General features: G+C 46.5%; 2 protein-coding genes across 2 annotated transcripts; one reads left to right on the top strand and one right to left on the bottom strand.

The window, feature by feature from the left end:
- Window positions 1-67,389: 67,389 nt before the first annotated feature.
- LOC121272318 (neurosecretory protein VGF-like) lies at window positions 67,390-75,515 on the top strand. Its single transcript, XM_041178927.1, has 2 exons — window positions 67,390-67,461; window positions 72,149-75,515. Exon 2 carries the CDS (start codon window positions 72,182-72,184, stop codon window positions 73,730-73,732), a length of 1,551 nt encoding a protein of 516 aa, XP_041034861.1. The 5' UTR covers window positions 67,390-67,461; window positions 72,149-72,181; the 3' UTR covers window positions 73,733-75,515.
- Window positions 75,516-86,705: 11,190 nt separating this feature from the next.
- Window positions 86,706-132,354, bottom strand: ap1s1 (adaptor related protein complex 1 subunit sigma 1). The gene is made up of 5 exons (XM_041179040.1): window positions 132,233-132,354; window positions 107,325-107,503; window positions 97,464-97,572; window positions 93,221-93,358; window positions 86,706-89,887 (listed from the first exon to the last, which is right to left on the bottom strand). Exons 1-5 carry the CDS (start codon window positions 132,233-132,235, stop codon window positions 89,840-89,842), a joined length of 477 nt encoding a protein of 158 aa, XP_041034974.1. The 5' UTR covers window positions 132,236-132,354; the 3' UTR covers window positions 86,706-89,839.
- Window positions 132,355-144,179: the final 11,825 nt, after the last annotated feature.

The raw sequence follows: 144,179 nt of genomic DNA, 5'->3' as shown, positions 1-144,179 counted from the left end.
CACCTGACCTGGCAGGGGAGGCGGGTGCGATGGTGGGGTGGGGGGACGTTGAAGGTCAGATAGCACATGTTGGAGTCTGCCTTGATAGAGTTCAGACACTGCAGATTGGTGATCATGTTAGGAAAATGTGTCCTCAATAACGTTAGCTCAGCTACAACATTGTCCTGTGTGCATCACTGAAACAAAAAACAAGACATGGTGTCAGAAGTAAACTAAACACAACAGTGGAGACTCTGAAACCACTGGCAGAGCTCAGTTTGTAGGGAAATCTGCCCGGAAACTGGAGGAGGTTCTGGCAGCGATTTGAGCAGTGATGCAATGGGCAGTGATAAACAAAACCCTCAGGTAGAGTCTTCCATCTTCCTTCACGTAGCAGGGGAAGCAGTCCTAGAAGTCTGTAACACATGCACATTTGAAAGTGATGAGAAACGAAATGACTTGATGGAAATAATGGAAAAATTCGAAGCCTACTACAGCCCGAAGTAAAACAACACTTACGAAAGACGTAGATATTTTACGTGGATGCAAGGCAGTGACAACATGAGTCGGTATGTAACTGAGCTGAGAAAAATGAGCTAAATCGTGTGAATTTGGAGAAATTGAAGAATCTCTCATCCGAGATGGAATCATTTGCTGGATCGCAAATGACTCTCTGAAAGAACGGCTTTTGAGAGAAATTGATCTCACCCTAGTGAAAGCAATAAATGTCTCCAGAGCAACAGAGACAATGAAAAGCCAGATTAAACAGATGACAGAAGATGATAAGCCGGTCAAGCAGTTAGATGCAGTTAATCAGAAATAGCCCCAGGAAAGAACAAATGGACAGCCTGACAGTAAAAAGAACAAAACTGCTATTAAAATATTTAAATGCAGCCCATGTGGAACAGGACATTCACCACATAATTGTCCAGCCTACAGAAAGCAGTGCAAGAACTGTGATAAACGAAATCACTTTGCTAAGATGTATAAATCAAAGAAAGTGCACGTGATTGCTGATGATGACACAGACACTGACACTGAACTTTACATTGGTGCAGTAACAACAAATTCCAGAGAAGATGAATTGATTTAAAAATTGCCAAAATGATGATCAATTTCAAGCATGACACAGGTGCTCAAGCAAATGTCTTTCCCATAAGCCTGTACTTGTAAGACAAGCAAAGAAAAACAGCTAACTAAAACAAAAGTGAAGCTGTCTACTTACACAGGTGAAACAATTGCAGTGGAAGGAACTTGCACACTTAAAGTGAACTACAAAATACAGTCTCAAGCACTTCCTTCCATTGTGAAACCTGACGCAAAACCCACTCTTGGAATCAAAGCCTGTGGAAATCTGAAGCTAATCAAGAGAATAATGATTGTCACCACTGCTGATATCCTGAGCGAGTATAAAGACGTGTTCCGGGGGTTTGGCTGCCTAAAAGGAGAACAGACCATCAAGATTGACGACACTGTGACACCCAAAATACACCCGCCCAGGGAAATACCAGTAATGCTGAGAGAGCGACTGAAAGCAGAGTTGGACAGAACGGAGAAGCTTCACATCATCAAGAAAATTGAAGAACCGACAAAGTGGCTTAATCCAATTGTACTTGTAGAAAAGTCAGATGGGAATCTCCGGGCCTATCTGGATCCCAAAGACCTAAACCAGGCAGTACAAAGAGAGCATTACAGTAGAAGAGATCACGTGTAAGCTCGCCGATGCTAAATGCTATTCAGTCTTGGATGCGAGTTCAGGTTTCTAGCAGGTCAAACTGGATGAATGCAGCTCCTATCTCTGTACCTTCAACACACCATATGGGCGATACAGGTTTTTACGCTTACCTTTTGGTATTAATTCAGCTCGGGAGGTGTTCCACAGAACAGTGAAGCAGCTGTTTGAAGGGTTAGAGGGCGTGGAAAGCTATATCGATGATGAGCTGGTCTTGAGAGCCACACAAGAAGAACATGCCCACAGACTGAGGCAGGTCCTGGCCAGAACTAGAGGAAGGAACATCAAGTTGAAGAAGGAAAAATGCAAATTGAAATCAAGTACTTGGGACATTTGCTAACAAGTGAGGGACTGAAGCCGGACCTGGGTAAAGTCGAAGCAGTTCGTGACCGTCCCACCCCACCCCTGGGAGAGGTTTTTGGGAATTGTGACCTATCTCGGGAAATTCATTCCGAAGTCAGACCTGACAGCACCTCTCAGAGAACTTCTACGGAATGATGTGGAATGGCACTGGGAACAAAGTCACCAGGAAGCTTTGGCCAGCCTGAAGAGAACATTGACCCAGGCACCAGTGTTGAAGTATTACGATGTCAGTCAGCTGGTCAAGATCCCAGTGGACACTTCAAAGACTGACCTGGGAGCTGTCCTCTTACAAAATGAGGCACCGGTGGTACATGCTTAAAAGGCAAAGACTAAAACACAGCAGTGGTATACCCAAACAGAGAAAGAAATGCTCGGAAATGTGTTTGGCCTAGAACATTTCCACCAGTTTTTCTATGGCAAAGACACGGAGGTAGAGTCTGATCATAAACCTTTGGAATCTACACATAAAAAACCCCTGCACTGTGTCCCACCGAGAATCTGAAGATTACTAATGCTTCTGCAGAGATACCAGGTCCAAGTTAAATACAAGCTGGACAAGGAAATGTACATCACGGACACTCTGTCACGTGCATACCCACCCATCACGGAGGCAGAGGATAAAGAAATGGAAACAAAGGTTCATATGCTGACAATGAACTTCCCTGTGGCTGTAACCAAACTGGCTGAGATCAGGGAAGTGACCAAGAACGACCCCACCCTGAGAATCCTGCAGCAGGTTGTGCAAACTGGCTGGACCACACATCGGACCGGAGCCCCTTCTGCTGTGCAAGAGGACTGGAACTTTCATGAGGAACTTCACGTAGCAGAAGGAATACTTCTCAAGGGAGAAAAGGTCATAATTCCTGCAACACTGAGGAAAGAAATGCTGCAGCGCACACATGAAAGTCACCTTGGCATAGAAACATGCAGGAGAAGAGCCCGAGATGTAATGTATTGGCCTGGAATGGGAGCACAAATCGGGGAAATGGTGAATGCATGTGTCGTGCGCCCAAAGTACAGTAAATCGCAATGAAAAGAACCACTTCAATCACACACAGTGTCCCAGAGAGGACCCGGCAGAAAATTGGAGTGGACTTGTTCACATTTGAGAACAGGGAGTACCCACTAGCAGTCGATTATTACTCAAAGTTTTTTGAGTCTGTGCTGCTGAGAAATGATAGAAAGAGCATCACTGCAATTAATCATTTTCAATCAATGTTTGCTTGTCACTCCATACCTGAAGTGTACATCTCAGATAACGGCCCACAATTCTCAGGCACTGAGTTTCACAAACTTGCACAGGGCTGGGAGTTTTGCCACATTATGTCAAGCCCCAAATATCCACAATCCAACGGAATGGTGGAATGCACCATGCAGACCTTAAAACAGACCTGTTGAAGAAGGCTAAGGCAGATGGAAGAGACCTCTACCTGGCTCTGCTGGATTTCAGGAACACTCCACTAGGGGGCATTGGATCATCTCCAGCACAGCCCCTGATGGGGAGAAGACTAAGGACTAAGATTCCAGCTGCTCCCCAGCTGTTATTTCCACAGCCAGTGAGCCACAGCGTGCAGCACCTGCACAAACGGAGCCAGCAGAAGCAGGAACAGTAACAAAAACAAAAATAGCTGGAAAAACTCAGCAGGTCTGGCAGCATCTGCGGAGAGGAACACAGTTAACGTTTCGAGTCCGTATGACTCTTCCACAGAACTAAGTAAAAATAGAAAAGAGGTGAAATAGAAGCCCCCCCCCCCTTAAACCAGCTTATATTTCACCTCTTTTCTATTTTTACTTAGTTCTGTTGAAGAATCATACGGACTCGAAACGTTAACTGTTTTCCTCTCTGCCAGACCTGCTGAGTTTTTCCAGGTATTTTTGTTCTTGTTTTGGATTTCCAGCATCCGCAGTTTTTTTGCTTTTATTTGAGCAGAAACAGTACTTTGATCGAGGCGCCCAACCTCTGCCTGGCCTGAACGCGGGAGAGACAGTGGGGATTCAGCAGGAAGGGATCTGGGATCTTGCTGTTGTCACAGGAATCACCGGAGAACCAAGGCCTTAAGTAGTGCAGACTCCGAATGGACAACAGTATGGAAGAAGCCAGAATTTTTTTTACAGAAAACAAATGAAACACAACCCTGTCCTGAACCAGAAAGAGTAGCTGAAGATCAAAAGCCAGAATGCACCAGGGAAGCAACAGATAACCAGACAAAGCCCAAGAGTCCTGAAAACTATCCGAGGGGTGATAGTGACACAGAGCTGGTCCTTCAAAATCACGTCTGTCACCATTTAGAACATCCAGTGGAAGAATTGTGGAAAAAACAACAGAGATACAGATGTGAGTAAAAGACAAAACGAACTGATCAACACAGAGTGAGAAAGAATAGATAAGAGACTTTGTGCACTTGTATATAAGTTTTTTTAAAAAGGGAGGTGTCATGATAATAGCTGATTGTGGTTGTGGCTTTAGATACTATACGGTACTCTGCGCTAGGTACCAGGTCACCTGATCTGGGGAGGGTGGGGGGGGGGGAGGTGAAGGTCAGATGGCAGCTGCCTTCATAGAGTTCAGACACTGCAGACATGTGTTCACGTCAGGAAAAGGTGTTACCAATAAAGTTAGCCCAGCTGCAATGTCGACGGTCTGTGTGCGTCGTTAAAAAAAGAAACAAGATAACAAGGAGTGCCTAAGCTGAGCAACGTTCCAGTAAAATCCTCTCTTCAATGAGAGCGAAGATTAATCTGAAAAATGAGATGGAAAATCGAGAACAAGCTTGATGCTGAACTGCAAAAATATTAGAGTTTGGAAGAGCAATTGGAGACAGATGGCATGAGGTGACATTCAACCAGAGCCATGAATTAACTAACTAATTAGTGGAGAATGATTGAATTAACTGAAGTAATTAGGGAAAAAAAAATTATTCCAATGGATTTTAATTGATCTATGGTGCTGCTGTTGGAGGTGAATTTAATTTTAAATGGGTTGGGGGCGTATGAAACGTCTCTCACTTGATAGAAGCAGTTAGAGGTTTGAGATGCTGAGGCAGTGCCCACAGGAACAGAGGCTCTTCCCTGCGGGTGCGGAGTCAGACACAGGGTTGATTCAGGCACTGTGAGAGTTGAAGAGACAGGTTGGGTGAAGTGTGTTTGTCCAGGGAGGATGCAAAATGGAAAATTTCGCCCCCCCACCCCCCCCTCCCCCCCCACAGGAGCTGGGGAAGAGTCCATTGGGAGAAACGTAGAAAGCTAATTGATTGTATAATTGATTGGCAGTTGACAATTATCACCTATATCTGACCAATTTTCAGGTGGAAGCAAAGGAGGGGCTGGTTGAATGAGGGAGGACAAAATACTACCTTAGAGAATGAATGAATGAGTGGCAGTCAGGATTCAGTATTGGTGTAAGTGGAAGGCGTGGGACAAGATAGGTAATGGGACATGTAAGGCTAAATGTCCCCAGTAACGACATAAGGCCAAGCACCCCCACCCCCCACCAAGCAATGGAGGAAGTTAGGTCACAGAGGGTAGGCGGGAACGTGGAGTTGAGGTCACAATCAGATCAGCCACGATCTTATTGAATGGAGGAGCAGGCTCGAGGGGCCGAGTGGCCTACTCCTGCTCCTAGTCCGTGTGGTCAGAGAAAGCTCACTAGGCCAACCCCTGGGCTGAGGAGTTTGTCTAATGAGGATAGGTTGAGCTGGTTGGGCCTATACCCATTGGAGTTTCGAAGAGCGAGAGTCATTTAAGATTCTGAGGGGGCTTGACACGGGGTGGATGCTGAGAGGGTGTTTCCCCTTGTGGGGGGGGGATTCTAGAACTAGTGGGTACAGTTTCAAAATGAGGGGACCCCATTTAGATTTCTTCTCTCAGGGGCTCATTCATCATTGGAATTCTCTTCCCCAGAGAGCAGTTGGAGGCTGGGTCATTGAAAATATTCACGGTTGAGTTGGATAGATTTTTGATTGACAAGGAGGTGTGTTTATGGGGGGATCAAGTAGGAAAGTAGAATTGAAGCCACAATCAGGTTAGCCATGATTGTATTGAATGGCCTACTCCTGCTCCTATTTCTTATGTTCTTATGTGAGATCAATTGCCCTATCTAGTGTCATGCATAAGACCAAATATCCCATCTAGTGAGACACAGAAGACGGAAGTGGAATTATAAAAGGTCATTAACATGGTAAAACATCTAAATACCAGGGGTGAGGATTTTAAACTGACACAAACCCTCTACATGACAAAGGCCAAGAGCTTTGTCAGATTCATTGCAGGAGCTTTCAGCTAGGAGTTCAGTCAGTGCAGTGACTATAGCTGCTGCAGAGTGACTCACACAGTCATTACAGAATTACATCACTCCATTAAGTTGTGTTAAAAATTCCAATTGTTTGTGGCCCAGGTCTATCTGGCACTCAGCAAACTGAGGAATAGTGACCCGGCTTATCCCTTTGCACCACAAATTACCAGATCAGAGTTCATAAGAAACATGTGAGGTGGGGGTGTGGGGGGGGGCGTTATGGGGGAGAGGCCATTCAGCCCCTCAAAAATGTTCCGCCACTTGATCAGATCATAGCTGATCTGCATCTTAATGCCATTTACCTGCCCTGGTTCTCTTTCCGTTAATGCCCCTACCCAACACTGATTTGGCGTGGGGGGGCTATAAGGGGCCATGGGGGTGGGTGGATGGGTGGTGGGGGGGTGGGGGGGGGTGGTGCGGGGGTGCAGAGGAACACAGGGGCATAGGCCTTAGAAGTAGGAGCAGGCCATTCGACCCTTTGAGCATGCTGCACCATTCAGTAAGATCATGGCTGATCTGAAACAAAATCTCAGCAGGCCTAACAGCCCCTGCGGAGAGAGCAACAGAGTTAACGCCTTGAGTGTTTACTCTGAAGAAGAGTCTCGAAACGTTAACTCCATTTTCTCTGCACAGACGCTGTTCAGCCTGCTGAGTTTTTCCAGCATTTTCTGTTTTTGTTTTATATTTCCAGCATCTGCAGTATTTTGCTTTCAGCATGGCTGATCTGGTTGTGGTCTCAACTCCACTTTACTGTCTGCAACCCCCATAACCCTTGGCTCCTCTGTCAATCAAAAATCTGTCTAACTCAGCCTTGAATAACTTCAATGTCCCAGCCTCTACTGCTTTCTGGGGAAGAGAATTCTACAAGCTAATGAACCTGAGAGAAAAAGTTTCTCCTCTTCTCTGTCTTAAAACTTTAACTGTGTCCCCTGGTTCTAGTTCCTCCTCACACCCTCCCGGTATTTACCCTATCAATTCTCAGAATCTTAAATGTTTCAATAAGATCACCTCTCATTTTTGTAAACTCCATTGGATGCAGGCCCAACCTGTTCAACCTATCCTCATAAGATAAGCCCTTCCTCCCAGGAAAGAGTCCAGTGAACCTTCTCTGAACTGCTTCTAACGCAATGATATCTTTTTTCCAATAAGGAGGCCAAACCTGTGCACAGTACTCCAGATATGGACTCACTAAGGCTCTGTACAGCACTAGGCCAAGCCTGTGGTCGCCATGGATCTGCTTGCCGGGGGCGACAAGCCTGAATCCAATCCCCACATGCCGTGGAGTGAAAATCACGCCATCAAGGAGCCTTCCTACCAAGATGGGTCTGGCCTGTGGGGAGATTCCCCTCTTGAACCACCCGCCTCAGTAGAGAAAATCCAGGCCTCAGCCTCAACAATTTTGGGATGGGAGAGAGTCCCAGATTTCCACTGACATCACCCCTGAATGGCTTGGCTCAAATTTTAAGGTTCTTCCCTTTTGTCCTGGACTTCCTCCCATGAGTGGAGATAATTTCTCTCTATCAACGCTATTGAATCCTTTAATCATCTTAAACATGTCATGAAGGAAAGACTGTGGATGATGTCTACATGGACTTTAGGAAGGCCTTTGACAAGTTCCCACATGGGAGGTTAGTTCAGAAGGTTCAGACACTTGGTATCCATCGAGAGGTTGTAAACTGGATTCGAAATTGGTCGTGTGGGATAAGACAGAGAATGGCAGTGGATGATTGCTTCTCAGATTGGAGGTCTGTGACTAGTGGTGTGCCTCAGGGATCTACTCTGGGACCATTGTTGTTTGTTGTCTATATCAATGACTTGGATGATAATGTGGTGAATTGGATCAGCAAGTTTGCTGATGACACTAAGATTGGAGGCGTTGTGGACAGCGAGGAAGGCTTTCAAAGCTTGCAGAGAGATCTGGACCAATTGGAAAAATGGGCCAGAAAATGGCAGATGGAATTTAATGCGGAAAAGTGTGAGGTGTTACATTTTGGAAGGTTAAACCAAGATAGGACATACACAGTAAATGGTAGTGCACTGAGGAATGCAAAGGAACGAAGGGATCTGGGTTTTCAGATACATAATTCCCTGAAAGTGGCGTCACAGATAGACAAGGTTGTAAAGAAAGCTTTTGGCATACTGGCCTTCATAAATCAAAGTATTGAGTACAGGAGTTGGGATGTTATGGTGAGGTTGTATAGGACATTGGTGAGGCCAACTTTGGAGTATTGTGTGCAGTTCTGGTCGCCTAACTACAGGAAGGATATCAGTAACATTGAGAGAGTGCAGAGAAGATTTATTAGGATGTTGCCGGGTCTTAAGGAGATGAGTTACAGGGAAAGATTAAACAGGTTAGGACTTTATTCCTTGGAGCGTAGAAGGATGAGGGGAGATTTGATAGAAGTTTACAAAATTATGAGGGCTAAATTCGAGTAGGCTCTTTACACTTAGATTAGGAGAGATAAACACGAGAGGACATGGCTTTAAGGTGAAAGGGGAAAGGTTTAGGGGGAACATTAGGGGGAACTTCTTCACTCAGAGACTGGTGAGATTGTGGAACGAGCTACCATCTGACGTGGTAAATGCGGGCTCACTCTTAAGTTTTAATAATAAATTGGATAGATACATGGATGGGAGAGGTCTGGAGGGTTATGGACTAGGTGCAGGTCAATGGGACTAGCGGAATAATATTTCGGCACAGACTAGGAGGGCCGAGTGGCCTGTTTTTCTGTGCTGTAGTGTTCTATGGTTCTGTGGTTCTGTGCCACCTGCCCTCATAATGTAACCCTTTTAGCCCCCTTAGTTTGATGTGGTTTTTGGCTTGACTCTAGTGTACAGAACCATAGAACTAAAGAAAAGTTACAGCGTGGAAAGAGGCCATTTAGCCCATCGTGTCTGCGCTGGCCGAGAAAGATAAACGGAAAGTACTAATGGTCCATTCTAATCCCACCTTCTAGCACCTGGTCTGCAGCCTTGCAGGTTACAGCACTTTGGATGCAGATCCAAAGCCTTATGGGTTTCTGCCTCCAGCACCAAACCAGGCAGTGAATTCCAAACACCCACCACCCACTGAGTGAAGAGGTTTTTCCTCATGACCCCTCTACCAATCCTCCTACCAATCACCTTAAATCTGTGTCCCCTGAGGGGTAATTAACCTCTCCACTAGAGACAACAGACCATCCTCTGTCTACTCTATCTTGGCCCCTCATAGTATTGGGCACCTTAATCAGGTCACCCCTCAGCCCCTTCAGTTCCAAGGAAAACAACCCTAGCCTATCCAATCTTTCCTCATAGCTGCAATTTTCAAGCCCTGGCAACATTCTTGTAAATCTCCCTCCAGAGTAATTATGTCCTTCCTGTAATGTGGCGACCAGAACTGTACACAAAATTCCAGCTGTGGCCTAACCAGTGTTTTACACCGTTCCAGTCTTACATTCCTGCTTTTGTATGCCATACCTCGTCCGATAAAGGAAAGCATTTCATATGCTCTCTTTGCCATCTTATCTGCCTGTCCAGCCACCTTATGCTAGTACAGTGTTTAGATCTGAAACAGTTTATTTTACATATAATTTTGTGTACTGCTTGTGGGGCAGTCATACCAGAATAGAAGATGCAAAGGTGGCAAAATTTAGTTTTGCCAACAACAACTTGCATTTATATAGCACCTTTAATGTGGTTAACGTTCCCAATACACTTCACAGGAGTGATTAAGGATTGCACAATGTTCAGCACCATTCGCAACTCATCGGGTACTGACCAAATGCAGCAAGACCTGGACAATATCCAGGCTTGGGCTGACAAGTGGTAAGTAACATTCATGCCACACAAGTACCAGGAAATGACCATCTCCAACAAGAGAGAACCTAACCATCACCCCTTAACACTCAATGGTACTACCATCACCGAATTCCACCACCCCCCCCACAACTATCAACATCCTGGGGGTTACCATTGACCGGAAACTGAACTGGACCAGCCATATAAATGCTGTGGCTACAAGAGCAGGCCTGAGGCTAGGAATCCTGTGGAGAGTAACTCACCTCCTGACTCCCCAGAACCTGTCCACCATCTACAAGGCACAAGTCAGAAGTATGATGGAATACTCCCCACTTGCCTTGATGAGTGCAGCTCCCACAACACTCAAGAAGCTTGACACCATCCATGACAAAGCAGCCCCGCTTGATTGGCACCCCATCCACAAACATTCACTCCCCCCACCACCCAACGCACGTTAGCAGCAGTGTGTGTACCATCTACAAGATGCACTGCAAGAATTCACCAAGGCTCTTTAGACAGCACCTTCGAAATCCACGACCACTACCATCTAGAAGCACAAGGGCAGCAGATAGATGGGAACACCACCGCCTGGAAGTTCCCTTCCAAGCTACCCAGCATTCCGACTTGGAAATATATCATCCTTCCTTCACTGGGTCAAAATCCTGGAACTCCCTCCCTAACGGCACTTTGGGTGTGCTTACACCACATGGACTGCAGCGGTTCAAGAAGGCAGCTCACCACCACCTTCTCAAGGGGCAGTTTGGGATGGGCAATAAATGCTGGTCAAGGAGGTAGGTTTTGAGGACCCTCTTAAAAGGGGAGCGAGAGAGATGAAGAGGTTTAGGGAGGGAATTCCAGAGCTCCGGGCCCAGTCAGCTGAAGGCACGGCTGCCAACGGAGGGGCGATTAAAATCCGGGATGTTCAAGAGGCGAGAATCGGAGGACTGCAGAGATCGCGGAGAGTTGTACAGCTAAAGGAGGCTAACAGGAAGGGTAAAGGGAAGGGAAGCGATTCTGAACTTGTATTCCTACCACATGCATGAAGAGGTTTTCCTGAAAAATGACATGTCCCAGGAAAACCTACAATTGTAAGAGGGTTAACTGGGCCCTGACAATGTACATGCAAACCAGATACGTGTAATTTAATTGAGGTGTTTAAGATGATTAAAGGGATTGATAGAGTAGATAAAGGGAAACTGTTCCCTCTGATGGAGGTAAACATGGGAGAAATTTAAAATTCGAGCCAGGGCAGTTCAGGGGGTGGTGCCAGAAAGCAACTTCTTCACGCAAATGGTAGTGGAAATGTGGAACTCGCTGCCCCCATCAAAACTTGCTCAGGCTGAGTGTTGCTTGGAAATTTCAAAACTGAGCTTGATGGATTTTTTGCCGGGTAAGAGTATTGAGGGAAAAGGTGGGCAGATGGAGCTACTATGCAGGTCAACAAATTGGAGGAGGCAACAGGAGCTTTCAGGGCTGAGATAGACGGGGTTTTGTTAGTCAAGGGCTTCAAGGGCATATGGGCCAAATTTTGAGGCTCAAATTTAGCCATAATCTCATTAACATAGAAACGTACGAGTTAGGAGCAGGAGTAGGTCCCTCGGCCCTTCAGGCCTGCTCTGCCATTCAATAAGATCAAGGCTGACCTGATTGTAACCTCCCGCCTACCCTCGATAACCTTTCACCCCCTTGGTTTATCAAGAATCTATCCACCTCTGCCTTAAAAATATTCAAAGACTCTGCTTCCACCACCATTTGAGGAAGAGAGTCCCAGTTATACAGGACATTGGTGAGACCACATCTGGAGTGTTGTGTACAGTATTGGTTTCCTTGTTTAAGGAAGGGTGTAAGTGCGTCAGAAGCAGTTCAGAGAAAGCTTACTAGACTAACACCAGGAATGTGTGGGGAGGTGATGGCATAGTGATATTGCCACTAAACTAGTTATCCAGAGACCCAGGGTAATGCTTTGGGGACCTGGGTACAAATCCCACCATGGCAGGTGTTGGATTTTGAATTCAATAAAAATCTGGAATTAAACATCTAAGGATGACTATGATACCATGGTTGATTGTTGTAAAAACCCATCTGGTTCCCTAATGTCCTTTAGGGAAGGAAACCTGCTGTCCTTACCTGGTCTGGCCTGTGTGTGACTTCAGACCTACAACAATGTGGTTGACTCTTAAATGCCCCATGAACTAGGGCAACTAGGAATGGGTAATAAATGCAGGCCTGGACAGAGACACCCACATCCCATGAACGAATAAAGACTCACAACCCTCTGAGTGAAAATATCTTACCTAGTTCTAGATTCTCCCACAAGAGGAAACATTCTCTCCGCAATGATCCTGTCAAGACCCCTCAGGATTTTATACGTTTCCAACAAATCATCTCCTACCCTTCTAAACTCCAGCGGACACAAGCCTACCTGTCCACCAGTCTTTACTCATAAGACAACCCTCCTACTCCGGGTATTAGCCGAGTAAGCCTTCTCTGAACTGCTTCTGATGCATTTACATCGTTCCTTAAATAAGGAGACCAATACCGTGCTTGGTACTCCAGATGTGTTCTCACCAATGTCCTGTAGAACTGGAGGTTGTAAATGGTGGAGCTGGCTGGAGGAGCTGTGTGGCCTCCTTCTTTTCCTTATGTTCCCGTGGGACTGGGATCTTAGCAACAGTCAGAGCTTGCCGGAGGGAATGGGGAGGGGAGGGAAGTTAACAACTGGGTCAAGATGGCCATGGGGGAGCCAAGCGGGGGCAATAGTGGTGTTTGAGTGAGCATTGTCTCGACAGCTGGCTCCCTTTGTGGCCCCGACTCTCCCTTTGATTGTTGCTTACCAATAACTGGTTACTATAACGACCGAAGCACTTGGTAATTCCCTCCATAAAGGGCGCTCCACTGCTCTGCGGCACCGAGGAATCCTCCAGTTGTTTGGCCAACACTTGCCGTGCGCATTTGATATTTGCTCAGCCTGTGAACACCTCCATCTGTCAACTCTGCAAGCAGCCAGTCCAGTCTTGGCAAGCTTCCAAAGAGGCCACGGAATATTCTCGCACAGAATTTTCCAGCACAGACGCAGGCCATTCGGCCCAGTCCGCCTGCACCGGAGTCGACTCTCCACACGAGCCTCCTCCTGAACCTCTCTTCATCTCACCCCATCAATATATCCTTCTGTTCCTTTCACCCTCGTGTGATTACCCAGCTACCTCATCAAAACATTTCAGAGAAGAAGACAGTCTTTTATTTTGTTCGTTCATGGGACCCAGGTGTTGTTGGCTAGGCCAGCATTTATTGCCCATCCCTAATTGCCCTTGTTTAGAGGGCATTTACAGAGTCAACCACATTGATGTGGGTCTGGAGTCACATGTAGGCCAGACTAGGTGAGAACGACAGATTTTCTTCTCTAAAGGACAATAATGAACCAGATGAGTTTTTATGACAATCGACAATGGTTTCATAGTCCTCATTGTCTTGCATTTATATAGCACCTTTCAGGACACCCCTAAGTGCTTTACAGCTAATGAAGTACTTTTTGACGTGCAGTCATTGTTGTAATGTAGGGAGCACGGCTGCCAATTTGCGCACAGCAAGCTCCCACAAATAGCAGCGTGACGACGACGAGATAACCTGTTTTTGTGATGTTGACGGAGGGACAAAGGTTGATCAGGACCCGAGCAGGACTTCCCTAATCTTCTTCAAAACGGTGCCATGGGATCTCTTATGTCTACCTTGGGGAAAATGGAGTTTAACATTTCATCCACTAAATCGCACAGTAGCGAGTGCAGCACTCTCTCAGTATGCACTGGAGCACCAGCCAAAATTTTTAGGCTCAGTCCCCTGATGTGGGCCTTGAACCCACAACTTTCTGACTTAGATGCAGGAGTGCTACCCATTGAGAAATACCTGACACCTATGCTATTTGTCTCAACAATCCCCTGGGAGTCACAAATTCCACATCCTCACCCCTCTGGGTAATGAAGTTTCTCATGAACCCCCTGTTGGATTTAACCATGACTGTATGGCAGCCGGTCGTTGATGGCCTGAGTTCCGATCTCCCCCACAAGTAGAATCATTTGCTCAACGTCTACCGGATCAAACCCTTCCATGGGATGTGGGCGCCGCTGGCAAGGCCAACATTTATTGCCCATCCCTAATTGCCCTTGAGAAGGTGGTGGTGAGCTGCCTTCTTGAACCGCTGCAGTCCACGTAGTGTAGGTACACCCTCAGTGCTGTTAGGGAGGGAGCTCCAGGATTTTGACCCAGCGACAGTGAAGGAATGGCAATATATTTTCAAGTCAGGATGGTGAGTGACTTGGAGGGCAACTTGCACTGTTCCCATGTGTCTGCTGGCACTTATCGTTCTAGATGGTAGAGGTAGCTCTTTTGGAAAATGCTGTCGAAGGGGCTGCAGTGGGCATCATGTATATGGTACACACTGCAGCAGGCTATTATCAGAGGGCATATTACCATGGTTCTGGAGTCACATCACATGCCAGGTAAGGAATGCTGGTTCCCTTTCCTGAATGGCATTAATGAACTAATTGGGACAATCAATAATAGTTTCATTACTGCAGCTAGCTTTATATTCCAGATTTATTAATTAAATTTAACTTCCCCCATTATGGGATTTGAACCTGTACCCCCAAAGTACTAGTCTATATCTTGGGATTACTAGTCTAGTGACATTACCACTGTGCCATTGTCCCCATCCAAGCATCAAGCCTGAGATTTGATCCCATGCTTTCTAGATTATTCGTCCCGACCCACTAGATGACTAATTCAGTAATTTAACCTCTACAGCACCATAAAAGAGCCAATGAGAGACTGCGATGGGGCAATTGGAGACTTCCTCAATATCATAGGACCATTCTGCACAGGAGGAGGCCAGTTGGTCCGATGTCCCCATGCTGGCTCCTTGCCAGAGCATCTCACTTAACCCCACTCCACTGTCTTTTCCCCTTGGCCGTACAAATATTTCCTCTTAATTTGATTATCCAATTCCTTTCTCAAAGACTCGATTGAGTCTGCCTCCACCACACTCTGAGGCCACACATTCCAAAGCCTAGCCACTCGCTGGGTAGAATGGTTTACCTCATCTCACCCCTGGCCCTTTTGCCAATCACCTTAAACCAAAGACTTCTGGTTCCCAATTCTTCCGCCAATGGGAACAGTTTCTCCTTATCTGCTCTGTCCAGACCTTGACGATTTTACATAGGGCCATAAGGGATATATGGCACAGAAACAAGGCATTTGGCTCAACCAGCCCATGCTGGTGTTTATGTTCCACTCTAGCCAGGAAGGCAAATGCAATGTTGGCATTTATTTCGAGAGGACTAGAATATAAAAGCAGGGATGTGCTGCTGAGGCTTTATAAGGCTCTGGTCAGACCACATTTAGAATATTGTGAGCAATTTTGGGCCCCATATCTCAGGAAGGATGTGCTGGTCCTGGAGAGGGTCCAGAGGAGGTTCACGAGAACGATCCCAGGAATGAAAGGTTTAACATAGGAACGTTTGAGGACTCTGGGTCTTTCCTCGATGGAGTTTAGAAGGATGAGGGGGGATCTGACAGAAACTTACAGAATACTGAAAGGCCTGGATAGAGTGGACGTAGGTAAGATGTTTCCATTAGTAGGAGAGACTAGGACCCGAGGGCACTGCCTCAAAGAAGACCTTTTAGAACAGAGATGAGGAGAAACTTCTTTAGTCAGAGAGTAGTGAATCTATGGAACTCATTGCCACAGAAGGCTGTGGAGGCCAGGTCATTGAGTGTATTGAAGACGGAGATAGATAGGTTCTTGACTGGTAAGGGGATCAAAGGTTACGGGGAGAAGGCGGGAGAATGGGGTTGAGAAACTTATCAACCATGATTGAATGGCGGAGCAGACTCGATGGGCCGAATGGCCTAATTTCTGCTCCTATGTCTTATGGTCTTATGGTCTTATGTGCCTCCTCTCATCTTTCCTTAAACCCATTATTGTAATCCTCTGGCCCCTTCACCCTCATATGATTACCTAGCTTTCTGCTAAATGCGTCTGTACAATTCACTTCAATTTTGATCACCCCTATCAAATTTCCTCTCAATCATCTCTTCTCCAAGTCTCCAAGGCAAGTGTTCTGACCATGTTGCTGAAGCCCCTTAACCCTGAAACTATGTTCGTAAATCTTTTCCAGGCCCTCTCGATTGACTCCAGCTCTTTCTTAAAGTGCGGTGCGGAGAGCTGGGTGCAATAGCCCACAACAGTCCAATTAACCCCGCTCCCCTGCTCTTGCCTCGTAGCCCTGCGCACTTTTAAAATTTTACCCTTCAAATCTTTATCCGACTGGGATGAGGTTGAATGCTGCTCTTTGTCTTAATGTTCACAGGCGAAAGCTGCAGGGAAGGATAAAAGTTTCTCACTGGGTATCAGTGAGTTAGCTACACAACAGGGGAAGGAAAAAAAATATGATTCCGGAGCTCAGCAAAAAAAAAAGGACGGAAAATATGCCTAACACCATGCAACAGCACTGGTGAGTCATCTGCTCAGCAGCTCCACCAAATCTGAAAAACATAACAGTAAACACTTTATAAAAAGGATTGATTTGAATCAGCCATGACTCTGCCTTTGTTTCAAGGTGATATGTAGGAAAAGGTTGGCTGCGATTCGGGAGCTGAGCATTAGAAAGCGGCTGCTGATTTCATGCTTGAGTCAGCTTTCACAGACTCACAGAACAGTGCTGTTGATCAAAGGAGGCCATTCAGCCCCTTATGTCTGCACTGGCTGTTTCGAAGAGCCACCTGTGTTTGGCCCCGTTGCTACCCAGCTCACCGCGCGCCTCTCCTCTCCCTGCAATTTCCTTTCCCCTGCAAGTATTTACTCAATTCCCTTTCGAAAGCTACTATCGAATCTATTTTCACCGCCCTATCAGGCATGAGAAAGGGGAAGAGCATAACCCTGTGTGAGATAATTAGGGACGATTTGTTACCACCTCAAGGCAGACCACCAAATTCTGTTACGTTCCTGGACAAGACCCCAAAATTTGTTACCACCTGGCTAGGGGCCAGTAACTTTTCTGATGAACTTTGAAATCCCCAGTTACTCTTTAAGAGAATAAAACCACAAGGCTCAGAATCACAGAATTATACAGTGCAGAAGATGCCCTTTGGCCCATCGAGTCTGCACCAACACGTGAGAAACACCTGACCTACCTACCTAATCCCATTTACCAGCACTAGGCCCCATAGCCTTGAATTTTATGATGTGCCAAGTGCTCATCCAGGTACCTTTTAAAGGATGTGAGGCTAACCCGCCTCCACCACCCGCCCAGGCAGCGCATTCCAGACCCTCACCACCCTCTGGGTAAAAAAGTTTTTCCTCACGTCCCCCCTAAACCTCCTGCCCCTCACCTTGAATCTTCATCTCCCTGAGGCAGCTCGGACATTTAAGGTACAGAATATACCCCAGCTTGGATGTACCAGGTGCTGCCTCAGAGCGGGAGTGGAAACCTTGTTGGGAGATATTAACAGGTCACACACATCAGTTCAAGGGGTAGAGTAAACAGCGGCCCATGGTGCGGATTGGTTAATCAGATTAGCCCAGAGCAGGCCGTGAGTTGGCTAGCCAGTGTGAAACTGTGGTCGGAGCCCGATTGCGGGTGGTGCCCGGTTTTGCGGCCGCTCCAGGGGCTGCCCGCCGTGCCCGTTCGATGGGGTAAAAATTCCGCCCACAGTTCTGAACAAACAGAAGGAATCTTATTGTACAAGTCCCATGGATGAGGCATTAAACCGGAGGACCGCCTGCTTGTTCGGCTGGGTGTGAAAGGCCGCTTGGCCAGCATTTTGAAGAAGAGGCGGGCGTTGATCTCGTCGGTGCCCTGGCCGATATTCACCCCTCAATCAACATCTTTAAAAAAACGGGTCATCTAATCATGACCACATTGCCATTTGTGGGAGCTTGCTGTGCACTTATTGGCTGCTGTGTGTCCTACGTTACAACAATGACAACCCTTCAAAAAGCACTCCATTGGCTGTAAAGAACTTTGAGATAGCTGGTGGTCTTGAAGGGTGCTATATAAATGGAAGTCTGTTTCTTTTTAACAAAATCCTCCCCACTTGTATAAAAATTATTTTTTCTCATGTCACGCACTGTTCTTCTCCCTTAAACGGCTATCAACCATTTGGCCAATTTTGCTTTATTTACCCTATCTAAACACTTCAGCATTTTAACCCTTTGTGACCCAGTGCTTTCCCCTAATTTGAAGATGGAGTTATCCCATCTTAGAAAAGTCAAGAGCTGGCACTGCTAACTTATATTCAGGCCCTTGTGAGAGAACCTATATTTTTGGACGTGTGTCATTGTAAGTTAGCACCTGTGGAGGGGTGACCTTTCGTTGATTGGAGATGGTGACATTTAAGGTATAGCATGCACCCAGCTTGGATATACCAGGTGCTGCCTCAGATCAGGAGTGGAACCCTGCTGGGAGTTCAAGGGGTAGAGTGAACAGCAGCCCATGGTGTGGATTGGTTAATCAGATTAGCCTAGAGCTGGAGAGGCAGTGGAAGGTCTCCAGCTCCATGCAGCAGAAGTACTGTGGTTATTTCCCTGCTGATGGGGCTCAGAGAAGTCCAGGAGCAGTAATTGCTCGGTGCAGCTGGGGAACTTGGGGCTCAGGGAAGACCGTGGGGAGCAGTTGTCAGCTCAGTGAAGCTGGCAGTTGAGAGAAAGAGAAGCCCATGAGCAATGAGGTTCTGCTCAGAGCAGCTAGGAAGCGGGGATCATGCTGGTGATTAGATGCTGGGGTGCAGCCTTGAGAATCCAGTGGGGTGTAGTCTTAGGAGAAGAGATTGAGCAGCTGGGTAGAAAACTGTCCCTGGGGCATTCTAAGTCTGAGTCCTTTGTCTGACAACCAGAAGGCCTCCAGGCTGAATAGGAGTGACTTTTGGGGGAAATCAGAGGCCAGATCCTTGAAAAAGAAGAGGTGAGATCTGTCGTGAGGAATGCAGACTTCGAAAAAGTTTTGTGACTCACTGATGCCTGGGTGGGTTTCTGAGCATTCATGGAATCTGTTCTAGTTCTGCCTGCCCTTTAAGGTACAGTTTGTGGTGTGTTTCATCACAGTTTGTCTGTTAATTCATGTTTACCTCATGTTAATTCCGGATGTTAGAGTATAAGATAGATAATATTGATTGTTTGCTTTGTTGACTCTTATATGGTAAAATGTCTTCTAATTGTTTAAAGCTATAGAATCTTTTGGATTTATTCTCTTAGTGAGTACCTGGGATTTCAAATTTTATCTGAAAAGTTACTGGTCCCTAACCAGTAACAAATTTTGGGGTCTTGCCTGGGAATGTAATAAATTGTTCCAAATTAATTCACATAGGGTATTATCCTCTTCTCCTTTTTCATATCTCCAACCCCCATCATTTGCCATCATACCCTACCAGCCCTTTCCTTGAATACTCCACTCTGGCCTTTACCCCTGAGGAAGATTGCTGTGTGTTCAACTCCCACTCCAGGGACTGAAGCAACACGGCTGGTGCTTCAGTGCAGTACTGAGGGAGTGCTGCACTGTCAAAGGTGCTGCCTTCTGGATCAGACATCAAACAAGGCCCTCGCCTGGGCCCTCTGATGGACATAAAGGGTGATTCACTATTCAAAAAAGAATGGGAGATTCTGTGGATGGTGCACACTGGAGGGAGTCCATATTTAAAGTGGTGCCTGTAGTCAATCAAATAATTAAAACCTGCTATGCTTTGGAAAAAGTTAATCTGAAATCCATAAATGCAATGTGCTAGCCATTATTTCAATCACACAGTGACCTTTATGGAAAATACAACAAACAATATTTCATATTCTGGCTTGCATAAACCTTTGCACAGAGAGTGGGAGAGAGAAATCATTGTGTGCAATTATAAAAAGTTCAAAGCTGGGGAGTGCGAAAGAGCACACACACACAAACACAACACAAGCACACACACGCAAACACAACACACACACGCAAACACAACACACGCACACAAACACACAAGCAAACACAACACACACACACACACATACATTAATACAACACACACATTCACACACAAATACGACATACACACACACGCACTAATACAAGACACACAATTACACACACAAATACAACCCAGACTAACACAACACACACATACACTAACACAACACACTAATACAACACACACACACACACACACACACACACACACACACACACACACACACACACACACACACACACACACACACACACACACACACAGTAGTAAGACACATTCCAGACACAAGGATTAGGAATTAAGACTGATGTGAACACAGGAGCTGTGTATGTTAGATAGACCCAGACAAGGCACACGGAGGCTGGGAAGTGAGACACACACTAGTCACACAGGCTAGGGAGTGAACAGGCACCGGACAGCTGACACAGGGGCTGGATGTGGTGTTGGAGTTGTTGGGGGAGTGAGGGGGTGGTGGTGCGATCGGGTATGCGGGGGGGTAGGGGTTGTTTGTGGCTGGTCAGGCGGAACCAGACACAGCACAGAGGGTCTTGGAAGCGAGCCAAAGGCATTGCACACACATCAGATCATTGAGATCACATGGGGCTGTCTGCATTCTAACCTGCCAGGTTTCAGAGCTTGGGCCAATGATTCATTGTTCGCAGCTCTAACGAGTAGGGATCAGTTTAAGAGGCACAGAGAGGACAGGCACTCCGACAGTGCCAACCCTTACGTATGGGTCAGTGGCCACGTTAATTTCACCGCTTTATTCTTGCAAAGCATTCTTCTGCCCATCACAAACAGATCCGTGACATGGGAGTGGTTAATGTTTAACGTTCCAAACTCATGTCTAGCTAATAAACCAAAGGTCTGTTTGTGTTGCGTGGGATTGGGGAATTGTGATGTTTGCTGTCCTCAAGGGCAGAGGTTTTAGAAGGAGGAGAGCGGGGGTTGTAGTGCTGGAGATGTAGCTAGGAACATGAATATGCCACACAGCCCCTCGAGCCCATGCTACCATGGAATTAAACCGTCACTGATCTGTACATTAACGCCATTTCCCCCATATTAATACCCCTCATCCAACAACCTCAGTCTTGAAATTTCAATTGACCCTCAACATCCAAAGCCTTTTGCAGTAGAGGCTTCCACCTTATATCACCCGCCGGCTTTATTCTTTCACGGGATGTGGGTGTCGCTGGCTGGGCCAACATTTGTTACTTATCCTTAAGAAAGTGGTGAGCTGCCTTCTTGAACCACTGCAGCCCATGTAGCGTAGGTACATCCACAGTGCTGTTAGGGAGGGAGATCTAGGATTTTGACCCAGTGAGAGTGAAGGAACGACGATATATTTCCAAGTCAGGATGGTGAGTGATTTGGAGGGGAACTTCCAGGCGGTGTTGGTCCCATGTGCCTGCTGCCCATGTCCTTCTAGGCGGTAGAGGTCACGTGTTTGGAAGGTGCTGTCTAAAGAACCTTGGTAAGTTCCTGCAGTGCATCTTGTAGATGGTACACACTGCTGCTACTGTCTGTCGGTGGTGGAGGGAGTGAATGTTTGTGGATGTGGTGCCAAGCGGGGCTGCTTTGTCCTAGATGGTGTCAAGATTCTTGAGTGTTGTGGGAGCTGCACTCATCCAGGCAAGTGGGGAGTATTCCATCACACTCCTAACTTGTGCCTTGTAGACGGTGGACAGGCTTTGGGGGGGGGGTCAGGAGGTGAGTTACTCTTCGCATGATTCCTAGCCTTTGACCCGAATGGGAGAAAAATAGCGCGTGAAGCAGGCGCCCTGATGTCATCACGCACTCGCGTGATATTTCGGCTGGCTGGCGTGCGGGTGAGAGGGGGCAATGCACCCACTGACGATTAAGAGATCTCTGAAGGCGGAGGGGCATGTTAGTGGGGTGGTGAAAAAGGCATATGGGATACTTGCCTTTATCAATTGAGGCATAGATTACAAAAGTAGGGAGGTCATGTTGGAGTTGTATAGAACATTGGTGAGGCCACAGCTGGAGTACTGTGTGCAGTTCTGGTCGCCACATTATAGGAAGGATGTGATTGCACTGGAGGGGGTGCAGCGGAGATTCACCAGGATGTTGCCTGGGATGAAACATTTAAGCTATGAAGAGAGGTTGGATAGACCTGGGTTGTTTTTGTTGGAGCAGAGAAGACTGAGGGGCAACCTGATCAAGGTGTACAAGATTATGAGGGGCATGGACAGGGTGGATAGGGAGCAGCTGTTCCCCTTGGTTGAAGGCTCAGTCATGAGGGGGCATAAGTTCAAGGTGAGGGGCAGGAGGTTTAGGGGGGATGTGAGTGAAACCTTTTTTTACCCAGAGGGTGGTGAGGGTCTGGAATGCGCTGCCAGAGGGTGGTGGAGGCGGGTTGCCTCACATCCTTTAAAAAGTACCTGGATGAGCACTTGGCACATCATAACATTCAAGGCTATGGGCCAAGTGCTGGTAAATGGGATTAGGTAGATAGGTCAGGTGTTTCTCACGTGTTGGTGCAGACTTGATGGGCCTCTTCTGAACTGTGTAATTCTGTGATTAAGGCCCTTAACCAATCCATTGAATTGAATTTTTCACTGCCCGTCTAACCTTACGATTGGTGGGCAGGTGAAATGGCCAAGTGGCCTTTGCATTTCTCGCGAAAGCTCATCCACGGGCGGGATGAGGTTTCGACCATCGATTAAAAAATATGAAAACTTTGGAAACTCATTTTTGACATGTCCCTGCTCATGTGACCAAGTCACATTGTGGAGGGGGGTGGGGTGGCGGGGGTGTTGGTGGGAGAACATGCTTTCCTTAATTTTACCATCATTATTTGTAAAGTTAAAATTCTTCGGCTCGCTGAGGCAGCTGTGAGCCTTCAGGGAGCTTTCGCCGAGCGCACCGGCGTGTAATGCTCTGACTTCTGCGCTCGCCCTCTTCCCCCCTCCCCCCCTCACGCAGGCAGCGCTAAGTGTTTCAGCATGTGATTCACGCTGGCTGGCCGTTAATTGGCCCAATCGCGGGCAGTGGTCAGTTTCGTGGCCGCTCCCGCGACCTCCTGCCACTCCTGCCCAGCAAGCGGGAAAACCCTCCCCCTTGTCATTCCAACCTCCTTGAGATTAAGACTGTCGTCCCATCTATGGCCCTGTGGGGGGGTTTTATACAGGAGGGTGGGACAGGAGAAGACTAGGAGGAGGAGGGGATGGGATCAAACGAAGGGACTCTGCAACCCGCCCCTCTGGGCTGACACTGCACTCTCCGAAGCACTGTCTTTCAGATGAAATGGTAAACCGAGGTCCAGTCCTTGTTAAAGATCCCAATGCCGCAATTTTAAGGAAGGGCAGGTTGAGGCTGGTGGGGTGGGGTGGTGGAGGGATGGGTTTGGGGGCTGCGAGTCCTCCCTGGTGTCCCCGGAGACAGCTCTTATCGTTCAAGGGACATTGCGAAAATGATGAATAGCTCGTGACCACTTTGCTGTTCGATGGGATCTTGCTGTGCGCAATTTGGCTGCCCATGTTTCCTGCACTGCAGCAGTGACGACACTTCAAAAGTGCTTTGCTGATGGAGAAATGCCTTGGGGACTCCCGGGGTCATGGAAGACGCTATACAAATGCAAATCTTCTTTTGAGATTCTCTGGAAGATTCAAGGGATCGATCCAATGTTACATTTTTTCCCTCCTGTTATTTTTGTTTGCTGGAATTTTCCAGCAAAAACATTAACATTTTCTCTCAGGGAGTCAGGATTAGGCCAGAGAGGTGGGGGCCTGAAGCTCAAAGTACCACATTCCTGTCACCCAGGTTGTTTGACTTGGATCAGTGTCTCTGTTAAATTTGTGTTGAAGGGGGTGGTAGGAACACCCACAGAATGGTTACAGCAGAGAAGAAGGCCATTCGGCCTGTTGTGTCTGTACTGGCTCTCCGAAGGATCAAAGCACCTGGTGCCAAACCCTCCCCACCCACTCTCCCCCTCGTAACCCTGCCCACTCTTCCTTTTCAAATAATAACCCAACTCCCTCTCGAAGGCCTCGATTGAACCTGCCTCCACCACACTGTCAGGCAGCGCGTTCCAGACCCAAACCACCTGCTGTGTGAAAAAGCTTCTCCTCGTGTCTCCATCATTTCTTTTGCCAATTGCCTTAAATCTGTGTCCCTCTGGTTCTCGATCCACCAATGGGAACAATTCCTCCCTCTCTACTCTGCCCAGAGCCCACATGATTTTGAGCACTTCGATCAAACCTCCTCTCAACCTTTCCTTCTCCAAGGAAAACAGCCCCAGCTTCTCCAATCTATCTACGTAACTGAACTTCCTCATCCCTGGAGCCATTCTCGTGAGTCTTTTCCACAGTCTCTCTAATGTAGTCACATCCTTCCTAAAGTAGGTGGCCCAGAACTGGGCACAATACTCCAGTTGAGACCTAACCAGTGTTCCATACAAGTTTAATGTAACTTTCTTGCTCTTGTACTCTATGCCCCGTTAACCTTTTATTCTGCTACCAGCGTGGAGTTGTTTCCAGGCAATCGACCTTCAGTGTTCAGAGTTGGAGTTCCTTGGTGTGCATTAATATTGGCAAAGGTTCAACATGTGCCAGATGTGCATCTATTAACAAAGGGGTCCCTCAGATGTATCAATATTTGCAGAAATGTGTTATGTTGTATAGAATTTACAGCAGGAGCAGGCCATTCAGCCCAACAGCCGAATACTGGTCTTATGCTCCTCATGGTCCTCCTCCCACTCTTTCAGCACACCCTCCTATTCTTTTCTCCCTCATGTACCTTGCCTAGTTTCTCCTTCAACACCTCTGATCGGGGGCATCTTAGAAGCATAATAGATGTTTCTTAGAGGCGCCACTTGCCGGAAGCGTATGAACATTTTCAAGGGGGTGGGGGGTGGGGTCCATGAGTGTCTCGCTCTCTGAAAGGTGGGGGGGAAGGGGGGAGGGTCCCCTCACATTTTCAAGGGTAGTCCCCTTATCTGCAGGTGGGCCAGGGCGCACAAGGGGAAGCCGCTTCCATCGAACTGCTAACGTGTAGCAGAAGCAATTTCCCTTGTCAGTGTCGAACTTTGGCTTTCCACTGTGAGAGGCGATTGGTGTTTTGATCGATTTTGCGGGGAGGGCTCTGGACCGTTTTGTCCTGCCAGTTTCAATGTAATTTAGGCGCCTGAAATCACAAGCCTTTTGAAACAAAAAACGATTTTTTAAAAGAATTGACGTGCAGCAGTTTAGATGCACTTTGCAAGGACTGGATGCTTTGAGAGGCAGTCTTAAAAAGTCCTTGTGCATTGAGGTGTGTTAGAAATTCTCTCTCTCTCTCTCTCTTTGTTTCAATTAGTGTTGTGAAGGCTTTTCAATATCGCCCCACATAGCAGCACTGACGCACAGTGAGTTTTGCAGTGGGTGAGTCACCAGTCTCAGGGGACTATATCACAAATATAAGCAGTACTGATGGCTCCTGAATACAGATGAGCTCTGTTCCTGCTCCTTCCCTCCCACCACCACCACCCCCCCACCCCCCAGCCCCCAACCAGGGAAACGAAACCCCCATTCAAATCTCATTAACTCTTCAAAGCTTCGTCCCCTGAGGCATTGAGGTGCAATCGGCTCTCTCACTCTCTGGCTGTCATCCACCGTCGTGCAGCCTTCTGCCCGGTGTATGTTCTTGTGAGCCGCGCCACGTCACCCTCCAAGCGCAACATGATCCATGTAGTTAATTTAAATGCCATTGCACTTTTTTTGCGATGACCATTTTGAAATCGTTCTCTTCAATGTGTTCAAGCGCTTAGAGTGCAAGGTGATTTATCTGTAGAGAATTTGAGTACCAGTGCACTTTCTGTAAGGACCATTCTGAAATGTTTGTAATGTTATTTCAGATATTTTATGAATAAAGTGTATTTTTGCAAAAAAATGCATTTATCCTTTATGTATCTCTTTATCACTCTCTCTTTTCTCTTCCCTATTTCTCTTTGTAAACCTCTCTCTCAACTTTCTTTTTCTTGCTATCTCTTTCTATCCATCTGTCCTATCTCTTATCTCTTTCCTTATCTTTCTTTATCAATCGCTCTCTCTCGCTCTATCTTTATCAATCTTTCCCTATCTTTTTTATCATTCTTTCTTTCAACCCTTTCTCTCTCGATGTTTCTTTCTGTCCATCTGTATTATCTCTCTCTCCTATCTCTTTCCCTATCTTTCTTTATTAATCTCTCTCTATCTTTCTTTATCAATCTATCTCTCTCCCTACCTTTATCAATCTCTCTCTCTTTCAACTTTCTCTTTCTTGCTATCTCTTTCTGTCCATCTGTCTTGTTTCTCTCTCTCTATCTCCTTCTCTCTCTTTCTTTATCAATCTGTCTCCCCCTATCTTTTTAATCAATCTCAGTTTCAACCCTTTCTCTCTCACTTCCTCTTTCTTTCTATCTGTACACAGGGATGATGCTTCCTCTGGCTAGGGGGGCCTAGAACAAGGGGTCAGAGTATTAGGATAAGGGGTCGGCCATTCAGGACTGAGATGAGGAGAAACCTCTTCACTCAAAGGGTGGTGAACCTGTGGAATTCTCTACCACAGAGGCTGTGGAGACCAAGTCACTGAGTACATTTAAGATGGAAATAGATAGATTTCCAGACTCTAAACGTGTTAAGGGGTATGGGGAGAGAGCGGGAGTATGGTGTGGAGGTAGATGATCAGGCATGGTCATATTAAGTGGCGGAGCAGGTTTGAAAGGTCGAATGATCTACTTCTGCTCCTATTTTCTATGTTTCCATGTTGCCAAACATAACCATGGCCAACATCTTCTCAGGGCATAGTACCTCAAGAGAGAGGGAGAGGGGGTTTTAAAAATTCTTTCATGGAATGTGGGCATCACTGACAGGGCCAGTATTTTTGCTTATCTCTAGCTGCCCCTCATGCTCACAGTGAGATGAAGAGGGGGTGGGGAGGGTCTTGTGAAGCATTGGATAGCATAGGAAAGTTGGGCCAAATGGTCTGTAGTTTGTTATACTTTGCACCACAGGAACTCACCAAGACTCTTCAGGCAGCACCTTCCAAACCCACAGCCACTACCATCTAGAAGGACAAGGGCAGCAGACACATGGGAACACCACCACCTGGAAGTTGCCCTCCAAGCCACTCGCCACCCTGACTTGGAAATATATCGGCCGTTCCTTCACTGTCGCTGGGTCAAAATCCTGGAACTCCCTCCCTAACAGCACTCTGGGTGTACCTACGCCACATGGACTGCAGCGATTCAAGAAGGCAGCTCACCATCACCTTCTCAAGGGGCAATTAGGGATGGGCAATAAATACTGGTCCAGCCAGTGATGCTCACACCCCATGAACAAACATGCAAAAGAAAAATTATTTGGTAAAAACCCATCTCCCCTATTCTGGTGGACATATGTTTAATAGAAGGAGAGCTGTTGGCCATGGGGGTGAGGGTGTGCAGGGGGAGCCATCATAGCTGACCCCCCTCCCAACCCTACACACACCCGGTGGCAACAGAGGTACACAATGGGGTACTAGACTGAATGGGATCTCTGGCTGATTTCACCGCTACTGGTTAACTCTGAAGGATGGGGAGGGAGGTTGGAGGGATGGACACATTGGAATTGGCATATGGATCCCTGGCACATAAAATTCTGAGAGAAACTGCACTCATCGACTTGAGATTCTCTGAGACATTACTGAGAGCTGCGGTGTTGTGAGATAAGGACTTGTCTCTCCTGTTGCTTCTTCAGAGAGAGAAAGAGAGAGAGAAAAATCCCGGCATCAAAATTCCAATTACTGCTTGATTCATCAGTTCTAGCCTTAATAAAATCTGAATGGAAATTCAGAAGGGAAGCATATCTGCTGATGCTGTGGCTCTGTGAGTGTTTTACGTTCTCCATTATAACCCCATCTCATATATTCTTCATCCTCTGGAAGTCTTGTATGTAACAATTGGTCATTCACAAGTGTATCTTAACATCATCTTAGCTGAGAAAGGCACAAATTTGTCAGATGCATCGAGGGGGGGTGGTGGTGGGCCGGTGTGTTAAAGAATTCAGATACCGAGCAGTCAACACTCAGGTTGTGCACTCCTATGACAGCTAGAAGGGAGGATTCGCATTCACATGGCGCCTGTAACATCCCAAGGCACGTCACAGGAGTGTAATCAGACAAAACCGGACACCGAAACACACGGGCCAGAATTTTACCTTCGGTGTGTGGGCGCGCACCTGACATGCCTGAACCACAATAGGACACGTGGTGACTCCGGGCGTGCGTCCTGAAGTTATCACGCGGCATTTCGTTCGGCGGGCACACACCAGAGTTGGCTGCGCGCCCGCCTATAATTGAAAGGCCAATTGAGGCCATTAATGACCTAATTAGCTTGAAGTTTACGCCAACCTAACTGTTCGGCAGGCGGGCGAAAAGGCCAAGCGGCCTTGACATATTTTAGGGAGCCTCATCCACGAGCGGGATGAGGTTTCCTAAAGCGTTTTACAAATTGAATAAAAACTTTACTTTGACAATAAAAACGTGTCCCATCTCACGTGACACAGTCACATGAGAGGGGACATGTTTCATTCCATTTTTAGTGTCTTTATTTATTTTTTTTAAAAAGCGTTTTCACTGCCCCCCCCCCCCCCCCCCCCCCCCCCCCCCCCCCCGCCCCCACCGAGGCTTGAAGTGTTCTTTTGTGTGCCAGGCCAGCTCTCCCTTTTACCCCCAGCCCCCCCACCCCCTGCCCGCACAGGTAGTGCTCCTGCCGCTCGCGTTCCATGCAGGGCGGGCTTTAGTTAGACCGCCTGTGTGGAATCGGGGTGCGGAGCCGATCGCAGGCGGTGGTCAGCTGCTCAACTGCCCACCACCCTACTCCTGCTGAGCCCGCCCGACGAGCCCAAAATTCAGCCCATAAAAAGATATTAGGGACAAGTGACTAGAATCTTAGTTAAAGAGGTAGGTTTTAAGGAGTGTCTTAAAGAAGGCGAGAGGGAGAGAGGCTGGGAGGCTTAGGGAGGGAATGCCAGGGCTTAGGGCCCAAGCAGCTGAAGGGGCAGCCGCCGAGGGTGGAGCGATTTTAATGTTTGGTTGCACGAGAGGCCAGGATTGGAGGAGTGCAGCGATCTCAGAGGGCTGTGGGACTCAAGGGGGTTACAGAGGTAGGGAGGGTGTGGTGAGAATAAGGAGGGATTTGAAAACTAGGATGGGAATTTTAAAATCAGGGTGTTGCTCAACTGGGACCCCCTGTAGGTCAACGAGCACCAGGATGATGGGTGACCAGCACTTGGTGTGAGTTTTAGATGAGCTTAAGTTCATTAATGGTGGAGGATGGGGCTAGGAGTATGTTGGAATTGGCAAGTCTAAAGGTAACAAAGATATGGACGAGGGCATCAGCAGGTAGATGTGCTGGGACGGGGTGAAGTTGGGCGTTGTTATAGGGGACATGTATATGTGATCGTCAAATCATCCCAAAGTGCTTCACAGCCAATGAAGGGCTTTCGAAACGCAATCACTGCTGCAGTGCAGGAAATTCAGAAGCCAGTGCCTGCACAGCAAGACCCCACAAACATCAGTGAGCTGATAGTCAGTTTTATTGATGTTGGATGGGAGATTAGTATTGGCCAGGACACCAGGGTGAACTCTTTCAGTTCTTCATCCAGCAGCGCTGTGAGAGCTTTTAAGTACGCCTGACAGGTGAGTCGGAGCTCATGTGAAAGACGGCACCTCCAACAATGCAGCACTCCCTCAGGACTGTACTGGAGGTGTCAACCTAGAAGAACATGCTCAGTTTGCCAAACTGGGGCTTGAACCAACAACCCTCGGCTGTTGGGGTGATGTTATGGTGGTGTAACGGTAATGTCACTGAACTGAGAAACTGGGTATCCAGGCTGGTACACTGGGGGCATGGGTTCAAATCCCACCATGGCAGGCAGTGAAATTGAATTTCAGCTAATAAATCTGGAACTGAAAGCCAGTCTTAGCCTGACAACTATCCTCAAGTGCCTTTGAAAACCCATCTGGTTCACTAACATCCTTCAGGGATGGAAATCTGCCATCCTTACCCGGTCTGGCCTACATGTGACTCCAGACCCACAGCAATGTGGTTGACTCTTAACTGCCCCTCTGAAATGGCTCAAGCAAGCTGAGCAGTTCAAGGGCAATTAGGGATGGGTAACAAACGCTGGCCTCGCCAATGATGCCTACACCTTGTGAAAGAATAAAGGAAACAAATGGCAGAATGTGTTGTTAAACTCTTCTTTGAATTTATTCTCTGCCTCTCCCACTTCTAAAGTGAAAGAGTCGCACTCCATTACGGAGTTAGTGGCACTGACATTCCCCCAAATTCACAGGTGACCCGAGAGGACGGACATTTTTAGCTATTCCGCCATGGAAGGCAGTGGAGAGAAGAGAAAAGGGAGTGATTTTACTCTTTGCTTGGCAATGAGGCCAATTAAATACCGTGTATTGCACCTCCTGAGAGCCATTAACAACAGAGGCCCAGGATTAAATGCCGGGAAAAGCTGGTCCCCAAAGACTCAAGTAACTATTAGCTCAGGGGCAGGTTATTTGTTAGAATTAAAGAGGTGGTGCACAATCACTTTAAAGTTACCTAGAAACTATTTTCAAAGCAAGTATTATTTCTATAACCCAAAACAGATACGAATAATGAAGGATATGAGAGGCCTGGGCACACTACATTGAAGTTATCATTTCAAATTTTAATATGAATTAAATAGCTCCTTTGCCTCACACCAACATCTAATTAGAATAAATTCATTTTAAATTATAATCACCCAAAGTATGTTGGATGCTGTTCAGTCACCTCAGGGAGCAGTTGCAGAGATCAGCTTCACACAGAGCTTCACTACTCACTGAACCCATCTCCTTATTGATCTCATCACCACACTGGGCTCATCTCCACACTTGGAATATCTCCACACTGGGCCCATCTCCACACTGGGCCCATCTCCACACTGGGCCATCACCACACTGGGGCCATCTCCACACTTGGAATACCTCCAAACTGGGCCAATCTCCACACTGGGTCCATCACCCCACTGGGGCCATCTCCACACTGGGGCCATCTCCACACTGGGCCCATCTCACTGGGGCCATCACCTCACTGGAGACGTCATCTCGCTGGGGCAATCACCTCACTGGGCCCATCACCACACTCAGGACATCACCTCAATGAGGCCATCTCCACACTTGGAATATCTCCACACTGTGCCCATCTCCTCACAAGGGCCATCTCCACACTGGGTCCATCTCCACACTGGGACCTTCTCCTCACTGGGGCCTATCTCCACACTGGGAACATCTCCACACTGGGGCTATCTCCTCACTGAGGCCATCTCCACACTGGGGCCATCACCAAACTGCGGCCAACTCCACACTGGGGTCATCTCCTCAATGGGGCCATCTCTTAACTGGGCTCCTCTCTTCACAGAGTCAATTACCATACTGGGAACATCTCACTCAGGCCCTGTCCATACTGGGAATGTCTCCACATTGGGGCCGTCTGCTCACTGGGGCCCTCTCCACACTGATCCTGGCTTCTCACTGCAATTCCCCATTTGTTCTGTGTGCCTACCTCAAACATCGAGTAAGACATTATCGGAGGTCGATCTGAACATCTGATGACAACCTGTTGGATTCGGGTAAGTGTTCCTGCTGTCAGCAATTTATAAAATCAATCGGCCCAATTGGCAGGGGGGAGGGTTGTGTGTTTGAATCTGCTGTTCATTTAATTAGCCCCCACCTCGCCCAATCTCTACTGAGCTGGTGGGGGGTGAGGGGAATATCATCCCTCCAACTGCCATCTGCTTACACACTCTAATCCGAGCACACTCTCCACAGACAATGATTAATAACATCAACACGTTCAAGGGCAAGCATTATCCAAGACAGGCCCTCATGTACACCATCACCCTATGTGCTCGTGGTCAAGTTTACACTCACACCAATGCTCAAACATAAGCACATGCCACTACTGGCACACTCACCCACTCACCCCTATACGTTCACAATTGTCCCCACTGGTGCCTGGGCAAAATACGCAAGCAGTCACATGCACAGCCACCAACTCACACTCATGCACCAGGCAAACTCTCCCTGCTTGTTTAAGTTCAGGGAGCTTCACTAAAACCAGTGGTTTCTCCCTAACTTATTAAATACAGTTGGCAAGGAACCAGCGCAGTCAGATTAGCTCCAAGCAGTCTCTCCTTGAAACAAATCATATCCGTGTCTATTTATAAATGAACCTCAGAGGCAATATACTTACTGGCATTCATTTCATTACAGCTAGGCTGCAGCACCAATAAAGAAATGTCAGGCCCCATCACCCAGAGCGCTGCAGATGGATTAAACCCACAAGACAGAACCAACTACCCATTAACATACCAGAAGGAAAAACGGCTCATGATTTTATTTTGGCTCCCAGGACAGGTACAGCAAGGGGTTAGATACAGAGTAAAGCTCCCTCTACACTGTCCCCATCAAACACTCCCAGGGCAGTTACAGCACGGGATTAGATACAGAGTAAATCTCCCTCTACACTGTCCCCATCAAACACTCCCAGGACAGGTACAGCACGGGGTTAGATACAGAGTAAAGCTCCCTCTACACTGTCCCCATCAAACACTCCCAGGGCAGTTACAGCACGGGATTAGATACAGAGTAAAGCTCTCTCTACACTGTCCCCATCAAACATTCCCAGGACAGGTACAGCACGGGGTTAGATACAGAGTAAAGCTCCCTCTACACTGTCCCCATCAAACACTCCCAGGACAGATACAGCACAGGGTTAGATACAGAGTAAAGCTCTCTCTACACTGTCCCCGTCACCACTCCCAGGACAGGTACAGCACAGGGTTAGATACAGAGTAAAGCTCCCTCTACACTGTCCCCAACAAACACTCCTAGGATAGGTACAGCACAGGGTTAGATACTGAGTAAATCTCCCTCTACACTGTACACATCAAACACTCCCAGGGCAGGTACAGCATGGGGTTGGATACCAGATCTCCACTCTCTAATCCCATTCTGTGCTCCCAACACTCCCCAGCCCTAATTCCTGAAATCTACACTTGGATCTTCACCATGTCGCTGTTAATCCATCTGGTGAATGGTCGCTTTCTGTGTTATAGCATTCTTTGAATCTATAGCAGGGGAATGGGACTAGTTGGATAGACCTTTGAAAAAGCTGTCACAGGCTCAATGGGCTGAATGGCCTCCTTCTGTGGGGTATTGTTCATACTTCCATGATAATGTGAGTTGATTGTTGGCTGCAGTCGAGTTTGAAGCAGTGGCATCTTCGAGGTGTTGCTCACACACCTCCAACGCTGAGTCTTTTTGCATTCATTTTTATTTTCATGTACATCGGGAGCTCTCTGGAAGATTTCTGCCAAGGCATGGAGTCTGCAGGCTTCAGAGGGACAGGCTGTGACCAAGCGAATGGCACAGAGCTGACCTCATTAAATCACCGTCCAGAACTTCAGAGCACTTCAGGGACGATCCATGTGGGAGCCTGGGAAACTGCTGTTATCTGGACACGTACCCACGCACAGCAGGATCCCACAAATAAATGGCATGCAGCAACGGCTAATGATTTAAATGATGTTGGTTGGAATCATTGAAAGGCATGGCACAGAAGGCGGCTACTCTGTCCCTCGCACCTGTGCTGGCCCCTTTGAAAGAGCAACCAAGTTTAGTCCCACATCCGCATTTCTGTCTGTAACCCTGCTAATTCCTCATCTTCAAGGTTTTGCCTGCCAATGCTTTTAAAATGATTTAAATCGGCTTTCAGCACCTTCTCAGGGTGAGCTCTCCAGATCCCGACAGCTCTGAGTGAAAACACCTCTCCTCATTTCCCATTTAGACCTTTTACCAGTGATTTTAAATCTCGGAGGTCAGATTATTGACCCACTTGCCAGAGCCAATAATTATTTTCCTTTTACTTCGTAAGCACCTCTCTCATCATCTTGGAAACCTTTGTGAGGTCACCTCTTCTTCACTGTACTTCTTAACTTTCTCTTTGCCCAGGGCAACAGTCTTAATCTTGCCAACCTTTTCCAGTAGCTGACATTGAGGTGATGGTGGTATAGTGGTATCGTTATTGGACTACCAATCTGGAGACCCAATACAAGTGCCCTTAGGGTGGAGGCTCAAATCCCACTGTGCCTGTTGGTGAAATTTAAATTCTATTAATAAATCTAGGATGCAAAGTTAGGCTAGTCTCAGTAACCTGGTTCTCTAATACCTTTTAGGGAACGAAACCTAATGTTCCTATCTGGTCTGGCCTACATGTGACTCCTTACCCACTGCCCTCTGAAATGGCCTAGCAAGGCACTCAAGTTGCTGGGCAACAAAGGGTGGTCTCACCAGTGACACCCACAAAAGATTTTTAAAAAATAAAGTTTTCTACTCCTCTATTTTTAAACCCAGCCACCCCACTTTACCAACCTGAATTAATGGCTTGCGTGCATGGACATCATTGTCCCTCTCCCTCTCTCTCCAAATTTACACTAATCAAAATGATGCCCTTTCTAGTTTACTCTTGCTTCATCTCCGTGTTTCCGAATATATCACCTCACAGTTCTCCACACTTCACAAGCCTGTGTCAATCCGAAGTTTATAATTAATCCCAACACTATCTGCTATTTTGCCAAGTTTTGTACCATCTGCAAGCTTTGGAGCATTGCTCCCTACATCTAAGTCTAGTGCAGTTATAAACATTTGAAAGAATAAGGGACCCAAAGCTGTCCCTTACTGCTTGCGTGCATGATGACCTCGGTTCACATGCCTGACATCATTCACAGGATTCACAGAATCATTATGGTGTAGAAGGAGGCCATTCAGCCCGTTGTGTCTGCACCGGTTCTCTGAGCATTTTAACTTAGTGCCATTGCCCTGCCTTTTCCCCATAACCCTGCACATTGTTTCTATTTAAATAATCATCCAATGCCCCCTTGAATGTCTAAATCGAACCTGCCTCCACCACACTTCCAGGCAGTGCATTCCAAACCCTAACTACTCGCTGCGTGAAAAAGTATTTTTCTCACCTCGCATTTGCTCATTTTGCAAAACACTTTAAAACTGTTCCCTCTGGTTCTCAGTCCATTTATGAGCAGGAACAATTTCTCTCTATCTACTCTGTCCAGACTCCTTATTTTGAAAACTTCTATCAAGTCTCCTCTCAGCCTTCTCCTCTCCAAGGAAAACAGTCCCAACTTCTCCAATCTTTCCTCATAGCTGAAATGCCTCATCCCTGGAACCATTATTGTAAACCTCTTCTGCACTCTCTCTAACGCGTTCACATCCTTCCTATAGTATGGTGCCCAAAATTGTACACAATAATCCAGCTGAGGTCTAACCAGTGTCTTATTTAAGTTCATCATAACCTCCCTGCTCTTGTACTCTATGCCCCTATTAATGAAGCCTAGAATACTGTAAGCTTTAGAAACAGTTCTCTCTGCCTGTCCTGCCACCTGTGTGACAGGGATCATGGGGCTTGACAGGTTGTTTCACCTTGTGGGAGAGTCTAGGACCAGGGCACATAATCTCAGAGTAAGGGGGTCGCCCATTTAAAACAGAGATGAGGAGGAATTTCTTCTCCCAGAGGGTAGTGAATCTGTGAAAGTCTTTACTGCAGAGGGCTGTAGAGGCTGGGTAGTTAAGTATATTCAAGGCTGAGATAGACAGGTTTTTAATCAGTAAGGGAATCAAGGGTTATGGGGAAAAGGCAGGAAAGTGGAGTTGAGGATCATCAGATCAGCCATGATCTTATGGAATGGCAGAGCAGACTCGATGGGCTGAATGGCCTCCTTCTGTTCCTATGTCTTATGGTGACATGACATTTCGCGCAATTTCACGTGAGTTTGTGTTGGGCGCGTGTGCACCCGATAAAGGTAAGGTTCTGGCCTAGGTTCTACTCCGTCCTTCCAAGAGATTTTTCTTTCTTAACTCTTGGTCATGTGTCTCTCTCTGTCTCTCTCCCTTACATCATCATGTGGGTGATACTGTTTCTGCAGTCTCGGCTATTAACCCTTTCAACACTGAACGCCGTAGTGCTACAGAACTCGAGACATATTGATTGTGAGAGTTGTCTTGGGTGCATTTCTCTCCTTCCCTACCCTCAGGACTATTTCCCAGTCTAGATTAAGTAATTAAAGTCTCCTAATAATACCACTTCATTTTTACGATGTGCCTTTGAAAGTTGCCAACAAATTTGCTCATCTATCTTCTTCTCACTGTTTGAAGCTCTTTAAAAACCTCACAGCCATGTAGCAGTTCCCCTTCTGTGCCTTAACTCAAGCCAAATAGTTTCTGTCCAGAGCCATTTACTGAATCCTTTCTATTTTGAGAGTGCCAACTTAGACTTTTATAAGATTTGTTCCCAGAACGCGTTCTCTCTCTTGTTTCCAAGTCACAAGGGCTGTTCGAGACCTGGTCCAGGACTTGAGCAGCTAATACAGACTGGCAGTCGCAGTGCAGTGCTGAGGGAGTGCTATGCTGTCAGTAGGTGACACGTTATCTAAGGTCCCTGTCTGCCCTCTCAGAGGGGTAATAAATGGACTATTCCAAGAAGGGTTCTGCCCCCACCCTGTGTCCTTATCAATATTCATCCTTCAATCAGCACATAACAACCTGGAAGCTCCCCCCCCCCACAAGTCACTCACCATCCTGACTTGGAAATATATCGGCCGTTCCTTCACTCTCGCTGGGTCAAAATCCTGGAACTCCCTCCCTAACAGCACGGTGGGTGTACCTACGCCACAGGGGCTGCAGCGGCTCAAGAAGGCAGCTCACCACCACCTTCTCAAGGGCAATTAGGGATGGGCAATACATGCTGGCATAGCCAGAGACGTTCACATCCTGTGAAAGAATAAAAGAAACAGCTGACCTGGTCGTTGTTTGTGGGATCTTGCTGTGTAATGCAGTATTTCCTTACATTATAACAGTGACTGCACTTCAAAAGCATTTCACAGAATCACAGAATTTTAACAGCACAGAAGGAGGCCATAAGACCGTAAGACATAGGAGCAGAAATTAGGCCATTTGGCCCATCGTGTCTACACTGACTTTCCAAATGAGCATTATGACCTAATGCCATTGCCCTGCCTTTTTCCTATTACCTCGCACATCATTTCTATTCAAATAATCATCTAATGTCCTCTTGAATGCCTCCAGACTTTTATAAGTTGAACCTACCTCCACCACAGTGCATGTGTATTCCAGGCAGTGCATTCCAGACCCGAACCACTCGCTGTGTGAAGACGTTTTTTCTCACATCACACTTGCTTCTTTTGCAAATCACTTTAAATCTGTGCCCTCTCGTTCTTGATCCTTTTACGAGCGGGAGCAGCTTCTCCCTATCTACTCTGCCCAGCCCCTTCATGATTTTGAACATCTCTGTCAAATCTCCTCTTATCCTCCTTCTCTCCAAGGAGAACAGTCCCAACCTCTCCTATCTATCCTCATAGCTGAAGTTTCTCATCCCTGGAGCCATTCTTGTAAACCTCTTCTGCACTCTCTCCAATGTGTTTGCATCCGTCTTTTAGGGGAAATACAGTCAGAATTTATTGAAAGGGAATGAATTATCTAAAATCTCCAGGCAGCATTAACAGTCAAAGGTTACCAGGTGAATCTTGCACAGCCTTAGGGCCTGCAAACAACAGAAAGGCCTTGGGAAGTGGACTGGAGTCAGAGGATGACAACAACATCGATTAAGTGTGCTCTTCAATAGATAAGGTAAGGGCAGAAGGCTGCAGCCTAGGTAGGAGGAGAGGTCTCTGCCAGCGTGAAAGAGGATGTATGATATAACCTATATGCTGACAAGGTTGGAATTTGAACATTGTTCTTGTACGTGATCAGTGATGTATGAATAAACTGTATGCTTGTAGTTTGGCAGAGTGCTATCTCAAGCTGCCTTGAGATGGTTCTCTCCTTGCAATTGCTCGAATAAACAATCATGACCTGTACCTGAGCCTCCGGTGGTCTGTTTGTCAAAGCTACCACAACACTTCCTATAATATGGTGCCCAGAACTGTACACAATACTCCAGCTGGGGTCTAACGAGTGTCGTATGTAAATTCAGCAGAACCTCCCTGCTCTTGTACTCTATGCCCCTATTAATAAAGCCCAGGATACTATTAACTGCTCTCTCCACCTGTCCTGCCACCTTCAATGATCTATGCACATATACACCCAGGTTTTTCTGCTCCTGCACCCCCTTCAGAATTCCACCCCTTATTTTATATTTTCTGTCCATGCTCTTCCTACCAAAATGCATCACCTTTCATTGGAAGTATATGCTGCTTCTGGGTATCATGAGGTCATGATATTAGCTATAAGTCCTAATGGATGAGTGAAGGGTAGTGTGTTAACGTCAGGCATCCATCTGCATTTTTGCAAACATGCAATTTACAAATGGCTGTAGGAATGTCACTGAACAATCTAATTGTATTGAATTAAATCCTCATATTCTTTGTCATTACGCAAGTCACAGTTAGTGAATCACTTTAACTCAAGGACCATTGCACGAGTGATGAGCTGTGACATCACCTTCTACATCTGGATTGCCGCATCTCAGCGAGCTGATGGCTCCCGAGTGGCATCAACTCAGCCGCAAAGGGGGAATCCTTCATTCATCCCCCTGCTGCCCTCTGCAACCCTGACTCTGACTCTACATCTCAAACTCTCCGGCAAACGATGGCTGCTTTTGTCTCCCTGTGGCTGCCGCATTGCCCTAGTCGGCCGTGCTTTGCTCAATGAAGGGGGAAAGTCTGGCTATTCAACTGCATGAGTCATCACAGGAGACTAGCCAGCATCCCCCCTCCACCCCCACCCCTCCTGCCGCCCCCCCAAAGGCCGAACACTGTGTGATTGCCAGCGGGGTCAGAAGTGGGACCCCCACTTCCGCAACACCCAGCCCCTCCCCCTCAAGACCATTCCCCGCACCCTATCCCACGCGGCTGACATTTCTTCTCCGGAGTCCAGTGGCACCGAGGCCAATTGAAATGCTCTACCCCAGTGAGGCACAGGCACATAAGGGCCAGAAGGCCCCAAGTTTCATTGCTTGCTCTGGGGCGGGTTAAGCCGAGCCCAGCTGGCACATTCAGTGGGGCCGCTACAATACCATAAGAGCAAGGGAGGCAGAAAACAATCGGAGAGTGTCTGTGCTCATGGGCGTTAGCCTCCTTCTTCTTGGGCAGCCCCTTGGGGTCGAGGATGGCTTGCTTCCGCTCTGATGGTTGGCAGGCCCGATACGCAGCCTGCAGACCCTGCCACACCCGGGGTTGGGGTCAATGGCTAGCTCGGAGGTCTGCGCACTCCCTCCGACCTCTCGGCTTCTCCTCTGCACCTTCCCACTGAAGTCCCTCGAGGTGCTTGGTGCCTTCTCGATTGAGCCTCCTCCATTGTGGTCGGCCACAAGCCCAGGGCCTCCTCTGAGTCGGCGGGAATGTCTGACCCTCTTCAGGGGTACTTTGAGGGCATCCCTAACGGCGGCTCCACTGTCCTCCTGGGAATCTCCTGTTGCAACCGAGTCCCGAGTAGAGCAGTTGCTTCGGGAGCCTGGGGTCAGGCGTACGAAAGGCATGTCTCGCCCAACAGCTCTGATTCGAAGTGATTAGCGACTTGGTACTGAGCTTGGGAGAGGACGCTGCTTTCTTGCCACTGAATTTGGAGGATCTGGTGACGGTACTGCCGGTGACACTTCTCCTGCGCTTTGCGGTAACAGCTGTAAGTTGCCCAAACCTCTGTAGCACATCAGAGCGTGGGGACCAGAAGCTGTGCAGCAGACCATGACTGTGACCTCAGGCATGGACTTAGAGCCATGATCATTAATCACATCTCTGCTGGAAAGTACATGGTGTGTGTGTGTGTGTGTGTGTGTGTGTGTGTGTGTGTGTGTGTGTGTGTGTGTGTGTGTGTGTGTGTGTGTGTGTGTGTGTCTGTGTGTGTGTGTGTGTGTGTGTGTGTTTCTGTGTGTGTGTGTGTCTGTGTGTGTGTGTGTGTGTGTGTGTGTGTGTGTGTCTGTGTGTGTGTGTGTCTGTGTGTGTAGACATTGTACAATGACAGGGCTGGGGCCGAGTTACGATGCAGCCCGCAGTCGAGCAGCTTGCGCGGCGTTCACGGCCGAAGCTCACAAGTAGCCATTTGGGCAAGGTCCCAGAGGTGACTGGAGTTCAGGTGGGGTGAGTGCGGGTGGGGGAGGTGGCGGGGGTGGGGGTGCAAATTGCCAGCCACCGACAGGCTCAGCATGGCTCTGACGGTGGCATTCTCACCTCTTGAGTCAGGAGGTCTCCGGGTTCAAAATCCCACTCCAGAATCTTGAAGCTGTCATGGGCATCGTGCCCTTGGGGCCTCATGACCCAACGTCTTGGTGGGGGCACCTCCATAGCAACCGTGCAGCTGCAGCTTATGAAGGCACCTCACCAACCACCCCCTTCTCAAGGGGCAACCAGCAATGGGCAATAGATGCTGGCCTTCCCAGCGATGCACCTACCCCCAAGACTGAATTAAAATATAATTGCTGTTGCAGGTGACGGTTGCCAATGGTTAGTTGGCACAATCCTTCACCATCCTGGTGAAGACCGAGGAACTACCTGGGCTAAAAGGCTTACATTATGAGGGCAGGTCGCTCTGATTAGGCTTGTGGTTCTTTGAATGTAGAAGATGAGGCAGGAATCCTCACAACGTTTAAGAAGTATTTAGATGAGCACTTGAAAAGCCATAGCATACAGGGCTACGGGCCAAGTGCTGGAAAATGGGATTAGAATAGATCGGCGCTTGATGGCCAGCATAGACACGATGGGCTGAAGGGCCTGTTTCTGTGCTGTATAATTCTATGACTCTATTAAGGGGTGACTCAATGTGGTGTTTAAGATGATGAAAGGATTCAGTAGGGTCGATAGAGAGAAACCATTTGTGTTGGTGATGGGGGTGGGATCCCAGTACAAGGAGGCAGAGCATTAAAATGAGAGCCAGACCATTCAGGGACGATGTCAGGAAGCACTTCCCCACAAAAGGAGAGTGGAAATTTGGAACTCTCCCCCCCACCACCCCCAGAGAACTCGGGGGTCAATTGAATGCTTCAAAACTGAGAGTGATAGGTTTTTGTTAGCAAAGGATATTTAGAGATACAGAGATGGAATATAGGCTAGCCATGATCTAAATAGATGGGCGAACAGAAGGACACAGGGAAGAGGGGAAAGAGTAGACCACACGGCCTGTCAAACCTGCTCCGTCATTCAATACGATCATGGCTGACCTTGGGCTTCAACGCCATTTTTCCGCCCACTCCCCATATCCATTAATTCCCTGAGCGACCAAAAATTCTGTCTATCCCAGTGTTAGATGTATTCAACAATGGAGCACCGACAAACCACTGGGGTAGAGAATTCCAAGGATTCACAACCCTTTGAGTGAAGTAATTTCTCCTCATCTCAGCCCTGAATGATCGGCCCCTTATCCTGAAACTGTGCCCCCGTGTTTTAGACTCCCCTGACCGGCGGAAACGATCTCTCAGTGTCCACCCGGTCAAGCCCCTTCAGGGCCCTGACCGTTTCACTGGGACAGCCTCTCATTCTTCTAAATGCCAGAGAGTACAGGCTCGAAGGGCTGAATGGCCTCCTCCTGCTCCCAGGCACTTGTCAAGCCCGGGCCTGCAGCAGATTTAAAGTTTGCACATGGCTTTAAGCATGCTCTTCGTGGCTGTTCTTTTGAAACATTTAATGACAGTTTAACCAGATTATGTGTCCAGATGCAGTGATAAGAGGTGGTTCTGGTGGCAGCTCGTTAGCATTCGAAGGGGCAACACTTTGGTTTTGACAGCAGCTGTAGAATGAGCTGCCTGAACGGGTGGTGGAAGCAGATTCAAAAGTAATTTCGACCTTACTAATAGGGACATGGAGTACAAAAGCAAGGAGGTTAGGTTAAATGTGTATAGAACACCGGTCCAGCCTGATCTGGACTTCTAGGTACTATAAAGGAAGGATGTGAAGGCCTCCAAGGGATTCATGGAAATGCTTCTAGGGATAAGGAAGGTCAGCAACTTCAGGGAAGGTGGTGGCGTAGTGACATTGTCACTGGGCTGGTATTCCAGAGACCCAGGGTAATGCTCTGGGGACCTGGGTTTGAATCCCACCATGGCAGATGGTGCAAATTGAATTCAATTTAAAAAAAAATCAGAAGTTAAAAGTCTGGTGATGAGAATGAAAAATAAAAACCCATCTGGTTCATGAATGCCCTTTAGGGAAGGAAATCTGCTGTCCTCACCTGGTCTGGCCTACATGTGACTCCAGGCCAACAGCAATATGGTTGACTCTTAAGAGAACTCTGAACAAGGGCAATTAGGGATGGGCAACAAACACTTGCCACACCAATGACACCCACATCCCATGAGTGAAGGGAGAAAAAACAAGGAATGAAGATAGACCAGAAATGTCAGGCTGCTGTCCTTGGATTGGAAAAGAGAAGGTTGAGAGGAGATTTGATCGAGGTGTTCAAAATCATGAGGGCTCTGGACAGAGTAGATAGGGAGAAACTCTTCCCATTGGCAAGAGGATCAAAAACCAGAGGGTCAAAGATTTGAGGTCGTTGGTAAAAGAAGCAATGGAGACATAAGCAGAAACCTTTTCATGCAGCGAGTGGTTAGGAGCTGGAACGTGCTGCCCGAGAGTGTGGGGGAGGCAGGTTCAATTGAGGCTTTCAAAAGGGAATTGGATTATTATCTGAAAAGGAAGAATGTGCAGGGTTATGGGGAGAAGACCGGGGAGTGGTAAGAGGCAAATTGCTCGTTTGGAGATCCAGTGCAAACATGACAGGTAGAATGGCCTCTTTCAGTGCTATAACCACTCTCTGATTCTGTGAACTCACAAAAACGAATTGGATAAATACTAGCAAAGGAAAAAATGCAGGGCTGGAGGGGGGGGTAAGGTGGAATTTGGAAGCCCTTTCAAAGGGGGCGATGGGTTGAATGGCCTCCTCCTTGATGCTGAGGGAGTTCAAGGTTCATCCGCTGATGTTTCTGATGAATCAATAAGTTCCTGGAATTATGCAGAATAGCTGTACATGGTGTGTTTCATCAAACAATTGGAGTTCATCTATTTCAGGCCTTCCCCTCTCTCTCTCTCTCGCTCCCTGTCTTTGAGAGTGCTGCTTTGAAGTCAGCTCCTATAAATTTGGTTGTCATGGGCTGTTGAAATGTTTCAGATCTGCCCTTCCCCCCACTTCGCTATATAAATAGGTCACGTCAGCTTTTGTTAAGGGACGCTGGGAGGATGTTCCCCTTCTCTAGGGGGAGGCAGTTTTGGAATGAAGGGTCTCCCACTTAAGACAGAGATATGGAGGGATCTCTTCCCTCAGGGAGTCGTTTGGAATTCTCTACTCCAGAGATCAGTGGAAGCTGGGCCACTGAATATATTCAAGGCCAGGTTAAAGAGATTTCCGAACTATAGCGGAGCCAAAGGCTATGAGGAGCAGGCAAGAAAGTGGAGTTGAGGCCAAGACCTGATCAATCATATCTTTAACGAATGGCAGAGCAGTCTCAAGGGGCCGAATGGCCCCCTCCTGCTCCCAAGTCATATGCTGTTATGGGGAATGGGATGCACAGGCCCTGTCAGGTCAGAAGATCCTTTTTTCAAATTCATTCACGGGATGTGGGATTCGCTGGATGGGCCAGCATTTATTGCCCACTCCTAGTTGCCCTTGAGAAGGTGGTGGTGAGCCACCTTCTTGAACAGTTGCAGTCCCTGTGGTGTAGGTACACCCACAATGCTATTAGGAAGGGAGGTCCAGGATTTTGACCCAGTGACACTGAAGGAACAGTGATATATTTCCAAGTCAGGATGGTGAGTTACTTGGAGGGGAACTTGCAAGCGGTGGTGTTCCCATCTATCTGCTGCCCTTGTCCTTCTAGGTGGTAGTGGTCATGGGCTTGGAAGGTGCTGTCGAAGGAGCCTTGGTGAGTTTCTGCAGTGCATCTTGTAGATGGTACACCCTGCTGCTACTGTGCGTCGATGGTGGAGGGAGTGAATGTTTGCAGATGGGGTGCCAATCAAGTGGGCTGCTATGTCCTGGACAGTGATCAGCTTCTTCAGTGTTGTGGGAGCTGCACTCATCAAGGCAAGTGGGGAGTATTCCATCACACTCCTGACTTGTGTCTTGTAGATGGTGGATAGGCTTTGGGGAGTCAGGAGGTGAGTTACTCACCGCAGGATTCCTAGCCTCTGAACTGCTGTTATAACCATAGTATTTATATGGCTAGTCCAGTTCAGTTTCTGGTCAATGGTAATCGCCAGGTTGCTGACAATGGGGGATTCAGTGATGGTAATGCCATTGAATGTCAAGGGATGGTTGGATTCTCTCTTGTTGGAGATGGTCATTGCCTGACACTTCTGTGGCATGAATGTTACTTGCCACTTGTCAGCCCAAGCCTGTATATTGTCCAAGTCTTGCTGCATTTGGACATTGACTGCTTCAGTATCTGAGGAGTCACGAATGGTGTTGAACGTTGTGCAATCATCAGCGAACATCCTCACTTCTGACCTTATGATGGAAGGAAGGTCATTGATGAAGCAGCTGAAGATGGTTGGGCCGAAGACACTACCCTGAGGAACTCCTGCAGTGATGTCCTGGAGCTGAGACGACTGACCTCCAACAGCCACAACCATCTTCCTTTGTGCTAGGTATGACTCCAACCAGCAGAGAGTTTTCCCCCTGATTCCCATTGACTTCAGCTTTGCTAGCTGAAGGTTATCCTGGATCCCATGTCATCCAAGGGTGGAAGCTGAGGAAGGGTTATGGGGGGTGGTACGGGTGAGGTTCCCTGGAGGCAGAGACATTAGGGCAGCTGGACAAAATCTTGGCCAAAGTGGCAGGTTTTAAGCGGCATCTTAAAAGAGGATAGCGAGGCAGAGAGGTTTCGGGGTGGGGGGAGGAGTGTTCCTGAGCTTATGGCCCAGGAACCTGAAGATAGCGTCGCCAACAGTGGGAGCGATTAAAATCGGGAATAAGCGATTGGCCAGAATTGGAGGAGCTCAGAGGTCTCAGAGATTCATGAAGCTGGAGGAGGTCGCAGAGATAAGGAAGGGCGGGTCAAAGGAGCGATTTGAAACCAAGGGTTAGGGTTTGAAAATTGAGGCGTTGCTTAAGCGGGAGCCACAGTGGGTCAGCGAGCACATGACAGTTGGGGGGTGGGGTGCAAAGGGCTAAGTGAATGGGACTTAATGTGATTGAGGATATGGTTCACCAGAAGTTTGGATGAACTCAACTTTACAAAGGATTGAAACTAAAAATGTGGCCAGGAGTGGGTTAGAAAAGTTAAATCCAAAGAAAACAAAGGTATATTGACGACGTCAACATCAAGTGAAAAATGATCATGTTCATTGTGAAAGTCTCTGATATCCTAACCTTTTCCTTTGATTTGTCCATATTATGAGGACATTGCTGGCTAGGCCAGCATTTATTGCCCGTCCATAATTGCCCATGAGGAGGTGGTGCTGTGCTGCCTTGAACCGCTGCAGTCCATGTGGTGTCGGTACACCCACTGTGCTGTTAGGGTGGGAGTTCCCGGCTTTTGACCCAGCGACAGTGAAGGAATGGCCGATATATTTCCAAGTCAGGATGGTGTGTGGTTTGGAGGGGAGCTTTCAGGTGGTGGTGTCCCCATGCATTTCCTTGATATCTTCTATCTTGCGCAGGCCCTTCACATATCCACAGGGCTGCATGAAGAATATGTACCAGTTCAGATCCCCATGCTTTGGCGGGACCTGTTACAGAGATTGCTAGGTTTTTACCTGGTGACTCACACCACAAGTGAGTAGATGGCAGAGTCAGCGACAGCAGTGGAGAGTCCATGTTGAAGGGTGCAGTCATCTCCAAGCACAACTCAAACCAGAAACAGGTGTTGTACCTTGGCAGGTCAGTCGATGAATAGGATAATCATTAAACAGCAGCAGAGGTTATGTAACGCGCAAATGAGTGTTCCAGTTACACAGTCCAGGGTTGCAGAGGGATTGAAGGAGCCCACCTCAATCATGAGTGTGATTCTGCCTCAGGCCACCATCCATTGGTAGAGCGACATGGACGATCAAACACCACCACTGAGCAATTATATGCAACCCTTGAGCAAGGACTTGCAAAATTCAGATTGAAATAGGATGTACAATGGAATAGCCTTCAGCAATCCACTGACCCGATCCATGCCCCCAAAATGCTCTCCAGAGCTATAAGAGCAGGCAGGCAATTATGCTGGGCCATGAGACAGTTGATGGCAAGGGAGACATGGAAGTGGGAATTTATATCAAAGTGTGCCCACTTCTCTCCTGGTGCCCTCCCACCCACTTGCCCCATTCCCCAGTCATTACCTTGTGCCAAAATGGCTGAGCCTGCCCCTGGACCTAACCCTCAGCCTAATCCTAACCCTAACTCTAATCCTAACCCTAACATTCTTATTAACACTAATTCTAACCCTAACATTCACATTAACCCTAATCCTAGCCTGAACTTAACCCTTGACCCTCACCCTAAATCTAACCCTTATCCCAATCCTAACCCTTACCCTCAGTTTAGCCCTAAATATCACCCTAACCCTAAACCTAATATTAACCCTAGCCAATGCCCTAAACCTAAACCCCAGCCTAACCTACAGCCTAAACCTAACCCTAACCCCAATCTTAAACCTAACCCTAACCTCTCCAACATAACCCTAATCCACCAGCCAAACTATAATCTATCCCTAACCCTGACCTTTGTTTAGCCTAACCCTAACCCCAACCCTCGGCCTAGATCTAACTATCACCCTAACCCTAATGTCCGCCTAACCCTAAGCCGCCAACCTAACCCTCAGCCTAACCCTAACTCTAATCCATTGTTGATGGTAGGAGTTGGTGGTGGGGGGTTGGGGGGGGAGCGGGGGGTGGGGGGTGACGTGGGGGAGGGGGAGGGTACTTTTTTTCATGGCTCCTCACAGACTCAAAACCCCAAGGGAAAGCCAAGTGCATCTCCGAGCCAGAATGCGAACAGCCTGCCTCTTCTTCTGCTGAAACCACAAGGGGAGCACCATAAAGGAATGGCAGGGAATCGAAGAGTAAAGATTTGTAGTTGCCCAAAGGGATGAACATGGGTGAATTACACATTGCTATGTTATTAAGTTTCATTTCTCCATTTGAAGTACATGAGGTCAAGGATTCGCATCACTTTCATGTCTCGTCTACTTTGAGTTGCTGGTTGGCTGGGTTTTTCAGTTGGATGATGATGAATGGGAAGACCTGATTGGACAGTGATCAGTGCTGAGGATGTGGAAAGGGGGTTTGGCTGTTTTCAGGACTGTTTAGTGTTAATGGCATTGGCGGGGGAGGGGGGGGTGGGGGAAGGGTGACAGAGGAGGGAGGATGAAATTTGGCTTTTGCATGAGGTTGTGGGATGGGTGCGGTGGTGAAGCCAACATGAACCTCACAATAATCAGGCTAAGCCGGGTAGCAATGTTTGTAGTGAGTGGTGAATTTCCCTCATCGCCTCCTGCCTCCTTGTCCTCCTCCTTCTCCTCTCCCCTCCTTCCCTCGACTGTCCTTGGGATTCTTTGCATCTTGTTCCGCCTGCAAGGCCAATCCTTGCTGTTGGGAAATGATGTGCAGAGTGCAGCACACCTTGACCATCCTGGAAATCCAGGTTTGTGTACCCTCATGCTTCCTCCCGGTCTGTTCAAGCACCACAAGCACACCTTCAGCGTTGCTGATGGCTTGATCAACATCACATCTGATGGTGGTTTGGCATTCACTGTTGCCTGGGCCTCAATCCTCAGGGGTGTCACTGGGCATATTTTAAGTGTTCACCTCTTATCTTCAGGCTGACAGATGGTAACCCTTCTTCCATGTGCAAAGATGCTTGGGAGATTAGCCTACCGCATGATTAAAGCGTTATGGCATCGTCACGATGCCGTGACTTGTGCATGAGTGATATCAGTCTGCAATTTCACCGGCTGACCAAACATACACTGAACTGTTTAAAAAGGACTTTTTAAAGATAAAAAAAGACACTGACTAAAGATGGCTGCCACGAGTCACCTGACATCTGGCATTGCTAATGACCAGTTTCTGCAAAGTTCCAATGTGAATTGCAATTCAGACATTCCACAACACCCTTCTCTGGAATTTCACATCTGGGGATGTCAAGAACCACTTCAGAGAGATTTACTGAAATGTACTGGACAAAGCATTTGCACTTCCACAAGACTACCTCTCCAGAAGAGATAGAAAGTCTGCTAAAACAATAGGTATATGAAGATAGGTCTTCTTACCACATCAAGGTGGATAACGACTTATTCAGGCTTTGGATGGATGATTACAGAATCTACTCACTCCCTGGCCATGAAACGAAAGCAACCATCAGTTCAGACCATCAGATAAGCAAAATCCTTCTGAAATCATTATGGGGAGAGGAGGCCATTTTGAAATCTCTTTAATACAAGTTGCTAAAAACACAAGCAATGGAGTAGTCTGGAAAAGCTGCAAGGCACTCTCATTTCTTCTCCTAAGCTAAGACCCTATCTCTTACATTTTAAAAATCCAACACAGAGATAGTGAATTTTCCATCGAAAGGAACCTCAGGTGCAAATCTCATCAATTTCTGGAAGAGACCGATTATGTTTTTAAAAAAGGCATGGTCTGGGATTTTCCGGCCCCATTGTAGGAGGGATCTGCCGCAGGCAAGATGGTGCCCCAGCCAGAAATCCGTTGACTTCCGACAGGGCTGGAAGATTGCCGTGGCAACGGGTGGGTGTGGAAAATCCCACCGATTGTCTCCAGGAATTGCAGTTACATGGGCTTGAACTCAACTCTTGGAAACTAAAGGAACTTGGAAAAAATTTTGCCGCAGCCACAGTGATCAGCCAAGGACTCCTAAACAGGGAACTCTCAATTTTTTATCATTCAAAATTGAACTATAATTGGCTAAGAAAGTACCTACCTATAGTACAACTTGTAAACTTTGCATGTTTAAGTGTGTGTGAATGTGGGTTGTGAAAGTTCGAGAAGTGCGAGTTTACCTTTTTAAATATTTTGCTATCTTTACATGGGTGGGTTCTTAACTCAATAAAAACTACCCCTTTTTGTCTTAAGTGTCAAGAAGTCCTGCCAGACTTGTTTCTTTGCAACCACCACATGAATAGTTAATCACAGGCTTTGAGTAAATACCTTCATCCTTCTAAATCCTTCAGGAAATTTGCTACTGTCAGACTTGGGGTGGTAAGATAGGGAGCTGCCTTCTTGAACCACTGCAGCCTGTATGGTGTAGGTACACCCACAGTGCTGTTTGGGAGAGAGTTCCAGGATTTTGACCCAATGACAGCGAAGGAATGGCCAATATATTTCCAAGTCAGGATGGTGAGTGAATTGAAGGGGAACTTTGCATGTGGTGGTGTTCCCACCTATCTGTTGCACTTGTCCTTCTAGGTGGTAGTGGTCGTGGGTTTGGAAGGTGCTATCGATGGAGCCTTAGCAAGTTTCTGCAGTGCATCTTGTAGATGGTGCACACTGCTGCCACTGTGTTCGGTGGTGGAGGGAGTGAATGTTTAAGTTGGCGGATAGGGTGCTGATCAAGTGGGATGCTTTGTCCTGGATGGCATGGAGCTTTATTTTGAGTGTTGTTGGAGCTGCACTTATCCAGGCAATTGGAGAGTGTTCCATCACACTCCTGACCTGTGCTCTGTAGGTGGGGAGTCAGGAGGCTTATCTTGTGCACTTTCTTGTGGTTGCACTACCTTAATGCAGTCAAAGTCCTTGAGATTGACATTTAATTGTGGGTTTGCCATAATTACCAGTCGATGCCACCTTGCATTAGTGGAAAGCTAGCCAGAGCTGAAACTCCGAATGCCTGCTCATACTGACTGGCCTCCCTGCAGGAATAATCGGCAGCCCTGGAAAGCAAGTCATCGGTCACCTCCCCTACGCGTTCAGGGGCTGCTGACTGTGGGATTCTGAAAATATCCCTGACAGAGGCCGCAAGGCTGAGGAGCAACAACATTGAGGGTGATGGCGACATTGGCATCTGCTCCTCGAGCATGGTCACCAGCACCAGGCAGCACTGGGTCTTGTTCCAATCAGATGTAAATGACTGGCACCACTTGATGCAAGACCCTAAACCTCTTGAGATCCTGATGTTCAGACATATTGAGGGAGCTTTTCCTCTGTCTGTAGACCCTGTGCTCTGGGTATTGCCTCCTGCAAGCTACACCTCTTCGCTACTCCCTTCCCTTATAGACCTATCGTCTGTGATCAGCGGGCCACTGCCGGCACTATTTCTGATCATCTTGGTCCTCATCTGATGTCCAATTTAAGGCAGTATAAGAGGCACCCAACCTGGTTTGATAGATCTTTGACCTTCAAAGTGCAGATCAGATCTCCAAAACTCCAAAGTGTAGATGAAACAGGCATAGTGTGCAAAAGCAAGCAACTTACAGTCAACACCTACAAAACACTGATTGATCTTCAACTGGACTATTGTGTCCAGATCTGTGCACCAGTACTTTAGGAAGGCTGTGGAAGATTTAGAGGGGGTGCAGAAAAGATTTAGGAGAATGGTTCCAGGAATGAGGGACTTCAGGTATGTGGATAGGTTGGAGAATCTGGGGCTGTTCTTCTCAGAGAAGAGAAGGTTGAGTGGAGATTTGGTATAGGTGTTCGAAGCCATGAGGGGTCTGGGCGGAGTCGATAGGGAGAAACTGTTCCTGTCGGGTGGAAGGATCGAGAGTCAGTGGGCACCAATTTAAGGTGCACGGTGAAAGAACCGGAGGCGAAATGGGGAAAACCTTTCTTTCACGCAGCGAGCGGTTGGGGTCTGGAATGCACTGCCTGAGAGTGTGGAGGAGGCCAATTCAATCGCAACTTTCAAAAGAGAATTAGATATTTATCTGAAGAGAGAAGGAATGTGCAGGGCAAGGGGGAAGAAGAGATGCAGCGGGACCAGGTGAGTTGCCGTTGCAGAGAGCCAGAACAGTCATGATGGGCCGAATGGCCTCCTTCTGTGCTACAACCATTCTATGATTTTGTGAATTTAAACCTCCAGAGTGTTGGAGAAACTGCTAAAACTGTGCAAAGTGACTTCTGAACAGAAGCTCTGTGAAGGAACCCTTTCCCAGGGATAAGCAGCTGGCAGATTTGCCTGAGGCTGCTTCAACCCCCTCAGTTGCATCTGTGATCTCACCATGTTTTCACTGGCAAATTCCAGGCAGTCCAAAATTTCAAGCGAAAAATCAGCGTCACCCTTAATTGAGCGGTTAACATACTTTAGTGGGTAAGCTTCTTCCCCCTTTAACAGGCTGGAGTGAAACCCAGAGTTGGCAGGTTGTACACACTGTCAATTTGGCCAGGTTTAATCATTCCCCCACCCCACGCTACCCCACCCTGCCTCTTCCTGCCCAGAACCCCACACTCCCCCACAAAACCCATCCACTGTTGTTCATTATATTTCAGCCCCAGTCCTTTGATTGCATTAACACTCCGGACCAAAAGCCTATAGTTTGAGAAGACCAAAGATAAGAGGCCGAGGTCCCTGAGGTAATAATGTACCGAGATATTAACCTAGGTGTGAAACATCTTCTTCAGTCCAATAGCTCACAGGCAGGGTCTGATCTACAGTGCCACAACCTCCAAGACAGAGGCAAGGAGGCAGGTCCTGAACCCACACCAGTCAGTCAGAACAGGGATCAAACCATGTACTATTGGCATCAATCCAATCCTCACCAGCCATCTGCCAATGCCCTCTCTCCATCCCAGCCCCCTCCCAAGGAGTCCAAGTTGCTGTGGCAACATACACTTTTACATACATGTTGTAGTCCAGAGCTATGGATAGCGATGGTAGAGGCTCCACATTCTTTCTATTACATGGCTGACCAGGAATCTCTCCTGCCCTTACCACCCGCCATTGGCATGTGTTGGAATGATTTATAAGATGATAGTCAAGTACCTTGGCTGCATCACGAGTGCACCTTCCTTAGCCATCAAGTCCTGAGGTCAGACTTGAACCCAGCTCATCTAGCTCAGAGGTAGGGATGCTACCCACTGTCCTCAAGACCTCCATGAAGCATTTATCATTGTATGCTCAATGAACTAAAGCGTGATAAAACATCCAGTAGAGTTAAATCTCAACAAGAATTAGACAATAGGATTTTCTTTTTAAAATAGCATGAACTACAAATATAAACATTGTTCTTTGGGAGCTTTAGTCAGCTTCAAGGCAAGATTCTGTGAATGAGTTTGCATTAGCCGCACTCATGATTGTTTTAAGATCTTTAGATACATGTCTCTAGGTGTTGGGCCGCTCTGCCTGTTGTCTTAAGATAAATGTTTTGAAAAGATTATCGTTGTATTTCATTGTCATTCATGCCTTTGTTACCTATAGACTCGACTATTCCAATGCTCCTCTGGCTTGTTGCCCATATTCTACCCTCCATAAGCTTGAGGTCATCCAAACCTCTGCTGCCTTGTGCTCTAACTCGCAGGTGCAAATGAAGCCAATTGCCTTTTCGTAGTTTTACTGACCTCAAGGAGGAGGCAGGGATTTGAAATTAATGACCAATCTACATGCCAATTATCATCTAATTGACCTCATTGGCCCGAAAAAGGTCACAGTTCCATCTTTGCAGCAGAATAATACATTGCACATCCCATGGCGCAAAATAACCAAGAGCAATGCCACAGGAGATATGTGATAACATGATTTGCATTCCTGTTGGAAAAACTGTGGCGCGCCAGAGTGCAGTGTGACCAATGACCTTGCCAAAACCCTAAAGGTACAGGGGACGTTCCCTGTTCTTCACTCACCATTTGTAAGGCTGATGCTTGGCAAGCTGAGCCAACTTTATTTGACTGACATTGTGGACTCCTCAGCTTTGGTAACAAAGATTTGCAAGGATGACACCAGACTGAGAGATGACAACTATCAGGAAAGACTGAACCAGCTGTGGCTCATTTATCCAGCAAGGAGAAGGCCTGATAGAGGTCTCAAGATTATGAAAGGGGTTTGATAGGGGAAAGGTGGAAAGGTGGGGGGTGGAGGAGGGGGAAGGGGGTGGGAGGGGGAGACTAGAACTAGGGAGCATAAATAAGAGATGGCAGTTGGTTACAATTCCTCCAGGAGTCCAAGTTGCTGTAACAACATGCATTTTTCCATACATGTCACATTCTGGAGCTATGGTAGAGGCTCTAACATTCTTTCCATCACATGGCTGACCAGGACTCTCTCCCATTCCTACAGCCTGCCATTGGCATTTGTTGGAAGGATTTATAAGATGACCCTCAAACACTTTGGTTGCATCACAAGCACACCCTACTCAGCCATCAAGTCCTGCAGTGGGACTTGAACCCAGAACTTCTAGATCAGAGGCAGGACCACTACCCACTGTACCACACGACCCCCTGCAGATGTGATGGTCACTAATAAACCCATTAGGGTATTCAGGAGCAGCCTCTTTACCCAGTCACTGGTGGAACTCACTATCACAGTGAGGTGTTGAGCTAAATAGCATAGGTACATTTTAGAGGAAACTAGATACTGGTGGGAGCTGCACTCACCTAGGTGATTGCATCCCCCACATCACTCAAGAAGCTCGACACCATCCAGGGCAAAGCAGCCCCACTTGATTGGCACCACATCCACAAACATTCACTCCCTCCATCACCGACACATAGTAGCAGCAGTGTGTACCATCTGCAAGATGCACTGCAGAAACTCACCAAGGCTCCTTTGACAGAACCTTCCAAACCCATGACCACTACCATCTAGAAGGACAAGTGCAGCAGATAGATGGGAACACCACCACTTAGAAGTTCCCCTCCAAGTCACTCACCATCTTGACTTGGCAATATATCGGCCATTCCTTCACCATCGCTGGGTCAAAATCCTGGAACTCCCTCCCTAACAGCGCTGTGGGTATACCTACACTACAAGGACTGCAGCGGCTCAAGAAGGCAGCTCACCACCACCGTCTCAAGGGTAAGTAGGGATGGACAATAAATGCTGGCCTAGCCAGCGAAGCCCACATCCCATGAATGAATAAAAAAAAATGTTTTTAAAAACTAGATAAAGGCATGAAGGAGAAAGATAAACAGAAGGGTATGCAATAGAGTGAGATGATGAGGGGCGAGAGTTGGCCATGCACAATATAAATACTGTCTAGAGCAGTTAGACTGAACAGCCTGCTTTGCTGTTGTAAATCCTCTACAACTGTCTCAAAGATTGGCATGCATGTCGTGGCTCAGTGGGTCGCACTCTTGCCTCTGTAGTTGTGGGTTCAAGTTCCAGTGCGGAGGTTTGGACATGAGAATCGAGGCTGGCACTACAATGCAGTACCAATGGAGAGCTGCACTGTTGGGGGCACTCAGGCTTGGATGAAATGCCAGACCCTCTCAGGTAGATGCAAAAGGTGGAGAAGAGCAGTGGAGTTATCTCTGGTATCCATGCCGATATTCATGCCTCGATCAATACTGATAAAAGACCGATTAACTGGCTGTTTGTGTTGCTCTGTGCCTCAATTAGCCGCCATGTTTCCTACATTACAACAGCGACCACACTCCAAAAGCACGTAATTGGCCAAGGTGGTTGCGAGATTGTAAAAGGTGCTATATAAGTGCAAGTCCTTCACTCTCTCATTTGCCAAGCCACTTCTTTCTGTCCACCCCACCCCCCCCCCCCCCCCCCCCCCCCCACCGAAGAGGTGGCCCCCTTTAAGTGATGGCTACTGAATTATCGGTGAGTTTGAATCTGAGATAAATGATGCCTTGCGAAAGGACGAAGGGTTCACTGCAGTGAAGAGGAGTCAATCTGTGAAATTATATATTAAGCACAGGTTTGCTGTACCATTCAGAGGAGTCAGAGACACCCACACAAACCAACTTCGTGACAAATGGTTTTTTAAAAGTGTGACATTAGTTGGTGCAGAGAAAAGCTATAAATATTGCTAGTGCCTGTCTCCATTCTTATTTTTTGATTACGTGCATTACCAGCATCAACGATCAAAGTTATCTTAAGATCAAAGCTATCCTATTTGCAACAGGCTGTGTGAGCCGCTTTTTAGCTTTGATGGGGTCTTTTTTTATCTCTCCGGCTCTTTTCTTCCTTCTTCCCCCCCTTCAGCTCCTCCTCCCTTCTCTCTTGCAGAAGGAAAAATAAGTACCCGCCTCCCAGAATGATAGAGCGCAGAAGGAGGCCATTGGATCCATCATGTCTGTGATGGCCCTTTCAACAAGCTATCCAATTAGTCTGGCTCCGCTGTTCTCCATAGCCATGCAAATTTTATCCTTTTCATGTATTTATCCAACACCCTCTTGAAAGTCCCCATTGAATCTGCTTCCGTCGACCTTTCAGGCAGCGCATTGCAGATTGCAATAGGTCGGGTTTTGCTTTGAGGATAAAGGTGAGGCTGTTATTTATGTGTAAATCAGGCAGCAGCAGATGCACATACTGCACTCAGTGAGGAAGCCCAGAAATTGCTGTTGGAGAGGCAACTTTCCCTCATCCGTTTCCTGGACATGACATCTTACCAAATGCACTGAACGTGTCTTGACCTTCCTGTCCTTAGAACAATACATCAGAGAAGGATGGCAGTTGGCTGATTGCGCCTGTGCTGGCTCCTTGGTACAGCTTTGTAGTTAGTCCCCCTCCCCACTTACCTAATAGATACGGACTAAGTTAACTGCAAAAGTAAAGGTTTGTCTAATTCTAATCTAAGTATGTTTTTGACAGGGTGTTAAGCACAAATCACAACTCAACAACCTCTCTAGTTCTGAAAATTAACTTTTCCAAGCATGGAGTCACATTCCTGCTTCAAATTTAAAAGCAGTTAAAATTTTCAATCGTTTCTTTTATCTCTCTTAATTTTTTCCCTCTCTTATACTTTACATTTTGGGCCTGATTTGATATTGAATTCATTATTTAAACAGGGACTTCCTGGTTCAGACTCTGCAGGGCTCATTAATGATTATCCAACTGATTGGTTAAGGAGACCCATAGCTGTCGGTTTTGATCGCATAGATCCCAGATGCCCTGCGGAGGGTCTTGCGCTGTTTGGATGTTTGGTTGATAGCAACTTGCCTTGTAAAACCCTATAGCAAATGTAGCCATTCAATCTTTGCTCACAGCAAGATCAGGCCAAACAACTCATCGTGCAAAAAAAAACCTCTTTATTTTGTTGCATTGTGGAAAAGAGAGATGTTGCTGAAGCTTTTCTCCTTGTACTCATCAGGACAAATGCAAGAATGGAAAATTTCAAATGATCACAACGATTTATGATCCAGGAGAAAAGGGTACCGAGTGGTTGGCAAGTCAACTCTGATTGGCCGAGGTGTTGCCTTGGCCAATCAGAATCACTTTCCAGCCACTCAGCACCCTTTTCTCCTGGAGTATAAATTGTCATGATTGTTTGAAATTTGGCAGTCTTGCATTTGTCCTGATGAGTACAAGGAGAAAAACTTCAACAACAATGTCTGTCTTTTCAGCAATATTCAAGTTCTGTGCTACCAAATGACTGTTTGTTTTGTGGTATCGTGGCCAGTTCTAGGCACCATACTTTAAGAAAGATGTTGGCCCTTTCTCATGAAGCTATTAATGTATATAATATTTTGGAAAATATATTTCTTTTAAAATAGAGGATTAGTCTGTAGGTGTGTCTTAATTAGATTAAAGCCAGATAGTCTGAGTGCTTTGATGGGTACTAGTTTTGATATATAAGAGAGATAGTGTGTATTTGCATTTTTTGAATAGAGCATTCAAGAAGTGGGGTGAAAACTTGACATCTTTCTAGCAGATACCATGCAATGTGTTTATATTACTAATAAAATTGGTACTATGAAAGGGGTTTCATTGTAAAGGTGAAGTTCAAAGATGCTGGTGAGGCAATGAGAATTTGAATTCAATCAGTGGTGGTAGGTATAACTTCAGTAGTTTTCGGGTGTGCAGAGCAGAGGTAATGTGAAATCAAAAGGCAGCTGTAAGCCTCCAGCTGGCTCCACAGGAACCAAAGTGAAAGAACCTAATTTTGAATTTGTAAGGTGAAAATGCTTTGCCTGGTGTTTGGTTAAGTCTATGGGTTGCTGTTGCCTTAATGGAGATTAGTTTGGGAATTTGTTAAAAGTTATGATAGTAGCAATTTGTAGCCATGTGTGAATATATTTTAATCTGTGTAAATTAATAAAATATTTCATTTAGCTTAATGTAAAAGCTCGAGAACCGATGGTCTGCTTCCTGAATTTGGAGTTGCATCTCAAACATAACATCTACAATTATAGGTTATGACAGTTGTTTTAAGTTTCCCTCTGGGATTTTTAAATAACCCCACTTTACCAACTGCATCGGTCATAATACTCTTGAAGAGCGTGCAGACAAGATTGATCAGAAATGAGGGAATTCAGTTCACGTCGAGAGACTGGAGCAGCTGAGATTGTTCTCCTTCGAGCAAAGGAGCTCAAGAGGTTTAGTGAAGTGCTCAAAATTGGGAGGGTTTGATGGAGCAAACTCGTTTGCTTGGGGCATCAAAGGAAGGGAACCGGCAAAGAGATGCATGGAGAATAAACATGAACTAGCTTACAAAACACTTACTGGAGATGCTGAAATTGGAGGATTACTATTAGGTTCAAAGTGGTTACCCAGTCAGCTTGTGGCAACAGCAGCAGATGGACAAGCTAAATGAAAGTGGAGAAAAAGAACATAGAAACTGTGAATCATTATTTCACACATTCGCACCCTTCCCCTTGGAGAGCAATGTGAATTGGCGGAAGGATTCTCAGGCTGATGAATAGGCTGACAGGACACAACATGAATGCTCCTGCCTCCACCTTAACCATCTGCACGTTTTCTTTTGTGGACTTAGCTGGCTGAAAGGAGTAGGGGTGGGGCAGTGCTTAACCCTATACAGCAGATGGGTTCCCACAGCCCACGTGATTGAAAGAGAAAGGAGTCACACCTGCAAATTCAAAGCTCACCGGGTTCCCTCACTGTACAGATCAAACCATCCAGTTGCAGGGTTGCACCCATGCACATTCTAACTCAGATATACCACTAGACAAACTAAAACTGAGATAGATCACAATAGGCAGAGTACAGTCTGTTATCAACCAGCCCGCACTTTTTCTTTATTCATTTATGGGATGTGGTCTTCGCTGGCTGGGCCAATGTTTATTGCCCATCCCAAATTGCCCCTTGAGAAGGTGGTGGTGAGCCACCTTCTTGAACCGCTGCAGTCCATGTGGTGTAGGTACACCCACTGTGCTGTTAGGGAGGGAGTCCCAGGATTTTGACCCAGTGACAGTGAAGGAATGGTGATACATTTCCAGCTCAGGATGGTGAGTGACTTGGAGGGGAACTTCCAGGTGGGTTGTGTTCCCATGTATCTGCTCCCCTTGTCCTTCTAGATGATAGTGGTCATGGGTTTGGGAAGTGCTGTCGAAGGAGCCTTGACGAGTTGCTGCAGTGCATCTTGTAGATGGTACACACTGCAGCCACTGTGCGTCAGTGGTGGAGGGAGTGGATGTTTGTGAATGGGGTGCCAATCAAGCAGGCTGCTTTGTCCTGAGTTGTGTTGAGCTTCTTGAGCATTGTAGGAGCTGTACTCATCCAGGTAAGTGGAGAGTATTCCATCACTCTCCTGATTTTTGCCTTACAGATGGTTGACAGGCTTTGGGAAGTGAAGAGGTGAGTTAGTTGCCATAAGATTCCTAGCTTTGCAAAACCCAAAATAAGCTGGCTACTGTTAGATGTGATTCCATCTAGTGGACAATCCTGAGTGCGCTAATAACAACACTAACAACCAATTTAAAATAATCTATTGAATCATAACATGGTTCATTTACACTCGCTAGAAGTGACATATATTCATAAGCAGGGACCCATTCTCTGCTAACAAAAGGAATGTTATCAAGCCTTGCACCTCTTTTGAATCACCCAGGAGCTTGGAGAACCTATAGCTCCCCATTGCTTTCCCTATGGCAACAACTCAACCAATCAGTACCATTTTCTCCTGTACTGTAAACTGTTGTGATCGTTTGAAATTTGGCATTCTTGCATTTGTCCTGATGAGTGCAAGACAAAAAGCTTCAGCAACACGCCTCTCTTTTCAGCAAGATTTGAGGCTGATTTATTAACGACAGAGGTCAACTCAAATTCGTGATTCAGTTTCAACGGTAACGACTTCCCAGGTATGGATTAATATAGAAATGGTGAAAATAATTCCCATTTTAGCACAGAATATAGTTTTATTTTGACAAGTTATTGAGTTCTGATGGATGGAGAATATTGCCTGCTAAAGAGATTGACAGAAGTACAAAACAATAGCAAGGCACTGCTAGGTATGGCCTCAGCTAGTCTTGTGATGAGGTTAAGAAGTAATGACAGGGCATTGCCCTCAGACAAGCCCAGGAAATCATTGCACTTGGTAGAAACATGAACAAGCACATACTTACTCTCATATAGGGTCGGATACTTTTTTTTTTGTTGCCTGTCTTGAAGGCTGATTCATGCTGGGATCCATCAGCAACCCTCCCAATAACTCATTCACAAGCTATTCAACTCAGTGAGGCATCACAACAAAGCCCACCCAACATCAACGGGCCACCTTCCACTTGGGGCCACATGGTATCCATCTAGGATGGGATGCCAATCCACAGCCAAGGAGCCCCAAGGGCTAACTCTAACCCCCCAGTCATCACTGCGCTGGGTCTGCGTGGTTCTAGACCATGCCAGGGAGTGCTTTTATACACTTTTTTCAAATTGTGTTCTTCTTTCCTGAGGTGGGAGCAGCACTAGCAATGCCAGAATTTGATGCCCATCCCTAATCACCCTTGAACTGACTGGCTATTTCAGAGGGCAGTTAAGAGTCAACATCATTGCTGTGGGTCTGGAGTGACATGTTGGCCAGGCCAGGTAAGGAAGGCAGATTTCCCTCCCCTGAAGGACATTAGTGGAGAAAAAGGGTTTTTACAACAATTCAGTAGTTTCGTGATCATTCTTAATGAGACTAGCAATTCATTCCAGGTTCATTCATTGAATTTAATCACCCCCATCTGCATTGTTGGGATCTGAACTCACATCTCAGGAACATTAGTCTAGCCCTCGAGATTACTAGTCTAGTAACAGAGATTATAGGCTCCCCATGCTCCCAGGTAATTCAAAAAAGGCACAAGGTTTGAGTATATTCCTTTTGCTTACAGTGAACATGTCTTGCATGTGAACGTATGTCACTTTTAGCAAGTGTAAGCGAGCCACATTATGAGTTTTACTGATTATCTTAAATTTGTTGTTTGTGTAGTTACTAGTACACTCAGGATTGTTTATCAAGTGCTGCGCAATCGCAGAATCACATCTAACAGTAGATGTTTTGCTTTCAGGCTTTGCAAGCGCTGGCTGTACTCCGCCTATTACGAACAGCAAAAGGAACATACTGCTCGATGCTTCAGCCAATCAGAGTCGACTTCCCAACCAATCAGCACCCTTCTCCCCTGTGGTATAAATTGCTGTGACCGTTTGAAATTTGGTGTTCTTGCATTTGTCCTGATGGGTGCAAAACAAAAAGCTTTGGCAACTACTGTCATATCTTGGGGACTTCTCCCTCACTTTTTCTTCCTCACTCATGGCAGAATATCAGAAATGTTTTGCAGTCTGGTAGACAATCATTTCCTCCCTTCTTACCTCCAATCTCTCTTTCTCCCCTCCACTCCCCTCTCTCATGGTACCCCACGGTATTATTGGGGTCAGTGTTCTTTTAATTTTCCTGTCTTATTATCCCATGCTCCAGATCCTCTGCCTCCTGCCACATGATGTCTCCATTCTGGGTTGTAGTGAAGACTCAGCAGACTGTCTTTAACTCAGACACAGTCTTCAATGAAGATACCACCCAAGTCAACATTATAACCAATGCACTAACTCTTTATTTATTGCTTTTCGCTTCCAAAGTGATGTTTTGTATTGCACAGAACTCAGAACTCTAAGTTGTATCATGTAGGTAAAATGGTTGAGACCATTGGTTGGTAAGCTGTGGTTTGCTGATGCAAAGTTTGATGTCTTAAGATCCTGACTGTAGGAGGAGGTGGGATGGGGTGGGGTGGGGGGAGGAAGGGAGGGGGGTTTGCAGTGGAGTTCCACATTTCAGCAGTATTGAGTTACAGTAATTGATATCCTGGGGTTTACCATTAAACCTTGAACTGGACCAGGCATATAAACACTGTGGCTACAACAGGTTAGAGGCTGGGAACTCTACGGCGAGTAACTCACCTCCTGACTCCCCAAAGTCTGCCCACTATCCACAAGGTAAAAGTCAGGATGGAATAGTCTCCAATTGCCTGGATGAGTGCAGCTCCAACAATATTTAAGAAGCTCGACATCATCCAGGACAAAGCAGCCCCGCTTGATTGGCACCACATCTGCAAACATTCACTCCATCTACCAACGATGCACAGTGGCTGCAGTGTGTACCATCTACAAGATGCACTACAGCAATTTACCAAGGCTCCTTCAACAGCACTTCTCAAACACATGACCTCTACCACCCAGAAATACAAGGGCAGCAGACGCATGGGAACACCACTCAACTCTGAGGAAGGGTCATGCAGAGTTGAAACATTAACACTGTTTCTCTCTCCACAGATGCTGCTAGACCTGCCAAATCTTCCCAACATTTTGTTTTCATTTCAGGTTTCCAGCAGCTGCAGTATTTTGCTTTTGTATTACATGGGAACACCGCTACCTGCAAGTTCCCCTCCAAGCCACTCACCATCCTGGCTTGGAAATATATTGGCCGTTCATTCACTGTTGCTGGATCAAAATCCTGGAGCTCCCTCCCTAACAGCACCGTGGGTGTACCCACACCACGTGGACTGCAGCGATTCAAGAAGGTGGCTCACCACCTTAAGGGCAATTAGGAACGGGCAACCAATGCTGGTGCAGCCAGCGAAGCCCACATCCCGTGTACGAATAAAAACAGAGCAAGGGTGGGGAAGGAAAACAAAAGTCAAGTCTCCTCTATTTAGAGTCATACCGTATTACAGCATTGAAGGAGGCCATTCAATTCATCATGCATATGCCAGCCCTTTGAAAAATCAACAAGTGATTCCCACCACCCCTGCCCTTGCTCGATTGCCTCCAATGCTTTCCCTTCTCAAGCCTGTGTCCTTTGAGAGTTACATTGAAGCTGATCCATATATCATTTGTAGCAGTGATCACAACGCCGTCCCTCACTGTGTTCAAAGAACTCGTTTGCGTTGGACTTGGGTAAACAGGGATTTAACAAAATAAATTTGCTTCCTGACTATAAAGGCAACATAATTGCACAAGAGAAGTTTGACAAGGCTAAAATTGCTGAAATAGATTGCAGCCTGGCTTAACTTTCCATCCTAAAGAAACGTTTACGTATACAGGGCAGAAATAACCCCCGCGCCTGCAATTTAACAATTTGCGGTTCAAGGGTTTGCACCTTATGGCAAGGAACTCACTTCAGAGAACAACTAATAGAGGCTTCCAAATGGTGCAGACAGTGATTGCCCTTGGCGGAACAAAAACACTGCAGCCCAGTTTTTCGATTGCATATGTTGTAATTTGCCAGAACTATGTTTTCTGAAGAATATAGGAGGCTGTGATCGATTGGATGTGCGTAGGTGCTGACGTCACCGCCATTGCAATCTCATCTCTTGGTCTCTGAAATGACAAAAGGTTTTTTTTAAATCTGTACTGCCCGCCGTGATTCATAACCCGTCAATAGCACTGGACTGGGAGTAGGATAGCAACACCTCAGTCCCCTGGTGCACCCACAGTGACTGGGGCGGTGGCAAGGCACAGGGGTGAGGGTCAAAGGAGAGTTCTGGAGTGAAAGAGAGAGGGTCAAAGAGGAAGGGAGGAGAGAGCGAGAGAGAGAGAGAATCAGTGAAATTGGGAGGGAGGAGAAAAGGAGAGGGACACTGGGAGTGAAAAATGATAATGACAATCAGCCGGGGGTGGGGGGGTGGTGGTGGGGGGTGGGGGGGGGGGGGCAGCAGGAGAGGGAAGGGTAAGGGGGGAAAGGGACATAGAAAGGGTCATGAAAGAGTAGATAGTGAGGGAGGAGAGAGTGAGGTAGAGAGAGAGAGCATGGGAAGAGGGAGAGAGTGAGGGAGAGCGCGGGTAAGAGGAGACAGGGAGAGAGAGTAAGAGAGGAGAGAGTGAGGGGGAAGAGATTGAGGAAGGAGACAATGAGGGAGGAGAGGAGACAGCAACAGAGGAGACAGGGAACTAGAAAGTGACAGAGAGAGTGAGAGTGGAGAGAGAGGAGAGATTGAGGGAGAGAGAGAGAGAGTGAGGGAGGAGACAGTGAAGGAGGGGAGAGTGAGAGAGGAGAAATTGACAGAGGAGACAATGGGAGAGGAGACAGAGGGAGAGAAAGCATCATGTTATGAGGCAGTGAGAGTGGAGGCAGTGAAAGAGGGGACAGTAGGAGGAGAAACAGTGAGACAGGAGAGAATGAGAGAGGGGACAGGGAGAGAGAAAGCATTGTGTGATGAGGCAGTGAAAGAGGGGACAGTGGGAGAGGAGACGGGGGAAGAGGAGGCAGTGAGAGATGAGGCAGCGAGAGAGGGGAGAAAGTGAGAGAGGAGACAATGAGAGAGGAGAATGCTAGGGAGAGAAGGAAGAGAAGTAAAAAGGGTTTACCTCAGAAAGGAGATGGAAGAGGAGAGGAGAAAAGTAGATGGAAAAACATGAGATGGAGAGAGTTGAATAAAACAGAAACCAAAGAAGCTGACTGTGAGAGTGTAAGTGACAGAGACAATAAGGGACAAAGTAAGGGAAGCTCAAGAGCAAAGTGAATGAGAGAGGTTAGAGGAGAGATGTTAGAAGGAACAATATGGGCAAGACAGAAGCAGAGGATTAAATAAAAGGGAAAAATGAGTAAATGGGGCAGATTCAGGCAACTGAAAATGCAGCAAGAGAGAGAGAGAGAGGGAAAGTAAAAGGATAGAAGGGAAAACTGATAGAAAAGTAATGAGAACACGAGAAACATAACAAGCTTTTCTAAGACCGGGGTGATTAATAGTTAGTCATATCCCAGGCCACCTGCTATAACTGAATGTTAATAACAGGCACTAGAGCAATTGGCTTCCAAACAAGAGGGAGGCATGAGACAGGATGTATAAAAGCTCAAGAGAGGACAGACAAGAGAAAACAACCTGCAGGGGGAAGGGGTTATGGAACAGAAAGCACAGGATGATATCTACACTACACATCAACAGATCAACTTATGGGATGTTTTTAAAAAGCTAAATTGTAAATATGGTATCAGAGTAACAGTGAGGGAGCAATAAGAGTTTGTATTGATTGAATTCTCTCCGTATTAAATGTGTAAAATGATGTTTATTCAATTACTATTCAAAGGATGGGGTATCTAATGTAGAAAATATGTTTTGTGAGTTCTTGTTTACTCGTGATTTGCATGGGCAATACAAAACAGCCATTAGAAGATTAGAAGGTAGAGGGAGAGATAGAGTGAGAGAAAGAGAGAGGGAAAGAATAACAGAGGAAGGGAAGGCAGAGAGAGAAGGAAGGGGAGGAAAGAAGAGCCCAGGAGGTAGAAGAGGAGCAAAGTGAGACAGAAAGTAGTGGGAAGCCAGAGTAGCAGAGAGTCTGATATTGACAGGAGAAAACAGCATGATTTAACATTTGGCTGTGTATGCAAAACAGAAACCCCAGAGGGAGATCTGAATTCCATTTCATTTGCTTCAGTCAAAACCCGTAACAAATAAATTCAACTTTAAAAGCATCCAGTTGAAGCCCTGTTTCCGGTTCTAATTATCTAATGCTGTTGACCCCACAAACAAACTGACTTCATGATAATCAATCCCCCTGAACTTGGGAAAATACAAAGAACTGACAATATACCATTAAACACCCTTTCATTGGAAAAGATCCTGTGGGGGGCCGAGTTAGGATGGGTGTCTTGTCTGGTACACACTGTCAGTCAAACAGCTCTGCCCAGAATTGACAGGGGGTTGGTGGGGGGTGGGGGGGGGGGGGGAGGGGTGTGGAGTAGATAACTCAGAATTATATCCATTGCATAGGCATCTCTTGGCAGGACAAGGTCACTAACTTGGAGTTCCTGGAGTGTGCTAATTCCATTAGCATGCATTCATTCTTAAGCAATTCTGCACCATCTCTGGTTTTCCCATTCATTGGATGGATGATGGCCATATACCCAAAAACTTTCAGTATAGTGAATTCCTAGTTATACAAGACTTCCTGGCTGTCCATACCTCTGCTACAAGGATACCTGCAAGTGAGATATGGACATTGGCACTGATGACTGGGAGACCTTCACTGATGGCCATGACCTCTGGAGGCTGATTGTTTGAAAGGGCATTGGAAGAGGCGAGCAGAAACAACAAGCTCGAGAATAATGTCCAGAGAAAACAAAAACCTGTGAATTGTGCACCTTCTGAGCCTACTATCTTCCTCTGTAGAAAAAATAGGCGATGTTTAATACAGAGTTGATCACCAGGATGCAAGCCGTTGTCTAGAGATGGAAGATCTATCCATGGTGTTGAAAGGATGTTGGCAAACTATGTCTTGCTGTTTATGGTGCTGGAAGAGTAATAGCTGACTGGGATTCACTGTTCATTGTACTGAAATTATAACATATTACAAATAATTGCTATCCATGGATACTGGAAGGACAGTGAACGACTGGAGCTTGCTGTCCATGGTGCTGAAAGGATAGTCGGTGCTTAAGGTTTACTGTCCATGGTGCTGAAATGATAGGCGAGGCATTGAGTTTGCTGTCCATGGTGCTGTAATGGTAGTCGATGGCTACTGTTTGTTGTCCATGGCACTAAAATTGTAGTTGGTCACAAGAGCTGGATCTGTTGTGTCTTACTGTCATTAGCTGGCGAGATAGATTCTAACTGCCCGTTTTGTCTAGATACGTGTCCATTACAATTGTATTTACCCGTGTCTAGAATTCATTCATCATGAGTGAATAGGGAGCATAGCCAGGGACTGAATTTGTGTCAAACGCGCTTTAAAGCCAGCCCGTCATTTGAGGGGAGTCCGAGCGTGAGTGTGTTTATAGTGAAAAATGTCCTGTGGATAAGATCAGCATTCCTGGTAAAGGGTAAAACCAAGTAATCAAAAAAGACATTGACACCCCTCACAATGCGGCACAAACCCTGGACTGACACGGGAAATAATAAATATATACTTTGAGTCCGAATTTGAGTGAGGAGGTTATCACTGTCAGTTATATATGTATATATATATATATTAAAATTAAACTGTCTGAGTCCAACACATGTCAATAATCGGGATCTCTGATGGCTCTGCCGTCACTTCTAACCATATCTTGGATGAGAGCTTAAACCATTCCTACAGATATATCGAAAATGGTTGCATATAATGTTCATTTATAGTTTCAACATATATGCAGACAGATGGATATAGGTAGAAACCTCGTGTACCCATATAGTGTTAATTTTATACATTATATATAGGCGCCTTGTATTCTATATAAAGTACCTTTATATATTGCACAGTAACTTGCGCATGTTGATTTTTATAAACCTTATTTTGCCGTGCATTGATGCACATTAGAGCCGAATGTTACTTCATTTTGTGCACACGGTATTTTTGTATCTGTATATGTCTGTTTTTATGCCCGTGTTTTTTAATAAGTTGATTCAAGTTCTGAATTGTGTGTTTCCCCCGTAAAATCATCTCGAAACCCCGCTACAATGATCTGACATCTTCTAGAAACGTCCTCTGTTAATCTTGATAAATAGCTTACCAGAGTCCACTCTCTCTCCCCCACCCCCACACCACCCCGCCCCCCCCCCACCCTCCACTCTCTCTCTTTCTCTCGTCGCAGTGTGTAGTGATGTTTGATTGTACACTTTAATGCTTGTCATAATTATTCATTGTCTGGTGGGTGATTTTCTTTCCCTCTCTCTCTCTCTTTCAGCTTTTATTTTGCGCTGAGGTTACATCTGCATAAAAACTAGCCGGGATCGCGCCTCAATGGCGGCGGTGTGCCTTCTTCTGCCCTTTCCCTCCTCCCTCCGTGTGAATGGAGCAAAGGTTTCATTCATGAATTTCTGGGCTGCGGGTGATTTCCACACGATAGGCTGGGGATGAATGAACCGCTGACGTCAATGCAAGGTAGCGTCATGGTCAGGCGGGGCGTGGGGCGGAGGGTGGGGGGTGGAGTTTGGAGGTTGGTCGGGGGTGCGCTCCCTGAAAGGCATAAAAGCCACGGGCGCTGTCCGCGGTGCTGAAATCCAGAGCCGGCGACCCAGTCGGAGAGCAGCATCGCCTCTTGAGTCCAGACTACCTTCTGTTACACCTCAGACACCGGACCTCCCAGGTAAGACAAAGACTGCCTAAGGGACCAATTTTAAACCTACATTGAGAATAAAACCTTTAAACTAGAGCCGCGTCCTCCAACAATTCTGTCGATGCTGCAATACTCCAACACCGAGGGCTGTTGTGGGGAGAAAAAAAAAACCTATTTAACATATTCGTTAATCTGCCAGAGAATTCTGACATTATTCTCGCGTTTTTGGATGCGAAAATTAATGGTTTGTTAACCCATTCTGCTCAGTTTGACTGCAATTTGCTAAAAGTAACCCGATAATATGGTCCGTAAGCTCATCGGATTGGAATAATTTCCACATTGAGGTATCCTTATGAGAAAATCAGGAAATTAGATATGAATCATTTAATGCATGTTATTTATTTGTGTATAATGCTTATATTGCATAAATATGGACAATGTATGTTTTTTATATCAATGCATATATTAAAATGTACACATTTTATTGTGTTTGTATAGTTGTATTTACAGATGGAGATCTCTCCACAAACAACGCAATCATGCCAATAACAGTCGCTATCAAGCCATTTGTTTCTCAATGCAGGCTACAGTTCCAGGGATCAATGAAACTTGACTTAATCCTCGAAGTGCATTAATTTCGAGTGGCTAGCCAACAGTGAATGGGAATGAATTGGTTCTGGGTCCCTGGATCGGGAGGGGATGGGCGGCCGCGAGATGCCCTGCTCCCTGGCAACAGCACAGATGGGATTCCCCACTCAGGGCTGGCCTTTAGATTGAATTCGGAGCCGATGTACACATCCTTGCTTTGATCAGTTGCTGGCAACCTACTACACACATAAATAGATAGACAGATAGATAGATAGATAGAGATGGGGAGAGAAAGTGATAGAGGTAGAGAAATAGATAAGTAAATGGATGGATAGGGAAGAGAAAGATAGAAATAGATAGATAGATAAATAAATAGAAAAATAGAGATGGGGAGAGAAAGAGAGATATATATAGGTAAAGAGATAGATATTTAATAGATGGATAGAGAGAGAAAGATATAGATAGATTGCGAGACATATATAGATAGATAGATAGATAGATAGAGATAGGGAGAGATAGAGAGATGCAGAGATAGATAAATAAATAGGTGGATAGAGAGAGAGAGAAAGATAGAGATAGAAAGATTGAGAGAGATAAATAGATAGATAGGCAGGTAGATAGGTTGAGAGGTACTCAGACAGACAGATGTAATGAGGGAAACATGCAAACATTGTTATGCTGGTGTCAGACACGTTGCATTGACGCACTGACCATCTTGGATTCACTGATGCGATTCTCTCAATCCCAATAGGGACTGGATCCTGTTTTCCTGTATGCAGTTAGCAGATTGCAAAGTGAATGGAAACTGATGCAGAACCATGGGGGGGAGAGTATTTTGTTTCAGAAATGAATCAGGCAATAGATACCCTCCACCCCCTGCACCCCCACCACCCTCTCCCCCTCCAGCAACTTCACACACACTCCAACCACTACCCCTCACCTGCCCACATAGTCTAGATGCCCAGTGGGTGATAGGCAGGCACCTCTGCATTGCAAAGGTTGAACTGGGGAGAAATGAGCTGCCTCGTTCACCATTTAGTACCTTGGAACTATCGGCTGCTGTCACTGCCCATCAGAGGGGAAAAAAAACCCAGAGTTGCTGTGGTAACCAGGAGGCTGCAGACGTGGGCACAGTCTTCAGGGACTGCAGATCAATTGGTTGCCATGGTAACAGCTACTCGTATCTTGCAATCAGTGTCCTCGTCCACTGTGTGGAAAACTCTTTTCCCTTTCGGATAAAATTTAACTTCAAATTAAACCCAAATAATGTGGTCGGTGCTTCCTCCTCCTGTTGCTCTTCAGTCTCTGCCTCACTTTCTGAAAGTTGTCCATATCCAACGGGGCAGATTTTCAGCACTTATGTTCATATTGAACAGCAACATGAGAAACATGTCAGTATAACTCACATCCACTTGATGTGATACTCTGATAGTCTCTCCGAATTAATGTCTGTCTACACCAGGAGCTGTACAGTTAGAACTAGGCTGTGGATCAGAGAGAGAGAGAGGGAGAGAGAGCGATAGAGGGAGAGAGAGAGAGAGAGAGAGAGAGAGGAAGAGAGAGAGAGAGAGAGAAGTCAGACACAGACACACATATAGAGAGAAAGATACATACAGGCACACTTAAAGAAAGATGTACATACAGACACAAACATAGAGAGAGATGCACACAGACACATATGTAGAGAGATGTACATACAGACACACATATAGAAATGCACACGGAGACTCATATATAGAGAGATGTACACTACAGATTCACATATAGAGAGATGTACATACAGACACACATATAGAGAGATGTACAAACAAACACACACATAGAGAGATGTACACACAGACACACATATAGAGAGATGTATATACAGACACACATATAGAGAGCTGTACAAACAGACACACATATAGAGAGATGTACACACAGACACACATATAGAAGTATATAAAGAGATAGTCACACAAAATACACAGGGATGCACATGCAAACACACAAAGACGAATACATGCACAGTGAAAAAAATCCCAAAGCCTGTAAGAGAGACACAGAAATGAGGAGATAGACTGAGAGAGGCAGGAATAAAGCTACAAAGGCATATAGGTAGAGTCAGAGACCCAGTCAGAATCAGACCGAACAATAGAAGGACAGAGACTGTAATCCAGAGAGAGATGTTTGAGGATGTGGGGAGGGGAACAACATTGAACACTAGGGAATGTGCATTCATGAAAATGCCCTGGACTAGTTAGCTTGCCTGACTCCCCATTTCTGACCCTGGTGTTATACAATCTCTGTCCCCCAGATGCTCAGTCTCGAAGTCTCTGATTGTCTGTTTGTCCTTTTTGACTCTTTCCACTCCCTTGCTTTTGCACTCCTGTCACCTGCTTTCAGAACCTATTTTTTGCTCCCTCTCTCTCGTATGCCTCTGTTTCTGCCTCTTTATTTCTGCTTGTCTCTGCCACTTATCTTTCCCCCCTCTCTCTCTATGTCTCTGCTTACCTCTTTCTGTCCTGTCTCCATTTCTCTACTTGCGCTTCTCTCTCTCACTCTTTGCTTCTGCCTGTCTGCCTCTTTCTGCCTGTTCCTTTGTATTTTCTGTCTCTGCTTTGTACCTGTCTGTCTCTCTGCCAGTCTACCTGGCCATCTATCTGTCTGCCTTTACTTGCTTTTCTCTTTCTCTCTCTGTGTTTCAGTCTTTGTGCTTCCCTCACTCTTTCATTGTCATCCCATCTTCCCAGCTTTTATATGTTTCTTTCTCTTCCTCTCTCTTTGCCTTTGCCTTCCCCGTTACTGTCTCTGTATTTCTGCATTTTGCCTGCCTCCGCATCTCTGTCTCCATGACCCACCAAAACAATCTTCCCATATCCTGGTCACCAAGGGAATGGCCAGGGTCAAGCTGAATATACTCCCCGCCGTGGATCTGATCCGTGTATTATTTCAAGGCCCTGATGTCACAACCTCTTAGGTGGTTTGATCAACTGCGAGTCTGCATTGAACAGCCAGACACAGGCATGCTGATGGGGGCAGGGAGGCAGGGCCCTCCCACTTCTACTGACAAGTACCACCTAGTATTGTCTGAATTGTTGACTCATCTTTGTGTTTAAGAAGCATCTTTACTCATGAACAGTCTGCCCATCCTGTGTGTATCCACTCCCGAGCTCAGAGAACCATAGAAATTTACAGCATGGGGGAAAGAGGCCATTCAGCCCAACATGTCCTTGACAGCTGACATATAGCCATCCAGGATAATTGGGCGTGACGGTGGTGTAGTGGTATTGTCACTGGGTGAGTAATCTAGAGACCCAGGCTAAAGCTCAGGGGTCATGGGTTCAAATCCCACCACATAATTAAAACAAAAATCTGGAATTATAAAGACAATCCCAGTAACAGTGACCATGAAACTATCATTGACTGTTGTCAAAACTCATCTGTTTCACTAATGCCCCTTTAGGGAAGGAAATCTGCTGTCCTTACCTGGTCTGGCCTATGTGTGACTCCAGACCCACAGCAATGTGGTTGACTCTTAACTGCCCTGTGAAATAGCTGAGCAAAGCCACTCAGTTCAAGGGCAATTAGGGATGGGCAGCAAATGCTGGCCTTGCCAGTGAAGCCCACATCCCATGATAGAAAAAAAATAAAGTAAAACAATCTCATTTCTCAGCACTTAGTCCATAGCCTTGTAGGTTATGACACTTCAAGTGTCCATCCAAGTGTATTTTAAATATGATGAGGGTTTCCACCTCTACCACCTTATCTGCTCCAGATCCCTGCCACCCTCTAGGTGAAAAAAAATCCCCTCGAATCCCTTCTAAACCCCCTACCTCTCACCTTAAATCTATGTCCCCTGGTCTATGAAGTTATGGATGCTTCAGCCAAGAGGTATAGGGCCTCCCTATCCACTCTATCTAGACCCAATGTAAATCATTTCATCAATGCAAAAAAAACGCAATAAAACCTGCTCCATTTATTCAAGGAAATGTGCTTGTTCTGTAAATAGCCTGAAAATCTTGGTCCAAGAATGTCAGGAGTCACTCATCTGTGTACATTGGTGACACGGGCTGTAGACTATTAACTTCAGAAGAGTAATGGGTGTTGGAATTTCACCAGATGTTCTTTCTGTGTTTTGTATCCATAGCTTTCTTGTCCCCTCCTGTGCCGCTCTGCAAAGATGTTTTGGCCAGCCCATTCGCAGACCTTTGTACTCTTAGCAATGAGCCTGACCTTTGTCAGTGCTGTGCCCCTTGCAGAAGGAAGCCATGGGGAGCACTCAGACCCAGCCACCCTGAATGAAAGTGACCAGCTCTCTCACCCGCTACACAGGCAAGACCAGGGGATGGTCCCCGAGGATGGGAACATGCCTGGGGGCGAGATAGAGAAGGTCAAGAGCCACCAGGTCAGATCTGCTGCCTCCCACCCCAGCGCCCAGCGTGAACCCAGTTACGATGATGAGTTATTCAAGGATGTGGATGCCAAGACGTTGGCAGCCATCCTGATACAAGCTCTAAAGGTGGATGAAGACAAGCCCAGTGGCAGCAGGGAGGAGCCAAGGTGGCACAGTGGGGGTGTGCCCACCTCCACCAATTACAGGTCACCCGAGGCCGGCGAGAAAGACTCGATGGAAAATGTGAAGAGCAGGACCAGAGTGAGCAAGACCCAGTGGAGCCCACCCTCCCAAGAGAGTGAAGACTCAGAGAGGAGAGGGCAGGAAGATGAAGAAGACAACTTGACCCCTCAGAGCATTGATAGACTGGAGGCAATGTTGCAGGACATGGAGAAGTATAGTACAGCCACCAAAAGGGAGAGGTCCAACACAGCCCAACGCTCCTTGCCCATGTATAGCACCAAGAATAATGATGAATCAAATGAGAATGATGTCCTGAGGGACCTAGATGCCTTTGAAGAGCTGGTGGGCAGGAAGGACAAGTACTCTAACTATGAGGAGAACCAGGAGGATGCCAGAGGCAGGGTGAAGTATGGGGCTGAAGATCTGGAGGACAGAGAGGGAGACAGGAGGAAGGTGGGGCAGGAGAGGGCAGCAGATCGAGCTTCTGACCTACTGCTGCAGTACCTGTTGAGGGGGGAAGCCAGCGAGGAGGAGGAGGAGGAGGAGAAAGTGAGGGAGGACCAGAGGGCAGATGGTGGCTCGGAGGAGAGTGCCTCCGAGGAGAAGAGGGCAGACGAAGATGAGGACGAGGACGAGGATATCGACCCGCAGACCATAGACAGGCTCATTGAGATCTCCAGCAAGCTTCACCTGCCGGCGGACGATGTAATTGACATCATCAATGACGTGGAGAAAAAAAGGAAGGATCCAGCGGAGAGAGTAGAAAGCAAGCATGGGGCATCCTCAAGGGACAGGTTCAGGTATTCATCCTCCCATCCGGACAGCAACTACCTGCCCCGCCACCGGCCAGAGAAGGCAAGGCACCACACCAATGACGAGATGAGCCTTCAGCAACTGCTGGGTGCAGAAAATGCCCTGGACTATGAAAGCATGCCCTTCACCATCCCAAGAAGGTACCGACCCAGGCCAAATGGTTACCCCAATTACATCCGCCCTTGGATCTACCAGCAACGCCACCGACCCTACTACTATCAGCCCCCACCCCCTGTCTACAGGAACAAAGACTACTATGAGGACGAGACGCAGGACAATGAGGAAGAGCTGGAGAACTACATTGAGAAGATCTTTCTCAAGCATCCAGAGGTCTTTCAGTAGAGCTAAAAAAAAAAGTCAATGGTTTCTCTTCTTCCCTCCCCACCTTTTTTATTTCTGTCTAAAGTACCTGGTGTGTTGAGGTTTTGTGCATGAATCAGGCAGACATGTGGACACATAAGCCCTGTGCATGGAGGCGCATTTGAAACACACCATGCATCGTATCCAACAGCCTTGTCGCCCCCACCAGCCTAGAGGGAAAGTAGAAGGCGATAGAAGAAGCGAAATCTGATATTTTTGTACTGTGATGTATGTGTAGAGCCAGCCCGAGTGCTCCAAATTATGTCCCGAATTTTTAAAACAGTTCCGGTTTAATGTGATGCTGGTAATGTGTGTGTATGTGTGTGTGTATGTATGTGCATTTGACTTCGAATCTTGCCAACTCTTTCCACCCTGAAACAACATTTCATAGGAATTGATCCATGGCTTAATCGGTTTTAAAGAAGGGTCCATGTTGAGGTGGTGGCATTGCCAGAGCAGCTGGCAACTCTGAATAAAATCACACATTAAATGAGGGTGTCAAAGCTTAAGGAACAGGGTCCAATGCATACGAGCAAGGCATTTACATGCTACCTGTGTGTGACAGTCCATCGTCAGTGTTAAGGTCCCCACCCCAACAGAAAACACTCTCTTGCACTGGCAAGAGTGTCCTCCCTCTTCAGAAAGTGACTTATTGGTCGTAGGTGATACTGTAGATGACACTGAGGCTAATGGCTACATGTCCACCACCCCGAGAGGGGCAGATGATCTGAATTCTTCCCTTAGGCCCCTGGAAGAAGCTTACCATAGTTACAAGAATCTTTTACAATTCATTGAGTTGGACGAGTTTGGAATCCAATACACTCTGCTGCAGAGTTTCACCAGGTCAGGTCAGGAAAAAAAAAGTGCTAACAATGTTTTTTAAAAAAGCAAAAAGCTCCCTATAGAATTTACTCAGATAGTTTGTAGTTAGATTGGGGGCAACTGTCTGTCTTGAACCTTGCTTCCTTCTATTGCTACTGGGCAGGAGCCAGTCAGTAATGGAGATGTACCTCTAGTGTTCCCCCTTTCCAATCCCACCACAATGTTTGCACCTGCTCTCACATCCCCAGTTAGGGAGCCAGCCACCTTCGAGAGGAGGTGGTGGCCTGTTGATTGCCCTTACTTGTCTCAGTCACTTGGCCATTGGGTATATGGAGAGGCGAGCTCACAGTCTGGGATATGTAAAGGATGACAGTCGGTTGCGGAACCTGGGCTAAGAGGTTTGCCTATCTCCCAGTCTAAGGATCCCACTCCTGAAGTGGTTTTCAAATATTCATCTCTGCGACCTCAATGATTCAACCCAGAAACTGAAGCAGGTTAACTCAACCTCTATCCTGAAACCTGGTTGGAAGTGTGCATTCGCCATGTGGTTATGCACTGAGGAATTGTCCCACCAGTAACCCACACAATTATTTGTTTAAATGCATTGTTAATTTTTCCAAAAAAGCTATTGGTTGACTGGCAGTAGAGGTAGGATTTCGACCTCTGTTGCTCTGCATTTACTCTCATCACCTGTGCCATGACATAATGAAGACTGATTGGTGAAATGAAGAGCTGTGGTTTGAAAATAAACAGAGATGGAGGGAGGGAGAGGGGGGATCTGTACCTTGTGCTCCACTGTAAATTTTCTCAAGTCTGCGAATATTGCTTCTTGGAGTGTACGCAAAGTCTTGTTATCTATCTGAAGAAAATACAGAGTCTTTTGATGTTGCAGCATCCGATGTGTTTTTGCATTTAATAAAAATTGATGTTGTAAATAGCATGGCGGGTGGTTGGGCAGGGTGGGGGGAAGTGGTTGAGTACTAGTTTTGAAATGAATAAAAAGCAAATATTTTATTCAACAGTAGTCTTTTGTCTTACGGTTCCATTGGGGTGAGGGAAGCAGCTTTCTCAAGCTGTAGAGCAACAGAACATCAAAAATTCACTGGCTTGTTGTTCCACCCGCTGTAGGTTATGCAGGTCATACTGCAGAGTGCAAGGGTCTGTTATATACAGGGAAGACAATATGATCCAGCATAAAGAAAACCTGCCTTTATATAGCGCCGCCCACGTCACAGGGCGTCCGAAAGTGCTTTACAACCAATGAATTACTTTTGAAGTGAGGTCACTGTTGCATTGTAGGCAAGGGTGGTGACTATGGTGTACTGGTAATATCATCGGGCTAGCAATCCCAAGGCCCCAGGCTGATGCTTTGGGACAAAGGTTCAAATCTCACCATGGCAGCTGGTGGAATTTAAGTTCAATTAATAATCTGGAATTGACAAGCTAGTCTCAGTAATGGTGACCATGAAACAATTGTTGCAAAACCCCATCTGGTTCCCTAATGCCCTTATAGGGAGGGCAATCTGCTGTCCTTACCTGGTCTGGCTTGCATGTGACAGCAACTTGGTTGACTCTTGATTGCCCTTTAAATGGATGAGCAAGCCACTCAGTTCAAGGGCAATTAGGGATGGGCAACAAATGCTGGCCTAGCCATCCGCACCCCGTGAAAGAATAAATAAAAATACACACATCAAGCTCCCAAGAACAGCAATTTGATAATGACACAAGTCATCTGCTTTGTTGTGATTGTTGGGCTGAGGGATAAATATTGGCCAGGACACCAGGGAGAACTCTCCAGCTATTCTTCAAAGTAGCGCCATGGGATCTCTCACATCCACTTCAGAGGGCAAACGGGGTCTTGGTTTAATGTCTCATCCAAAAGATGGAATCTGTGGTCGAGGAGCACTCCACTAGCGCTGCACTGGGAGCATTAGTCAAGATTTCTACAGCCAGGTAGAGTGGGGCTTGAACCTAGAAATGCGTGATTCCGAGATTAGCGAGCTACCAACTGAGTCACAGCACAGAACCATCAGAAACAGGAAAAGTGCACAATGTGGAATCTGTTTCATACAAGAAAACACACAATATAGAATTGGGCACATTAAGGAACCTTGCATACGTGTGATTCGGCACATCTGGAAATGCACAGAACAGCATATGCAAAACACAGGGTAGTGCACAGTTCAAACCTGTCACAGAAAGAACAATACACAAGCTCTCATGGATAGGCTAGTACACAGTCTGAGTTATAGAAAGGATGACAGTTGCACAATGGGCAGAGTGGTCTTCTCCTGTGTTGCAAAGTGAGGATGTTTCCACTTGTGGGGTAGACTAGAACCAGGGAACACGGTTTAACAATAAGAGGTCTATTGTTTGAGACAGAGATGAGGAGGAAATCTTTCTCTCTAATGGTCACTAGCCTGTGGAATTCTCTTCCCCAAAAAGCAGTAGAGGCTGGGTCATTGAATATATTCAAGGCTGAGTTAGATAGATTTTTGATTGACAGGGAGTCAAGGGTCATGGGGGACAGACTGGAAAGTAGAGTTGAGACCACAGTCAGACCAACCATGATCTTAATGAATGGGAAAGTAGACTTGAAGGCTGAATGGCCTACTCGTGCTCCTAAGACCTACATTCCTAAATCTTTCTACATTTTTTAAATATCTGGAAAGGAGGAATGTTCAGTGACGTGGGGAGAGGTCAGGGAGTGGCAGGACATGAATTGCTCCTTCAGAGAGTCAGCACCAACACAATAGGCTGAATAGCCTTCTTCTGTAAAGAACTGGACTAGACATATCAATACAGTGGCTATGAGAGCAGGTCAGAAACTAGGATTCCTGGAGTGAGTTACTCACCTCCTGACTCCCCAAATCCTGTCCCCCATCTACAAGGCACAAGTCAGGAGTGTGATGGAATACTCTCCTCTTGCCTGGATGAGTGCAGCTCCCACAACACCCGGGAAGCTCGACACCATCCAGGACAAACCAGCTCGATTAATTACCACCACATCCGCAAACATTCATCCTAATGGATGGGAAAGCAGGCTCGAAGGGCTGAATGGTCTACTTGAGCTCCTAAGCCCTATGTTGATAAATCATGTTCCTAAAAATGTGGTTGACTCTTAATTAGGGATGAGCAATAAATGCTTGACTAGGCAGCGATGCCTACATCCTATGAACGTAGTGAAAAAAAATTCCCTCTACCACTGACGCACAGTGACAGCATTTGTGTACCATCTACAAGATGTACTGCAGCAACTCACCAAGGCTCATTAGGCAGTTCCAAACTCACCACTGTTACCATCTAGCAGGATAAGAGCAGCAGACACATGGGAACACCACCACCTAGAAGTTCCCCTCCAAGCCACTCACCATCCTAACTTGGAAATATCTCGCCGTTCCTTCACTGTCGCTGGGTTAAAAATTTTTTAACATTCATTTACAGGATGTGGGCTTCGCTGGCTGGGCCCAGTGTTTATTGCCCATCCTTAATTGCCCCTTGAGAGGGTGGTGATGAGCTGCCTTCTTGAACCGCTGCAGTCCATGTGGTGTAGGTACACCCACAGTGCTGTTAGGGAGGAAGCTCCAGGGTTTGACTTTCTATGATATATTACATGAAGTGTTCATTCCTGTGTAGAGAGAGATATGGGATGTCATAGTGTAACCCAGCTCATCAGAGCTGTGTCAGGGACACCATGGTGCCTTTAATGTGGAGCCTCGCTCGTGTAGTAGCCACTACACACAACATTAGTTTGGATTAAATGCAGTGAAGGTCAGGCAACTGTAAAATGGGGGTCAGAATTTAGCAACGGTTTTGAGCATGCCATTGATGCTGGAATCCTACAGTTCTTTATCCAAAGTAGGGGTCACAGTGGGGGAGCTGAGGCAAGTAGATAATCCCTCACTCCGCTTTTGACCTCAGCATCATGAACTTTGCGTAATTTTCATTCTAGGGCTTTATTTGCACACTGTCTGTGCACTCACAATCAGTTACCCGCCTGGAACTGACCGGTGAACAGGAGATTGTAGGAGGGTTTTGCTATTGGGAATGGGGGAGTTGGTGGTGAGTGGGGATGGGAAAGGCCTGAGGTAAAAAGACACCTGCATTTTTGCTTACGTGGAGGTCCAACAGAGAAACCCCTTTCCGCCCTGGGGAGGAGGAGAGAGCAGGGAAGGTGGGAGGGTGGGGGGGGGGGGGGGGGGGGTGGTGGGGGAGCGGGCGGGTGGGGGGCTGTGGGGGAAGGGTGGTAGAAATACTGCAGTGGTTACCATGCACAGAACCTGGGCGAAAGACCCTTACTGGATGTCAGCTACTCACAGGAACCGCAGGAAGAGAGCAGGGCATCTGCCGGTGAGTGTCTTGAAGGGTTTTAACTGCCCTTCCCGTGTCTGTTGTAATGGTAGTGGCAGAGTCATTATGGCACAAATGGGGGCCATTTGACCCATCGAGTCAGAGAGCAGTCTAGTCAGTCCCATTCTTCCCCATCCTCCACTCTATCTCCATATCCCTTGCAAGTTTATTTCCCTCAAGCACCCATCCAATTTCCTTTTGAAATCATTCATTGTCTCTGTTCCCATCCCCCTCGTGTGCAGTGAGCTCCAGTTATCAGTCGCTGCGTAAAAAAGCTCTTCCTTATGATCTTTAACCCAAAATCTATATCCCTCTAAGCCCTTACCATCAGCCAATGGGAACAGCTTTTCTTTGTCTACCTTATCTAAGCCAGTCATCATCTTGTGCCCCTCAATCAGATCCCCCCTCAATCTCCTTCCCTCCAAGGAGAGCAACACCAGCTTCTCCAACCTAACCTTGTCATTAAAATCCCTCACCCCCCTGAACCATTCTGGTAAATCCCATCCGCACCCTCTCAAGGAACATCACATCCTTCCCAAAGTGGCAGATGGGAGTTAAATTCCTTCTCTGGAACCTCAGTTACATATCTGGTCCAGAAATGCCTCAAATTTAAATTTCTCATCCTTGTGATCAAATCCCTTTATGCTCCACCAAGCCCCCACCACCCCCTCCCACAAACGGCCCTCAATCTCTTTCACATCCTCCAGCCCTGCAACCTTCTGAGATCTCTGCTCTCCTCCAATGCTGACCTCTCGCGCATCCTTGATAGTCCTTGCTAGACTTGCGGCTGCCTAGGTTTTAAAGTCCGGAATTCCATCCCTGAACATCTCTGCCTCTCTCACCTCCTTTAAGATGTTCCTTAAAAACTATTCCTTTAATCAAGCTTTTGATCACTTCATATTTAATTTCTTTATGGGGCTTGGGATCAAATGGTGTTTGATAATGACCTTACGCCATCACCGATTATGTTCTATTATATTAAATCTGCTGTATAATGCAATTGCCCTTCTTGTTCTATTTAAGCCCTTCCATGAATCATCCTTTAACTGTTTTACTTTCATTTAGTTTGCAAAGCGCTTTAAGTCAGATATGGTGGTCAACTGAGCTGCGTATGTAAGGTCGGGCGCTTCACGTGGACAACAGCAGAGTGATAACAACCAATGAGATGTTTGAAGTGCCGTCGTGGTTGTAACGCAGCAGCCAAATGTGCATAGCAGGATCCCACAAACATCAACAAGAAATAACAAGCCACGTTTCTTCAGCGATGTTGGTTGAGGGGTAAACATCACCCAGCACACAGTGGGCTGAGTTCCCCTGCTCTTCTTCCATTGGTGGCCCGTTTGGTCTTTAGCCTGAGACGGCGGGTGGGGTCTTTGGCCTAACAGCTCATTCGATAACTGGCAGCTCTGGCAATGTAGCATGCCCTCTGCCCTGCAGCGTCAGCCTGGATCATGTGCTCAAGTCTCTGGAGTAGGACTTGACCCTATGACTTTCCAATGCAGAGGCAAGAGAGAGATACAGCTGATATAAGATCATAACTGCTCTTAACCAGTGCTCTTGGGGGAAGGTGGCTTAGTGGTAACATCATTGGACTGGTGAAACAGAAGCCCAGGCTAATGTTCAGGGGGCATATGTTCAAATCCCACCAAGGCAGCTGGTGGAATTTAAAGTCAATTCATAAATTTGGAATTGAAAGCTAGCCTCAGTAATGGTGACGATGATAACTTGCAAAAACCCATCTGGTTCATGAACACCCCTTTAAGGAAGGAAATCTGCTGTCCTTACCCGGTCTGGTCTACATGTGACCCCAGACCCACAGCAATGTGGTTGACTCCTTACTGCCCCTCCGAAATGGCTGAGCAAGTCACTCAGTTCAAGGGCAATTAGGGATGGGCAACAAATGTTGGTCTTGCCAGCGACGCCCACATCCCATGAAAGAATAAAGGAAAAACCATGGGGATAAGGTCCAGAGCTGAACCAGTCTCCCCAAAATCCAACAGAACAGAGATACTGAGATGTTAAGGCTTGACTAATATCACACTGACAAAACACAATTAGTAGCACACACTTCCTAATTGGAAAGCTGTGGGTTTGGATTGTTGAGGGCAGCGATGTCATGGTTCATTAGAATTTGATTGGGTCCATTTGCGTATTGGTGGCAAATGAGTAATAGTTGACGTGTTTGATATAATCGGTTGGTACTTGGCTCTGACACCACATTCCTATATTTAGCCATCCTCAGAGAATAATGCAGCCTCAAAAAGCTGGACTGGATTTTAAAATAAATGGATTCCCCTTTCATTTTTTTTCCAATTCGTTCATGGGATGTGGGGTTCACTGGATGGGCCAGCATTTATTGCCCATCCTTAACCCTAATTGCCCTTGAGAAGGTGGTGGTGAGCTGCCTCCTTGAACCATGTGGTGAAGGTACACCCACAGTGCTGTCATGGAGGGAGATCTAGGATTTCGACCCAGCAACAGTGAAGGAACGGTGATATATTTCCAAGTCAGGATGGTGAGTGACTTGGAGGGGAACTTCCAGATGGTGGTATTCCCATCTATCTGTTGCCCTTGTCCTTCATGTTATAGAGGGAACAATTTTTTGGTGGGGGGGGGTGGGTTTACCTAATGGGTAAAAGAGACCAGGTTTCCTGCCTCCCATATTCACCCCAGTATAAGGAGCATGCTTGAAACTCACCTGACCTGAACCTGGTTGCTGTGAAATTGAGTCTGGAGAGGGGACTGAGGGAGGTTCACAGAAGGCGAGAGAGAGGTGGGGATGTTTAGGGAGGCAATTTCAGAACTTAGGGCCCAGGCAGCTAAAGGCATGGAAGCCAATGGTGGAGTGTTTGAAATCGGGATGCAGAAGAGGCCTGAATTGAAAGTACAGAGAGATCTCACAGGGTTGTAGGGCATGAGAAGATAACAGAGATAGTGTAGGCGAGGCCATGGGGAGATTGCAGAATGAAGATGGGAATTTTAACAGTGAAGAATTATAAAGTTGCGGCATTGCTGGATCAGGGATCAGTGAGCACAGAGGTTGATGGGTGAAAGATAACGCTGAGAGTTAGGGAACCAGTTTCAGCATTTTGGAGGAGCTCAAGTTTCTGGAAGGTGGAAGTCAGGAGGGCAACCACCAGAACATTGGTGTAGCCAACTAGAGGTCAGTGCACAGTAGGCAGAACACTGACTACATCAAGTTGTGGGATAGACTGAATAATTACAGGCCAGTCAGTCTGATCTCGGTAGTGAGAAAATTATTGAAATCAATTCTGAAGGACAGGAGAAACTGTCACTTAGAAAGGCATGGAACAGTCAAGGATAGTCAGCATGCATTTGTTAAGGGGAGGTGGGGCCTGACTAATTGGATTGAATTTTCTGAGGCAGTAACAAGGAGGACTGATGAGGGTAGTGTAGTTGATGTAGTCTACATGGATTTTAGCAAGGCTTTTGACAAGGTCCCACATGATTGACTGGGTAAAAGATAGAAGTCCATGGGATACAGGGCAAAGTAGCAAGCTGGATATAAAATTGCCCCAGTGGCAGGAAACAAGGGGTAATTGTTGACGGATGTTTTTGTGACTGGAAGGCTGTTTGCAGTGAGGTTCCACAAGGCTCAGTACTCGCAACACCGCTTTTTGTAGTCTATATTAATGATTTAGATGTAAATGTAGGGGGAACGATCAAGATGTGTGCAGACGACACAAAAATTGGCTGCACCTTTGATATAGGAGGGGGATAGCTGTAGATATCAGTGTGGCAAGATATCAATGGACTGGCCAGGTGGGCTGAAAAGTGGCAAATGGAATTCAACCCAGAGAAGCGTGAGGTACTGCATCTAGGGAGGTCAAACAAGGCAAAGCATTACACAGTAAATGGGAGGATGCTGAGAGATGTAGAGGAAGTGAAGGACCTTGGAGTGAATGTCCAGAGATCCGTGAATGTAGCAGGACAGGTCAATAAAGTGGCTAAGAAGGCATATGCAATCCTTCCATTTATTAGCTGAGGCATAGAATATAGGAGCAGGGTGGTTATGCTGAAACTGTATAAAACATTAGTTAGGCCACAACTTGAGTCCTGTATGCAGTTCCGGTCACCTCATTACAGAGAGGATGTATTTATACTAGAGAGGGTACAGATGAGATTTACAAGGATGTTGCCAGGACTGTAAAATTGCAGCTATGAGGAGAGATTGGATAGGCTGGGGTTGTTCTTGAAACAGAGGAGGCTGAGGGGAGATTTGATTGAGGTGTGCAAAATTGCGAAGGGCCTGGTATAGTGGATGGGAAGGGCTTATTCACTTTAGCAGAGAGGTCAGTGACTAGGTATCATAGATTTAAAGTGATTAGTAGAAAGATTAGAGGGGAGATAAGGAAAGATTTTTTCACCCAGAGGGTTGTGGGGGTCTGGAACTCACTGCCTGAAAGGGTGGTAGAGGCAGGGTCCCTCAGCTCATTTAAAAGGATATGCACCTCAAGTGCCATAACCTGCAGGGCTACAGACCAAATGCTGGAAAGTGGGATGAGGCTGGGTGGCTCGTTTTTCGACCAGCACAGGCACGCTGGGCCAAATGGCCTCTTTCTGTGCCATAAACTTTTTATCATTCTGGCTGCAGCAGTTCAAGAAGGCAGCTCACCATCGCCTTCTCAAGGGCAATTAGGGATGGGCAATAAATGCTGGCCCTTCCAGCAATGCCCCCATCCCATAATTGAATAAAAAAAAACACTCCTACCACATAATATTCCATAGCCCCCAAAAAAACCTACAAGTGATAGTTGGTCAGCAAAGTCAGCACAAAAGGAACTAGCTTCCCTTTACCTTTTGTCACCATGGAGGGCAGTGGCTATCTCCCTCCTGCAGATTCTGTTCCCTGACTTTTCAGCTCTCCCACCCCCTCAATACTGCAGGGGTCACAAAATCTCACATAATCATAGAGCGGTTACAGCACAGAGGGAGGCCAGTTAGCCCATTGAGTCTATACTGGCAAGAGCAACTCAGCTAGTCCCACTCCCCTGTCCTTCCCCCATAGCCCTGCGATTCCAACAGCTGTTAACCCAATTCCTTTTCTAGCAAATCCCAATTGAATCTGGCTCCAGGCTCAGGCAGATCCCAACCAGCCGCTGCATCCACAAGTGTTTTTCCTCATGTCACCTTTGGTTCTTTTGTCAATCACTTGAATTCGGTCTCCTCTGGTTCTCCATCCTTCTGTCAATGGGGAAAGTTTCTCCCTGTCTCACCATTCCAGAGCCCCTCATGACTCTGAATAACTCTGTCAAACCCCCACTCTCAACCTCCTCTTCTCTCAGGAGAACAGCTCCAGGTTCTCCAAATCTGTTGACATAACTGAAGTCACTCATCCCTGTAGCCATTCTCGTGTAGAGGGAGCTTTACTTTATATCTAACCCCATGCGGTACCTGTCCTGGTAGTGTTTGATGGGGACAGTGTAGAGGGAGCTTTACTCTGTATCTAACCCTGTGCTGTACCTGCCCTGGGAGTGTTTGATGGCGACAGTGTAGAGGGAGCTTTACTCCGCATCTGACCCTTATGCTGTACCCTCTGCACCCTCTCTGATGCCTTCACATCCTTCCTAAAGTGTGGTGCTCAGAACTGGATGTGATGCTCCAGTTGAGGAAGAACCAATATTTTATTCAGTTTCATCGCACCTTTCTTGCCTTTGTACTCTATACCTCTACTTATTAAGATCGTGTAACCTCTTCTCAAGCTGTCCTGCCAGTGATTTGCCTAGTAATACCTAGGTGCAAAAGGTCTGTCTGAATAACTAGAGATGGCTGACGATTTTGTATTGGTTGGGCCTCTTGGAGAGTCAACTTCCTAACTTGCATTGTGAGCATGATTTGTCTGCCAAGCCATTCGTATTACAGCACGGTGCCATATTGACAATCTAACCCCTTGCAGGCTAATGTTTGTTAATGGAACATACATATATCAAGCTCAGGTTCAAACGCTTCCACAATGAAGCACTGTTGAAGTGCAATCACTGTTGTAATGTCAGAGACTTGGGAGGAAATTTGCCACAAACAGCAGTGTGATAACGACCAGATAATCTGCTTCAAGTACTGATCTTTGGGGAGCACTCCAATGCTCTTCTTCCAATAGTGCTGGGTTATCTTTCACAGTCACCTGAGTAGGTAGATGGGTCTCAGCTGAAAAATGACACCTCTGACAGTACAACACTCCCTCAGTGCTGCATTGGGAGTATCAGCCTGGAGGTGGGACTTGAACCCAAGGCCTTCGGAGGCAAGAGTGCAGCCCTGTAATGGACTCTCGGTATCTGACTCACTTTACCTGCTCTGGGAGTGCTTGATGGCGATAGTGTAGAGGGAGCTTTATTCTGTATCTAACCCCATGCTGTACCTGCCCTGGGAGTGTTTGTTGGCAACAGTGTAGAGGGAGATTTACTCTGTATCTAACCCCGTGCTGTACCTGCCCTGGGAATGTTTGATGGGGAAAGTGCAGAGGGGGCTTTACTCTGCATCTGACCCTTATGCTGTACCTTTTTTTCATATTCATTCACAGGATGTGGGGTTCGCTGGCTGGGCCCAGCATTTATTGCCCAACCTTAATTGCCCTTGAGAAGGTGGTGGTGAGCTGCCTTCTTGAAATGCTGCAGTCCATGTGGTGTATGTAACACCCACAGCGCTGTTAGGGACGGAGTTCCAGGATTTTGACCCAGTGACAGTGAAGGAATGGCCATACATTTCCAAGTCAGAATGGTGAGTGGCTTGGAGGGGAACTTCCAATTGGTGCTTTTCCCATGTATCTTCTGTCCTTGCCCTTCTGGGTGGTAGTGGTTGTGGGTTTGGAAGGTGCTGTCTAAGGAGATTTGGTGAGTTTCTGCAGTGCATCTTGTAGATGGTAAACACTGCTGCTGCTGTGTGCTGGTGCTGGAGGGAGTGAATGTTTGAAAAAGGGGTGCCAATCAAGTGGCCTGGATGGTGTTGAGCTTCTTGAGTGTTGATGGAGCTGCACTTATCCAGGCAAGTGGAGAGTATTCAATCACACTCCCGACTTGTGCCTGTAGATGGTGGACAGACTTTAGGGAGTCAGGAGTTACTTGCTGCAGGATACTCAGCCTCTGACCTGGTCTTGTAGCCACAGTATTTATATGTCTAGACCAGTCCAGTTTCTGGTCAATGGTAACCTCCAGAATGTTGATAACAATGGTAATGCCAGTGAATGTCAAGGGGCAATGGTTAAATTCTCTCTTGCTGGAGATGGTTATTGCCTGGCACTTATGTGGTGCGAATGTTACTTGCCAATTGTCAGCCCAAGCCTGGATATTGTCCAGGTTTTTCTGCATTTGGACATGGACTGCTTCAGTATGTGAGGAGTTGTGCATGGTGCTGATCATTGTGTAATCATCAGTGAAGTGTTTGATGGGGACAGTGGAGAGGGAGCTTTACTCTGTATCTAACCCCATGCTGTATCTGTCCTGGGAGTGTTTGATGGGGACAGTGGAGAGGGAGCTTTACTCTGTATCTAACCCCATGCTGTATCTGTCCTGGGAGTGTTTGATGGGGACAGTGGAGAGGGAGCTTTACTCTGTATCTAACCCCATGCTGTACCTGTCCTGGGAGTGTTTGATGGGGACGGTGTGAAGGGAGCTTCACTCTGTACCTAACCCCGTGCTGTACCTGTCCTGGAAGTGTCTGATTGGACTATATAAATTACACAACATTAGAATGCCTCACCCTGCCAAACTCAATTACCGAAAAAATGATGACAAGGGTTCATTGCAAATAAAAGCCCAGACTCGTGCAATGCACCTGCTCAAATGTTTAATAAATAAAAACTCCAATTTCACAGATTTACATGGATCTTTTCACTTCACACATAGTCCAAAAATAAACATTCAAAACTCTGATAACACAAGGATGGAGTCTGAAGTCAGGTGAAATCCCACTTCATCCTGGCTGTGAGCAGGAGCAATATTTAAAAACACAACACATTTTCAGCTGCCCTTTGCTTGCCCTGCTTTCCTCTTGGGAAGTGCGAGTACGGTTTTACAGCACAACAGGGCTTTGTTAAATCTCGACACTCTCTCCGAGGCCTTGACCCCTTTCCTGAAGCGTGGTGTCCAGGTATGGCCACAATGCTCCAGCAGGGGGTCTGTCCGTCAATAATTTATAAAGGTTTAGCATAAATTCCTTAACAGAGGCATTTCCCGTCGCTGTCCTTTGTACCCTAATGTGTTATACAAAGGAGGCAGCACGCTGGAGAGCACAGGGTGACTAAGAAAAGGGCATATGACAGTGTTTCCCGAACTTGTGGGTCACTACCCCATTTGGGGTCACAGAAACGGCAAATGGGTCATGAGAATTCACCACACCCAATGCCCCTGCCACCCCCCGTGTACTGTTTCAGCAGCAGGAAGTAACCAATCGCAAGCTGAACCCCCGGCCTTGGGCACTTTGATTGGCTGCGATGGCTCCGATCAGGCATGCGCTGTGACTTAACGTGTCCACGGACATACATCAGATGTTTTCCAGAGCAGTTGCAATCGAGGTGGACCGGGATTTCATAAATGACATCAGCCCTGTCACCAAGGGTCAAGATTTTCATATTCTTATGTTGTATTATATGTTGATTGATAATATACAGTTTATTATAAGCCTTGTGTATAACTATTTTACTGATATTTTGATTTTGTTGGCATCTGGAGCCGTGTTCATTTTCAAGTGTTAAAATAGCGGCAAGTGGGAAAATGGCATAAAAGATCCAACCCTTCCCAACAATTAGTGATAAGTGGGATTTCTGGTATAAAAAACAAACAAGCGCTTCCCTTTAAAATGGGTAAAATTCAGCATTATTCATGTTGTACAAACAGGAGAAATGATTGACTTTGAAGAGAAAAAAAAACAATTGGTTTTGTACAAAAGAGAACAGCCAGATTTTGGCAGGTTACACGGGGTGGGACGGTGGGGGAAACGAGGGAGAGAGAGAGAAAGAAAAAGCGAGAGCGAGAGAGAGAGAGAAAGCGAGAGCGAGAGAGAAAGCGAGAGCGAGAGAAAGTGAACGAGAAAACGAGAGCGAGAGAAAGCGAGTGACAGAGAGTGAGAGTAGCTATGCGAGCGAGACACAATTTATTTCCCATCACCCACCCTACATCCTGATTCCTGGTTTGATCAGTTAATCAGTGCGTGACTTGGGCAGGAGATGGTGGGGAGGAGAATGCTGGCTGTTTACGATCCTGGAGTAGCATAGAAAGCCATCCTACCGGAATGAGGTCATCTTACGGTCTTGGCTTTGAAGGATTGCTCGAGGCGTGAAGCCTGGTTTAAACCTAAAGTGGACAAAGCAGCCAGAACTCGACTTGCTCTCTCAAGAACGTTTGAGGACTAAGCTCGTTGGAAATTGGGGCTTTGCGGCCTCACCCGTGATCTGTTTGTACCAGAGCTCAGACTCCGAGGTCGTTGGTTACGACATAGCTGCATCCTACTCGGGTCCTGCCCCAACCTCTAACAGTATGGTGCCACTGTTAGGATCCCGGTGTGGTACACCGCTCATCACAGGTACGGCCACTTCTCAGCAAGTGGGTGAGTTTGAAACCAGGCCGCGATGAGTGATGAGGCGCAGTCCCAGCATGCGACGAATGTGCATGCGCCTTTGATACCGCCCAAGCTAACCTGTCACCAAGCCTGATGTTACCTCCTCACCCACCAACCGCCCTCTGCGCAACCGCAAGAGTCACACGCACACGCATGAAAATGGCAGCCAACATCTGGGCCGAGCGGAAACAGGCCCAAATCCCTCCTACCTACTGCACAAAAACGATCAAAACCATTCAACCGCACTTTAAACAGCCCGCTAAGGATGAAACCCTGTGTTGCCTTTTAGAAGGTGCGTCCACGCACATAAATGGGCTACGGTCACCCTCGCCTTTGCAAGAGAGTGAGGCCAAAGCCCTTAGATAACAGGTGCAAATTCAGCATTGCGAGCAGCTGGGCCATCACCGCACAGGGTTGGGGGAATTGGTTTGGGTGAAGAATCCGTGTCTATTTGTGACTCTGGAACCACAGGTAAAGGCAAACAACCCATCCTCGCTCCAGTTTCCATATCCAATGTGCACAGCCCAGCGAAGATCTTTATTTGTTGGGGGAGGGGGGGGGGTGGATGGGGTAGACACTTTCCATCATCATAATTTTGGGTCGCACGTTGTGCCCAAGGCTTTTGGCTGCCAGTTGCGCCAATGCGACTGCAGGCTCTGCTCACCGGGTGGCACTGGCTGCGGAAGGGTGCCCGCCGGCAGCCCACTCATGGTAACACTGGGACGGCAGGTGTCTAAGGGATCGGAAACACCCCGTGGAGGGAGTAAGCGGGCGAGGAACATCGTCAGCGGGCCCAGCTTGGCGGGCAAAGGTCTGCCACATCCATGCCCGGCTACAGCGTAACCAGGGAAGCCTTCCATCTGTGAAACGGCTTCGGCGACCCACACACGGGAACAGATGCAAGAAAAGAAAGGTGTTTCCAGGTCAAGCCCCTTCCTTTACATGGGGGCAGCGGACAAGGGTTAGAAAATCTTGTCTGTCTGTCTGTAATAAAGTCTCCAAGCCCTGGTTCTATATCAATCCCCATTACCATCTCCCAAGAGAGAGCCCAGTCCTGACTCTACACTTGGTCCCCACCATCTCCCAGTTAATCTGTTTGACTCTGTCTGGTCCAGCTGCAGCACAAAGCATAGGGTTAGAACTCAAACTGCTCCTCTTCCCCCAAGCCCAAGGGTGAGGGAAAAACTCAGGACAAAAAGTTTGATTCTTTATTTCAGACAGACAGACAGGCTTCCACAGGATCAATAGAACGCTGGTCGTGTTTTTATTTATCCCATCAACCCCCACCCTCCCCCAGTCAACCGAGACCTCCTTCTCCGAAATCAGCCGTGTGTTGGGTCCGTTGAGCTAAGCCAGTCCCATCTCTTCCAGAACACTGCGGGGAGACTCATCGTCCTGCAGGGGGTGGGGGGGTGGAAGCAAATTAATTTTCACAGAAACACCAAAATCGTGACTAAAATAATTTGACACAAACGCAACTCATACAATTAAAGGCTTTAACAGTCCCTCTTATCAAATGGTGTAGTGGTAATGTTACTGGACCAGTGATCCAGAGGCCCAGGCTATAAGAATATAAAGTTAGTGACCATGACTACTCTCATCAATTGTTGTAAAACCCTGTCTGGTTCACCAATGCCCTTGAGGCCATTCTCACCTGGTCTGGTCTACATGTGACTCCAGGCCCAAAGCAAGGTGGTTGACTCGTAACTGTGGGCTGCTCAGTTCAAGGGCAATTAAGGATGGGCAACAAATGCCGGGCTTGCCATGTGGCATTAAAAAAAAAGCCACTCGTATTAATTTAATGCTCATCAAAAGCCATTTCTGAATCGATCAGGATTTAAAAGAAAACCTAAACTACCTAAGTGACAGGGTTAGAGAGAACCAGAGGAGGAGACAGAAAGATGGGGTTTATGTTTGGTGAAATTGGAGTTGGGCGGTAACATAAGCCAGACGACAGGGAATTGGTATTTTTTTTTTGTGTTGTCAGAAGGGGGTCTTGTTTGTAGTCTGATTCTCTGCCTCCTGGACCAATTAGCCGCTCACCATTAACCCCGATTCCTCTGTAAACTACAACTCATTGTGATTCCCTTTGCAGGGTCACCACTAGAGATCAGCTTCATTAAAAACTTTTCTTTCACCTTTTATACAAATCCCCCTGCCATCCTTGCTCATGGTTTTGTCAGCATGTAACACTGAGAGTGCCTGTAAACATCCTGTATGTAAACAGTTGCCTGTCACGATGTAGTTGCAAGCACTGTCCAATAGGTTGCTCTAGGAGGTGAGTTTCCAAAGGCCCTCTTTTAGCTCTGCCTTTGTTTATTGAAGAAAAAACACACGACTGTGGGAAGCAAATTTCTCATATGCAAAAATATATTGGTCAGAAAACCACTGCGCATTATCATAGGGGTTAAGTATTAGATGAGTAATTACTACACTTGAAGCTGTATCCATCTTCCTTCTTAAAGGCCGGCTAATTGATTTGACTCCAAACTTATAACATTAGTTCATAAATTAAACAATGAATCTAAAGCTCTCTCAAAAGCTTATCCCGTTTACACTAATAGAATAATTTCTTTGAACATATCAAGGGATGATCAAAATGAGATTTTATAGGTCGCCAGTTGATTTGACAGAGTAGAGAGAAACTATTTCCTCTGCTGGGGAGAGTTCAGGACAAGGGGTGCAGGGCAAACCTCAAAATTGGAGCCAGGCTGTTCAGGGGTGATGTCAGGAGGCAACTCTTCACACAAAAGGGGAGTGGAAATTTGGAATATAAATAGAAAATGCTGGAAAAACTCAGCTGTCTGGCAACGTCTGTGAAGACAGAGAAACAGAGTTAACGTTGAGTCATTGGCTCTGTTTCTTTCACCACTCATGCTGCCAGACCTGCTGAGTTTTTCCAGCATTTCCTGTTTTTATTCCAGATTTCCAGCATCCGCAGTATTTTTGCTTTTATCTGAGTGGAAATCTGGCACACTTGCCCTTAAAAGGCTGTTGAGGCTGGAGGTGGAGTTAAGATAAAAGGTCTGCCTCGTTCTGATGGAGCGGTGGAACGGGCTGTAAGGGCTGAATGGCCTCCTCCTGTTGTTCTGTTCCTGCAACCAGAATCATACAGAATGGCAAGGTTCAAGGTTCAAGGTCCAGCTATAGGGCCAAATTTCTTGGTCTCAGCAGTTACGTTGGAGCTTGGTCTGTTTTTTTCAAACCCTGACATCAGTCACAGAAAATTTTTAAAAAAAGATGCATTCCCCCCACCCCTCCCCAAAAGAAAATGGCATTGGGCAGTGGTCCAGAAGAGAAACTATTCGGGAGGGGTGAGAGAATCGACGAAGGCCCGGGGGAGTGAATGGACAGAACGGTGTGCCAGTCGAACAGCAGCTTGCCATAATCCACAGAGGCAGGATTCTTGCTAAGCAAGGGGGTGAGAGGTCAACAGGGGTAGGTGGGATGCAGATTTCAGGTTACTATCACATCAGCCACGATCTTATTAAAACGGCAGAGCAGGCTTGAGGGGCTGAAAGGCCTACTCCAGCTCCTTGTGCGTATGTTCTTGTGGTCTCTTGGAAGGTGACTCAGTGAGTTGGTTAGAAAATATTGCCAGCACAACTTATAACTGCACTGTAACCTCTCCAATTCAGAAATTTATTGTTCAGAAACACTAGTTGTCCAGATATTTTTTTTGAACAGATCCATGCAACTCGCGGCATCATTTTAGTGCTGTACTTTGGGAGCAGAACCATGGAAGGTACAGTATTTTGAAGAGCAAAATGATTTTTATGGCTGCTTTGTAATATTTTATCACTGTTCCATCCTTCATGTAACTATTTGCCACTTTCTATTTCACACACTTGTGATTCTCTAATCAAGAAAATTCCAAAATCCAGGGATGCTCTGGTCCCAAGCATTCCCGGCTGAAGAGGTTACGGTGTATTTATTAAACTTTGAGCGGCTGGTTTTCAACTCTGGGTTCCCAACTCTGGCCGGGCGCATTCCTGGAGGTTTTGTCACATGACCCCCAGACTGCTTCACGGTCACACAAGACCATCTTGTGCGAGGGGTGGGTTCCGCGTAGCACCATCAGGGACAGGGAAGTCCCAAGAGCCAGTCTGAATTGGCTAAGAATGTCGGAAAAGAATTTCCCAGATTCCCTCTCCCAAATTTTTCTCCCCTCCCCGCCATGGACTGAAACATTCTACCTGAGAAAGGAAGCCAATCCCCCTTATAATTTGCACAGTTATTTTGAGAGGATAAAGGACTGACAGGTTTATAGGAAAAAACGAAGGGGATCTGTGGCTAAGTAAGGCTGCTCTTTCAAAGAGCTAGTACAGGCACAGTGGGCTGAATGGCGTCCTTCTGTGCTACAAGCTTCTATGGTTCTGTGAAACTGGTCGGGGATTTTGAATCTGTTTTCTGTTAGGCCTCTCCCAGAGTAGCACATGGTTTCGGGTGGGTCCATATGTTGTGGTGCACAAGGCATTGTGTCTGAATGGGCGAGGGAGTTTTTTCCTGTTTATCTGCGAACTAACGCTCGCAACATCTGTGTGCCATTCACACAGACCAGCTGCCAAGCAGTGCTCTCTCTCCTTCTTACATTTGCACTCATCTCCTGTGTCAACTCCTCTGCCTGGCCTTTCGCATTTCCCCGCTCAATGGGACTCTGGTATGGATAGGGACCCCACAGTGCACCATCACAATGCACCCGACAGTGGCCACCAACTGTGCACCTACCTCTTGCATGAGGTCTGCTTGCTCGATGGCCTTCAACACGTTCTTCTTCGATGTATCTTGGATCTCGCCCCCCATAATAAACTCGTCCAGGATGAAATAGGCCTTCTCAAAGTTGAAGATTATATCCAGTTCACATACCTGCAAACAGAGAGGAATCAGGAACACCGAGACATTTGTGAGTGGGGGTGTGGGGGTTGTGTAGACGCCCCCTCCCCTCCCCCCCAGCAAGGTTTGTCCAAACAGTTTTGGGTTTTTTTCCCCAATTAGTCCCAAGCCCAATGATAGCTCCCCAAATGGGTCAATGCTTCAAAGCATAGTCCTGTGTAGTACTGAGCCACACAGACTCAGGGGGCCCCTACAGGTACTCAAAATTTTGGTTTAGTTACCATAATTTTATGAATAGTTATTTGGTAGTACAAAACTTTAGTACTGCTGAAAGAAAAAAGAGACAACCTATCAAAGCTTTTTATCTTGCAGTCAACAGGATAGCTTGCAAGAAATTACCAATATTAACAGGAGAACAACAACTTATACTACATGGGAAGAGAGTGCTGACTGGTTGGCAAGTGGACTCTGATTGGTGGAGGCATTGCCATGGAGAATGCAGCATGGAGCAGTTAACTGCCCAGCTTTGTTCAAATTCAAAGTGGGCAGGTCAAATCTGATTGGTCAAGGCATTGCCCTGGGGAATGAAACATGGAATGGCTGTTCCCTAACATTGTGTTTAGATGAAAAAGGTGCAAGGAGTGGGCATGTTCCGTCTGTGTGCAAACGACAGGGCCAAGTGTGTGAATATATGTGGCTCCTAGCATGTGTAAGTGAGCCACACTATTAGCCTGGCTGACAAGCTTAAGATTGGTTTTCAACACAATCAGGATTGTTTAGCAGGTGTTGTCCAAACATGGAATCACGTCTAATGATAGCTACTATATTTTGAGTTTTGCAAGCACAGGCTGGCTGGGTACGGTCAGTACTTTGCCTGTTGTGGAGAGCTGATTGATATGATCTGTCAATCAGAGTCCACTTGCCAACAATCAGCGCTCTCTTCTCATTCAGTATAAACTGTTGTTCCCCCGTTACTGTTGGTAATTTCTTGCAAGCTACCCTGTCGAGTGCCAGATGAAAAGCTTTGATAGCACAGCCCTTTTTTTCAGCAACTTTCTGGAAAGTTAACTCATAACATTAGCGCCAAGAATCCCATCTTGTGTGCCCTGGGAAACCTGTCTGCCAGTCGCATACTACACCAATTCATCAATTAAACATGGTCAGCCTCACTCGATCTGATTGAGTATTGCATATTTTCTGTAGGCATGGCCTCTCAGGGTATGAAAGGACCTTTGAGCTTAGTTGGGTTTGCTCATTACTCAAAATGGATCACTTTAATCTCAGTGTTGTAATAGTCGAGATGTGTACTATGCATGGACTCTCTGTTCATGAAAATTGAAGTGTGTAAGGTAGCTTCTTACATCAAAATTACAACACAGAAACAGGCTGTTTGGTCCAACTAATCCATATTGGAGATTTTCCTTTACATGGCCAATAGTCCCGAACCCAACTGCCAGCTCTATTCCCATACCCCGTATCTCCCTGTCCTTAAATTGGTACCTAATGTTAACAAGATCCAAATTGGTTGGTGAAGCAGAAACCAAGACACAGAACTTTTTTCTTTGAGAGGGTTTATTGACTTGTTCAGTCTCACAAGCGATCTCCCGCACAACCCAGTGTCCCAGCTATCCCCTATTTGTGCTCAAAGACAATTAATGCCCATCACCTATTTCTCTTAACCATAACAATATAATTGACAGTTACAAATCTTAATGTAATTGTCAGGAAGAGATATTAATGTATATAATGTTATTGGAATTTTTTAAAAATAGAGGTTGAGTCTGTGTGTGTGTTAATTTGATTAAAACCAGCTCGTCTGGATACTTTGATGTTTACATCTCAAAACTACTACACAGAGGTCGAGGGTACATTTACATTTTGTTGAATAGAACATTCAAGAGTGGGAGTGAAATCTTGCACCGAACTAGGAGACACCAAGCAATGTTTATATTACCAATAAAATTAGTACTATGAAAGGGGCTCATAGGGCCTGGTGATACAATGAAAATTTACATTCAAAGAGAAAGGCTGGGTATAACAGAAAGCAGTTTTGTGTGTGTAGGCCAGAGGTGTGTAAGATCAAAGCAGCTGTAAGCCTACAACTGTCTGCAAAGGAACCAAATTGAAAGGAACCTCATTTTGAATTCACAAGGTGAAAATGCTTTGCCTGGTGTTTGGTTAAAGTCTATGGGTTGTTGTTGCCTTAGTGGAGATTAATTTCAGGAATTTGTTAAAAGTTATGATAGTAATAATTTGTAGCCATTTGTATGTGTTTAATTTGTTGTAAAATAATAAATGTCTCATTTAGTTTGATATAAAAACCTCTCGCGAACTGGTGGTCTTATTCCTGAATTTAGAGCTGCAACTCAAAACATACCAATTGAAAATATAGGTTATGACGGTTGTTTAAAGTTTCCCTCTGGGATTTTAAATAACTCAGCCTTATCCAATACTGTTATGACACAGCAGTTTGTGGGGACGTTGACACCTAACATCATACTGGTGTCACTGAAATCAGGAATCATGACCTGGGTAATGACAGACACGCCGTTAGGAAAAGTTGTGGCTGCAAAAAAAACGCAACAATTTTCATGTATCCTCAGGATCGAGGATGACTTGCTTCCATTCTGGTTTGATGGGTTCAGAAGTTCCTGATAAGTCCAATTCGCAATCTGCAGACTCTGCCGCGTGTAGGGCAGGTGGTGATAAGAGGGTAGGTAAGTTGTTTGGAGGTTTGTGCGCTCCCTCTAATGACTCAACTTCACCTCTGCACATTCCAGGCGAAGCCTCTCGAATGAACCTTCTCCATTTTGGTTGGTCAGAAGCCAGGGGCTTCCATGAGTTGGCGAGGATGTTTCGCCGCTTCAGGGATGCTTGGAGGGCATCCCCAACGGGGTCCCGCTACCCTCCTGGGGTGGGGGTCTCCCGCAGCTGCCGAGTGGAGCAGCTGCTTCGGGAGTCTGGTATCAGGCATATGACATGTCCCGCCCAAAGGAGCTGGTTCTGAGTGATTAGCATCTCGATTCTGGGCAATTTGGCCTGGGAGACGACACTGCTCTTGGAGCTTCTTTCTTGGAGGATCTTGCAAAGTTGCCGCTGGTGGTATTGCTCCAGAGCTTTGGCATGTTGCTGTTAGTTGTCCAATTCTCCGAAGTGCACAGGAGTGTGGGGATCACTGCCGCTTGGTGAACCATGGCCTCAGTCATCTACCATGTCTAATATGCTCCCTAATTTATAGAGAATTCTTTTGGGGGCAGAAAAAAAGTGTACACTCCTGGGAAAGGATGCGGATGCACTGGAGAGAATGCAGAAGAGGTTTACAAGAATGGTCCCAGGGATGGGGCACTTCAGTTATGAGGAAAGGTGGGAGGAGTTGGAACCTCTTCCCTCGGAGAGGAGGAGGCTGAGAGGAGACTTGACAGAAGTTTTCAAAATCATGAGGGTTCTGGACAGAGTAGATAGTGAGAAACTGTTCCTGCTCGTAAACGGATCGAGAACCAGAGGGTAGAGTTTTAAAGTGTTTTGCAAAAGAAGCAAATGCGAGGTGAGAAAAAACTTTTTCACACAGCGAGTGGTTAGGGTTTGGAATGCACTGCCTGGAAGTGTGGTGCTGGCAGGTTCAATTGAGGCATTCAAGAGGACATTGGACAATTATTTAAATAGAAGCAATGTGCTGGGTTACGGGAAAAAGGCAAGAGATTGGCACTAAGTTAAAATGCTAAGAGAGCTAGTGCAGACATGATAGGCCAAATGGCCTCCCTCTACACCATAACGATTCTGTGAAGTGCATTATATTCAGAAAATGATGGTAACGGAACACAGTTTTGCTGGGACTGTAGGAATCCAAGTTAGTTTGGCTCGGTATTACACCGGGCACCAGCGCTCTGAAGAAAGGCCACAGAACTGGAATGTTCCCACTCTGCTCCATTCTCCACAGATGCTGCCTGTATTTCCAGCATTTTCTGCTTTTACTGCCCCTTATTTAATCCCTCCATGGCCTCACCCTGCTCTCCCTTTGTGATCTCTGCCATTATACTGTAACTCGTTACATGAAGATTTGCCTTTTAAGTACGCAGCTGTACAGCTAACACAGCCAGAAAGGATCGCTCTGTTCAGTCGTAGGCGCAAGATCACTTACACTTCCAAAGTATTTGTCCAGTAATTCCACATAACGATGGATGAGCTCCAGAGTCAGCAGCTCGTTGTCTTGGTCCTCAATTGCACAACAGAAATATAGGCTGGCGTACCTGTCAGGGGGAGTCAAAGGCAACTTTTAGCTTCCAATATCGACAAAGAATTTATGAAATATATTTTTTTTGACTATGCATGTACTCGCAAACATCCATGTATACATGTAACACACACAAATACAACACACACAGTAATTTTCCCAAATATAACGCATGCCCAATTCATGTACACATTCTCCCTTTTGTCATGACCTTTAGCACACTTTCCCCCCCAATCACAGGTTGACGATTGGCTCAAAGATCCATAGGGAAAAATTTGGTCTCTGGAGCCTGCTCTGCTGTTCAAGAAGGCCATGGCTAATCTGACTGCGGCCTCAGTTTCACTTTCCTGCCTCTCCCTGATAACCCTTGACTACCTTGTCAATGCCTTGAATATATTCATTGAATGACTCGGCCTCCACTTCTCCCTGTGGAAGAGAATTCCAAAGGCTAATGACTCTCCTAGACAAGGAATTCTTCCTTACTTCCATCTTTAAATGGGAGACCCTTATCTTTAAACTGTGCCCCCAAATTCCAGATCCCCCCACGAGGGGAAATGTCCTCTTAGCATCCGCCCTGTCAAGCCCCCCTCAGAATCTTATAGGTTTCAATAAGATCACCTTTCATTCGTCCGAACTCAGAGTACAGGCCCAACCTGCTCAACCTTTCCTCATATACAATCCCTTCATTTCCAGGAATCGCCCTAGTGAACCTTTCCTGAAGTGCTTCCAATGCAAGATATACCCCTCCTTAAGAATGGAGGCCAAAGCTGCACACAGTACTCCAGGTACGGTCTCACCAATCCCCTTTACAGTTGCAGCAAGACTTCCCTACTTTTATACTCCATCCCCCTTGCCATAAAGGCCACATTCCATTTGCCTTCCTATTTACTTGCTGTACCTGCATGTTTAGAAGAATGAAGGGTGGTCTTATTGAAGCGTACAAGACCCTGAGGGGGCTTGACAGGGTAGATGTTGAGAAGGTGTTTCCACTAGTGGGGGAATCTCGAACTAGAGGACATAGTTACAGAATAAGGGGTCACTCATTTAAAACTGAGATGCGAAGGAATTTCTTCTCTCAGCGGGTAGTGAATGTCTGGAATTCTCTTCCCCAGAGAGGTGTGGAGGCTAGATCACCGAAAGGATTTAAGGGGGAGGTGGGTAGATTTTTGAAATATTGGGGAGTCGAGGGCTATGAGGAGCTGAGGCCAGGGGCAGATCAGCCACGATCTTATTGAATGGCAGGGCAGGCTTGAGGGGCCGAATGGCCTACTCCTGCTCCTATTGCCTATGTTCTTATGTTAGCTTGCTGCAATCCAAACTGTTAAAAAAGGTAGGGAATGTGGCCAACCAAAAAGGGAGGGAAAATGCCAATGGGAAGTAACAACCAATGCCGAATGGCCAGTCGGAAGACTCAACCGGTTTGACAATGAGGCACTCAGGAATAGTGACCACAATGAAATAATACAGGAGGCCAATGCCTGTAGACAACCCGCGCCCACCTCACGAAGGAGGCAAGAACCTTCAGGAGGTGAGAAAGAGAAGGAGCTGCATTTCTTATAGCGCCGCTGACCACCCCTTAAGACACCCCAAAGCGATTTAGAGCACATTTTTGAAGACCACTGTGGGTCTGAAGTCACATATAGGCCAGACCAGGTAAGAACAGCAGATTTCCTTCCCCGAAGGGCACTAGTGAACCAGATGGACTTTTACGACAATTGACAATGGTTTCATGGTCATCATTAGACTTTTAATTCCAGATATTTGTGAATTCAAATTCCATCATCTGCTGTGGTGGGATTTGAACCCAGGCCCCCAGAACATTACCCTGGGTCTCTGGATTACCAGTCCAGTGACAATACCACCACGCCACCATCTCCCCGCCTAAGATGGCAGGTGGTTTAACATTTTGCCCAAAGGATGGCACCCCTGATGGTGCAGCAGTCCCATTGTAAGCACTGGGAATGTCAGCCTGGGTAACCCGCTCGAGTCTCTGGAGTGGACGTTGGAACTCACAACCTTCTGAAGCGAAGCAGGTAAGTAATATCAGGGAGAAAAAACCCACATGGAGGGAGGCAAGCTGGGCAGGGATGGAGTATGTCCGTGGACCACACCAAGTGTGCCGATCTGGATGAGCAAGCACAGCCCTACCGCGGCCGGAAATAAAACAGCGAATGAAGTTACGCAGAGATCAATGATCGCGGAGCAATTAAGAGATTCTTCCCGGCTCTGCTGAGCATTTCCAGTTCTCTTCAAATCCCCGGCTGGGATTTGAAGTGCCGTACACAGAGAGATAGATTGCAATCTGAACGTTAAGCGCTGGAAAGATGTGGTAACAGTTTCCTAATTGCTCCACAACCAGTAAAACCACTTAAGGGCTTCTTTCCTTGCAACTGTCCTGGTTTAGTTCCAGAACAAGACTGAGTTTGCTCTATGACGTTGTTTCCTCTGGCATTGGGGGTGGGGGGGGGGGGGGGGCGTGTGTGTGTGTGTGTGTTTGTGTGTGTGCATGGGGGGCGGTCTAGAACAAGGGGTCACAATCTCAGGATACGGGGTAGGTCATTTACGGCTGAGATGAGGAGGAAGTTCTTCACTCAGAAGGTGGTGAACCTGTGGAATTCTCTACCACAGAGGCTGTGGAGGCCAAGTCACTGAATATATTTAAGAAGGAAATAGATAGATTTCTGGACGCTAAAGGCGCAGGAGTGAGGCAGGCGCTGAGATATAGGATCAGTCATGATCATATTGAATGGCGGAGCAGGCTCGAAGGGCCGAATGACCTACTCCTGCTCCTATTTTTCTGTTTCTTAGCAAGGTGACATTTTAAATAAAAATTCTGGTAGCTCACGCAGGAGAAAGTCTATGATATCAATGGAATTAAATCGACTGTAAACAGTCGGAAAGTTGTGAAGGACAGAGGAAATAACAGTGAGAAGGCATGAGGCCAGGATAAATGGTTGACAATGAGAACGGGTATCACCGTTTAAGTCCCTGGCATCTCAAAGCACCAGGGAGAATACCACCAGTGGCGCCTTCGCAAGATCCTCCATATCCGGTGGCAAGAAAGGCGGTCCAACAACATCAAGGTGTTAATCACTAAAAACCAGCTCTGCTGCTGGGCGAGACATGTCACCAGGCTCCCAAAGTATCTGTTCTACTTGGAACTTGCATGCAGCAGGAGACTCCCAGGAGGACAACAGAAACGCTTTAGGGATGCCCTCAAAGCATAGCGAGGTTGAGGTGGTGGCATAGTGGTATTGTCACTGGACTAGCATTCCAGAGACCCAGCCTAACTTTTTGGGGACCCAGGTTCGAAACCCACCACGGCAGGTGGTGAAAGTTGAATTCAATATATAAAAACAAGTCTGGAATTAAAAGTTTGGTGATGACCATTGCCGAGTGTAAATCTTGACGCCCTGCATATGGCTGGTGGACCGATAGACTAATAGGGAGAGCAGCAAAAAAAAAATAGACTCAATGAAGTTCCAGCAAAAGTGCAAATATTTCTCACTTCTGGGAAACAGAAGACATAAGAACTAGCTGCTCTTTGTTCATCCGATTAAACCCCTTACCCATCTTCCGACATGCAGTTATAGTGGAATGTCAAAGTAAGGCCACCAATTTGAACCAACAGCTTTGCAAAAGTTTTTCCTAAGAAAGGAAACCTGCTGTCTATACACGGTCTGGGCCCCGAATGTGACTTCAGTCCCAACTAGGGTTGCCAAACCACCAGGATTGGCCTGGAGTCTCCAGGAATTGAAGATCAACCCCCAGGGCACTGCTGTGTTGCAATCCTGGGGAAAATTCATTAAACATTAAAAGGACGTTATAAAAGATCTTTTTTGTCATTTTCTTTGAACACTTCTCTTTACCAGGGTTGAAAATGAGTACGGATAAAAGGCTGTTTGACTAACAGTCAAGCATCATCCAATTGGGTAATGAGTCTTTTTTCTTTCCAATTGGTGTAGGAAGGCAGTACATCACAAGGATGGATGCGTTGGCTGACTAATAGCTGGAGCGTTGGGGGGTGGGGGGGGGGGGGGTGGTGTGGGGGGAGGGGGGAGCAAGTGATAAAATCTCTGGGGATACATTTCATCACAGTTGGCAACCTCAGTCCTCAGTGACATAACTGGCTCTCACCTGACCTTTGAAGTGTGCTAGCAAGCCCCCACAGTCGTATCTAAGAAGATGATGGGCAATAAATGTCAGTCTTTCCAGCAATACCCACATCCCAAGAATGCATACAAAACTCTGATTAGAACATTAGAAATATTCAGAGCAGGAGTAGGCCCTTTGAGCCTGCTCTGCCATTCAATAAGATTTTTTAAAAAATAATCATTCATGAGATGTGGGCATTACTGGCTAGGCCAGCATTTATTGCCCATTCCTAATTGCCCTCGAGGTAGTGATTTTTAAGAATCAACCACATTGCTATGGATCTACAGTCACCTGTAGGTCAGTTCAGATAGGTTTTTACGACAATTGACAATGATTTCAGGGTCATCATTAGGCTTTTAATTCCAGATTTTTTTTGAAAATTCTGTCATGAAGCTATTAACGTATATAATATTTTGGAAAATATTTTTCTTTTAAAATAGAGGTTTAGTCTGTGGGTGTGTCTTAATTGGGTTAAAGTCAGCTAGTCTAGGTGCTTTGATGGGTACCAGTTTTGATATGTGAGAGATAGCGTGCATTTGCAATTTTTTGAATAGAGCATTCAAGTAGTGGGGTGAAAATTGACACCTATCTAGCAGCTACCAAGCCATATGTTTTTATTGCTAATAAAATTGGTACAACAAAAGGGGTTTTATTGATGTTTAGTTCAGAGGTTGTTGACACAATAAGAACATTTAACGGGAGCAGTAGGTATAACAAGACAACTGTTCTGGGTGTGCAGAGCAGAGGTAATGTGAGATCAAAAGGCAGCTGCAAGCCTCCAACCGGCTCAACAGGAACCAAAGTGAAAAGAACCTCATTTTGAATTCGTAAGGTGAAAATGCTTTGCCTGGTGTTTTGGTTAAGTCTATGGGTTGCTGTTGCCTTAATGGAGATTAGTTTGGGAATTTGTTAAAAGTTGTGATAGTAGTATTTTGTAGCCATGTGTATGTATATTTTTAACCTGTGTAAATTAATAAAACGTTTCATTTAGTTTGATGTAAAGCCTCAAGAACTGATGATCTGGTTCCTGAATTTAGAATCGCATCTCAAACATAACAATTAAAATTATAGGTTATGACAGTTGTTTAAAGATTCCCCCTGGGATTTTTAAATAACTCCACCTTACCAACTGCGTTGGTCATAACAATTCAAATTCCACCATCTGCCATGGTGGGATTTGAACTCAGCATTCCTGTGGGATTACTAGTCCAGTGACAATGCTACAATGCCACTATCTCTCCTTTCTACATCAACTCCACTTTCCCACCCTATTCCATGGTGCCGGAAAGAAGCTATAGGTCTCAAACTTGAACGCACTCAACGACTGAGCATCCACAACTCTCTGGGATACAGAATTCCAAAAGATTCAGAACCCTCCTAGTGAAGAAATTGCTCCTCATCTCGGTCTAAAATGGTCGACCCCTAACTTATTTTTTTATTCGTTCATGGGATGTGGGCTTCGCTGGCTGGGCCAGCGTTTATTGCCCACCCCAAATTACCCTTGAGAAGGCGGTGGTGAGCTGCCTTCTTCAAGTGCTGCAGTCCACGTGCTGTAGGTACACCCACAGTGCTGTTAGGGAGGGAGTGCCAGGATTTTGACCCAGCAACAGTGAAGGAACAGTGATACAGTTCCAAGTCAGGATGGTGAGTGGCTTCTGAACTCTCCAGCCAGAAGTAAACAGCCTCTCAGCACTTACTCTGTAAAAGTCCTCTCAGAATCTTAATATGTTCTAATGAGATCATCTCTCATTATTCTAAATGCCAGAGAATATTGTCTTATAGTTTCAGCCACTGCAAGACAATTCTCGCTTAGAGGTTGGGTTTCCAGTGTTTGAGGAAGGCTTGCAGTAATTCTTGCTGCACAAAGGTCTAAGCTTAACAACTGCATGGTTGACAGGAATGAATAATCCAGGGCCGGGAATCATAAACCACTTACTTCATCACTTTGTGCTTTTCTGCACATTATAAAAACAAAGAATTACAGAAGAGCTCAGTAGGAATGACTGGCAGGCAAGCTCGTAAATCATAATCCATTTACCAGCTGCATTCAAGACAGGACAGAACTCCCTCCCATCTGCTAATGCACACGTTTAGCAAGGCAGAAAACTTTACATCCAAGGTTAATATTGTGCTCAGTGCAAGTGAAGCGAGGGCAAGTTGTGTCACCTTATCACAGGGTGGGTGCTGAGAGGACATTTCCCCTTGTGGGACAGGTTAGAACTAAGGGACCCAGTTTAAAAATAAGGGTTCTCCCATTTAAGAGGCGAGAAGAAATTTTTCTCCCTCAGAGGGTCATGAATCTTTGGAACTCTCTTTCCCAGAGCGCAGTGGAGGCAGGGCCATTGAATACTTTTAAGGCCAAGGCAGATAGAGTCTTGACTAATGAGGGAGTCAAAGGGAATGGAGGGGGTAGTGGGCAGAATGTGGGCTTGAGGCCACAACCAGATCAGCCATGATCTTACTGAATGGTGCAGCAGGCACAAGGGGCTGAATGGCCTATCCTGCTCCAGATGTGCATGTTCTATGTATGTATATCGACTCCCAAGAGGTGAAAACCCACGATAGTCGCACATCTCTGACAATTCAATCTATAGACACAGCACTGGGGTGTGGAGAGAGGAAGAAGAGCGGGAGGGCGGTTAGTGCAGAAAGACAGAGAGAAAGGAGGACGTTGGGGTGGGGGGGGGTGGGGGGGTGGTGGGGGCGGGGAAGGGTGGCAGGGAGGAGGAGGGGAGGTAAAGAAGTGGACCTGAAGGACATGAGGGTACATGAGGGAGAGGATAAGGTTAGTGGAGGAGAAAGAAAGAGTTCACACAAGACAGGGCATGTTCATTAGAGACAAACGTACGTGCGGAATGTGTGAGAGTATATGCACGTGAGAGACAGAGAGGAAACGAGTGCAAGTGCAAGCGAGGCCTAGAGGAATGTGCGTGGGACAAAATGATAACCTCACGCTCGTGAGTGTAAGTGCAAAACAGTGGGAATTAGGAAGCTCACGCGAGCAGTGATGGCTGTGGTAGCTACAGTACCCAGTGATACAACGTTGAGAGAACGTCAATGTTCAGATGATCAGGGGAGGGTTCAGCACCAGGCACACACGGCAATGGAGAGGGTCAGGGGTGGGAGGTGGGTGGGTCAGAAAAAGGGAAAACTGAGCGTGTGCAAAATGAGGCCAGGCATGATTAGAAAGAAACCATGTAAGTCTCCCGGCATCGTCGGCTGTCCCTTGATTCGAGGGTGACGGCCACTCGGGGTCTGCCATGGGTCTTCGTGTGACTGAACAGGCCGATTCTCAACCCACAGATTTTTATGGGCATGCGGGGCAGGATGTCCCATGAGGTAGTGGGATCCAGAATGCAGGATTTTCGCCCCATTAAGACATTGTGACTCGAGGTGCAATGCAGCTCGATGGACAAGTTGTCACCAATTTGGACGATTGGTCGTGGGTTCCTCCCGGTCATTAATGTCAGGGCTGCTAGGGAGCTTCAAGGGGAGCTTCCGAGTGCCTTTGAAATGTTTTCTTTGTCCTCCCTTGGAGCTTTGGCCATTTGAGAGTTGAGGAAACAGGACCTGGTGGGGTGATGGGGAGGGGGTTGGTGGGTGGGGAGTTGTTTATCTGCCAACTGGACACGGTGTCCAGTCCCTCACCGTTGATTTTGCAGGAGTTGTCCAAATTCTGTGGAACTGGCTTCAAGACGGACACCAGCATTTGTTTGATGGTCCTCCCATTGAATCTGGAAGGAACTTCTCTAGCACACTAATGTGCCGCAGATATACAGTTCAGATCCTACTGCAGTACAGGAGTGTGGTTGACTTGTGGAGGTCTTTGTTGTCATGCACTTGTTGCCATAGTTTGTAGAAGGCTGAGCTGCTGCTGGATCTCCTCATTGATGGTGGCCTTTTGAGAGGGGTGGCTGCCAAGGTATGGGGGGGTGGAATATTTGGTTGACCTGGTGTGGTCGTGATGAGTTTTGCTTTGGGAGCATTCATGGGCAGGCCAAGTTTGTTGCAGGATTGAAGAGATCGAGAGTAGCGTGCAACCTGGTGCAGATTGGGCCGTGACACTGCAGTCATCTGCAAACTGTAGATCATGTATATCTATGGTGGTCAGTTTAGTTTTGGCACGAGGGCGGCTGAAGTTAAAGAGTTTTCCATCTACTTAATACTGACACCGGGGGTGGGGGGGAGCAGTTGATCTTTGATGAGGTGAATAGCCACTCTCAGGCAGATTGTAAATAATATGGGGGCGTAACACTACCCATCTCCCCACCCCCCAAACTCAAGGGGAATGGCAACGAGGCATTTTGGGATGTTCCCTGGGGTTTGAGTTAATGGGTCTCAATCGAAGATTGGAGACTAAGAGATTCTATCCTCTTCCCCTCCTCCACTGAATTTTTATTGCACCAGAGACTGCAATAGATTGAAGGACAGAGCAACAACTCCACATTACAATTCCTATTGTCGCATTTGTCTCAAATCCCATTCTAATCACAACCCGCTTACCCCTATAATAAGGATGCATATCCACATGCTTAGAAAAAGGACATAGAGGCATTGGAGAAGATGCAACAACAACAAAGATTTCCAAGAATGATATCAGAAGTGATAAGGATGCCCCCTGGTAGGCTTATGTGGGAGCTGTACCAGGCATGGCCCACTGGGCAGAGACCTCACAACCGATCAACAACATGGGGGGATTACAGCTCTCGGCTGGCCTGGGAATCCCCCAGGAGGAGCTGGAATCTGTGGCTAAGGAAAGGGAAGTCTGACCGGCCTGGCTCAGCTTACTGTCACCACGACCCTCACCAGGAGAAGCGGTGTGAAAATGGACGGACGGACCGATATCAGATCTGAGTGGTTATACCCATCAGCAAAGATTAAGCATACTGGGTCTTTTTCTCCTGAAATGAGAAGGCTGAGGGGTGACCGGATGGAGATCGTCAAAATTATGAAATGGTTTGATAGGGTAGGTGTACAAAAGAATTTTCCACTTGTGGAGTGACCATAACTGAGGGCCATCAATGTAAGACGGTACTAATAAATCCAACAGGGAATTCAGGAGAAACTTCTTTACCCAGCAAGAGGTGAGAATGTGAAACTCACTACCACAAGGAGTGGTCGAAGAAAATAGTACAGATGCATTTAATGTGAAGTTAGATAAGTGCTTGAGGAAGAAAGAAATGGAGTATCATACTGATAATGTTAGCTGAGGACACTTTGTGTGTAGAAGCCTTTCCTAATTTTTAGGCTGTGCCCCCATGTCCGAGACTCCCCAACCAGTGGAAATAGTTTCTATCTCAAGTTGTTCCTTAACCTTCTAAATTCCAGGGAATACAACCAGAGCTTGTGCAATCCCTCCTCGTAATCTCACCCTTGGAGCCCAGGTATCATTCCGGTAAATCTACGCTGCACTCCATCCGAAGGTCAGTACATCCTTCCTAATGTGTGGTGCTCAAGGGCTGCTTGATAAACCGGAGGGAAAAAGGGAGGGAAGGGGTGTGCTGGGTGGGGTGACAGGAAACAGGCTGGGGGGAGGTTCGTGTGGAGCATAAACACAGCATGGACCAGTTGGGCTGTGAATACTTTGCAACGCTTTGTAGGAAGGCGACGCACCTCTTGTACACTATCTTCAGGTCTTTCCACTCCAAGAAGCTGCACATCTTGGGCTTGCGCCCCAGGACGATTTGCATCAGTTCCCGCCCCAGTTTCTTCTTCTCCTTCTCCGAGATGGCTATGTACCATTTCTGCAGCCTCAGCTTCCCTTGACGGCTGAACAGCAGCATGAAGCGCATCTGTGGACCCAGAGCAGACCAAGATGAGTCAGCGATAAAACTTTACCGTCTAATATCTGGGGGGTGTCCTGCCCCCCCCCTCAACCCCACCCCCTACACACACCCGCCCACCACCACCACCTCCACCACTTTGCGTACTCAGAGGTGGGGGTGGGTGGGGAGGCATTATTTATCCCCAATCACTTAAAAAAAAATTCTGGTTATTTATCACATTGTTGTTTGTGGGATTTTGCAGTGTGCAAACCGGCAAACATTACAACCCCGATGACAATTCATTGGCCTTAAAACGTGTTGAGATATGAGAGGTCGTGAAGGGCGCTATGAAAGTGCAGTCGCTTTTTCTCTTTGCTTGTAATCTTTTTCAGCAAATGTTGCTGAGAACCATGAAGCTGTCGATCTCCAGAGAGAATCCAGTGAACGAGTAGCATTGAAACCAAGTTAAAAAAAAACACAGCTTCACCAACCTACTGGTGCTGCTGTCCTCCGAACAGGTAATTGAGACACTCAGACTGGGAGCTCTCAGCTGTGTTTTTCAACAAAACAGTGTTGTGTAGATTCACATACTGGACTAAATCTAGGTGACGGCACATCCCAAGTAGGAAGTTTTGTTTTCTCATCCTTGGTCATTAAGTATTTTATGCATATTCTAAGTTGAAACCATGCTGTACCTGTCCTGGGAGTGTTTGATGGGGATAGTGTAGAGGGAGCTTTACTCTGTATCTAACCCCGTGCTGCATCTGTCCTGGGAGTGTTTGATGGGGACAGTGTAGAGTGAGATTTACCCTGTATCTAACCCCATGCTGTACCTGCCCTGGGAGTGTTTGATGGGGACAGTGTAGAGGGAGTTTTACTCTGTATCTAACCCTGTGCTGTACCTGTCCTGGGAGTGTTTGATGGGGACAGTGTAGAGGGAGCTTTACTCTGTATCTAACCCCGTGCTGTACCTGCCCTGGGAGTGTTTGATGGGGACAATGTAGAAGGAGCTTTACTCTGTATCTAACCCCGTGCTGTACCTGTCCTGGGAGTGTTTGATGGGGACAGTGTAGAGTGAAATTTACCCTGTATCTAACCCCATGCTGTACCTGCCCTGGGAGTGTTTGATGGGGACAGTGTAGACGGAGCTTTACTCTGTATCTAACCCCGTGCTGTACCTGCCCTGGGAGTGTTTGATGTAGACAGTGTAGAGGGAGCTTTACTCTGTATCTAACCCCGTGCTGTAGCTGTCCTGGGAGTATTTGATGGGGACGGTGTAGTGTTTTACTGACCTTGAATAACAAATTCAAAACAATTATTTAACAATAGCAACATAATGAAGGGTTTGCTATGTTACTGAGACCTTCCTGAAAGTGTTTTGCAGAGCTGACTTTAATTCAACAACAACAATCTGTATGGGCAAACACAATTATTTTTACTAGCTCCAACTGACAGCAATAAGTCACCCAGTTAATCTGCATTTAACAGTACTGCACAAATTGGTTACTGCCTGTGCTACGACATTCCAACAGTTGCCGCCTGCCAAAAGTGCTTTATTGGCTGTGAAGTGCTTTGGGTCTCCCAGAGGTCATGAAAGGCACTACAGAAGTGTGAGTAATTCTTGATTGGTTGAGGGAATTAATTTCAACAATAGCCAAAAAGCAAGATTGCTCCCTTGCTACCTGCATCGAAAGGAAACATTTCAGCCACCATCAGAACACAACAGGGACATGCCTGGCTGATCGACAAAGAACAAGGCTGTGAGCTTTTCACAAGCAACGCTATATGCAGGAGAAATATTAAGCTCCGGTATATGTATTTACTGAGGTTGGCCATTCATTCTGCTGTGAAGGGATGAATGCCCGCATGGATCCTCAGGGACAGGATGTCTTATTTTCACGACTCTTCAATAATACAAAGCAGGCAAGCTTCAAAGGGTTGCACTCCCAGAACTACATAGAATTTACAGGCCATTTGACAGGACTGGTCCAAGGCGGTGTTTATGCTCCACACAAACCTCCTTCTACCCTACTTCACCTTACCCCATCAGCATATCCTCCTATTCCTTTCTCCCTCATGCGTTTATCTAGCTTCCCCCCACCACCCCCCCCCCCTCAAGTGAATCTATACTTTTCACCTCAACCACTCTCCCAGGTGGTGAGTTTCCACATTCTCACCACTTTCTAGATAAAGGGGTTTCTTCTGAATTCCTTATTGGATTTCTTGGCAACTCTCTTATATTGATGACCTCTAGTTCTGCTCTTCCCCACAAGAGGAAACATTCTCTCTGTATCTGCCCTATCAAAACCTTTCATAATTTTAATGATCTCTATTAGGTCAAGTCGTTTGGTAGTACAGAACTTCAATATTGATGAAAAAAAGAGAGAAATGTCGAGGCTTTTCATCTTGCACTCTTCAGGACACTTTATAAGGATACCAATGTAGGGGAAAGACAACAATTTATACTGATTGGTTGGCAAATGGACTCTGATGGGTCGAGGCTTTGCCATGGAGAATGCACCACTGATAGTGACTGACAGTTAACTGCCAAGCATTGTTTGAAATTTAAACCAGGCAGCTTGACCTTGAATGTTCAAGGCACTGCCCTGAGGAATGAGTCAGCGAATGTCTGTCACTTATTTTGTTTAGCTGAAACAGGCGCAATGTGTCTACATGTTCTTTCTGTCTGCAAAGAACAGGGCCCTGTGCAGTAATATATGCAGCTTCCTGTACACTTGCCAACCAATCCACACTCTCTTCACATGCACTATAAATTGTTGTCTTCCCCCTATATTGGCATTCTTGTGAAGTGTTCTGAAGAGTGCAAGATGAAAAGCTTCAACATGTCTCTTTTTTATTCCAGCAACACTTTCTTGACATGCATACCCACACATTTCTGGCACCATCCTTGTAAACCTTCTCTGCACTCTCCCCAGACCTTCTGTATCCTTTTATAATATGATGACCATATGGATAAAACCATCTGGTTCATGGATGTTGGTTGGGGAAGGGAACCTGCCATCTTTACCCAGCCTGGGCCAACACGTGACTCCAGTCCCACAGCAATGTGGTTGATGATTAATGCTGTCTTGGGTAGGGCATTAAACGCTGCCTTGCCAATGTCACCCACATTACAAGGAAAAGATGATCAAAAACACTCCCAAGTCCCCATCCATCTGTTTGGCTAAACATTAAAGATGAAATGGCACAACATGAAGGGGACCAATTCTGACGTCTCAACCAAAGTTTGTCCCTCTACCACCGCCACCCGAACTGTTTATTTATGCACACATGGAATTTTCCGCATCAGTGATTATACTGCAAAAATAATTCATCAGTTGTGAAGCACTTTAAGTAAAAGCCTGTTTTTCAAATCCTTATGTGGCCTAACCCCCCTTCCCATCTCCGTAACCTTCTCCAGCCCTGCAACCCTCCAAGATCTCCGCGCTCCTCCAATTCCGGTCTCTTCGGCGTCCCCTGTTTTAATCACTTCTCCATTGACAACCATGCCTGCAGCAGCTGCCAAGATCCAAAACTCGAATCCGCTCCTTAAATCTCACCACCTCTTCCTTTAAGATGTTCGGTAACACCTACCGCTTCAACCAAATGCACATTTAGGCAACACCTTGAATGTAGTACGATGGCCCCTTATTTCCTTAAGCAGTCTGGCGTCCAATTGCACTCTCCTGTGAAGCGCCTTGGGGCATCGTACTACGTTCAAGGTGATACGTAAATGCAGGTTGTTGTTGAACGCAACATGTTCCTTTATGGTACCCACTCTGCGCTAAGCAGATTTCATCCACAGCAAGAGTAACAAAATTCTAAGGGCACTCATGACATTTTTTTTTACGAGGGATTAGAGACTTGCGATTAATCAGTAACATTTAGTCACCTATTAGTGGCAGAGTCCACTAAATTTAGCACGATCAGGTTTCTGTGTAATGCAAGATGGAACGCAGTCAACGGTGAATAATCATGTTTGTCCCTCTCTTCTGCTAACCTTCCCCGAGTCGAATGGAAAGCAGCCAGGGACATTTGGTTTAAAAACATCCATTCTTCTCCTGTGGCCAGAATGGGAAACTTCAGTCATTGGCATAGCCGCGGTCAAGGACACTGGTTTGAACAAGCGGAACTGTGGGTTCTCCTGAAACACTGACAATTCCGAGTAATTAAAAAGAGTCTTACTGACTTGGACAGCCCGCAGCCACTGTTTATTCACTGGAATTCTACACTGAGGTTCAGGGCACCTGTCTCCCAGTCACTACACGGCGCAGAGAAGAACACTTGAAACCGAGAGATGGACATTCTACCCCATTCCCCCAAAGCTTTGTTTTTTCCACTTTTTTTTTTTCAAAACCACCTCTTAAAGTTTACACTTTTAAAATAAAAAATAAAGCAAAAGGCATCTGTTGAAGTACACGACTTTGACTAGACTTTGTAAACTTCCGCATTTAGCCACTCCGACTCCGGCTTCCTCATCGGATCAGAGAAATTCACAGCATGGAAGGAGGCCATTTGGCCCATCATGCACAAGATGGCTGACAATGATCCATCCTGCCTAATCCTACTTTCCATCTCTTGGCTTGCAGCCCTGTAGGTTAGAGCACTTTAAAAAAAAAAGTACTTGGATATGCATTTGAAGCTTTATGAGGGTTTCTGCCTCTGCAACCCTTTCAGGCAGTGAGTTCCAAGATCCCCACCAACCTTGGTGAAAAGATTCCCACCCCTCCAATCCCCTTTAAACCTTCCACCTCTTATCCTAATTCTATACCCCATGGTTGTGGATCCCTCAAGCTAGGGGAAAAGGGCCTTCCAATCCACTCAATTTTATACACTTCAGTTAGATTCCCCCCCTCAGACTCCTCTGTTCCAAAGGAAACCCTAGGCTATCCAATCTTTCCTTATAACTAAATTCTCCCAGTCCAGGTAACAGCCTCAAATCTCTTCTGTGTCCTTGAGGGTGATCACAGCTTTCCAGCAGTGCTTCAGCACAACTTGTATTCACATATCACCATTAGTTAATCTGCTATGAGGAGAGATCGAGGAGACAGGGCCTGTATTCTCTCAAGTTTAGAGGGATGAGAGGTAATCTCATGGTAAAATCCTTACAGGGCTCGACAGGGTAGATGCAGGGAGGGTGTTTCCCTTGGTTTTGTGAGGAGGTGGGTGGGGGAGGTCTAGATTCAGGGGACACAGTCTCAGGATAAAGGTGTAGGCTACTTAGGACGGAGTTGGAGGAGGAATTTTTTCCACTCAGAGGGTGGTGAATCTTTGGAATTCTATACCCCACAGGGCTGTGAAGGCTCAGTTGTTGGAGTATGTTGAAGACAAAGATCGATAGGTTTCTAGATATTAAAAACATCAAGCGTTATGGGCGGTAGTGCAAGAAAATGGCACTGAGGTAGAAGATCAGCCATGGTCTAGTTGAATGATGTAGTAGACTCGATGGGCAGAATAGCCTACTCCTGCTCCATGTTAATGGAGAAAAAGCATCCCAAGGCTCTTCACAGAGGCAGAATGGAAGATGAGCTGGAGGAGAGACACATTGGAGTGGTGAAAGGTTTAGGTGGGGAATTCTAGAGTTTATTTTTCAACCATCATCACTAAAAACAGATGATCTAGTTATCATTTTGCTGCTTGTGGGAGCTTGCTGTGCGCAAGTTGGCTGTCAAGTTTCCCACATGGACCACATCGCAAAAGAAGTGTTTCATTGGCTGTAAAATACTGAGGTCATGAAAGACGCTATAAAAATACATGTCCCTCCTTTATCAAACCTGCTACATCTTCACACATTCTCTCAAACGCAAATCATACCAGCACACGAGAACATAACATGTTGCACGCAGCAAGTCCTGGACAACATTCGGCCCTGGGCTGATAAGTGGCAAGTTACTTATGCACCACAGAACTGCCAGGCACATAAGGCCACCTCCAACAAGAAAGAATCAAACCATCTCCCTTTGACATTCAACAGCATCATCATCTCTGAATCCCCCATCTGCAAACACTCTCGAGTTTTCCATTGATCAGAAACTGAACTGGACTAGCCATATAAATACTGTGGCTACGAGATCAGGTCAGACACTGGGAATTCTGCAGAGTAACTCACCTCCTGACTCCCCATAGCCTGTGTACCATATGAAAGGCACAAGTCAGGAGTGTGATGGAATACTCTCCAATTGCCTGGATGAGTGCAGCTCCCACAACAGTCAGGAATCACAATAACATCCAAGACAAAGCAGCCTTCTTGATCGGCACCCCATCTACCATCTTAAACATTCACTCCCTCCACCAGTGACAGCAGTGTGTACAAGATGGACCGCAGCAACTCACCAAGCCTCCTTCGACAGCACCTTCCAAACCCATGACCTCTACCACATAGAAGGACAAGGGCAGCAGGTGCATGGGAACACCACTGCAAGTTCCCCACCAAACCACACACCATCCTGACTTGGAAGTATATTGCTGTTCCTTCACTGTCACTGGGTCAAAAGCCTAGAACACACTTTGTAACAGCACTGTGGGTGTACCTACACCACATGGATTGTAACAGTTCAAGAAGGTGGCACACCACCACCTTCGCAAGGGCAATTAGGGATGTCCCTGCCAACGACACCTACACCCCGTGGAAGAATAAAAAATGTTTGCTTAAAGCCCACCCCTCTGCTATTTTGGGTGAAACACTGTTTGATTCAAATGGGTTAACCTGTCCAGTAAAACAGAAGCAAAAGAGAACCTTGTGCATGCGCTGTATTGTAACCTCTTGTACACTAAGCTCTAAGGGAGCCCCCGCCCATACATAGCAAAGAACAGAATTACGTAGAACTCACATCACGAGGAGAGAAGAACTACTTAACTACAGAAATATAAATACAGCTAAACGGAGGCTAACTTGTGCGGAAATTGGACATTCGGCCCAACTGGTCTATACCAGCATTTACCTTCCTCCCAACCTATTTCATCTCACCCGATCAGCATTACCTCCTACTCCTTTCTCCCTCATTTGGTTATCCAGCTTCACACATATGCATCTGTGCTATCCAACAGATGATAGCGAGTTCCACATTCTCACCGCTCTCTGGATAAAGCGGTTTCTCTTGAAATCCCGATTGGATTTATTAAATGACCATCAGAAGGCAGTGGAGGCCAGGTCATTGAGTGTATTTAAGACCGAGATAGATAGGCTCTTGATTGGTAAGGGGATCAAAGGTTACGGGGAGAAGGCGGGAGAATGGGGTTGAGAAACTTATCAGCCATGATTGAATGGCGGAGCAGACTAGATGGGCCGAATGGCCTAATTTCTGCTCCTATGTCTTATGGTCTTTTATTGATGTCTCAGTTTAGGAATCCGCACAAGTTAGCCTCCGTTTAGCTGTATTTATATTTCTGTAGTTTAGTTCTTCTCTCCTCGTGCACCCTGAATATCCCCCAGTCTCTACTCCATCCCTGGTTGGAACTGAGCTGCCTGCGGAAAATTGCACCAGTTCCACAACCCCTCCTCCATCTTGTTTTAAAGAAATCGGTTTCTCTACAGGGAATTGCGGCATTTAAAATTGACCATAATTAGCACACACTCATCTCCTAATGTTCCGATGACATGGAATTAGCTTCACTTTCCCCCTCTAGTGCCAGTCACCAGTACAGGTTCCCAGTTCTTCATTTCTTACCGTGGCCGATGGCTCTGACTTTCCAACTTGCTGGTCAGCTCGCTACAGCCCCAGGGTCGGATTTGTGTACACCATCCAGACTAACCCTTCAGCACGGTACAGTCAGCCATGGCTCAATGGGTAGTACTCACTCCTCTAAGTCAGAAGGGTGTTGTTTCAACTCCCATTTCAGGGGCTTAAGCACACAGGGGGGGAAAAAAAACCAGGCTGACACTCTAATGCGGTACAGAGGGAACACAGCACTGTTGGAAGTCCTGTCTTTTGGATGTGTCGTTAAACTGAGGCCCCATCTGCCCTCTCAGGCGGGCATAAAAGATCCCGTGGCCCTATTCTGAAGAACCACAGGGGAGTTCTCCTCGTTCCCTGGGAAATAGTTATCCCTCAATCAATGCCACGAAAAATAGGTTATCTGGTCATTATCACATTGTTGTTTGTGGGAGCCTGGTGTGCGTAAAAAAACTGGCTGCCGTGACTACACTGTTAAACATTCAGGGATGTCACAAGCTTCGATTGTTAAGCGTTCTGGGATGTCACAGGCTTGTGAAAGTTGCTATGTAAGCGAAAGATTTTCTTTCCACTTAACACGTTGGACTGTAGCTTCTGAGCTCCAGGGCCGTGTATCTCGTGGCGGGGGTGGGGATAAAAACAAAACTGCGTAGGCTGGAAATCCAAAACAAAAACAGAATTACCTGGAAAAACTCAGCAGGTCTGGCAGCATTGGCGGAGAAGAAAAGAGTTGACGTTTCGAGTCCTCATGACCCTTCAATAGAACTAGGTGAATCCAAGGAGAGGGTTGAAATATAAGCTGGTTTAAGGTGGGGGGAAGAAGTGGAGGGGGGAGTGGTGTGGTTGTAGGGACAAGCAAGCAGTGAAAGGAGCAGATAATCAAAAGATGTCACAGACAAAAGAACACAGAGGTGTTAAAGTTGGTGATATTATCTAAATGAATGTGCTAATTAAGAATGGGTGTTAGGGCACTCAAGGTATAGCTCTAGTTGGGGGGGGGTCATAAAAGATTTAAAAATAATGGAAATAGGTGGGAAAAGAAAAATCTATATAAATTATTGGAAAAAACAAAAGAAAGGGGGAAGAAACAGAAAGGGGGTGGGGATGGAGGAGGGAGTTCAAGACCTAAAGTTGTTGAATTCAATATTCAGTCCGGAAGGCTGTAAAGTGCCTAGTCGGAAGATGAGGTGCTGTTCCTCCAGTTTGCGTTGGGCTTCACTGGAACAATGCAGCAAGCCAAGGACAGACATGTGGGCAAGAGAGCAGGGTGGACTGTTAAAATGGCAAGCGACAGGGATGTTTGGGTCATTCTTGCGGTTCAAGGTGGCTCACCACCATTTTACATATAAACTAGGAGCAGGAGTAGGCCACTCAGTCTTCTGACCCTGCTCCACCATTCAATAAGGTCATGGCTGACCTGGCTGTAGTCTCCCTCCTACCCCAGGTAAGCCTTCACTCCCTTGTTTATCGAAGAATCTATCTACCTCTGCCTTGAAAATATTCAAAGCCTCTGCTTCCACTGTGTAGTTCGGCAAGAACAAATGCGATGGGTGAACAGGACTCAGTACGTGCTGGGGTGCGCGTAGCAAGCAGAGCTCTGGATGAGCTCAAATTTATGTAGGGAGGAAGAGAGTTCCAAAGACTCACTACCCTCAGAGAAAAAAAACTTCTCAAATGGGCGACCCCTTATTTTTAAGCAGTGACCCCCTAGTTCTAGATTCTCCCACGAGAGGAAACATCCTCTCCACATCCACCCTGTCAAGACCCCTCAGGATCTTATACAGTTCCTTCAAGTCATCTCTCACTCTTCTAACAGGCAATAATGAATGGGCAATAAATGCTGGCCTTGTCAGTGACCACCCACATCCCATGAAAAACACTGCCCATTAAGGCATAACAAGAAAACGTTTTACTCTCTGAATGGAAATCTCACGTCTCAACAACCTGCATTCATATAGCGTCTTTAACATGGAAAGGCATGCCAAGGCGCTTCTAAGGGATGGAACCGGGCTGCGTCACCAGGCACTCATCCTCCTAAGTTTCTTTCAAGTTGTTTTAAGGCAGTAGGTAAACATCTCACTCTTAGTTCCATCTCCAATACAAGAGGACACTGGAAAGCTGAAATTAAAAACAGAAAAAGCTAGAAATATCCAGCAGGACGGGGGACATCTGAGGAGAAAGAGAGAGAGAGAGAGAAAAAAACAGAGTTAACCCTTAATCATTGGCCTGAAATGTTAACTCGGCTTCTCTCTGAGATCTGCCTCGGATTTTAGACTTGGACTTAGAAGGCTTCCAGAGGCAAGACAAAGTGTATGTTTACATCCATTCTCCGCAGCTTGCTTCCCCGGGAACAGGTCGCTCGTTTGAAGGCGGAGGCTATAGCTTGAGGGCTGCCAACAAGCATGGCCGACCACATGCTCTTACTGCCTGCCTTAGGCATATTGATAATCAACATGTGGTGACATTATGAATGCACCATCCTTGGCTTGGAGTGAGACTTGAACCTGGAACCTCTGGCTCAGACCCACTGTGCCACAAGATCTTTCTCCACTTCTGATCATGCCCCCTTTAATCTGTTTGGTCACCCCACTACCCATTTCAAATTCCACACGTTTTTAAGTCTAATTTTTATAAGCACTCCCCCTCACCCGTTCTTCAAATATCCTCAAATATTTTTCCCAAACCCACCATTTGTCCTACTCATCAGACATAGGTTGGACCAAAATGTCCCACTCAATTGGATTGCTCAGCACCAGAAATATCCATTCGAAGTAGGGGGCTAGAATCATAAAAAACAGGAGCTTCCTAAGGGGCTTGACAGGGTAGATGCTGAGAGGTTGTTTCCCCTTGTGGGAGAGTCTAAGACCAGGGGACATAATCTCAGAGTGAGGGGGTGCCCACTTAAAACAGAGATGAGGAGGAATTTCTTCTCTCAGAGGGTAGTCAATCTGTGGAATTCTTCACCACAGAGGGCTGTAGAGGCTGGGTTGTTAAGTATATTCAAGGCTGAGCTGGATAGATTTTTAATCAGTAAGGGAATCAAGGGTTTATGGGGGAAAAGGCAGGAAATTGGGGTTGAGGATTATCAGATCAGCCATGGTCTTGTTGAATGGCAGAGCAGACTCGATGGGCCAAATGGCCTACTTCTGCTCCTACATTTTAAGGTCTTAGGAGCGGGAATAGGCCATGTGGTCTTTTGAGGCATGGCTGCCAATGGATACGCTAGAGATCAGAATAGGAGGGGGAATAAGGCCATGGGGAGATTTGAAAACAAGGATGAGAATTTTAAAACAGAGGCATTGCCAGGTTGGAAGCCAACGTAGGTTGGCAAGCACAAATGTGATGGGTGAACAGGGCTCAGTATGAGCTGGAGTGTGCGAAGCAAGCAGAGCTCTGGATGAGCTCAAATTTATGGAGAGTGGGAGATGGGAAGCCAGCCAGAAGAGCATTGAAATAGTCAAGCCCAGAAAACAACTTTAAAATTGTTGTTTGGTAGTCCAGAGCTTCAATGTTGCCAAAATTTTTCATCTAACACCCTTCAGGACAAATGCAAGAATGCCAAATTTCAAACAATCACAATGTATACCACAGGATGGGTCAACTCTGATTGGCTGAGGCGTTGTCACGGAGACAGCAATGGGCTCCCCTAGCTCCCAGGTAATTCAGAAAAGGCGCGAGGTTTGAACAAATTCCTTTTGTTTGCAGAGAACTGATCCCTGTATATTACTTCTAGCAAGCATAAAATATGAGCCACATTACGAGCTCAACCGAACATCTTAAATTGGTTGTTTGTTTTTGCGCACTCATGATTATTCAACAAGTGCTGCCCAATCTCAGAATCACATCAAACAGTTGACATTTTGTTTCGGGTTTTGCAAGCGCCGGGCTGCTTGAAGTATGGTCTGTACTCTGCCTATTAAGGAGAACCAAAGGAGCACCACTGTTCAATTCGATTGGCCAATCGCCAGGCCATACCGTGCAACTTGAAAATTGAGGTGTTGCCAGACATGGAGATTCAGATGCAAAGTGGGGCAGGAATAGAGCAGAACCAGCTTCCCTTCCTCGACGATGAACTCACATGTCTAAACATTTATTTGCTGACCCCATTGCAAATGCCTCAAGGAATGAGCACTATCTAAGTAGGGCAAAGATACTATTTCTGGTGCTGGTCTTATTGGCTCTAGCGCACTTTGATTTATTGCTACTGCCAGCTTCAACTTCCCAGAGGAGTCTTTTGCTTCATCAAGCTGAGATCCAATGTATCTCCCTCCTGATCCAGAAGATAAACAGTGCTCTGTGTATTACAAAGTTGAATAAACCAGGGCAAAGAGAAGCCCCTAACTGTAGGTCTGGATCTTTATGGGAGCTCTCCTGTGTAGATTCAGAGGAGAATTATTTGCTATCAGTGTTCTCTCCCAGTCAGTGGGGGTGGGGTAAGGTGGGGAAGGTACGTTTCATCCATTGGATTGGTCAGGGTCAAGCACATGCATGTCAGAATGCTTTTTTATGGTCCCATTTGAGTGATATCTCCTAAGGCACACACCAAAGCCAAGTACAGACTACATTCGAGCACTCTAGCACAGAACGAGGTCATTTTACCCTTCGTGTCACAGGAATAAGAAACAGGGACAGGAGTAAGTCCCTCGAGGCTGCTCCACCAGTCAATAAGATCATGGCTGCTCAGATTGTGGGTTTAATTTCACCTTCCTCCCTGTCCCCCTTAACTTCCTTGTCAATCAAAAATTTCTCTAACTCAGCCTTGAATATATTCGATGACCCAGCCTCCACTACTCGGTGGGGGAGAGAATCCCAAAGATGAATGACCCTCAGAAGAAATTCGTCATCTCCGTCTTAAGTGAGTGACCCCTTACTTGAAACTGTGCCCCCTGGTTCTAGACTCCCCTGCGAGGGGAAAAATTGTCTCTGCATCTCCTCGTCACGCCCCCTCAGAATCTCTTATGTTTCAATAAGATCACCTCTCATTCTTCGAAACACAAATGAGTACAGGCCCAACCTGCTCAACCTTCCCTCATAAGACAAACCCCTTCATCCCAGGAATCAGTGTGCTCCATGCCTGCTCTCCCCCCACCAAATAACGAGGGCTCAAGGTCAATCTTGATGACTGGCACACACAGACACATTCTAGTTCACTAATGACGCTCAGGGAAGGATCAGAGTAAATGCGGAGAGGGTGTTTCCTCTTGTGGGAGAATCTAGAACTAGGGGTCACTGTTTAATAAGGGGCCACCCATTTAAAACAGATGAGGCAAAATTTTTTCCACTCAGAGGGTTGAGAGTCTTTGGAACCGTCCTCCTGAAAAGATGGCGGAAGTAGAGTTTTTGAATATTTTTAAGGTAGAGGTGGATAGATTCTTGGGAAGCAAGAGGGCGATAGGTTAATGGGAGTAGGTGGGATGCAGATTTCAGGTTACTATCAGATCAGCCGTGATCTTATTAAATGGCAGAGTAGTCTTGAGGGGCTGAATGGCCTACTCCTGCTCTTTGTTCCAATGTTTGTATCTGCTGTCCTTACCCGGTCTGGCCTACGTGTGACTCTAGACCCACGGCAGTGTGGTTGACTCTTTGCTGCCCTCTGGAAAGGCCTAGCAAGCCACTCAGTTGTATCAAACCAATAATCAGTGGCTCAAGAAGATGACCAGGTGCCATCAAGGCGTTACACAGAAGCTTTGTAAAACAAAGTCTGACTCCGAGCCACATAAGGACACATGAGGTCAGGTGGCTAAAAGCTCGGTCAACGAGATAGGTTTTAAAGAGCAAGGTTCAAGGGGTAAAGCAAGGTATAGAGGCGGGGAGTTGTAGGGATGGTATTCCAGAACATAAGTCAACACTCAACTCGCCCTGAGAATATAAGGAGGAGGGGATTACTAGGAATTTAGATGCAATCACTCACTGTGTACTTAAACACAGTCGCTTTTGAATGAACCCAATAAAAAAAGGGTAGGTAGGTTCAATTTTGTCCTTGTTCCTTGCCCAGAAGGAGTGGACGGTCACTGGGTGGGGCCGGCAGCTCATTCCCCGAAGTCTTCCACTTCAGCCGAGGGTTGGGAAAACAGAGACTGAGCGACGGCAGCTGCAGTGACAAGCGGTCAACAGGATACAGCTCACTCTGAGCAGGGTGAGGTGCCAGGCACAGCACCAGCTGGAGACAGTGAATCTGACCAGAAGGCATGGAAACCAAGATTGGCGACTCACCAGGCTGTCAGAGTTCTGCAACAAAAACAAAAATTGCTGGAAAAACTCTGCAGGTCTGACAGCATCTGCGGAGAGGAAGACAGAGTCAACGTTTCGAGTCTGTATGACTCCTCATCAGAACATCTGATGGTCAGAATTCTGCAGTCCCTGCCTCCACCCTCGATTTTCTCCTCTGGGTGCAGAGTTTTTCCTAGGGTTACAACTCCCTGACTCCTCAAACATTTAAGAGCATAGGAAATAGGAGCAGGAGTAGGCCTTTCAGCCTCTCAAGCCTGCCCCACCAGTCAATAAGATCGTGGCTGATCACATGATATTAACTCCAATCTCTTGCCTGCTCCATAATCCTTGAATCTCTCGTCAATCAAAAATCCGGCTAACTCAGACTCGAATATATTCAATGACCTGGCCTCCATGACTTACTGGGGGAAAGAGAATTCCAGACACCAACAACGTTCAGAGAAGTAATTCCTCCTCATCTACTTCTTAAATGGGACACAAATGGCCCAGGAGAGCTTTTGAATATGGAGACAATGACAACAAAGACCGATTCTTTTCCTTTTATTCATTCTTGGGATGAGGGTGTCATCAGCAAGGCCAGCATTTACTCTTCGTCCTTAACTGCTTCCGGGAAGGTGGTGGTGGTGGCGAGCCACCTTCTTGAACCGCTACAGTCCGTGTAGTTAAGGTGTCCCTACAGTGCTGTTATTGAGAGAGTTCCAGGGTTTAGACACAGTGACGATAAAAGACTGGCCCATGTATTGCCAAGTCAGGATGGTATGTGACTCGGAGGGGAACCTGGAGGTGATGAGGCTCCCGTGCACCCGCTGCCCTTGTTCATCCAAGTGGTAAAAGTTTGGAAGATGCTGTCGAAAGAGCCTTGGCGAGTGGCCAGTCGATTTTATAGGTAGTACATACTGCAGCCAGGGTAGTTGCGAGAGTGAATATTTAATGGGTTGGATTAATAATTTTAAATCTGAACTTGGTAGGTTTTTGCTAGACAAGGCCATAAAAGGATATGAAGCCAACATGGATGGATGGAGTTAAGAGAAGGCCAGCCATGTTCTAATTGAATGACATGGAACAGGCTCGAGTGGCTGAATGGTCTACTTAGCCTCTTATGTTGTGTCTTACATCACTCAAGGAGGCCATTCCACCTGTTGTGTCCATGCTGGAATGCTTAACATGATCTAAGCGGCAAGGTGATGGAATCAAGGTGCAGTTAGTTGGGCGAGTTCAAATGAGAGGATTAAGTTTGATGGGATGAATGGCCATTTCAGGTCCTTGATGTATTTTTTAATATGCTAATATCCTTAATTTGGTGCAGGGCACAAATGAGTAAATTAAGCAAGGCACAACTTTTTTCCTTTATTCTTTCATGAGACCTGGGCGTCACTGGCAAGGCCAGCATTTGCTGCCCATCCCTTAGTGCCCTTGAGCTGAATGGCTTGCATGACCATTTCAGAGGGGCAGTCAAGAGTCAACCACATTTGCTGTGGGTCTGGAGTCACATTTAGGCCAGACCGGGTAAGGACGGCAGATTTCCTTCCCTAAATTATTTCAATTATAATCGCTTGGGGTACTCTTTTGACGCTTCTAGCATTTAAACTTTCTGTTGGCTATGGAAAAATGATTTGGGGTGGGGTAGGGGATCCCCAATGCCTCCAAAATGGACAACAACAAATCGGAAGATCACAGCAAGTCCTGTGACAGGAGAGGCTTGGAGTTTGCATATAAAATAATTGGATAGATTAAATTAAGTAGACAAATGAAATGGTTGAAGGAGGAAAGAATGGAATAAAGAGCAGAAAACTTCAACAGAGGAGAATAAACAAGAGAGGAAGAAAGGAGTAGAAGGATGTGCTGATGGGGTGGGGCGAAAAGGAGGAGGAGGAGGCGGCTTGTGTGGAGTATAAATGCCAGTATACACAGTTAGGCTCAATGGCCTGTTCCTGTGCTGTAGAGTCGAGAGGAGCTCACGCTTAATTCAATTATCCCTTAATTGTTTTAATTTATTCAAGGTAATTACTATAATAAAACCACTGCTGACATTTGGGCTGCTGCAGCTGCATTAACTCTCGCTTTGCAGTGCATGAACAGAAAATGAGCCAACCCAGGGAGATGGCAGTAAGGAGGCAAGAAATGGTAACGGGAATGGGCCAGATAGCCTCTCGAGCCTGCTCTGCCATTCAATATGATCATTGATAATCTTCTACCCTAGTTCCATCTTCCCGCACTGTCCCCACAATTATCTATCGACCTCCATCTTAAATATACTCAATGACTGAGCTTTCACAGCTCTCTGGGGTAGGATGGTTGGGGGGGGGGGATAGAAGTGCGGTGGTAATGTCACAGAACTAGTAATTTTGGGCACACGGGTTCGAATCCCACCACAGCACCACAGCATGGAATTTAAATTCAATTAATAAAATTTGGAATTGCAAGCTAGTCTCAGTAATGGTGACCGGGACAACTATCATCGATTGTCGTAAAAAACCCATCTGGGTTCACGACCGGCTTTTAGGGAAGGTAATCTGCCATGCTTAACTCAGTCTGGCCTACATGTTTCCAGATCCACAGCAAACTGCCTTCTGAAATGGCTTAACAAACTACTCGCGTCAAGGGCAATGAGGGATAGGCAACAAATGCTGACATTGCCAGCGACGCCCACATCCCATGAAACAATAAAGAAAAATAACAAGTCCACTCCCCTTTCCATGTAGTTCTGCAAGGTTTTGGGGTTCAGGTTTAGATCTGATTCCCTTTTGAAAGGCACCATTCCACCCGTCTCCTCCATACACTCAGGCAGTGAACTTCAATTAAAAAGAAAACATTTGTTCATGGCATATGAGTGTCGTTGCCTAGGCCAGCACTCATTGCTCATCCATTGAGGTGGTGGTGGTGGTGGTGAGCTGCCTTCTCGAACCACTGCAGTCCGCCTGGTGTAGGTCTACCCATAATGCTGTTAGGGAGGGAGTTCCAGGTTCTTGATCCAGCGACAGTGAAGGAACAGCGATGAGACGTTTTTTTGAAGTTGCAGAGAGTTGGGGAAAAGTCAACAGTGACAATTTTTTTCCCCAGTGATCAAAGGTCTACAACATGGGGGTGGGGCATGGATACAAGATAAAATGCAAGAGGTGAAACGATGCAGAGAATACACGGAATGTGGGGTCTTGCCGTGCATCGCTTCCTATATCACAGCAGCACTGTTAAAGTATTTTGGCTTAGAGTGAGGGGATGTAAACAAGTTCCAATGCATGATATTTAGTATAGCTAGCTGGAGAAACATGTTTGGACACAGCGTTGGTAATTTGTGGAATGCACACCGCTGAGGGACCTCATCAACACTTAAGAACAGGTTAGATATGTGGTTGAAAATGGTGACGGGGTGGTAAAGGAATATGGGTGTAAGGCAGGGATGTGGGATTAGGTTTCTGCTCAAATACAGATAAACACTAACAGAAACAAGCAATACAGCTGAGCCGAGCAACCTGTTTCTGTGCTGTATACGAATTCTCCCATAAAAATGCTTCACCATAAAGCCAAACTGCCTGCTTATTCCTTTCATGGGACGTGGGCGTCACTGGCCAGGCCAGCATTTGTTGCTCGTCCCTAATTGCCCTCGAACTGAGCAGCCTGCTCGGCCATTTCAGAGGGGCAGTTAAGAGGCAACCACACTGCTGTGGGTCTGGAGTCACGTGTAAGCCAGACCAGGTAAAGAGCGGCAGACTTCCTTCCCTAAAGGACGATAGTAAACCAGATGGATTTTTATAACAATCGATGATAGTTGCTATGGTCACCATTACTGAGATGAGCTTTCAATTCCAAATTTATTAATTGAATTTAAATTTCACCAGTTGCCATATCCCCAGAGCATTAGCCTGGCCTCTGGATTACCAGTCCAGTGATATTACCACTACACCACTTGGATCAGAAGCGCGGATTGTACTCCAGCCTGACACATAACCTATAACTACTGGCTGGCTATAGGGCTGGGAATGGTACGGTGGGGAGTTGTTGGGGGGGTGGTGGGAGGAGGTGGTGAAAAGAGGACAGAGCTGATCCAGATTTAGTCCTGACACGACATTCACACATGCAACCTGGGAGGAAATACTCGGTATCAATATCGTCTGCCAGCGAAATGCTCCAAACGGAGTGGTCCATTGTTGTCTGATAATTAGAGGTTGGGGTTTGGGCCAAGAAAGAAACTAACTACCTTCTTGACAAGTTTGCAGGAAAGATATTTGACCCGAGGGAGCAGGCGAATTTGATTCCGCTGCTATTGATGAAATGTGATCCAATGAAAGGCAAGAGCCTCTCATTTCCTATTACAGAGGGTGATGAGCAATCCCAAGGGAATTCAGAAGCAACTGTTGCACAATAGGGAGCACATCACCAGTGGCTTACAACACACAAACTCAACCCTTCCCAAGAATGGAATTATTCAGTCCTGCAGCACAGAAGGAAGCCATGTGACCCATCATGCCTGCGCCAACTTCTCCAATTTGTCCCACTATTCCAACCATACCCTTTCCTCGCCAACTTGCAAATTTTCATTTTCAAGCATTTATCCAATTTCCTTTTGAAAGTCACTCTTCAATCTGCTTCCAGCACTTTTCAGGCAGCATGCTCCAGGTTATAAAAACCCACAGTGTAATAAGAAAAATTCTCATTACCCCCACCCCACCGCAACCCCCTCCAGTTCTTTGGCTAATTCTCTTCTATCTGTGTCCCTCTGGATACTGACCCTCCTGCCACTGGAAAAAGTTTCTCCTTATTTACTCTTATCAAAACGCCTCAATTTTAAACTGCTCCGCTAAATTTTCCCGTAACGTTCTCCGCTCTAAGAACGACCCCGGCTTCTCCAGACTCCCCAGGTAACTGAGCTTCCCCCATCCCAATAAACAAAAAGCTCAAAATGAAGCGAGTTTTGAATCGAAGCGTCCCTAGCCACTAATGCTCCACAGGTCATGCACAAGGCTCAACCCTGGAAAGATTACCTGGAGTGCTGTAAACTGCAGAGCTATGGGGTGGACGCTGGGAGTTATGGTTAGAACGGGTGGATAGTTTAGTGTTTTATCATTTTTGGCTGGCGCAGACATGATGGGCTGAATGGCCTCTTTCCATGCCGTAACTTTTCTATGATTTTATTTTTAAAAAAAATACGTTGTCTACTCATGATCTAACTGCTGTTTATGAGAGAGTTTGCTGCACTCGAATTGGCTGCTGTGTTTCCTACATTACATTGGTGACTACATCATGTACAAGGAACAGACTCGATGGGCCGAACGGCCTACTTTCTGCTCCCATGTTTTATGGACTACACTTCAAAAGTATTTCATTGACTATGAAGTGCTTTTGGATGACCTGAGGTTGGGAAAGAGCATAAGAAATAGGAGCAGGAGTAGGGCCATTTGGTCCCCCGAGCCTGCTCTACCATTCAATAAGATCATGGCTGATCTGATTGAGGCCTTAGCTCCACTTTCCTGCCTGCTCCCCCCACCACCATAACCCTTGACTCCCTTGTCAATCAAAACTCAGTTTAACTCAGCCTTGAATATATTCAATGACCCGGCCTCCACTGCTCGCTGGAGAAGAGAATTCCAAACACCAACGACCCTCTGAGAAAGGAAATTCCTCATCTCCATCTTAAATGGGAGACCCCTTATTTTGAAACTGTGCCCCCTAGTTCTAGACTCCCCCACAAGGGGAAACATCCTCCCAGCATCTACCCTGTCAAGAACCCTCAGAATCTTAAGCTAAAAGCAAAATATTGAGGATGCTGGAAATCTGAAACAAAAACAGAAAATGCTAGAAAAACTCTGATGAAAAGCCTGGAGTTTTTCCAGCATTTTCTGTTTTTGTTTGCCTCAGAATCTTATATGTTTCACTAAGATCACCTCTCATTCTTCTAAACTCCAATGAGTACAGGCCCAAACCACTCAACCCTTCCTCATAAAACAAACTCTCATTGCAGGTATCAGACTAGTGAACCTTCTCTGAAATGCTTCCAATGCAAATATTTCCCTCCTTAAGTAAGGTCATATGTATACACAGCACTCCAGATGCAGTCTCACCAATGTCCTGCAGAGTTGTAGCAAGACTTCTCTACTTTCATATCCTAACCCCCATGCAATAAAGGCCAACATTCCATTTGCCTTCCCAATTACTTGTTGTACCTCCATGATGACTTTTTTGTGATTCGTGTACAAGGACACCCAGGTCCTGCTGTACTGCGCTATGGGAACAAAGGTCCTTTGGCAGACTCCCTCCCTTTCTAAAAAATCGGAAAGCCCGACTTGTGCATCAGGAACATGAGAATCTCACGTCTGAAGTAAAAATGAAGGTCACAGAAAACTGTTTCGCAACAGTCGGAGATACAAAGCAAAATGTATTTACTGATCGCTACAAAGCGAAGGGAGAAATTAGAGCAAAGAAACATATGGCCTCTGTTTCTGTGTAGCTCGGAGACAATGAGGCCAACAGCAGCTAACTCAACACAGCCCAAGGTTCAAACTTCAAGTGGCCCGGTGCCAAGGAACATAACTAGATATTCACTGAGCCATTATAGGAGTCATTCTAGTAGAAAAAACTTGCTCCTTTCACACCCTCACAACATTCCAAAGCATTTTCCTGACCCCTAAGTACTTTTTTTCTTTGAAATGTTTGGGAAACGCAGCAGCCCATTTGCTCACAGTGAGTGCGCACAAACAGCAAGGAGCTCACGATCAGATGATCTGTCATTAGGTAGTGGGGTAAATATTAGTCAGGACATGATGAAGAACAGCCCTGTTCTTTTTCAAACAGTGCCTTGGGGTGACTTACATGCACAGATGGTTTGACACCTCATCTTTTTTTATTCGTTGATGGGATGTGGGCGTTGCTGGCTAGGCTAGCTTTTATTGCCCATCCCTAATTGTCCTTGAGAAGGTGGCGGTGAGCTGTCTTCTTGAGCTGCTGCAGTCCCTCTGGTGTAGGTACACCCACAGTGATGTCAGGAAGGGAGTTCCAGGATTTTGACCCAGCAACATTGAAGGAACGGTGAAATATTTCCAAGTCAGGTGGCGTTCCCATGTGTCTGCTGCCCTTGTCTTTCTAGATGGTAGCGGTCATGGGTTTGGAAGGTGCTGTCTAATGAGCCTTTATTTCTAAACTGTATCCTCTAGTTCTCGTCTCTCCCAAACATCCTTTCAGCAGCCACCTTGTTAAATCGCCTCAAGTCCCTCCCTTCTCAGGAAAACATTCCAAGTTTCTCCAAACCATCCAGGATGGTGGGTGACTTGAGGTGAACTTGCATGCGGTGTAGGTACACCCACAGTGCTGTTAGGGAGGGCATTCCAGGATTTTGACCCAGTGAAGGAACAGCAATGTAGTTCCAAGTCAGCTGCTGTTCCCATGTGTCTGCTGTCCTTGTCTTTCTAGATGGTAGAGGTCGTGGGTTTGGGAGGTGTTGTCTAAGGAGCCTTGGCGAGTTTGTCCAATGCATCTTGTAGATGGTACACACACTGCTGCTACTATGCATCGGTGCTGGAGGGAATGAATGTTTGTGGATGGGATGCCAATGAAGGCCAAAGAAATTCGGGTATAGTAGTAAATAAGTTACTTTCCAGGTCTAACAATCCTGAGGCTTGGACTAATGACCCCGGAGACAGAGCTCAAATACCACCACAGCAACTCCCGATTTTAAACTTCATGACTAAACCTGGAATTGAAAAGCTACTTTCAGTAATGGCACCGTGAAGCTGCCAGCTTGTTATAAAAACCCATCCGGTTCACTGACGTCCTTCTGGGGGGGAAATCTGCTGTCTTTACCCAGTCTGGCCAGTACAAGACTCCAGCAATGGGGTTGACTCTTGACCACCATCTGAAATGGCTGAGCAAGCCACTCGGTCATATTGCAGAAGGTGGCTCACCACCACCTTCTCAAAAGGATTTAGGGGTGGGAAATGAATGCTGGCCTTGCCCGCAGCACCGACACCCCTTTGACAGTGTGCCATTGCCTCAGTAACTACACTGGGAGTGTCCAATCTGGACCTCATGCTAAGTGCCTGGAGTGGGGCTTGAACCCACATCCTTCTATCCCAGTGGCAAGTGCAAGCTGATGAAACCAAATAATTAATTGGGATTACCTAACCAGGCCACAGTAATTTCAGGATCTTCATTATGTCACCAATGCTAAGGATGCTGGAACCTGTTCGAACCCCTCTAAACAGTTTTCCAACCCTTCAGAGCAGTGAAATCACACTGGAACATTAACTATTTCTTTCTCCACAGATGCTACCTGACCTGCGCAGTATTTCAGCATCCAGTGTGTACTTGTTTTTGTTTTAAGGTAATATGTCTATTCAGATGACGTGCAGGTATACATCTGCCTTCTGTTCTGTATAATTTCAATAGTTTAAAGGAAAAAAGTTCACTTTAAAAAAAATACAGACACCTTAGATAGATGAAGAGGGGGTGGGTTGAACTCGAAAATCTAGGCATGCCTCCTGATGTAGTACTAAGGGATTGCTGCACTGTCAAATGTGTATGAATCAAAGAACGGTTATAGCACAGGAGGCTGTTCAGCCTTCACATCTGTGCCAGCTCTCGGCAAGAACGGAGCTAGCTGAACTGTCCTGCCCTTTCCTCATAGCCCTGCAAATATTTCCCACTTAGGGGCGAGGTGAGGAGAAATATTTTTACTTGGAGGGCTGTGAATCTTTGGAATTCTCTACCCCAGAGAGCTGTGGAAGCTCAGTCACTGAGTATGTTTAAAGGAGGGATTGGCAGGTTTCTAAATACCAATGACACAAAGCGATATGGGGATAGTGTGGGAAAAAGGCAATAAAGCGCATTATCAGCCATGACCATACTGAATCGTGCAGAACACCTTCGGTCTGTCCGCAAGCATTACCCAGACCTCCCTGTCGCTTGCCATTTCAACACTCCACCCTGCTCTCATGCCCACATATTCGTCCTTGACCCGCTGCATTGTTCCATTGAAGCTCAACGCAAACTGGAGGAACAGCACCTCATCTTCCGACTAGGCACTTTACAGCCTTCCGGACTGAATATTGAGTTCAACAATTTTAGATCATGAACTCTCTCCTCCATCCCCACCCCCTTTCGCATCCCCCCCTTTTTTTCCCCCAATATCCCACCAATTTCCATTATTTTTAAATGTATTTCCATCCTTTGTTTTATCTCTGCCTTTTAGCCTATTTTGATGCCTTCACCCCACCCCCACTAGGGCTATCTGTACCTTGCTTGTCCTACTTTCTACCCTTAATTAGCACATTCCTTAGATAATATCATCACCTTCAACGTCTTTGTGCTTTTGTCTGTGACATCTTTTGGTTATCTCCACCTATCACTGGCCCTCTATCCAGCTCTACCTGTGTCCCCCCCTCCCCCGCCCCCGCCCACCTTAAACCAGCTTATATTTCACCTCTCTTCTATTTTCACTTAGTTCTGGTGAAGAGTCATACGGACTCGAAACGTTAACTGTGTTCCTCTCCGCAGATGCTGCCAGACCTGCTGAGAGTTTTTCCAGGTATTTTTACTTTTGTTTTGGATTTCCAGCATCCGCGGTTTTTTGCTTTTATCGTACTGAATGGTGGAGCAGACGCGATGGGCTGAATGGCCTAGCCCTGTTCCTAAGTATCTGCCTCCACCACACTCTGGATGATAATTTCATGGTCACCATTACCGAGGCTAGCTTTCAATTCCAGATTTAAAAATTAATTCATTCGTTAATTACAACAATTGATGATAATTTCATGGTCGTCACTACTGAAAATAGCTTTCCATCACATATTTAAAAAATAATTAATTACAAAAATCAATGATAGATTCATGATTGGTGTTACTGAGGTAACTTCCAATTCCTCATTTTATTGAACTTAAAATTCCACCAGCTGCCATGTTAGGATTTGAATTCTTGTTCCCCCTCTCCCCTCCTTCTCCCTCTCCCCCCATTCCCCCTTCTCCCCTCTTTCCCCCCATTCCCCCCCTCCCCTCTTTCCCCCCATTCTCCCATATCCCCTCTCTCCCCATCCCCTCCCCTTCCCCCACCCCCTCTTCTCCCCATTCTCCCATATCCCCTCTCCCCCCATCCCCCTCCCCTTCCCCCACTCCCTCTTCTCCTCATTCTCCCATATCCCCTCTCCCCCCATCCCCCTCCCCTTCCCCCACTCCCTCTTCTCCCCATTCTCCCATATCCCCTCTCCCCCCATCCCCCTCCCCTTCCCCCACTCCCTCTTCTCCCCATTCTCCCATATCCCCTCTCTCCCCATTCCCCCTCTCGCCCCCCCTTCCACCTCCTTCCCCCCATTCCCCAGCCTGAGTCTCTGGATGTGCTAGTCCAGTGATATTAACTTCACACCGCGGTCCACCCGATGAAAACAAGCTCCAGGGGTTGGGGAAAGCAGCTGGACAAAGACAGCCCTTGCCCTCGATCAATGGTCCGTCTGGCCCTTGGGCTGCAAGCTGAGGTCCCACCCACCGGCCCCCTCCTGATTGGCCGGAGTTGGTGGGTGGTTGGGGGGGGGGGAGGGTGAGTTGCCATTGGTTGGCCCGTCTGTCAATCAGGGCGGGCGGACCCAGAAACTTGACCCCGTGCCCTCCGAAATGACAATTAAAATGCCTCCAGCTCCGCTGCCCATCGCTCCAACGTCGCCTGGCGGAATAAAAGGTGATGAATCGGTGGGAAGGAGGAGGAACGAGCGCCGAGGAACCGTTTAAAACCAGTAAATGAGCTTACCTGGTGACGTCGCGCGCTCTTACCTGAGACTCAGGTGAGCACAAGCCGGAAACAAGCTGAGATTATTTCATTTTATTCATTTACATTTCCCTCTCTCCCCCCCTTTATTTGCACTCTGGCTGCACCTACCATGTCGGCGGTCTGCAATCTGCGAGTTGCAATCTCCCGGCCCCCCCCTCCTCCTCCTCACACACCTCCTCCCTCGCCAGGTTGCTGCCCGCGGAAACTTGCCCACCCGCTGCTCCTGCCGCCGGAGCTGTCACTCAGCCATCAGCGGAGGGAGGAGGGCTGCGCATGCGCCCCCCTCCCCGCCCCCTCCAAGGTTTCGGGTCTTTCCGGCCGACTTCGGCGCTTTCCGATCACCCGGCGGTGTGAAGGTGCGCATGCGCTACTCTCGCAGCACCTCCTCCCCCCACCCCACCCCGCCGCCAGCCCGCCCCTCCAAGGTTTCGGGTCTTTCCATCCACCCTCGGCACTTTCCGATCACCGGACTGAATGAAGATGCGCATGCGTCATATCCGCAGGCTGGGACTCTCTCTTCCTCCGTCCCGTTCCCCAAGGTTTCGGATCTTTCCGGCCACCCTCGGCACTTTCCGATCGCCCAGGCCCCTCGGCGTACAGCCACGCACGCGCCAACTCCACGCCCTCACCTAGCCTTCGGGTCTTTCCGGCTGCCATCGGCAACTTCCGATCACTGGGACACCGAGTAGGTGGCCGCGCATGCACTTTTCCCACCCCAGACCACGCCTGTCGAAGGGGAGCGGTTGCCATGGCAATGGAGGTGAGTAGGCCTCACCTGGTGGACAGGGGCTGCTTCCCGCAGAATCAACCCCAATTGTTTTGTCATTTTCTCAATCATTTATTTCTTCTCTTGAAGGCACGGGGCCGTTTCTTCAACACCAGCCTTTGGACCAAAGGTCAGCAGCACACCTCTTAAAGGGATAGCGCAGAGATAACCAAATATCTAAAGGGGAATTCCCCTTACTTTATTGTATTAATTCCTCTTCTCAAGAAAATTTTTGATTGTTGTTTTCCCCCTCCTCACCTGAAGCCCACTGAATCTTATCAAGGTACGGACTTCTCTGGGGTATGGTTCACTGGACACTGACTTGCACTGGGGTATCATTCACCTGGCACTGACGCACTGGGGTATGGTTCACCTGGCATTGATTATCTCAGAGGTATAATTCACATGGCACTGACTCACACTGGGGTATGGTTCAACTGGCATTGATTATCTCAGAGGTATAATTCACATGGCACTGACTCACACTGGGGTATGGTTCAACTGGCATTGATTATCTCAGAGGTATAATTCACATGGCACTGACTCACACTGGGGTATGGTTCAACTGGCATTGATTATCTCAGAGGTATAATTCACATGGCACTGACTCACACTGGGGTATGGTTCACCTGGCATTGATTATCTCAGGGGTATAATTCACATGGCACTGACTCACACTGGGGTATGGTTCAACTGGCATTGATTCACACAGGGGTATCATTCACCTGGCACTGACCTGCACTGGAGCCTGTTCACATGGCATTGATTCTGGGGTATCATTTATTTGGCACTGACTCTCACCGGGGTACAGTTCACCTGGCACTGATTCTGGGGTATCATTCACTTGACACTGACTTTCACTGGGTGGTTCACCAGGCAGTGACTCGCACGGGGGAATAATTCACCTGGCACTGATTCTCTCCGGTGTATAAATCATCTGGCACTGACTCGCATGGTGTCTGGGTCATATGGCATAGATTCTGGGGTATCATTTACCTGGCACTGAGTCTCACTGGGGTATGGTTCTGACTCTCTTTGTGGTATCATTCACCTGGCAATGAATCTTTCAGGGGTATCATTCACCTGGTCCTGACTGTCTCTCTGCGGTAACAGTTCATCTGGGCATGGAGTCTCATTGAGGTAAGGTTCACCTGGCAATGACCCTAGGGCATTATTCACCTGGCACTGACTCTGAGTATAATTTACCTGGTGCTGTCATCACTGGGGCATTATTTACCTGGCCCTGACCTCCTGCGAAATGTTTCATCTGGCACTGACTGGAATTTTTAAAAATTCTTTCACAGGATGTGGGCATCACTGGCTAGGTCAGCATTTATTGCCCACCCTTAATTGCCCTTGAGAAGGTGGTGGTAAGCAGCCTTCTTGAGCTGCTGCAGTCCGTACTGTTAGGGAGGGAGTTCCAGGATTTTGACTCAGCAACAGTGAAGGAACGATGATATATTTCCAAGTCAGGATGGTGAGTGGCTTGGAGGGGAACTAGCAAGTGGTGGTGTTTCCATGCATCTACTGCCCTTGTCCTTCTAGATGGTAGTGGTCGTGGGTTTGGCAGGTGTTGTCGCAGGAGCCTTGGTGAGTTGCTGCAGTGCTTCTTATAGATTGTACACACTGCTGCCACTGTGCATTGGTGGTGGAGGGAGTGGATATTGAAGGTGATGGATGGGGTGCCAATCAAGAGGGTTGCTTTGTCCTGCATGATGTTGAGCTTCTTGAGTGTTGTTGGAGCTGTAATCATCCAGGCAAGTGGAGAGATTCCATCACGTTCCCGACTTGTGGACAGGCTTCGGAGAGTTAGGAGGTGAGTTGCTCTCTGCAAAATTCCCAATCCCTGACCTGCTCTTGTGGCTACAGTATTGAAATGGCTGGTCCAGTTCAATTTCTGGTCTATGGTAACCCCAGGATATTGATAGTGGGGGATTCAGCGGTGGTAATGCCATTGAATGCCAAGAGGGAATGGTTAGATTCTCTCTTGTTGGAGATAGTCATTGCCTGGCACTTGTGTAGCACAAATGTTACTTGCCACTTATCAGCCCATGCCTGAATGTTGTCCAGGTTTTGCTGCATATAGGCACGGACTGCTTCAGCATCTGAGAAGTCGTGAATGGTGCTGAACATTGTACAATCATCAGAGAACATCCCCACTCCTGACCTCAGGATGGAGGGGAGGTCATTGATGAAACTGCTGAAGATAGTTGGGCCTAGGACACTACACTGAGGAACTCCTGCATTGATGTCCTGGATCTGAGATGATTGACCTCCAACCACCACAACCATCTTCTTTTGTGCTAGGTGTAACTCCACCCAGAGGAGGGTTTCCCCCCAATCCCCATTAACTCCAGTTGTGCTCGAGCTCCTTTATGCCACAGTCAGTCAAATGCTGCCTTGATATCAAGGTTAGTTACTCTCCCCTCACCTCTTGAGTTCAGCTCTTAAGTCCATGTTTGGATTAAAGGCTGTAATGAGCATAGGAGCTGAGTGACCCTGGCGGAACCCAAACTGAGTGTCAGTGAGCAGGTTATCGTTGAGTAACTGCCACTTGATAGCACTGTCGGTGACCCCTTTCATCACGTTGCTGATGATCGAGAGTAGGCTGAAGGAGTGACAATTGGCTGTGTTGGATTTGTCCTGCTTTATGTCTAAGGACCTGGGCAGTTTTCCACATTGCTGGGTGGATAGTGTCATGACAGCGGATCACATCCCATGTTGCTTACAGGCATGTTGAACATTTTTAAGGAAGAAGTGTTTTTAAAAAGACCTACAAGCAAAAGCTGGCTGAGAATAAAAAGTAACCACCTGCTTGAAAATTCCTATCTGGATTACACTTAACCGAGTAGCCCAGAGAGAATGGAATGTCGCATCTAGAAAGGTGTCACGACCTCCTTCAGACAGAAACAGTTGAAAAGGAGAGATGCAATGCAACAGGCTAAACTTTAATCTCCTGTAGTTGTGGAGACAATGGAGACTGATTACCGTTTCTGTAGAAACCATCTCCTGTTGAGTTATATCTCAGAACATGGACATGATCTGAGTTGAAAGAAAGCAGATTCTGGGATGAAAGACATGGTTGTTTTTCCATTCGAGGGATACACTAGAAAAAGGGTTAAAATGCCAGCTGCAAACCTGATCTGTGTGCTAGTCTGGTGTTCTGGTTCTGGTGTGCTAGTGTGTGTCGTGAAGGTGATAGCAGAGTCAATGCCAGGTGAATCATACCCTCCCAGTGAGAGGCAGAAGAACAGCAATTTGGCATCCCTGCACCTTGAAGATAAAATTCTCTTCTCTTTGTTGCTGGGGGCAAGTCACAAGTCAGCAAAGCCACAGTCAAAAAGGAAACAGGACAACTCCTTCAGCTAACCTGAAGAACCAAGTGCCTCCAAACCAACTGCTGAACTGCCACAAAGTCCACTTTATCGGAATCACCCAACTTCATGGCCACACGTTTCACCATCTCCTCATGGGCAAGCCAAAGACTGGTTTGTATATCTTTTTTTAACTTTTATTTCTGGACTCAACTTCTCATTTCTAATCTGTATGTGTACATTTTTATTATTTTTTCTCGAGTTTTTAGGAACTAATAAACTTACTCTTTCTTTAACTCAGGAAAGCCTGGTTAAATTGGTGCCTCCTAAAACATAAATACATTCGGACTAGGAGAAGGTATCCACGAGGGAAGGGATCCTTTTCAGATTAACCTTGCTGTGACCAATTGAGGCGGTTGAAAGAAGAAGGGGAGCCAGTTCATCCCTCCTCACCCAGGAACGTAGCAATTTGGGGTATCTGGTCCGGGATCACAACAAATTGTGGGACCCCACCCGGGACCAGTTGTAACAACAGGAGCATAGAAACTGAGGTGCAGGAGTAGGCCATTTGGCCCTTCAAGCCTGCTGCACCATTCAACAAGATCATGGCTGACCTGGTTGTGGTCTCAGCTCCACTTTCCTGTCCGGCCCCCTTAACCCTTGACTTCCTTGCCTAACAAAAATCTGTCTAACTCTGCCTTGAATAAATTCAAAAACCCAGCCTCCACTACTTTCTGGGGAAGAGCATTCCACACACCAATGACCCTTTAGGAGAAAAAAAAATTATCTTCATCTCTGTGTTGTAGCTGTACTGGAACAGCTTGGCTAAGGGCGCAGCTAGTTCTGGAGCACAAGTCCTCAACACCAGGAATGTTGTCAGTACCCATAGCTATTGCAGTATCCAGTGCCTTCAGCCATCTCTTCAGATCATGTGAGGTGAATTGAATTGACTGAAGACTGGAGACCTCAGGAGGAGGCCAAGATGGATCATCCAGTTGGCACTGCTGGCTGAAGATTGTTGCAAATTCCTTGCCTTTTGCACTGATGCACTGGGCTCCCTCATCATTGAGAATGGAGATATTTGTCGAGCTTCTTGCTCCTGTTAGTTGTTTAATTGTCCACCATCATTCATGACAGGATGTGACAGGACTGCAGAGCTTAGATCTGACCTGTTGGTATTAATCACCTGGCACTGACTCCCACTGGGGTATTAATCACCTGGCACTGACTATCACTGTGGTACCATTCACCATTCTCACTGGGGAATCAATCACTTGGCATCAACTCTGACCGGAATGTGATTCACCTGGCACTGACTCTCACTGAAGAATCATTCAGTTGGCACTGACTCTCACTGGGGTATTAATTACTTGGCATTGACTCTCACTGGGGTATTAATCACCTGGCAGTGACTCTCACTGGGGTATTAATTACCTGGCACTGACTCTCCCTGGGGTATTAATTACTTGGCACTGACTCTTACTGGGGGATTAATCACCTGGCAGTGACTCTCACTGAGGTATTAATTACTTGGCACTGACTCTCACTGGGCTATTAATCACTTGGCACTGACTTTCACTGGGGTATTAATCACCTGGCACTGACTCTCATTGGGGTATTAATCATTTGGCACTGACTCTCACTGGGGTATTAATTACCTGGCACTGACTCTCACTGGGGTATTAATCACCTGGCAGTGACTCTCACTGGGGTATTCATCACCTGGCAGTGACTCTCACTGGGGTATTCATCACCTGGCAGTGACTCTCACTGGGGTATTCATCACCTGGCAGTGACTCTCACTGGGGTATTCATCATTTGGCACTGACTCTCACTGGGGTATTAATTACCTGGCACTGACTCTCACTGGGGTATTAATTACCTGGCACTGACTCTCACTGGGGTATTAATCACCTGGCAGTGACTCTCACTGGGGTATTCATCATTTGGCACTGACTCTCACTGGGGTATTAATCACCTGGCAGTGACTGTCACTGGGGTATTGTTCACCTGGCACTGACTCTCACTGGGGTATTGTTCACCTGGCACTGACTCTCACTGGGGTATTAATCACCTGGCACTGACTCTCACTGGGGTATTAATCACCTGGCAGTGACTCTCACTGTGGAGGTTTATCATGCACCTGGCACTGACTGTCACTGGGATATCATTCACCGGGCAGTGGTTGTCACCGGGATACCATTCACTGGGCAGTGGTTCTCACTGGGATATCATGCACCGAGCAGTGATTCTCACTGGGGTGTAATTCAGCTGCCACTGAACCTTGTGGAGGTGCAGTGGCTACTGTTTCAACAGCTTTCACAAATGGCGATGTCAAGGAAGAGGTCATGAGGTTAGTGGAGGGTATCAGAGTATGTGTTACTGAATACCAAGTAGCAGCTAGAACGCATGCCTGCTAACTTTCCATCTCGCGAGCCCCAAGTGTGCTGTAACCAACTCTAAGGCATCACTCACTTCCATGCCTGAGATCTGCACAGGTTTTGGTAGAGTAAATAGGGAGAAACTGTTTGCAGTGACAGAAATGACACAGAGTTAAGGTAATTGACAGAAGAACCAGAGGGGAAGATGAGAATTTTTTTTTTACACGGCAAGCTGTTGTGATCTGGAACGCGATACCTGAAAGGATGGTGGAAGCAAATTCAATAGTACCTCCCAAAAGAGAAATTGGATAAATACTTGAAAAGGCAAAAAAAGTGCAGGGGTACGGGGAAGGGGCAGGGAGAGTGCGACGAATTGCGTAGCTCCTTCAAAGAGCTGGCACAGGTACAGTGGGCTGAATGGCCTCCTTCTGTGCTATATCAATTCTATAATTCATTGACAGAAGCTGGAACCTATTAGACCAATGTGGCACAGCCCATCACTGTGTTAAGCTGCCAAGCCATTGAGAGAACATTCCAAATTTAAACGAAAGATCTGGAAAAACACAACATGTCAGCCAACATCTGCTAAGAGAAACAAGGGATTTTAATGTTTTGGGTGCATATTTTTCATCAGAGCAATTAGTAGGAACCCTCGCCTTGGTGCAAGATCTCTCAAAATAAATTGATTTATGACATTACAGGCTGCGTAGACATTTGGAAGACTGCAGTTTCTATTTAAATGGGTTTGCGTTTTCTCTCACTGTTTCTGATGCATCTCACACATTCCCTTGACAACGGTGTTGTAGAGGAAAATAACTCTGAATGCATAAATCCTATCGCGAAGCTGTTCTTGTAAACAGGATGCGCTCGCAGAGGATGGTGTAAGCGGGAGACAGATTTAACAGCCTCGTGTGATAGCAATGTAAGGCACAAGAGGTCATACTGCAGTCTACACAAAACATCATTTCTGCCTTTACCTCCCCCCAACCCCGTCTATTCCAGGACCATCTCTTAACACTCAGTTGCAAAATTGTTTTAGTATTGCTGATAAAAGAGACATGTTGAAGCTTTCCATTTTGCACTCATCAGGACATCTCGCAATAATACCAATATAAGGGGAAAACAACAATTTATACTGTATGTGAGGAGAGTACATAAGAAATAGGAACAGGATTAGACCATTTGGCCCCTTGAGCCTGCTCCGCCATTCAATAAGATCATGGCTGATCTTCTTGTGTTTCAATTTCCACATTCCCATCTACCCCCGATAATTTTTGATTCCCTCGCCTAACAAGAATCTATCTACTCCCAAGCTTTGTATCATCCGCAAACTTTGAAATTGTCCCCTGCACACTAAGATCTAGATCGTTAATATTGACGTAAATCGTAAAAAGTTGAGGCCCCAGTACAGACCTCTGTGGGACTCCATTCGTCACACCTGCCAATCTGAAAAAGACCCATTTATGCATACTCTCTGCTTCCTGCCAGCCAGCCAATCTTCTATCCATCCTAATATGTTAACCCCTACACTATGCACTTTTATTTTCCGTAATAATCTTTGCTGTGGCACCTTATCAAATACCTTCTGGAAATCCAAGTACATTGTGTCTACAGGCTCCCCTTTATCTACTGCGCATGTTATTCCTTCAAAAAAAACTCCAGTAAATTGGTTAAACATGATTTTCCTTTCACAAAACCATGCTGACTCTTCCCGATTGTCTTGAGCTCTTCGAAGTGCCCAGCTATAACCTCCTTACTGATCGATTCTAATAACTTCCCCATGACAGACATCACGCTAACTGGCCTATAGTTTCCTGTTTCCTGCCTCCCTCCCTTCTTGAATTGAGGGATTATATTTACTACTTTGATGATGGTGCTGATTGGTTGGCAAGGGGACTCTGATTGGTGGAGTTAACTGCCAAGCAGTGTTTGGAATTTAAACCAGGCAGTTTGACCCTGATTGGTCAAGGCATTGCCCTGAGGAAGGAGCTAGCGAATTGCTGTCACTTATTTTGTTTAGCAGAAACAGGCTACATGTGTGTACATGTTCTTTCTGTCTGCAAAGAACAGGGCTCTGTGTATTAATATACGTAGCTTCCAGTACACACAAATGTACCACACAGCGAGCCCGACTGACAATCTTAAATTGGTTGTCAGCGTAATTCTTAGCACACTGATGATTAGCTAACAAATGTTGTCTGATCACGGAATCACATCTAATGTTGGACATGGTGTTTTGAGTTTTGCAAGCATGGGCTGGTAGGGTATGGCCTGTGCCTTGCCTATTGCGAACAGCGGCTGGGACATGCTGTTTGATACGATCCGCCAGTCTTTGGGACGAACAGCCTACATACCTAGCATCACACTGGCATTGAAACTGTTTTAGCAATCTTGGAGGTGGAGTTTTGGAAGTCTCATCTGCAAATGGCAACCGATGCTGGACCGACTGTACGTTTGAAATCTGATCTTGCTTATTAACCAGAGCTATTAAGGGATATGGGACAAAGGTATGGAATTGGGTTGCAGGTCAACATGATCTCATTGAATGGCAGGACAGGCTCGAGGGGCTAAATGCTCCCTCCCATTCCTATGTATATATGAAGTGTAAACCCAATTTGCTCTCTCAAGTTGACGTAAAAGCCTCTGAGGCATCTTTTGAAGAAAAGCAGGGGCTCTCCCCAGCATCCTGGCCAGCATTTATCCCTGAGACAAATTCAATTGAAGATATTATCTGATCATTATCTAATTGTTGGTGGGATCTTGCTATGCACAATTTGGCTTCCTCCAGCAGAATGATGACTGCATTAAAACAACAACTTGTGTTTACACCGTGTCTTTAGCATAGTAAAATGTCCCAAGGTAATTCCACGGGAATGTCATCGGACAGAATTTGGCATCAAACCACGTAGGGATATAGGACCAGGTGATCAAAAGCTTGATCAAAAGGTAGGTTTTAATGAGTGATTTAAAAGAGAAAAAAGGCAGAGAGATTCAAGGAGGGAATTCCTGATATTTGGGCCTAGGTATCTGTAGGCATGGCCATGATTGTTAAAGTGATTAAAATCTGAGACAGGAATATAGGAACACAGGATAGAGGAGCAGGAGTGGGTCAGGTCGGCCCGTGAGACTGCTCTGCCATTCTATTAGATCACGGCTGATCATCTACCTTATTATCATGCACGGGATGCACAGGAGGCCAGAATTAGAGGAGCTCAGAGACCTCGGAGGGCTGTGGGGCTGGAGGAGGTCAGTAGTTGGGGGTAGGGGTGAAGCTGTGTCGCCGTTCCCCCTCTAATTTCTGTTAAAATGACCCATGACTGTCAACCATGCCTGGGAACAAAGACCCCTAAAATCCCAGACTTTGTGGGATCTGGAATTTTTTTGCATATTTCCATAAGGGACCTTTTACCTTTTCAGAGACTGCCTAAAACCTACCACTTTGAAGAAGCTTGTCGTGAACCCTAATATCACCTTAAGTGGCAGAGTGTTGCATCTTTACAACACTCCCGAGAATGAAATACCTTGGGACGTGTTAATTACGTCAAAGGCATTGTATAAATGCACGTTGTCGTTATGTTTTCATGCATTGGTTTCTGGCTTTGTTGGAAAGCCTGGAGCAGTAGGGAAAGCTAGAATGGGAGTTGGAATGTTATTCGGCTAAATCTGTCTCGCGTGTGAATGTTTTGAACCTAACCCAACTCCTAACATCTCCACAATAGGCTGGCAGGGCCTGGCAGTCAGACTGCAGGGGTGGGGGGGTGCTGTATGGATTTAGTTTGGAGGATGTGTTTAATTTCTCAGTTTGCCGAGCGTTTGGTCTCAGGGCGGGAGCAGTGTTTTAATTTTAGGTTCGGCACATGATAATTTTAGGGCAGGGAAAAGTAATGTTTGTTTCTAAGCAGTTGGATGATTTAATTTCCCAGAAACATTAATTCGCCGTGGAAACATAACTATGCCATTTCTGTTGTGGCCAGGATTCATAATTTCGATGGTTTAACCCCTGCAATAAACCACAAAAATATTTACGTCTCATCGTGCATAGGCATCAATAGCAACTCTGGTCAGATCTTCAGTGATGGGGCCTTTTTTATCCTTTCATGGGATGTGGGCATTGCTGGCAAGGCCAGAATTTGTTGCCCATCCTTAATTGCCCTTGAGAAAGTGGTGGTGAGCCGCCTTCTTGAACCGCTGCAGTCCATCTGGTTTGACTTTACTTTGACGGTTTGGTACAACTAGCATGACTTGCTAGGCTGTTTCAGTTAAAAGTCAACTACATCGCTGTGGATCTGGGGTCACATGTAGGCCAGACCAGGTAAGGACAGCAGATTTCCTTCCCTAAAGGAGATTAGTGAACCAGATGGATTATTTTTTTAAGGATAGTTTCACAGTCACCCTTACTGAGACTAGTTTTCAATTCCAGATTTGTTAATTCATTCAATTTTTAATTAATTATTGCTGAAAAGAGGAGCATGTTGCTGAATTTTTTCGTCTTGCACCCACCAGGACAAATCCAATTAGAGTCGACCAATCAACCAATCAGCACCCTTTTCTCCTATACAATATATGTTGATGCTGCCAGACCTGCTGAGTTTTTCCAGGTAATTCTGTTTTTGTTTTGGATTTCCAGCATCCGCAGTTTTTTTGTTTTTATCTCTGCGTTTAATTGACTTTCACTGCTCTTCAAGAAATGCCTACCTCCTTGAAGAAGTTCTGTTCTTCTCTGCGACTAGTTCTGTCGAAGGGTCATGAGGACTCGAAACGTCAACTCTTTTCTTCTCCGCCGATGCTGCCAGACCTGCTGAGTTTTTCCAGGTAATTCTGTTTTTGTGTTATATATGTTTGTGATTGTTTGAAATTTGGCATTCTTGCATTTGTCCAGATGAGCACGAGACGAAAAGCTTCAGCAACATTTCTCTCTTTTCAGCAAGATTCAAGTTCCGTACTACCAAGCAACTGTTTTTATTGATTAATTGAATTTAAATTCACTAGCTGCTGCTGGATTTAAACCGATGTTCCCAAAGCATTAGCCTAAGCCCCTGGATCACTGGCCTAATGATGTTCTCGCTATGCCACCATGTCTTCATCTCAATTCATTCTTATTGGACTGGAGCCTACAGTGCCTTTAATTACTGAGAGACTGGTGTGCATAAAGACAGAGACAATTAAGAATGGAGCTCTTAATTAATTGGCAATATCACTGAAAGAGTCCACAGGGGGCAGATGTGGGAATTGAGAAAATGTCACTCTCATAGAGTGAAGTGTTCTTCTAAGGTTAGGGTTGAGACAGAACAGAGGCAGCTTTACTCTGCATCGACATCTATTCTACACCTTGAATAAAAACAAAAAGTCCTGTAAAAGTTCAGCAAGTGGAGCAAGAAACAGAGTTAACATTTCAAGTCCATGTGACTCTTCTTTGAGACTCTTCCTACCCCACCTCGGACTGGCCAGGTTAAAGATACCTATTCCCCTGCACTGAAATGCCTCACCTTGATGAACATGAGACAGAAGGAAAAACTATTTGTAATGGTGATCCCAGATCATTCCTTCTGCTGTATACTGCACCCTGGGTTTCCTTCTACACTGACTCCATCCCT

Source organism: Carcharodon carcharias, chromosome 33 (assembly GCF_017639515.1).
Source record: "Carcharodon carcharias isolate sCarCar2 chromosome 33, sCarCar2.pri, whole genome shotgun sequence".
Taxonomy (NCBI): Eukaryota; Metazoa; Chordata; class Chondrichthyes; order Lamniformes; family Lamnidae; genus Carcharodon; species Carcharodon carcharias.
The sequence above is the reverse complement of the archived record's forward strand: the minus strand, read 5'-3'. Positions and strand labels throughout refer to the sequence as shown.

Coding starts and splice junctions, on each gene's coding strand:
- LOC121272318 (XM_041178927.1), top strand. CDS start 72,182: ATGTTTTGGCCAGCCCATTCGCAGACCTTTGTACTCTTAGCAATGAGC.
- ap1s1 (XM_041179040.1), bottom strand. Junction 97,573..107,324: donor CTGAAGATAGTGTACAAGAG/GTGCGTCGCCTT, acceptor TCCCCCTGACAG/GTACGCCAGCCTATATTTCT. Junction 93,359..97,463: donor TGGACAAATACTTTGGAAGT/GTAAGTGATCTT, acceptor CTCTGTTTGCAG/GTATGTGAACTGGATATAAT.